Source organism: Pezoporus wallicus, unplaced genomic scaffold (assembly GCF_028554395.1).
Source record: "Pezoporus wallicus isolate ANWC-B61680 ecotype Strahan unplaced genomic scaffold, APGP_CSIRO_Pwel_v1 contig_8218, whole genome shotgun sequence".
Classification (NCBI taxonomy): domain Eukaryota; kingdom Metazoa; phylum Chordata; class Aves; order Psittaciformes; family Psittacidae; genus Pezoporus; species Pezoporus wallicus.
The window spans coordinates 473,828-618,006 of NW_026636063.1; the positions used below are offsets into that span (position 1 = coordinate 473,828).

General features: G+C 41.8%; 1 protein-coding gene and 1 long non-coding RNA gene across 5 annotated transcripts; both read left to right on the forward strand.

The window, feature by feature from the left end:
* Nucleotides 1–12,914: 12,914 nt before the first annotated feature.
* On the forward strand, nucleotides 12,915–104,559 carry BCL11B (BCL11 transcription factor B). 4 transcript variants are annotated; one of them, XM_057398978.1, is made up of 4 exons: nucleotides 12,915–13,458; nucleotides 26,815–27,183; nucleotides 55,017–55,232; nucleotides 102,037–104,559. In XM_057398978.1, the coding sequence occupies exons 1-4, from the start codon at nucleotides 13,401–13,403 to the stop codon at nucleotides 104,046–104,048; spliced, it is 2,655 nt and encodes an 884-aa protein (XP_057254961.1). In that variant the 5' UTR covers nucleotides 12,915–13,400; the 3' UTR covers nucleotides 104,049–104,559. The 4 variants fall into 4 exon arrangements, with proteins under 4 accessions (XP_057254961.1, XP_057254962.1, XP_057254963.1 ...); XM_057398979.1 differs by having other exon boundaries at nucleotides 26,818–27,183; XM_057398980.1 differs by lacking the exon at nucleotides 55,017–55,232 and having other exon boundaries at nucleotides 12,916–13,458.
* On the forward strand, nucleotides 47,594–49,490 carry LOC130593656 (uncharacterized). Its single transcript, XR_008970847.1, has 2 exons — nucleotides 47,594–47,951; nucleotides 49,082–49,490. It is a non-coding gene; the product is annotated as an uncharacterized LOC130593656 (long non-coding RNA).
* Nucleotides 104,560–144,179: the final 39,620 nt, after the last annotated feature.

The window sequence follows — 144,179 nt, forward strand, 5'->3', positions numbered from 1 at the left end:
GACTGGTTATAGCACAGCTCTGGTTCTAAAATGGGTTTTGTGCATCCTTTCTTCACCAGTCCATTTAAATAAATACAAAAAGCTCTTTAGGTCGGTTATGCACAGTAAATCTATTTTGGTTCCAGATGACTGATTTCTTTGGCTCTGCAAACAAGGTGAGAACACCAGTTTTGTTTCTTTTTAGCACTGTGAAGGAAGTCTTGTTTAATTTTGTGAGTGCTGGAAAAAGTTCAGAGAAAAGGTAAGGAGATGGTAAGGATTCTGGTTCTGCACATCTTATTGAGGTAACACAACTGACTTATGGGGAGAAAGTTCAGAAATTTCATGACCAGAAATTGAGTATGACCGGTATTAGGGAAAGGATTCAGTTGTCTGTCCTAGCACAGTTAGGACAGAGAACTGAATCAGAATCAAATCAATTAGTCAGATCAGTTAGTTGGAGGCTGAAGCTGAACAAATTCAGGTTGGCAATAAGGGAGGCAATGTATTACTGAAACAATTCACTTAGGGTTGTTGCAGCCTTGTCCTTAAGACAAGTCTGGGTGGCTTTCTACAATTCAAATGTGAGCTGTGGGTTTGGTCGCTCGAAAGCCTGGGTGAGCTTCTGCTGCCTGCATTATGCAAGTAGCCTCTAGCCTTCAAACCAACTAATCCAAGTACTCATGAGCAATGGGCAGATCTCTGAAAGTGGAAAGGTTTGAATTGCACATGCCCCAGAGACATGCAATTTGAATATCAAATGTCCCAAATGGCCAAAAAAGGAGACTCCTTGTGAAATCCAAACGTTTCACCATATTCATCAGTAAAATTAAGACCTCAAGCATACAGGAATATGCCTGCAGTTAAACATGCAGTTAAATCCAGGCAGCACCCAGCAGCTTACAAGCACACGTATGCTGTGTCAGGGAGCAGTGGGCACTTCTACACTGCACCATGGAATGTAAGTGGATTGAGAAGCCAAAGTCAGGTCAATGCCTGGCCACATCAAGCAGCCTTGATCCTTCCATCTGCTTTCTGCACCAAAGCTCACCTGCTGAACTCTGATAGGTGAGCAAAGCACAGCTGCTGACCTCTCACACAGCCCATCAGGCTTTAACTGCAGCTTCATTACTATGCTTTTAATTGCTGTGCCCCCAAAGGTGGTTGCTGGTCAGCCAAAGCCCCCCAGCTCTGCAGGTTTCTGCCTTGGCCAGTGTGTACCCAAGCTGGTACAGAAGAGCAAGATGGTAACCATAGGCACTTGGGATTCATGTGGTAAGGCTAAGTGCTGTGTGTGTGATTGAAGAAGCATTTGCTGGTTTAGTTCCTTTTATTGTGTTTAGTAAAGTGTCCTTTTTTTCTCTGAAATGCTGAGCTTTTTGGTTGGCACAGTTTGGGCTTTTGGCACATTTCAGGGATTTTTTTTTTTCCCCTCTGCAGTTAGGAAAAGCTCTTTTTTTAACCGTGAACTTTTTCACAAAAAAAAAAAAAAGCCCAAATTTTAATAAAATCTGAAGATGGCAGCAATGAAACAGTAGCAAGGCTATGGCTACAGCTTCCTGGGCAGATTTGCATCACATGGTGAAGAGATCCCCAGCCCACTGCTAAGATGAGTTTGTAAGGTCTCATATCCTGGCAGTTTGGGTCCATGGCTGAGTTGGCTAGCCCTGCATCACCAGCAGGACTGTCCATCCCTGTGTTGGGAAGGGCAGTGCTTGCCCACCATGGAAGCCCACAAGCAGAATCTGCCTGCTCTCAGAGCCCACTGGCAAGCCCAGCCCTCCTCAGCATGTTTGAACACCCTCCTGCAAACATGACACAGGTGTGTATACAGGGTAAGAGTATTTGCTGGTTTTGTCTGTACTGAGTTGATGTACACTGAGGCTTTTAGGGATGATGGTTTTACTGTGTTCATATTTTATATCCTTTCTAATATCAGCAGACTGTATCACACTGAAACTGTAAATTGATATCATGGGTTGGTCATTTCAGAACAATGTCCAGCCTGCAGCAGACAGATATGCTGTACTTAGGTTCAGAGATAAGGCTTGCTTTGTCAGTGGTAAAAGTATTATCACCAGTGTTACTGGTCGGTAGCTGCAGTCTGGAGCACCCCACTTCCTCTCCTGCTGGTCCCAAGGCTCCTCCTCTGACTTTCCCTGCAGGTAAGTGTGGAGTTCAGCAAAGTTCACCCACCACCACCAGGAACAGCCTGAGCAACGTGGCTGTGATAGAGAGTGATAAAGCAACAGCTATCACCACAAGTTACCAGCACGGGATTTATGGCAGTGAAATCCACCTTGAAGAGTGAGGCTTCATCCTGAAAAAGGGCACAGAACAGTTCAACATGCCAGCGAGCTGCTGCAGAGGACAGGAGACAGTAGGTCTAAGTGCCTCATGGAGGCTGTTTTGAGATTCTTTTATAGATTGCCAAATAAATCACAGGCATGGCAGCAACAACAGCCTTGGTGGGGTCTTTGGAGGGGGAGAAGATCCATCAGCTGCCTAACACTTGTGTCCTCAACTGTAGTGAGTCCAGAAGGTGCCCGAGGCTCCTGGCTGTGGTGCTAATGCCTGATTTCCCCCAATTAGTTGCGTGATGGTCGGTGGGACAGGAGGCTGAGAGGGTGAGCAGGTCTTCCTGGACAGCACGGTGGGGGATGATTAGGCAGGGACTGGCAGCGTTCTCCTGCTGCTGCTACTGCTACCGTACAGTGCTTCATGGAGGGGATGCAGAGGCGTAGCAGGCAAGCAGCAGGAGAGTAGGATGCCACATGGCGAGGAGGAGGAAAAGAAAGAGGTGGAGGAGTAGGCAGAAGGGAGATTCAGTTTAACATGGCATGCCAGGCCTCCACTGCTGCTTCCCTCCCTCAGGCCTGCTCATCATGAATTTAATTTGCGCATGGGGTGAGGGGGATTTTGTTGGCATGGTTTTATTCTTATTTGATGTACTCCTTTGCATGGCAAATGCTGGTAGTGTGCTCATCGTTGTGCATATAGGCAAACGTGGCCTTGAGTGTACTTTAGTATAAGGCCCTGAATCTGCAAACACATGAATAATCTAAAAAGCAAGAGGACTTAGTAATATGCTTTAAATGACACCTGCTTGTGTCTCTATCTCTTTTTCCTTCCACCTCCCAGTATACTTTTGCTTCTGGATAGCTAGTTTTAGCTCAGTATCTCAATTAAGATTTGAATACAGAAAAGATAGTGGTTTTTGGGTTTTTTTGTTTGTTTGTTTGTTTTTTGTATCTATAGGTTCACCTCACCTACATATATTCAGTAAAACAAACAAAATCCACTCGTACCCTGTCCCAGGTAAGATTCAACACAAGACACCTTCTTTAGCAGGAAAGGCTCAGAAAGGGTCAGGCTTCAAATAGTGGCAGTTGGTATGCAAGGGCATTGCTGTTTGGAAAGATTTGTCTTAACCTGACTCAGAAGAATTTAGGAATGCACTTTGGTAGATGATTGTTTGCTTCGCTCATAGGCATTAACTTGCTTTCTTAAAAAATTATATTTGGGAAAGCATCTATTGAATTTTTGAGCAATTTAGCAGAAGGCAATGCAATTACCTGTAATTCTGAAGGGGGATCAGAAAATTCACAAAAGGTAGAATAAGCATATATATATACACACGCACATATATATATATATATATAGGTTTAAAAAATCAATTCCTAAACACATTTCTAGGCTGAAAGTCAAAACACAGCACTGCACCAGCTACCAAGAAGAAGAAACATGACTGCTACTGCTGAACCCAGGACAGGTATGGAGGCTCGGAGCAGCAGCAGACAGCTCCCTCTTCTCAGAGGCTGAAACATTGCCACACAAAGATACAGAGACACAGGAGCCACTATTCAAACGTAGCCCCTCAACTTTGCCACAAGTGGGTTCTATTTTGGTCCTTGCTTTTGAGGCTGCTTTTCATGAAGGGATCAGAGTTTTTCAGCTCCCTGCCATTACATGTTGCTGTTGACCTCTACGTGCTTCTAGCTTTTAGAACTTTGTTTCCATTTCCATTTCTTTAGTGTGAAGGTTAGGGATGGGAATCTGTATTTTTACAATCTTGGCGCCAACTGCTGTGTGCTGTTGTACTGTGGCTCACTTTTACCTCTCTTACATTTCCTCTTGTGTTTCTAGACCTGAATTGTCCAAAATATCTGCTGGAATACAGCCTCTGGATCTACATATCCTGGTGACCAGGGACGTAAACTGTTGTATGGCAAATCCCGACTTGATCAAATTGGCAACAAAGCCTCAGGAGTTATTTAGGCAACAAATGACCACTGATTTCGGTAGCAGGTAAGCCCCAAATTAAGGATCTGCACATTATTTTCTCTGTGGCTTGATGTGTCCCCTTCAAAATCAGTCTTTTCTAAACTACCTTTTTCTTTCCTCCTCTCAGCAGACAGTTGTTTTGGTTATCCCTGTGCTGCTGTTACATGATCTCTGGCCAACATTTCCAGTGGGCTATCATAAATCTTCAATTTCTTGTGTTTCATGTTATCTTCCGGCAGCTCAGTTACAGCCAGGCCATGGGGAAGCTAGCAAGGGAGTGACCCTGCAGTCACTGGACATCTGCAAATTCAAAGGTGTGCAGAGACAGGCACAAACCTTGAGTACCATCCACGTATGACACTGACTAACTTATTCCAATTGACTGTCTCCTTGTACAGCTCAGTAGCCTCATACTGAGTAATAACATGACGTTTAATATTGCTGTTGTTGAAGAAGAGAGGTAGAGGTGGTATTGGGAGATGGATTTTTAGCAGTTAAAGAGAACTGGCTTTTAGTCTTTATAATCCTGCATTTTTGTGTTTGTCCCACAGCTTGGCTGGGTAACCTTTCAAGGTTATAGGAACACCTTTTATGCCTAATTTTGCTCATTACTAGCAGAACCATCTCAGCCTTTATGAATCACTGGGAGATGCAAGTGAGACATAAATGCAAAAATAGTATTACTGGTATTGTATTATTATTTTTCCCAAGGAAATCGCTGTTTTCCACAAAGCAGAGCACATGATTTCTTGTTTATTGTGTAATAATAGCCTTGTGTTCTGATGGTAAGTAGGACACAGATACAGCTTTTCAGTGATGTATAGTACTCTTTATTATCTTTAATTAAATGCTATTCCCTTGTATTGGAATATATTCTATGATTACACATGTTTACAGTATCTAAGTAACTTACCATCAAATACACTAATGAAAATCAGTGCCCCAAAGCAACTTGTGCCTTTTGTCCTGTACTATCCCACACCTCTCACATTTTTTTTTTTTATTATTACTTGTAGTTTCCATTTTTAAAATTAAAGGGTTGAATTAAACACTTCTGTATGAATTTCCTCCAACCATCTCTGCTTTTGATCTAGGGACATGTACCTATCTAGCTCTCTGCCCTTCCCCAGAACAGTAACCCCTGGGGATACCATAGAGCATAGAGATGATACAATTTAATAAAGTCACAATAAAACATCCAAGGCCTTTCATACTTTTTCACTTTCTTTAACTCAATTTATTTTTCATTTCGTGGACAGGGATTTAGTCCTGGTATTAGTTTATGATTTTGCTGAAAGAATTACCAAACACATACAAAACGGAAATATTACTTTTATTATTTATTTTGTGCCATGTATACCATAGGAAAGAAAAAAAAAAAAAGAATTGAAATCACTTCAGTACTGCTGTGTTTTTCATTACAAAGTTATTACATATAGAAATTACTCCAAATTATCTGAAATGAATGGAAATTATGAGGTTTAAATTCCCCAGGTTACTGCAAGCACAGCACTGGAAATTTATTTTGTCATCTTGCTGAACATAATTGCTACAACAAAATTTCTTCCATTTTACAATCGCAGCATAACTTATTTATACCAGTGTTGTTGTAATTTTACATCAATAAGTTGCATGGGAAGGAGTACACAGGTGGTAATTGAAAACAATAATTTGTAGTGGGGTCCAGGTGGAACAGTTGGCTCAGAAAAGGCTTCATCTGCTGTTCCATACATGCTTCACATCAATTTGGCCTTTGACTAGGGTGCTATCAAACCTCTGGTCTACCTAGCACCAAGGTGGCCTGATCATCCTAAATTACATTTCAAAGTGTCAGCGGAGGTGAGAGCTACCAATCTGTCATCATGGCACTGACCTGCAGCCCACCAGCAGAAGCAAAAGCGAGCTGCCTGAGGAGAAGGCAAAATCAAAACTGGGAAAGTGGCAAGCATGATCCTGGATTCAGGAGCAGCATCTTTCAAGGAACTGACCGGGAAGGAAACACAGTCCAAGACTGGAGTGTGCACGTGGGAGTGCACAAGCATATGTTCTTGGCGTGTTACAGCCAATACCAGCTGTTGCCCATAGCTTTTCAGCTTGACCTCATCCTCAGTGAGGGTGGCAATACATTGTCATTTGTTTGTCAAAGGGAATGCTGTTATTTGATCATTTTCAATTAAGATGTGAATAGTTGCCTGAGACAGAGCAATGACGTTCACATTCATACTTTGTTTCACTCTTTATGAACAGGAATGTGTAATTTGGGTGCAATACACAAGCACTCCCAGGCCAGGCATCTGCACTTCTGCGATCCGTAATTGTCAACAGGAATAATGAAACTGCAGAGGCTGGTACTGAATCTAAAACTGATGAATTTCCCCGATTGAGTTCTGTTGCCCAAGTTAAAATAATAAAAATAATAACAATAACAGTGCTAACACGTTACTATGGATATACCCTATTTAAATAAAGTAGGAAGAACATAGAGGAATAAAGGACAAGAATGAATGAGTTGCTGTTCTCTTCTGATGTTCAGATTTGGATTTTCATGATTCACAAGAGACAGGCTGGAACATTTCTGTCATGAGTTCAAGCAGAAGATTTCATTGCTATGTTCAGAGCTTATAGCCCTTTGTTAATTTAGACAATCCAAAGATTTAAAATCCTCTTAAAGTCATCTAAGAAGGGAAAGAGAAGAAATTGGTTGAAACTTGCTCTTGAAAGCAGAGGAGTTCTGTATGGATCCCAAATTTCAGGTTGTATAAGTTCTGAGGAGAACCCATGGAGGGAGGAGGGGTTCTTTGTCCCCTTCACATGCAAACCAAATCGCACATGAATATCTGTCTCTCACTAGACAGTGTTAGGAATTTCCACAGTGGAGCAAATTTTAAAAGTACTTTTTCAGATAAAAATACCCCTAAATTTCTAGGAGCTTTTCCAGGATTCTTATTTTTTTTCTTACAGCACAATTTATGCTGGTTCACAAAACTCAGCTTATTGCACCAAGCAATGATGGCATTTGTTTTCTAAAGACAAAAACAACCCTTGGATTGAAGTTGTTAGGGAAGACGTGCCAGCTTTTTTAAAAAAGCCTCCTCAGCAACAGTGGGTTTTGCCCATCTTCCTTTCTTTCTTCGATTTTTCTCTTTATTTTTTGTAAATAGCAGTCCTCACCGGGGTGTTATGTGGATGCCCAAATGGCGTTCACTGGAGGACAGAGCATATCTAGTAGATGGGATGCTTGACTCTTATTTACTTTCCCCTCTACCTTGGCCTGTCAACATGTGTATGTAAATGCAGGTGGCCCATTGCCGGTTGAGAGAAGGTGCTGGAGAGAATTGTTATCAGAGAGAGCCTCAAGTCACAAATGTAGGGGCAGGTCTTGTCCTCACTGCATTCCCTGAGAGTCCTGCAGGTGATTTTGGTGGGGACACAACTGAATCTCTACTATCTGAAAGTATGAATCTTAAACAGACCAAATTCTGCCTTTAGGAATGTACCAGCTGCATTGAGGAAAGGAAACAGAGCCAAATCCTTCATTTTATCTGAGTAATAAATAAATAAATCAGTGTTTTCCTTGTGCTCTGGCTTACTGGTTCCATGATTATTACTCTATTTTCTTTTTTTTTTTTCTTTTTTTTTGGGGTGGGGAGAGTGTGGGGAAAGATATTGTTTTGATCTTGTTAATTTTAATTGAAAAAAGGTGTGGGAGAAAACTGAACCTCAGCATTTGCACTGTTACCTGGTATGTTTAACATTTGGAAAGAATTGGAAAAATAAGACTCTGGAGGAAAAAGCAGAAAAAACAAATACAAAACAAAACAAAACAAAAAACCCTCAACACAAAACAACACACACACACAAAAACACAACCAAAAAACCTCAAACCCACCAAACCCCACAGCCCATTGACTGAGCAGGGGACTCCAGGGAAGGTTTAGAATGCAAATGTTAAGAAAATTTCATTTTCTGCTTTCACTCCTGGAAACATCAGGAAGTGACAACCACCAAAAATAAGGAGACCCCAAATGTCTTGAAAACACAGCAAAATCTGCATTGCTTTTGCCTCTCTCAAAAAAGTCTTGGGAGTGGGGCAGAAGATAATACATTTTCCTCTTAAGCCTCCATTTCACTGCACTCTCAAATATACCAGTGTCATGGAAAAGAAAATCAAGTGAATAAATGTTGCAATTTATATATATTTGAATAGATAACAAGAACAATTTTACTGTTTGCCATAAATGAAAAACCCCACCAAATCATTCCTCTAATTGAGGTTCTGAAGCTCTGTTTATGGCTGCAAAGTGATTTGATGCAAAAAAATTACACATTTTGAGTTATTATATCACCCAGAAATTTGATGCCACTTAACTATGTAATTTTCAGAAATGATATAAACCCACTGCAGAAAAATATTCAGGGAAACCCAAAAGACCTCTTTTTATCTTTTTTTATGGGTCTAAAATGAGAACTCGCAGAGATCCTTGCACTGTATGTGAAGGCTGAACTGCCACCTCGGGAACTTTATTAATATGTATGTAAGTATGATCTGGTTAGATCCTGTGTTTCTGTGTCTTTTCACAAGGTGGAGCGGCTAACTAAGCCGATCAGATCAACACCCTGTGTTTATTATTATTTCTCTTCCCAAGCAGCAACATTTAAAGATTCAAAGAGAATGAGGACAGCAGCCACATTTATGTCAAGACTGTCTCAAACCTCCTTCCTCCCTTCCCTTCCTCTCTTCCCCCCCCTCCAAGTCCTAGATCTGTATAAAAAACAATTTGCTTCTAACTTAGCATGAGCTTTCTCAGTAAAGACTGGGAAGAAACTAAAATCACATCACACAGAATCTGCAGCTCCAATTTTTCTTCCACTGAAAAGTTATTTGAGCAAATGGAGAGAAAGTGGAAATGCATTCAAAATGTGTCCAAGTGACGTATCAAGCTTATCCCCTGTGAGGATATTTTGACTTCCTCTTTGCACTGAAGCCACTGCTGTTTATGTATCTATATCCATTCAAAATTTTATCTGAAGACATTGCACAATTAAAAATAAAAAATAGAAAAATAAAAAAAAAGAAAAAAGAAAAAAAGAAAGAAAAACCCAGAAGCTGAACATGTGTATGCAGAGCTCTTGACTCAGCATGCCTTGTTGTATATAGGATAAAATGGAATATTTAACATCATATGAGCTTGATTTCCCTTATGATGAGGACAGTGTTTCTGGATGAGAACTCTTCAAGTCCCTGGTATATTATGAAGACAGAAAAGATGATTACCTTAATACAAGTTATTTTCTGCAAGAGAGTGCTTTCCCCCCCTAATTTTAAACAAGGGACTTTAGCACCTTTGAAGCTAGCTAAAAGCCTGTTCTCTTCTTGCAGGTTTTGCTCCCGTTTTGCCTGGTTATTTTATTCCTTTTGGAGACTTTTTGTTGAAGTCGTTGTTGGGTTTGTGGTGTTTTTGTTGTGGTTACGTGGAGCTGCGACCCCAGGTTCCCAGGCTGATGGCGGGAGTCCGGGCTGTACCGTTCCCCTATGGCGGGCGAGCAGGGGCCGAGGCACGGGCCCCCTTTCCCGGCCGCCGGTACTCAGCACGGCCGTGCTAGTCCAGGACAAAGCGGGGAGATGCCAGGGCCGCCGCCGCCTCCCGGGGCAGCCCTCGGGGGTGGGGGGGGGGGGGCTGCCGCCACCGGCTACGGCAGGGCCGGGGGGAAAACAGAAGCTCGGGGCCAGCTGCAGATGGAGGCGGGTCGAGGGATAGGTCAAGGTTAGAGAGAGCTTGCTATTGATCTGGCTTTGAACGCGAGACAGGGAGAGCAGAGAGACTAAAGGGGGAGCTGTGAGACAAGACATTAACAGCTTTCAGTGCTAATGATCACAAGTGCCAGACGGGAGGAAAGAGGAGACTGAGAAATCACTTTGGAATTTTTTTTTTTTTCCTTATTGGGATGTATTTTCGGAGGAGGAAGAGGAGGAGGAAGGTTGGGGGCTCGCCTCCCTCAGTCCTGCCCGCACCCGAGGGGAGGGGGCTCCGCAGCCGGGCGCCCGCCTGGTCAGTCATTGCCGGCCCTTAACTCTTGCTCTCAGTGCTCACTGGAAGACACTGGTTAATCAACAGATGATGCCCAGTAACTTCCTGATAAGCTGCGCTCCGAAGGCCTGCAGCTCGCTGAGAAACGGCCGCAGCCGCTGCGGACTGGACTTTGCCCCCCACGGCCCCGCCGTGACCGGGCCGCAGCCCCACCGAGCCGGGCCGCGCTTTGTACGGCAGGCGCGGCCAGACGAAGCCTCCCGGCCTCGCAAGCTGGGAGGGAGGAGTGATCAAAGCGGGGAGAGGAGTGAGGGCAATCCCCAACCCCGCTGACAGGCCCGGGCCCCCTTCCCCGCGGATGCAGCGGCCAACGGAAGGGAGCCCTTTCCCTCCACCCCCCGCAGGGTGCCGCATCTCGACCCCGGAGGCTCGTACGACGCTGCCCGGTAGGGTCGGCGCGGGGCCACCCGTCGGGGCCCGAGGCCGCGGGGCCCGAGGCCGCGGGGCCCGCCCTCCCCTGCCCGGCGGCGGCGAACTCCCGCCGCTAACACGCTCGCCTTTCTTTGCAGGACCCTTCTAAACAACCCAAAACACACTGCGAACAACCTGAACAGCTTCAGCGCCGTTAAATGGCTTTTACGTGTTTGCCGTGCGCTAACACAGGCGAGCGTTGAACCGGGGGGGGGGGGGCTGAGGAGAGGGGCACTATGAGGCTGGCCCGGCTCTTCCCTTCCCGCCCGGGCGGGGAGCTGCGTGGGGGCCGGCTGCCCTCGGCGTGCGGCCGGACCGGGTGCCGGCAGGCCGGGGTCTGGCAGCGAGCTGTGAGCTGGCGGGCGGGTGTGGGGAGGGAAAGGCAGATTTGTTGGAGGAGGCGAGAGCGATGCTGTTTAGCCAAATTCTACTCAAAGCTGATTAAAGGCACCGAGATGAATTCTGGTTCCCCCCCCCAAAGGCTCTCACGCAATTTAATACCAAAAAATACTCACTTAACGTGGAAAGTAAATGACAAGACTGAAGAGCGGCTCTCAGCCTGCTCCGGGTGGAAGCTGGGTTACTTGGGTTTCTGCTCCATCTGCCTCCAAGCCCTCCCCCCTTCCAAGTCCCTCGCCCTGTCCAGACCTGGTGCTGAAAAGCTGTTCGCAACGAACAGTTTCCTTGTCTGGGGGCGGGGTAGGGGGAGATGGAGGCAGAGAGAGGAAAAAAAAAACAAATAATCGCAGGAGATGTGGTGGGAGAGCGGAGGTAGAGGAGAAAAAGTTGGTTTCCAAGAATCTCCCAAGTTAGAAGCGCAGGCCGTTGTGGGCATTTACCTGCGTGTGAAAAAGGAGGACAAGTGCACCGAGATTCGGTCCCTGGGAACTCGGCGTCTCCCGATTAGTGGCTGATACTTAGTTTCTCCACGGGAAAATCCTCTCTGCCAGGATTTTAAGGGGGGTGGGGGGGAAGAGAGAGAGAAGAGGGTCGGAGCGCGTGTGCGGATCGGGTGTGCGCGCGTGTCCCGCTACCATCACACTTCGGGTAGGGAGAGAGGAGGGAGAAAAAAAGAGAAAAACCCGTCTCCCTCAACCCACACAGATATTTGTGTTGTTGGAAAACTGTTCGAAAGAAATGCAAGGGGGACGTGCTCGCCGCCGAGGAGCTGCGGCGGCGCCTGGAAGAAAGAGCGGCCCGAGTTCCCCCTGGGAGCTGCCGCTCCCGGGAACGGACGGCGGGGAGCGTGCCCCAGCGCCGAGCCCGGACGGCGCAGAACGGCCGCCGCAATGAACACCAGCGCAGCGGCGGCACCGGCGGGCAGGGCCCCGCAGCTTCCAGCCCGCACCTGCCTCCCCCGATCCCGGCCACCGCCCCCCGCCCTGCCGAGCCCCCGCCGCGCCCGGGGAAGTTTGGCCGTGCGTGAGGATGCGGATCTGCTTCTTGCCCCCCCGGCTCTCCTCCGCTGCCGGCACTCCGCGCACCACGAAAGCGAAGCTGCACAAAGCCCGGAGCGGCTCCGAGCCCTGCATGGGCTCGACTTGGTGTGTGTGCGGTGCGTGGTGTGCGGGTGCGGGTGTGTGTGTGTGTGTGTGTGTGTGTGTGTGTGTGTGTGTGTGTGCGCGGGTGTGCGCGGTGTGTGCGAGTGGCGTTTCTTGTTCTCTCGCAGGGTACAGTGTTAAAAAGCCACCGCTAGTCGCCCCCAGTGCTCCTACTCTCTGGGTCTTTTTGTCTCTAGTGCAGATTAAACGTCACGTCCGCACTTGAACTTGAATTTTATCCCATTGTACAGAGGCAGCCCCAGCCATAGAGAGACAGAGCGCTCCCAGAGAACCAGGACTCCGCCATCTTCACATTGCAATATATAATAGTAATAGCCAGCACCAGCCCAGCTGCACTGGGGGCTTCCTTCCTTCCAGTCCCAGTGCCAGGCGAGGGGGGAAGAGTGCAAAGTGGTGCAGGAGCATTGGCAAGCCAAAAGCACCCGGGCAGAGCAGTGCCACTTGAACTGGGAAAGAGGAGACACAGTTTTGGCTACCCCTTTTCAAAAAAATTCTCTCTATATATCTACCCAGCAAGGGTCAATTTCTGAAAAAACATTTTTTTTGGCTTTTTTTTTTTTTTTGTGTGTGTGTGTGTGGGGGCAATCCCAATTCTAGTACTTTTTTTTTTTTCCTGCTTTTCAGATTTTTGCTTTTTATTTTTTTTTTCCTTCCTTTTTTACCCTCCTGGTGGAAGAACGCACTTGCCAATTTGCCAAGCACTCTGGAAAGAGAGAAAAAGAAAAGTGTCACTGGCGGTGCATATCCTCCTAAGTTCAAGAAGAGATCTGGAAGTCCAAGTGGCAGAAGCAGTGGAGAAAAGACAGTGTGTGAAAGAGAGAAAAAAAAGAGCGAAAAAGACCTGATGATGATGATGATGATTTTTAATTGAGAGGGGATCCCATCCAGTGCACCACAGCAGCGACAAAAAGGAGGCGCTTTTTATTTTTTTTTTTTTTTTTTTTTTTTAAGAAGAAGAATTCGATAAAGAAGAAGAAGAATAAAGAGGAAAAAAAACAGAGGAGGATCGGCCCCCCACTACATCCCCCCAAACCAGTGCAGCTCTCCAGGCGATGCCAGTGTAAATGCCAGGGCAATGTCCCGTCGCAAGCAGGGAAACCCGCAGCACTTGTCACAAAGAGAGATTATCACACGTAAGTTTGAACTTGGAACCAGACCGAGACGAAATCGAGGAGCAAGATTAGGGAAGGGGAGGAAGCTGGGGGGGGGGGGGGGGGGGGGAAGGAATGACTCCAGGAGAAACCAAAGCTGGTAAATGACTTCAGAGAGAGGGAGAGGAGAAGGGAATTAAAGAGGGGAGGGGGGTGTGCGGCTAGGGGGATGGGCTGGGGGTGGAGGGGGGGAGAAGCCCGAAGTTTGCTGTGCGTTTTTGCAGCGGTGCGGAGGTGAGGCGGGCAGGCAGGCGGCGTGGAGCGGGGAAGGCGCTGCCAGCGGGGCGAGCGTCGCGCGGGGCTCCCCCGGGGAGCGGGAACAGGGGGCGGCGGGGCGAGGCCCGCTGCTCCGGGCTGGGCCGGGCCACCCCGCGGGACTCTGCTGCTCGCCCCCGGCCCTGCTCCTCGTTCCCTGCTCCTGGGATAGCGCGGAGCGGTGGGAAAAGTTGCTTCTGCGTGACAGGCGGGCCGGGGAGGGGGAGGCGGATCAAGGTGGGCAGCGAGGGGGAAAGCAGCGGAGCGGCCGGGAGGGAACTTAACGGAAAGCACGTGGAAGGGGTGGCCGGGGCAGCTCGGGCCGGCAACGGCGGGCGCCGAGCTCCCGTCGCGGGGCCGCGGGGCAGGTAGCTGGGCAGGCTGCGCCCTGCCCGCCCCAGGTGCATTGCCGGAGGGGGAGATAGCTCTCCTCCAGAGAGGGGAAGAAGCAGGATCAGCTCGGCTAGGGTTAGAGGCAGGACAAGGGCTGCAGAGCGGCCGGGGGCGGGCGGCAGAGTCTGTTGGTGGCGGGGGCCGCAGGGAAAGCCGAGGCGGGGGACGGGGCTGGGGGGGCCCGAAATGCAGGCCGGGCAGCGGCGCCGGCTCCGATGCTGGGGCAGGAGCGGAGGCTGCACTTTGCCGAAGCTCCCATTGTGAAATGAAAACACACACATACCCGCCCCCCGAAAAAAAAATAGGGAAGGGAAAGATAGAGTGGGGGGAGGGAAGGAAGTTCCCCCCTCCCCCCCTCCATCATCCCCCCTCCTCCCCGTTCCCACCCCTAAAGCTCCGGGAGAGGGGCGAGCGCTTGCAGGCACAGTCGGGGGCAGGTCCCCGCGCCGGGCACCCCGCTCCTCTGGTCCGCTGCTCCCGCAGAGCTTGTGCCGCGGGGGAAGAGGAGAGGGTCTCCTCCCGGGGCGCGGGGCCCCCAGGGCTCTCCGCTGCTCCGCCGCCACCGACGCACGGGGAGGGGGTGGGAGGTCAGGAGGTCCCCATTTACCTCCTGTAGCATCGGACCTGTTTCGGGGAAGGGGGGGTAAAACATGCCCGGGGCTCCGTTGCGAGGACTGGGGGTGCGGAGGCCGGGATGGGGCCCCGCACCGCGCCGGGAAGGCCGGCCGGACGCACACCCCCCACCCCACCAACCGAGTCCGCAAGTTGCTGCGGGGGGCGGCGGCGCTCACGGAGCCAGCCCGGGGCTGAGCCTGAGCTGCAGCGGATCCGAATATTTATGTTGAGATTTTAAAGAATTTAAATAAATAAATAAAATATTCCCCCGGCTTCTCTCCCCTCCCCTGAAAGCCAAGAATAGGAGCCATCTGCCAGGAGCATTTGGTGCTTGCGAGCTCTTCTCTTTGTTACCGGTGATAAATTTCTGTTTGTAAGATCTCCTTGGGAATCGATATATATATGTGTATATAATTTTTCCACCTCCTGTGAGATTTTTTCCTTTCCGGAGCGGAGGGTTGTGGGGTGACGGTTTGGGTCCCGAAATCGCAATTTCTTTTGCTCTGTCTTTCCTTTTTCTTTTCTTTTTTTCTTTTTTTTTTTTTTTATGTGTGCCTTTATTTTTTAACCCATTCCTCCTCCACCCCCCCCCCCCTCCCCCAGCCCATCAGCTGGCGGAACATAAATGAAGATGCATCTGATATTCAGCTCTTTCTGGTGTGTATGTGTGTGTGTTTATGTGTTTAATTCATTGTTATTTTGGAGCCAGATTTGCATCACCATAAAAGGTGGCTTTCCCCCCTCCTCAGTTTCCTCCCCTTCGTTAATTGCATTTTTGTTTTTAACCATCCTGTTTGGAAAACGTGTTTACCATTTTGTTGGTGGCTTCTTAATTTCCCCCACTTTTAATTTTTTTTGAAATTATTTTTAAAGGAAAAGCACCCACAACCCTCTAAATCCCCCTGTGCAATTTCTGCCACTTCTTTTCTGTCTCACTTGTGAGGAGATGTGGGGTGTTGAAAGGGGGTGCCTGGAAAATCTGGTTTGTTGCACGCGTCTGAATTTGTTTAAAAGGGTGAAACACTTATTTTCTCCCTGCTTTTGCTGCTGGTGAGGGTGGGGGTAGAGAAGAGAGCCAGGTAGGTTTGTTCTTCCAATTTGATCTCCTTTTCTGATCGGTTTACTTGAAAGTAAATAATGAGGCAGGAGAGCATTAAAAGGTACCGAGTTGCTGCGTGTACAATGGGTTTAGCGGGGAGGCTGGGGAGGAATGGAGAGCAGAGCGGTACGCAGCTTTCTTCCCTCCCCTCTTGCATTTATCTCCCTCTCCATCCTGAGGAAGCTGGCGGAGCAATCAGACTGCACACTGAACAGTGGCAGAAAAAAAATGAAGGTATCCAGGGGCGGTGGGGGCCGGGACGGGGGCACCGGGATGAGTAGCATTGCAGCGCACAGGCGCTGAGCCTGGGCTGCGAGGGTAGGGGGTTGCAATCTCCGCACTCCTCGGGAAGGTGTCTGTCATTCCTGGGGAAAAGCAGCCAGGGAGACTGTGTTCCCTAAAGGGGAGTTTGGAAAGTAGAGGGCAACGGAGTGGGAAACATTGCAACAAAATAAAGCCAACCCAAGACAAGCCCCCAAAGCTGGGATGAATTGATACTGTTTTAAGAAATCTTGCGTTTATGTCATGCTTATCTTGGGCTTCCCCTCCCCGCGACTCCTTTTTTGGCATCTGTCAGGAGAGTTACATTTCAGGATGGATTGGAGGTCCTTGCCAGGCAAGAAAAGAGAATGGGAGAGAGATGGGGAGAGAGGGAGAAGGGTTTTCTGACACTGCTCAGCTGGAGTTTATTGGGTTTCATGCTCTTGGTGTTCAGAGAAATGTTTAGATCCTGAGCGTAAGAGAAACAAACACAGAAAGCAGGGAGGCTGCAGTGTAGCTGTGCTCCAGAGCTGAAGCGTCTCATTAGCACGGTGGTCTTTAAGACTACCAAATGAAGTGGCCTGTTCGTCCTCACCAGGCTTACTCAGGCAGCCTTGCAGTGGGTGTATATGTAGGACCAAACGTGGGGAAACACATGGAGATGAAAGAGTAGCTCTGGACCTTTCTTCAGTGGTGTTGGGCAAGAACAAACTTTGTAGCCGAGCTCACTTAGATGGCTGGACAAAGCAAAAGGGGTGATGATGTAGAGAAGAGGAGGCTGAGCTGTGGAGCTGCTCCGTGCGAAGAAATGTTATTTTGGTTTGATTCAAATTGCTGATTTTCCAGCTTAAGATCTTTTTTTAACTTGAGAAATCTGTTTTCAAACTAGCCCTGCATTTTGCATTTGAAGGAAATGTGAAAGGCGAGAGCATGTGAAAAGCTCACTGGTAGCAGTTTTGCAGAGGGTGGCAAAGCAAGAACATTTCTGTAGAGCAGCAGCAAAGATTGGGAGGGAAAGGCACAGTAAAATCATACAATTCCAGGTAAAGCACCAGGTTTCCCAAGGAGGCTCTTCAGTACCTGGTCAACAGGTTCCCTAGGAAGAGTAATAGTTTCCTTTATTGCTTTGTATTTGTATGTAATCATTAAACACAATAATAAAAACCTATGATTTTTTGCATGTCAAAGTTTTGCAAATTGCCTCAAGGAGCTTCTCTTAAAATGGACTTAGATTTAGTGCAATTAATGTGCTTTTCCTGCAGGAAAGCCCCACACCAATGTAATCAACTCTAATGCAAAGAAAATATAAGTGATGAGTGGAGAATCAGTGAGGAAGTTATTATTATTTTGGAGATGGCTGACTTTTTCATAATATCCGCATAGTTGTGCACAGAGCGGCTTAGCATGCTTTTAGAAGGCATTACATGTGTTGGCTTTAAATAGGACGGGAAAGAAAAAAAGGGTCGGTGTGCTGTTGACTTCTAGGTTACCTTTCATTTTACTATATTTGTATCGGGTTTACAGGATCGAAAAATAAAAACTGGCACATTTTCATAGTTCCTGGTCTTTTAAATTATTTTGTAAAAACTGGCGCAGGGTGACTAGACTATGGATCTGGATTGTTCTGTCCTTTTTGGTTGATGTGCTCAGTGGCTTAAATAGATGTACGGAGGGTGAGAAATAATTTGCATTTTTTGCTGGTCGGCAGATGCAGAGCATATTTTGTCAGCCTTATTTAAATACCAAGAAATAAAAGTCTTTAGGATTTTGCAACCTGGCTGTCTTTAGTAGGAATGGTTGGAGCCCATGTCTTGCACAAAATGCATTTCTCTGCAGAACAAAGAGTTGTGTTGTGGCGTATTTGATAATAATTATGACTTAAAGGAGCGTGTGCTCATACAAATTATTGATACTGGCTACCAAATTCAGTTGACACCTCTTCGGCGGCACTTCCCAGGGCTGAGCTTGCTGCTACCAAATCCTTTCGTTTAAAGAACTCCTCGCACGAGATGTTCGCTTCTCTCCCACATTTCCTACCTGGATAGCTTTGCTCTCGGTGTTGTTTGTAGATGGGAAAATACTTTCCAAAATAAACTTTGCTGGCTTTTTCAGTTGCCTCGCAGTCTGCCTGGTGCCCCGCCTGCCAGTGGCGGGTGCTGGCGACTAGGGGGAGCTCCCGGCCCGCCGAAGGCGGCCGGCTGCTGGATGCTCTGCCCGGGAACCGGCCGCCGCGGCTCGGCCCGCCGGCGCTGCTGCAGAACGCTTTCGCTAAAGTTGTAGTATTGATTTTCATGCGAAGATCTATAGAGCGCTCGCTGAGAGGGGCTGCCAGCCAGACAAATTTATTTTTAGCTAAATCGCCGCTGATTAATTGAATCGGGCAGACAGGAGTTTATAAATTAAAATTAGTTTTTAACAGCATCTTTTATTGTCAACACACAGTCTCTAAATTAACCATTTGTTGTCAGATTGTGATCGGGGTAATGATACCTGTACATGAGCGAGTCTCTGTGCGTGCGTGTGTGTGTGAAAACCGACGGAGGTCCGTTCATTTGTTCCAGTGGATGTAGAAACACAGAGCGAGGAAGCTGGAGTTCTAGGAGAAGGTGTGCACAGGAATAAAGCAGACACAAATGGACATAATTTGGCATTGTCAGAAAGTCACATGTACCCCTGCCGAGGGGATCTGATAATATATAGTTTACCGTACTTTGAGCCTCAGGTCCTTACAGCAAAAAATCTGTAGCTCCCGCAAATGAAAATAAGCATTGTTTATTTATTTCTTTTTCCTAGAGAATTAAACACAAAATTGCATCTGTCATACAGAAGTTGCTGCTGAGCAGCTCCCAGGCTGCTCTGTGGTGTTTGTGCTGTTCTCTGCTGCAGTTGGCTTACGCATCGTGGAGGGACTTCAGTGGTACTCTTTCTTGCCTAAACATAAAATTCTGTGGTGTACACAAGGGGAGCTTTGATCAGTGGAAGTTTATTTTACCCAACCTGACAAATTCAAGTTATGGCATTGTTAACATAGCACAAGCATCTTATTTTTAGGGTGCAATATGTGGACAAGGTTATCTCTTGACAGGAAAGCAAATTTTATCGTAACCTGAAAGAGAAGTAAATTAGGTCAGACAAAAGATCAGGGCTGTCATCAGCTGTACAAAACCCCTTCACTCTTAAGTAGAGAGGGCCAGCAATTTATCTGATGATTTCTCTACTTTGTTTAATGTTTGAATTGAGCTAGTTGGAAGCCTGTAGACTGAAGCCAGCTTGTTTGGCAGATGGGTAAGCTGAAAAGCAGTTCTCCAGGCTGCTGCTGATGCTAGTGTTCCCCAGCCATGGGGAAAACCTTCCCTTCTCCCCTCCCAAAACCTCAGGTATTGCTGACTGTGGCTTTCTTTCCATTCCACGACTGTTAACTTTTACCGAGAGAAGCAACAATCCCCCTGTCCTCCTCCCCATTGCCTCTGCCCATCCAGCTCACACTCTGCCTCCCACCATCCCATTCCCCCAGGTCGAGGCCTGGTGGAAAAGTCTCCCTGCAGAGACCTGCTACCCCAAAACGGCTCGCCGCCTCCTTGCTGGAGCATTCCTTCTTTTTGTTGCAGTTTGGTTTCCCCAGGGCTGTGTTGCAGTTGTCAGTTGAATTTGGTCTCCCCTCGGCAGCCTCCAGAGAAAGCACACAGAAATAAATGGGGGCTGGGGGTTACCGCCTGTTTTAAAGTTAGCTACGCCGTAAAAGGACTTGATGAAGCATCAGCATTGGCTGTAGCCAGATTTATATATATGTATCTTTTTAATGGGGGAGGGAAAAGGCATCAATAATTGCGTGCATTGATAAGTGCATGATTCACTCAGCTTCTCTTACTACGGCACCTTCCTCTTTTGTGTTTATTTACTTTCTTAAAATGTATCTGGGCAGGCTGCACACCGTTCCTTGGCACCCACGGTTACAGCCTCAGAGGCAGTTGTGCGTTCAGCTCCTGAATATCAGCTAAATTTGCTAACTGTCTGCCCTCCCTCACGAAAAGCTGGTGCGTGCACCGTACTGTAGACCCTTGTTGGAGATTTAAGTAGCAGCTTCTTTTTTTTTTTCCTTTTTTTTTTCAAAAGGATATATAAAAAATTCCTAAAGCAGGCTATTTGAAAACAGATTAAAGCAGAGGGACACATTCCATGTGTTGCAGGCACGCGCCACTAGAAGGGGGTTAGGAGAATATCATCATTTTACTGGCAAAAGTGACACCAGATCGGGGATTTGATTAATGGTGTAGCATTCACAGGGCTTAGTTCTGTGTTTTTGACATATGCAAGTCTTTTGTGTAGTTGCCTCAGTGCAAGAAATTCCGTTTTTTTTTTTGTTTGTTTGTTTTTTTTTCCTGGAGCAGCTGATAATTTGTGTGTGCTGAATATGCCCAAGGTACTTTCCAAAGACTAGGCACTAGACAGCGTAGTATAAAAAACGAATCCAAAGTTAAGGGAGAGGAAAGAAACACACTGGTTTACTTAACTTTTTTATGACCCCTTTTACTAAGCCACTGGAAGGAGCCATAAATTCACTGAATGTTATAATGAATATGCTTCAATGAAAGTAAAAAAAGGCTTAAGAAAATTGTATATAAGCAGCAGTGTGCCGTACACAATTGAGAAATACAGCCTCTTTAGAGCAGGATATTTAAGAAAGGAACAGAGCAGTTGTGTATTTAATACATGTTCTAAACTAATTACTTAATTTTGATCATGCCTTTTAAATACCTTTTGATCATGCCTCGGGTAGAGAATCTGTGCTTCCAATATCATTTTCTACACCAGTAAAAAGCCTGTTCCCAAATACTACTCCTTCTCCTTTTGCGGCACCAAGCACTCCTTTCTCTCCTTGGTTGTCGTTTAGTTTTAAATAAAACAAATGTATTCACTGGGGAACAAAGAATGCTTTTATATCACATCATCACATCCCATTTTTATCTGCAGAGATTTACAGCTTCTGCTGTCTATAGGAGAGCCTATGCATTTTGCACTCTCAAAAGCAGTAAATATTTTTTATGAATGTATAGTTTACTTAAGGGGAGACACGCCACTCCCTTCTTTAACGCTGTACGTAGTTTCAGATGAAATAACATCCGACAAGTGCTGAAGATTCACACTGATCCTTGGATATTCCTAGCTTTTGTTCTGTTTGGGTCCAGCATGGTCATTGTGTCATTTTCCTTCTTCTTTTCTGTAAACCCTGATGTGTTGGCTGGCTCTTTGTGGAGGTGCTTGGGCTTGCTCCATCTCAGGTGTGTACAGAGGGTTAAACTGCTTTCTGAGAGATTCAGGCTACCCTGCAAAAGGTGTCTGATTAAAGGCATTGCAGCAGAGCCCTCTAACTCAGAGCTGTGCAGGGTGCAAAGGCGTTGGAGTGAAGCAGGCTATTTCACCCATCCTCCCTGCACTGCTGGGTCCTCATCCCCTCCATCCTGGTCCTCTCGCTGTCAGTACCTATCAGGGGCTGTGCCATGCGCTGGGCTCCATCCTTCCTGCTGTGGGCCACCACCACCAGCCATGCTGAGCCACTGTCCAGTGTGTGGGGCTGGCATGCGTGCTGCAGTGGCGGATGTGACTGGATGGCTTTGGCTCGGCAGCTGCAGGGGGGCCATGTGCGGTGCAGTGGAGATTTGCTGCTCTCTCCGCCTTTGTGCACTTCACACATGCCTGAGACTCAGAAAGTGAGGCAGAGCTGCTGCTCATAACCCCTGTTTCTGGGGCTTCCCCATCATGTTCTTTTGGCCAACTCAGCCTCAGACTTTTATTTAGAAAAAAAAAATAATACCACAAACAATTGTTTTTCAACCCTCAGAAAAAAATTGATGGCAGATAAGCAGTGCCTAGAACTGCTGAGGGTGGTGCTGAGGCAATATGTAGGCATAAGCTCAACTCTGCACCTTGCAGCTGCAGGGAGCTGCGGGAGGCTCTGGAAACAGGTTATTGATAAACTTTGACGGCGAGGAGCTGCGTTGCCCACTTTGAGCAGTGTTAGTCTTTGTGCAGTGAGGATCCTGCCACTGATCACAGAGATAACCCAGCTAAAGAGAGTGTGATGCGAGCTATTTCCGTTAAGCATGTTGATGTTAAAGTAAATGTGACATGTGGGTGTTGATTGAAGAGACATCATTTTCAGGCCTGCTTTGGCCCAACAACACCCTGAAGAGGAAGTCACTTCTTTGTGCTCACTCCCCAGCTAGGCTGAGCTCTTTCTGGATGTGCCTTCAAGACAGCAGTGACTGCGTGTGGAGATGGGTGCGCTTGGCACACTGTGGCACACTTGCAGGCAGCTTCCCATGCCTGGACAGCGTGAGCCATGTCCCAGTATTGGACTCCGGGCTGCCCCAGCTTGTCTCAGAGATGGGTGGCCCCTGGGGTAGCCCACACTTTGCCCCTCAGGTGGGCATGAGGGCAGGCGGTGACTGTGTTGGGGTGCTGGGGCAGACCGGGTACCCAGCAGCACCTCTGCGGTGAAGGCACTGGCAGCGCTTGCTTTAACCACCCTGTTATCGATTTGTGCAGAAACTGGCCGCAGAGAGGAGGTTTCACACGCAATGCTTTGGCCTAGCACCAAGCTATTCCCTCTACCCCCTTTTCCTTCCCCCTTCTGATACTGTGGGATGGGAAAAATAACTAAGAGAATAGGTTGGCAACTTTTTGATCCCTTCTTACTTTGGTTCTGCAGTGCAATAAAAAATCAAGGAAATAAATTGCTGCTGCTTGGATCCAGCCTCACCCAGACCCTGTCAGCAAGCATCCGTGGTCCTATCCTCTGAGGACTTGTAAACGATTTTTAGTAACAGTCTTTTTCACTATTAGTGGGTAGGAGTTTGAAACATCTGACAGACAGAAAGTACTTAGCATGTGCATTTGCTTTAATACTGGGCATGAGATTATTGTTTGCATGGGGCACATATGTTCTAATGATGTCACCATGCTGAAGTAGGAGCACTGGTGGTTTTGTGACAGTGCGTTTATGGAATTAAGGAATTTGTCCACTGTATACTGGTGTGGTAGTCAGCCAGAGAGCCTGGAAATGCTGCTTAGAGTCCAGGCAACAAGTGTAATGCTTTTAGTTGTAGAAGCAAATGATTCAGATCATCTGGTTGCATTAATTTTATGAAACCATCAGGTAACAACAGTGTCACTCATGTCCCCATAGATTGCACATCCCTAACTCGTTGTTCTGCCTGGGCAGGCAATGCCAAGGCAGTCCTGTTTGGAGGAATCTCTGGGTGCAGGGAAAATGCCGGGCACACCTTAGCACACCTGGAGGACCCAGAGCACGAGTCCTGGCTGGAAATAGCTCATTTGCATTTTTTTCCTTTTCCCACGTAAGGAAGATGAGATGTTTTCCATCCTTTTTTTTGGTGTGGCTTGATTTCTCCTTCTTAAAAATAATACAAATTAATTTTAAATAAATACTCATGAGGAAACACCCTCCTCCCCCCAAACCCAGCTACCAACGAACAACAATAAAACCACAGAGTTAAATTCAAATAATGTGAAGCGACTCATTTGAAACCCACAGACACAAGTGGAGTCAGAATTTTAGATTGAGACTGGCCTAAATTGTCCTATTGGTATTAAAGGACTCCTTAAACAGCCTAGGATCTTGGCTGTTGTATTAACCAGGCATGACCCGATGCGTTATGGGCTGGACTTGCAGGCTTTTTTCTCTTTTCCTTTGTGGGTTTTAAATCTCTCCTGTAATGTTACTTGAATGTAGGTTTTTAATGGCTTGAGTTGTCAATAGGAAGAGTTTGTGTGTTTTTTTTTTTTTCTTAGTAAAAAAAAATATGCAAATTGACATGGATAAAATGCATTTGAAGATCTATTCAGTATTTTGTTTTTCATTCTTTTATGCCTGTTTTCCGTGTCCTGAATAAGGGGATATAATACAGCTTCTGCATTCTTAAGTGTATGGCTGGTCTCATGCTTGATGATTTATTAAGCTCAAATCAGAAATAGAGTTAATAGCAAAAAGTCTTTTGATATTTTGAAACCCAATTACTACTGATCACGCGGGCCCAGCATACCAAGAAAACAAAAAGCTGATTTTTAGTAATGTGACGACTGACAAAATATGAAGGAATACCAGATGTTATTTAAAAAAAGTGCCATTGCAGAGTCCTTGGAAAGAGAGTGAGCAAGTGGAAGCAAATAGGCATATGTGGATTTAAATAATATTCAGATGAAGTGTAGAACTGAAAAGAAAGAATTTGTAACACTTTAGTTGGTCAAACCTCCTTCATGTTTCCACAGGCGCCTGATCAGGACCCTTACAAGTGCAGCACTTTTGCTACCTTTTTGGAAGAGCACAATTCAAATAGCAGGCAGAAAAATATAATAAACCTCACATTAAAAAGATAATAAAGTTGAAATCTGTGCTTTTCTTTTTGTTTGGTACATATATATATGCCAAAATTTCAGCCTTAGCAATTTAAGAGATGCACTTCAATCTGAAGGCTGTACAGGAATGTTAGGTAAAAATGGTAACAAGCATTTTCTCCCTCTTACGACCCTTGGTTTAGTTCCTGTTTTTGTGTTGTCTTTTCCAGTTCTTTGTCCCATCTCCTGCGTGTGTATCTGCATGCCTGCGCGTGCCTCTCTTTATGGGTATTTTTTTAATATTTTGACACACTGCTCCCCCTTAATAGGAATTCTTCCTACAAATACCACGCACATTTCTAAAGGACCCTTTTCATAGTCCTTTTCTTTTGGCTCTAAAATGATGTATATGTAATTGGTAATTAAAGGTGCAAGCTCTCTTCAATATAAACAATATTGCTCAATGTTAGATCATTAAAGGGAACCGCAGCACTAAATAATTACCTTTTGCATCGTGACACGCTGTTCGCAGGCATCCGCTCCCTTCCCTGCAGTCCCTGTTCAGCGCAGGGTTATGGTTACATTTTCACTAAGGCAAGGAGGCACCTTTTCATGACATAAATTGGTGAATTAATTACGTAGAATTGTCTTCAAACTCCGTTTAAACTTAAATTAAGGGGAAATTAAGGGCCTTCCTGTGTCCATCATCTGCCTTAGCAGGATGGTCTGTGCTTGGGGGCTTCTCTGGGGTCCCTGTGCTTTTCTGCTGTCACTGGTGCTGTTGCTGCTCTCTGCTTTGCTGTTGATAAGCTGATACAACTTGCAATACAGCTGGTAGATATACTGATCAATTATTTATTCTGCAAGGCAAAAATGGGGTCAATTCTTTTTCTAAAATGCCTTTTTCCAGGCTCAACCATTTTTGTTGCCAGGTAATACATTTCACCTTCTACCTCTTGTCCCTTTCCTGTGGTTGGGGGTTTTTTTTTTGGTTGTTTTTTTTTTTTTTTTCAATTTTCTCAAGAGTAGGACAAAACTCTTTTTGGCCAGGAGGAGAATCCAGATCTGGATTATAACATCTGTTTATCTCAGTCTTACTTCTTTGAAATATTTGTGTGACTTATTTTCCCGAGGAAATCCATAAGCAAACCGCTCGGGCTAATGGAGAACATTTTTCCTTTAATCCTGATTCGATTAGAGGTCTCACTCACTGATTTACATACTGTTAGTTCCTGTTTTGTTCAGCCCAAATCCTGTAGTCGTTGCAGAGGCAAAACAGCCTTAGGCAAAAGTCAGTGGAAATTTTGCCTGAGCGAAGACCAAGGTTTGTATGATTTGGCAGTTACACAGCAGAACAAGAAAAAACAATCCAAAAACCACATTTTGCCCCAGAAATGAATTCTGATCCATAATTATTTTATAATGTAACAATTATCTTCTAAATACCCATTAAAAACACACTGTGTTTTATTAATTGTGAAATGAGAAGTTGGTTATTTCTTAGAAACTGATGTAGGTCACTCAGAAATGCTTTTCCAGTCTTTGGGGGTAAATGCTATGAAATCCATCAGGTCCATGGGTAAGATTTAAACAAAAAGCTTTTATTAATCTATATAGCAACTGTGGGGTTATTGGACATCAGGAAAATTGAGTGGAAGATTTCAGGCTCAGCCCATGTTCCAGTGTGTTAAAGAAGTGCCTCATTCTCTTTCCCACTGTAGACACTTCTGAAACCCCTTAACTTCTCATGAGACCATATCCTGCTTACCTTACTCTTGCAAATAGTTTGCTGTAGTTCTTGCTAATTGGTGGTCATTTAACTGTGCAGGTGTCTCTGTAATGGGACATAGTGATAATAATTTTGCATGCCACAGAGAGCCTGATCTTGCTCATGAGCTTTCCTCCTCTCTGAAATAAGAGGAAAGGTTTGGGTGCATAAGCTTTGCTGGATGGGGCCTTGGCCAGATGGCTGGGAGACATGGTGGGAATGAGAAGGTGGGATAAAAAGAGAGAAACTATTTCAGAAAGTGACTTGGGGCTCGAACGTTTGCAAAATGGCTCTTTGCTGATATCCTTGCAGCGCTGGCAGCAGTGGGAAGGAGTTGTCAGGAAAGCTATGCCAGGTCAGCTTTTCCATTTTGTTTCAGGCACGATTGGTTGCAAAATACGTTGAAATCATTCTGGGAGAGCAGAAAAGCTGAAAAATAAGAGAAAGATCTAATCAAACTTGGCTTTTTGGGGCAGGGGAGGAAGGCTGGGCCTCTTGTGATGCATCCTTCAGAGTCTGTGAACATTCAAAGCAATCTCTTTCTCTTCTCCCCTCACCCCTCTCCTCCCTCTTTCTCCTTGTCCATGTAAAGCAGAGGCTGACCATGTGGAACCGGCACTCGCCGATGAGGATGAGAGCCTGGCAATAGCAGAGCCGGGTGGCATCAGCATCGCTGCAGGCGGGACAGACCCCGACTTGTTAACCTGTGGACAGTGTCAGATGAACTTCCCGCTGGGAGACATCTTGGTTTTTATAGAGCACAAGAGAAAACAGTGCAATGGCACTGGTGGTGCCTGCTATGAAAAGAGCATGGATAAGAGCAGCCCTCCCCCCTCCTCACGTGCCGAGCTCAGGAAAGTATCAGAGCCAGTGGAAATCGGGATCCAAGTCACACCCGATGAAGAAGACCGTCTTCTCACGCCTACAAAAGGAATTTGCCCCAAGCAGGAGAACATTGCAGGTACAGCATGTTTTACACTCAATCAACTGACTAGGCAATCTTTTAACGAGAGCCCTCTAGAAAGTGCTGTGAAACAGAGGCTTCAGTAGCAGGTTTTTGTAAGAGCCATCATCCTGGAGGATCCCCATGGCTGCACAGGACTCAGGAGGGCTGTCCACCATATTTAATTATAGCTATCTGCCAGCTCCCAGAGAGAGGGTCCTCTCAGTCCTCTGGGAGAACCAAGGGGCAGTCTGTACATGTAGGAAAAAGCAGAAAGTTGGGGTCAGGAGCCATTTCAGGAGCGTCCTTAAGCAAGTAACAGTGGTGGAGGGATAGGGGACTTTGGTGAGATGCTCAGTTCAGTCCAGATCAGATTCTCTTTGTCACATGCAGTCCCACTGGGAAGGATCAAATCCTGGCCCTACTGAAGTCAGTGGAAAAATCCTCTTCCTACTGGCCACAGTGGGAAGATTTAGTTGCAAAGGCTAAAGCAGGGGTTCATTAAGTCCTTGCTTGCTCTTTTCACTGAGGTAGGCATCAGCTTCCTGGTCTGCATTGCTGCCTGTGTCTGCTGTCCTGGGTCTCTTCAGACAGCTGGAGTTGGCTGGGCAGCACCCCCATTAACATGCGCACCCCAAATGGGGCTTTTGAATGAGAAGAGCACAGGCTGGCTCTGGTGAGCAAATTGCGGGCATTTCTGAAACTCTTGTATGTGGTGCAGTTAAGACTCAGAGGACCTCCTTGGGTCAGAGGTGGGCAGGTGTGTGATGGTACCCGCCTGGGTGAGCTGATGCATGGTGGTTCAGCAGAGCACCCAGCGTGGGGCTTCCTTTGTTAAGCAGGGCGTTTCTCCCCTTTGCAGTGGTGTGTTCCTCTACAGCAGTGAAAGGAAGGCTCTGCTCCCTCATACTGAGTAGGAATTCTATATTACACAGGAGGATCTCCCCTCAGAAGGCCCTTTTTTGTTCAAATTGACTGTGTCCCATACAGAAGACCTGTGGCAATTTGTCTTTGCTACTGCTGTCCCAGATTTTCTAGGAATTGTCCTATGGGATTAGATTTGGCAGCCCAGGTCCTGCCTGTAGTAGAGTTGCTCCCATGAGGGGATCCCCAAAAGACTTGTGAGAGGCTCCTATCTTTACAATTGAAGCTTTAGAGATTCCTGCTTTTAGCATTGGAGGTCTCTGAATCAGTCCCACCATCTCTGATGGGCTTGGCCATCATATAAGTAAGGAACTGCTGAATTCCACATGATCTGCCTCTTAATGAGAGGCCACATGCCACCCATTTACTACCTTATTGTCTTCTAGGAATATTTTTTGGGTGCAGCCACCATCTTGGCTTGGGGTAGCTCTTAGCTTTGGGGGCACTAGCTCTTCCAGCTTGTGCTGCAGTGTTGTAAGCAACCTTACTGTTGCTTACATCCTTGACCCCATTCTTTCCTCATCCTTTTTCAGCTTTCCCTGTCCTTTTTCAGCTTTCCCCATCCTTTTTCAGCTTTCCTCATCCTTTTGCAGTTGTGAATGCATTTCTTGGCAGAGATGACTACCTCATGGTGTAGCAGCTTTGAAGGCTAGATTTCATTCCCATTTGGTGGGAACAGAAGACAAGTACTCAAGACCTTCTCCTCCAGTCTGCTGAAGGCCCCCTGAATGGTGCTGAGCACTTTCAATAGCTGTTGTGCAAGCTGATGGTGCTCAGCCCCTTCCAGAGGGTGCCCAGTGCTTAGTAAGGGTGGTCCAGGAGACCTGTGTTGTCATTCAGCCCAGATTTCATCTTTTTCTAATCTGTGCCCAAGTTTAGTCTGTAGTGAAATACGTCAGTGTTACATCCAGCGCAGAGCGTGCTGTCCCATCCCAGCTACCGGGGGTCAGCATGAATATCACTAACTCTTTTGCCACGCAGAAAATCTGCTGGGGGAGGGTTGAAGGGGATGTTCACATGTGGAAAAGGCATAAAAAAATATTTAAAAGCCAATCTGGAGCACCTAATCTCTTTCAGACTAAACTGAGTATTGAATGAAAATATGTAGGAGAGATTTTGAATGGAGAAAAATAAAAGGGTTTATCATTTTATTGGCATTTTCTCAGCAGTGCATGGAGATAGGGACATCCACTAAACAGTGCTGTAATAATGCTTTCTCAATTAGGAGCCCAGCTCCAAGATAAAAAGGTGCAGTGTCCTTCCATATTTTTTTTTAATGGCAGTAGATAGTTTTCAATAGTAGGATGAAAGCCTCACATTACAGCCGTGGAGGGTAGCCATGAAAAACCCACAGAAGTCATTCACTGGAAAGGCTTTAGTGGGATATACCAAACCCCTTATTTATATTTCAATAGAAAGGCTTTCTGCATTAGCCAAGAAAATCAGAATCTGCATTTAACATTAAAGGTATTTCCCAGTGAGCAGCTGTAGAGCATTGTTGTTAGATTTGTTAAAAAAAGAGACTAAATACGATTTCATAAAAGGGAAACTTAATCTCTAAGGCAGCTTTCTCCCACCCCACCACCCCCTCCCTTTATTTTTATTTTTTTTGTAATAATGCAGCAGCCTACAGTATTTTTACTTTATATGTGACGAAAGATATTCTTAGCCTTTCTGTACTGTGACAGGAAGACTGAATTTCTTTATTCCACCAAAAAATATGTAAAATAATCCCTTAGAAGTATGGGGAGATATGTTTGTTCAAAGCATTTAAAACGTTATTTTAATCAAAGGCACAAAACACTCTACATGCTGTGTCAGCTAAAGGAGACCATTACATTTTAACAGCAAATCGTGCTCTTTTTCTCCCCTCCTAGCCAGCCCCCCCCCACTTTAAAACTAACTTTTTTTATTAAATAAAAAGGAGAAAAAGATTAAAGAATAAAAAAAAAAAAACAAACTTCAGTGGCTCAAATATATAAAGTAATTTAATATGATGGAAGCATTAATTATTTTAGCTTAATTGAATTCTGAGGACTGCAGTAGTTGCATTTTTGTAGACAAGCTCTGTTTATTATTTCTTTGTGTAGATTAACAGTAAAGGAAACATAGATAACTTTCAGTTATTTATTGTAAAATAAATGTGTCAATTCATGTGTAAAGCAAGCTGTTCAAAGATAATTGAGTCTTTATATTTGAAGAGGGAAGCCAGAAATCACCCACTCGCCACTCCAGCTCCCTGAAATATGCTGCCACCACTGCTGCCCTCAAATAGGTTTCAGCTCCTCTCCTTAATCTTCTGTTATTTTTGTAGACCTTTTTATTTGTTCAGAATGATTTGTGTGGCCTTCTGCAGTGTGACTAAGCCACCAAACCTTACAGCTTCCCATGCCTGAGTGCAGTGAGGGTACGTCAAGTGCTAAACTTGGCTCTGCCATTGCACCTCTCTTCCCTCTGTGAGTGAGGATATTGGGATGCAGCACCATGCTGAGCATTCACCTTGGTGCATGATGCTCTGGAGTCATGAGGTCTTTCTTCCTCTCTTTCTTTTTGCCTTTCTTTCTTTCTTGGTAACTCCATTCGCTCTGATCACTGAATGCCTCTTAATGACAAAGCAGAACTTGAGCCACTCTGAGGAGGACAGGTACAGCTCAGGAGTCCACTAGTATTTGCATGCATGCAAAGCAAATCTCCAACTGACTTTTCCAGGTACCAGTAGAGACAAAGGCAACTTTATCTCTGCAATCAGCTTTTAAAGACTTTCTGACATCTTTTCCTGACTCGTAACTTGAAAATCCAAGCTTTTCAAGGCATTTCATTTAGTAACTTCTGTTGGTAAGGTGTGTAGTAGCATGTTAGCTGGCACTGGGAGGACGTGACTTGCTTAGGAGCAGTCTGTCCTGTAAAGTTTTTATCTTTTTTTTCGAATTGGCTGACCTGCTTGAAAACAATTTCTGCCTCTTGTACAGAGGGTGTGTTAGTATCAAACAGATGTACCAGATTGTTGCACAGCAAAACACAGCCGGGCCAATGGGTTGGCTGGGAGTTATCAGTCACTGCTTCTTTCACTTCACCGCTGGCAGGTATTTTGGAAAAAAATTACACCACTGTTGTGTTTTATACCTCTTTTTATATTTCATATTTATTAGATCTTGGGCCTAACCAGGTGACCTGTCCTGGCTGAAGAAGGCTCAGGGAGGTGGCTCCTGCTGTCCTTTGGCCTTTGGTATTTCCTGTCCTCCTCATGGTGCTGCTGGGCTTGTGGGCCACCAGGCTGTTTGTTAGCAGGGCTCTCTGAAGCAATCCAGGTTAAAGAAGAAGTATCAGTCAGATTGTGTTTAATGCTGTATGGCTTTAGAGAACCCTGGTGACTCTTTAGGGCAGGCACCACTTGGACCAGACCTTCATCAGCTTCACTGACTGGTCCTCAAGGTCAGGGCAGCGTACCCTCATGGACAGATAGTCACACCAACAGCAATGGTTCTTGAAGACAACGCAGCTAATTTCTGCAAAAATGGTGCTAGGGAAGGGGAGAGGGTTGGTTGGAATTCCTCGTTCATCCTATCCCGGCCACCAGTGCTGGCCTCCATACATTATGTACTTGAACTAGATGTGCACCATGAAAAAAGGCTCCCTGTCAGAGGCAGGATTTAACTGCAACCCCTGCTCCATGAATGTTCATTTCAGGCTTTTGAATGGTAAAACTGCCAGTGAGAGAAACTAAATAACTTGCATGTGCTGGAAGCCAGAGATAAACACCGCTGCAGGTTGCCATGAAATAGGCTATTTGATATATTTAGAATTGTTATTTTTCTCCAAATTAAGATTAGTTAAATCCATGTGTGTTGTGTGAATGATTGTTAACTCAATGGCATGGATTATCCTTTTTTCAAATCATGACAGCTAATTATTATTGCTGTCTACCCTGAGACATTCACTTACAATGTACCATTATGGACCTGCGCACCCATATTAACTGTAGGACTGAACCAGCCATCGTGATGTGATGTCTTCACACGTGAGGAGAGGAAAATGTGAGCTGAAACAACCCGAGGCCTGTGGCAGCAATGTCAGGCAGGTTGGCAAGATGTGTCCTGAACAGCGCTGAGCTGGCAGAGATCTCAGGGGCCATTCCCTTCCCGAGGCTGCCATGGCATCCAGTCCTCCTGCCAGCACATCCCCAGGGTGGTGGGTCTTGCGGGAGTGATTTGTCAAAGCCAGGCCAGGAAGAACACTATGTGAAGAAGAAGAGGCTTCCAGAAGTGTGTGGTAACAGTGCCTGAGAAACTCGGGCTGTAGCTGCAATCCTTTTTGTGAGGCTTTTCTGGGCTTGTTTCTTCCCTTGCATTAGCCAGGCTTTCCCTGAGCTCAGAGGAATTACGTGGCCTCCTCCTCCTCCTCTGCTGCTTCACCAGGTATTTAGCAACGTGTTTTGCTAATTGGTGTTGCTGAGAAGTATGGGGAGGATGATACACTGGAGATGCCAGCCACTGCTCCTGTGAGAGTGGGGTTAACGAGCAAGCCTCCTGCCACAGGAGACCTCATCTGAGGTCCTGACTTGGCTCGTGGGGAGAAAAACAACCTGGGTGATCTCACCGAGAGCCCTGCTTGTGCCTTGAGCTGGGCGGGGGGCACGTCAGGGGAGCCTGCAGTGGCAGCGGCTCTCCCCTGGCTCTCTCTGTCTCCAAGCATGGTGAGGGGTCGCTGAAGTAGGAGCTTCAAGTTTTCAGGCTGACAGTGACCTAGATGGAGAACAGCGTGGGGCTCTCCAGGAGATGTAATCCCCACTTTGGGGGCTCCTATGAGGGGGTGGTGTGGAGGGTGCCAAGGGGTGGTTTGGCAGCCCCTGTCATCAGCCTGTCCCCCAAGACATGGCACGGTTGCAGCCGCAGTGTCTCTCGCCAAAGCAACAGTAAGCACCCTGATAATCCTGGGAAGAGTTAAAGGTGTGAAACCTGCTTACAAAACCCTTTCTTCCCCTTGCTTGAACTCCACCACACCCGTGTGGCACTGCTCCAGCCCCCACTGCTCAGCCCCAATGTTGGGGCCACTGGCATCCTCCTCCCTGCCACCATCTCCATCTCAACTTGGACTGGTCATTTTCTGCTGGGGTCCAGCTCCATCAGGCTCCAAGACTTCCCTAGCATCCACCAGAGTCAAGTGTGAGATTGATAACAGAGTTTTAAAAGCAGGCTGAAAAGCTGCTGGGGAATACTATGAACTCAATCCTCCCTGCCGGTTTTAGCTTTTTGTTTTGTTCCTCTCACCATCCTGTTTTTCAGAGTTATTTTCCGTGCCCTGTGTGCGGTTACCTGGATTCCCACAGGGCCAGGACAGCAGGTGCTGGTGCTGAAGGAGTGGTGGTGGGGGTCTGGTTTGTCCAGCTCTGCCCTGGCTTCAGTGGGGTAACTCCCCTGAAACAGGCAGTGCCATGCCAGATTGATCGGGTGGCGCAAGCGGGGCTCTGCCCATGAATGCATGGGGTGCCAAACTGCAAAACAGGAGCTTGCTGCTGTTTTTTCTCTGTTATCTCCCTTAGCTACAGTCATCTTCATTTTTATGTGTGACAACTGTAGGTAAAACCTTTTCGACAGAAGTGCCATTTTGCAGGCTGATGAGAGGGGATTTAAGAAGGTCATTCAGTACACGTGGCCAGAGCTTTCTTGCTCTGGGGTAGATGCGCAGCACAAGTCACTCTTTAAGAGGAAAATTTGCTTGTTTGCACCAGTGTGGCACTGCCGTTACCCTCTTAATTCAGTGGAAGGGCTCTGGACCTTCTCAGAGGTTGAGCCCGGTCAAAATGTCACCCAACAAAATGGTTTTTGCCTTTATTTGAGCCATCTTGTAAAATTACTTGGGCTCTGTGTGGAAGACCAGAAACAGTGTGTATATCTCTGATTATTACTAGCATGGAAAGATTGGTAGTTATTTTGACAACATTAGTAGTAAATGACGAAAAGGTACTGGTCAGCCAGTCATTACTCACTTTTCTTTATAAATTTGTGAGCAGCTGTTAGGAGAAAAGTAAAAGTAGTGTTCAGCCATTCCATAGGCTGCTTTTGCATTTGTGGGGATGTGACTAATATAATAGGCTTGTGCTCAGTGGAGTACTGACTGCAAAAAAAGGAGTTTGTGTTCATTCGCAGGGGAATTTTGCACTTGAATGTAGCTGAAAGAAAGCCTATTTTGTGGAAGAACTATATAACAGGAAAGGTCTCATATAAATAGAAAACATTGCTGTTCGTTTCTGATGGTGAGTAAATACATAAAGGCACAGAAATGGTTCCTTTGCTTCAGCAGGACATAAGTGCCACTATAGCATGAAGTTGACTCCCCTTGTGTCTTTTCCATAGATTGTTTTTCTTTCTCAGCCCGTGTTTGAACTGCACTGCCTAAACACACAGTGATCAAATCAGCTGTGACATAAAGGTTGAACCTTTCCAGGGATTTTGGAGATTGGAATATTTTTATATCATAACTGCAGAAAAAACCTCTGTGAAGTAATCATACTTTTTGTACAAGAAAGGCTTGGTTTTCTGTGTCATGTCATATAACTTCAAAGGGCATAGATTTCAGGCTGAGTTTTTAACACTGGCTTCGGTGGCTGAGTGGGAAGATGGGAGCCCAGAGGGTGAGAAGTAGAAGAGAGATGCCAGGTATAGAAATAAACCCATGTTTCTCAGTGGGCAACCCTGGAAGCCCTCGGCTTGGGAGATGTGCGTGCTCACTCTGACAAGAGCATCCTTTTCAGCATGGTTCCTTCTCCCCTTTCCCTCCCACCTTGCAAATGGTAATTGGTGGGCTGTGCACTAGAAATGTTATGAAAAAAAAAAAAAAGAAGAAAAAGTGGGTGGGTGGGGTATCTGGGGATTTGGTGTCTAAGCTCAGGAGTTAAGCCGGAAATCCCAGAGATGTAATGAAAACAAAACGGACTTTTCACTCGCGCTGTGGCATTCTGGCAGTGAGAATGCTTTCGTGAGCCAATGTTTTCATTGTAGGTTTTCTCGAGAGAAGTAGTGGAAACGAATCGTTAACCCCTTAACAGGAATGAATGTGGTTGCTGCAGCGGGGAGAGGAGAGCTGTCTTGGCTCCTAGTTGCCATGTAGCAGTGCTCTGGGGTGTGTGTATGTTTGTGTGTAGTGGGGATGGTGGGGTAGATACTGCCTGTAAGGAGTTTAATAATGTTAATGGCAGATGTGAAGTGGTTACTTAGCGGTTGTTGTTTTTTCCTCTTTGCATGTATGCCTTTGCAGAAAGATTCAAGCGCGATCAGCACAGACCATCGTTAAATTCAGCAGCTTTTAAACTCACTCTTTCTTCTGGCATTTGGTAGCATATTTCTTGAACGAGAAAAGGGGGACACTGCTGGCCAGTCCCTTGGCAGAGTCATAAAAGCTGCAGAAAGGAAAAGACCTACCAAGTAGCAGATCCCAGTTTTCTTGAAAAGTGGAAGTACAGGATGCGTTCTGTCACAGCCATGTTATGTATATAGCTTTAAATGTCCAGGAGCCTTGGATGGCGTTCAGCCTTGCAGGAGTAAGCCCCTTCATTAAAAACAAGGGAGTTTGGGGAGGAAGGGAGGCAGGAGTGTTTAATCTAATTTACTTTAACAGCCACTTTTGGTGAAGAGATTGTGTATCCCTGTCCTCCATGCTCTGATTAGGATGCATTTTATATTGATATTTTATTTCACCTTTTGATCATGGCTGGCACTTACCATATTTCTCTCTCCACTCTCTCATTAGGGTATTTTATCTGCAAGTATTCTTGGAAACGGTACAGAGCATTAGCCCCCTGCTCTGGCTAAAGAGAATCTCATCTAGGCTTTAGCATCTTGGAAGGACAATTAAAGTCATTGCACACCTTCTTCCACCTGTCCTAGATTCTGTGGTTCAGTCTTTGCATGCAGGTTGTGGGACTGTCGGTGCTGTGCAGACTTGGGATGTAATTGCATAGCTGCTGCAAGGGGCTCTGCCTCTGCAGCTGACCTTGCTCAGTGCATCTGGCCTCTGAATAGATGTTTGCCTTCTTTCTTCCCACTTTGACAGCTCCCCTCACACCCTACACTTTAGCCCCTCACTCTGCCCCAGCCCACTCCTTGTCTGCTCATGCTGGGAAACCATTGCAGTGGCAAGGTATTTGTGGCTGAAACTGCCTTGGCAATGAACAGAGGCTGAGGAGAGAATCGGTTCTCTCACATGCCCCTGTTTGAAGAGGGAAAAAATAGCGAAGGAAAGAAATGCTGCTGAATAAATGATGGTCCTACATAATTTTTTATACCACACTGCTTTCATAATGGTCATTTAAACAAGGTGCTGTGGTGGGGGAGGAGAGAACAAGACGAGACTGCAGACAGGGACTAAATAGCCCTCTTCTTCTTTTAAGACATTTATTATTTTCGGAGTCAAACCTGTAGCCAGCTAATGTAACTGTAAAAGTCTCCTTTGAATTATTGGCGAGGCCCTCTGAAGTCTGCTGTTATAGCTGATGTACTTGCGCTCAGGCAAAATCCAGATTTGAATTTAGCACCTACTTGTTTTATTTTCCTTATTAAACCAACTCCCAGCTCAATTTTTCCTTTCAATGACTGCTTTTCGTTTCCCGTTTTCTAGAGTGCCCTATTACTAGCTCAGAAAAAGAGTTAGAAACTGAAGGGAAGTTTCCCGAGCAAGGAGGAATTTTCTTTTTTGGCCTTTTTTTTTTTTTTCTTTCCCTATGGGCTGGCCAGGAGCCAACCTGTCTTTCAACAAGTAGAGAGCCTTTCCAAGTTGAAATTTATAGAGGAGAGTCCAGGTTCAAGGGCTGAAGCCCGCCAACAGCTCCAGCCTCTTTGTTACTGATTAATTGTGCAAGCGGTTCAGCTGGTTTGCTCACTTATGCCCACTCTTCACAGCACCACAGTGCTTTCGAGCCGGCTGTCCCTGCTTTCCCCCTTGCTTTTCAGCAGGGCTTTCACCTCTCACTGTACAGCATCCCCCCAAATTAATTTTAACCTCATGCAGTCCAAGCTGCACCAATTTGACTTTATGGTAAATTTACAGAAAATTCTTTCCCTCCTATTTTTTTTCCCATTTTCCCCCTCTCTTCTCCCCCCCCTTTTTTTCTTCCTTTCCCTAGAGCTAATTTTAAATGTCTGGAGCTTCCCACTTCACTGCAGCTCATACTAACAATTGTTTCTTGGCATCACTTGGAACTCAAGTTCCCAGGTTTTAATTAGTTTACTCAAACGCAAGCAGCGTGGCAAAATAGTTTCTTTCAGCTTTACCTGCAAAGGATGTTTCCTGTCTCAGCAAGAGGGTTTCCCTTGCAGAGAGATTTGAAAGGCAGAAGTTTTCAAGTGGTCTCAATATGGGGCCCCACAAAAGTGAGTGTGGGAGATGAGGGGGAGAAAGAGCAGGAAGGAAAAAGGAGAAAAGAATTAAAACAACAAAAAAGAGTTTAGAAAAGTACCTTAAAATGCAGATGGTCCCAATACTGCAACAAACTGGATGTCAAAGAATAACCCTATTGACATTAGTGGAGCTTTTGCCATTGGCTTTAGCAAATGCAGGGTTTCACCCGTAGCCTGCACCAAGCTGTGGGTATGTCAGGGGTACTCTTGCAGTCACCGGGATTACTGATATGCAGAAAGTTAAGCATGTCTGTAAGTGTTGGCAGGACTAAGATCTGTGCTGGTATTTTCAGACCAAGTGAAATGCATGTGGGAGGTTTTTAAAGAAGAAAGTGCATGGGAGTTGAAAAAGGAGAATATAGTCAAGCCTGCCATTTTTAAGTGCCTTGGGGAAAAACCTGGGTTGCTATTAAAAATATCGGAGGACTAATGTGTTGCTAATTGTGACACAATTAATTTCTTAAAAGTATTTGATTATGAGTCCCAGGAAAATAAAAAGATGGGAATGAAGAGCTAGAAATTCAGGCCTGTGTTTCAGTTTGAACATTTCTTTTTTATTAACTAGAAATAAAAGCAAGCCTTGAGGTTCACTTTACCTTGCATTCTGGTTACTTTACTCCTAGAATTCTACTTTTGAGTAGTTATTTAAAGAATTAAAAAAGAACAACAACAAAGAAAGGAAGCTCAAACCCAGCAGCTGTCTGAGACTCCTAGATGTGGCTTTTCCAGAAAGCTTTTTAAATCTTGTTTAAATATTTCTCCAGTGCTGTTACTCAGGAAATAAAAATGTGTGCTGTTTGTCTGTAGCAGATTAGAAGTTTACCTTTAATGTGACAGCTTCTCCAGTCTGGTGTCAGAAATATGCCTCAATTTTAGGGTATTATGAAACAGGTCTGGAGCAGAAACAATATATTTAACTAAGAGAGAACGAGATAGAATTTGTGGGTTTCTTTCTTTAATGGTTTCTAACCAGAAACCTTTTCTGTGTCTGTCTCTGAAACTTCTGTGCATGCAAGTGGCCAGCACATGTAAACTACACTTTGAAATTTAACATCTAACCTCAAAAAATCTTAAGTTCAGCAAAATGGAACTTTTTTTCCTAGTCTATGGACAGCTCTTTGTAATGATCTGGCAGAAGAATCTAAAGTGTGATGGGTTTTTTTTTCTCTCCAAAACATTCATAATTTCAGCAGTAGAAAACTGAAGTACACCCAAGCTCTGAGAAGGCTCTCTCACATCTGCCTCTGCCTGTGTGCTGATTCCCTGGGGTCCCATTTATAAGAATCTAACAAGATAGAATCTGCCTTTGAGTATCAGTAAATATGGCTAAAGATCACAAAACTGTACTCATAATTGTTCAAGACTAAAAGGCAGAATATAGTGTTTGATTAATGTTTATGGTACAGGGCCTTTTTGCAGAAAGAATTTAAAACAGTAGCCCCTAAGCCCCCCTAAAAACAACCCCTGAGCCCTCACTCCAGCCCCCTCAGCCTCCAGTGAAGGATGCTATCCTCATTGTGCAAAGCACATCATTTAAGATGATACATTTTATTTTTGATTTTTAAGCTGATCAAGGATAACAGATTTGAGCTATTGAAAGGGATGCCGAAGGTAGTTTTCTGTCAGCAGTGCTAGTACACAGGAGCATGAGACATCTTTACTGGCCACAAGAAGCACCCATCGCTCAGGTCAGGGGGCTTTTGGCAGTGCCTTGTCTTGGACTGGCCTCATCCTTACCATGTCTACTCTATAAATGAGGAAAACTACCCCCAGTCCTCAATGCTCCCTATCTGACAATTAATGTTCATTAGAAATATTAAAGTGGGGACATGCGGTGGTGTCTGTCAGAGGAACCTAGCAAAGGCATTTGCTTGTTTTGGAAGGACTGATGAGCTCGATTGATGAGTTCTCTATTAATGCTGGAGCCTTGGGGCTGCTCAGGCTAAGGTTTGCATTTGCAGCAGGCATTACCTAGGTGGGGTGATGCCCTGGTTGTCCTCATTGCCTCCATAGGAAGCCTGAAAACTTCTGTTGTCTTTGCTGCTGGGAGACTTCCCTGCTGTATGGAAAGGTTTATTTTTTTCAGTGGTAGTGAGTGGAGAATACAGTACAGACTGATCTGCTTCTCTTTCATTAGCTCTTCTAAGACGCTTATTTAAATGCGTTCACTTTGCTTCTCAAATGGTGAATGCCAGTGTTTCAAATATCACTGCTAACAAGGGGGAAAAAAAAAATCTTTGAAAAAGCCCAGGCCAGGACTGTGTTAAAATACTGGTTTAGAAATGGCAAAGGTGAGTCTGGATGTGCACAAAGAGGGGAAGATGTGAGGAAGAGTTGGTGCTAGTTTACGTTTAGGGTAGGTCCCTCTCCTGCCAGGGCAGAGCCCAGAGTAGATCATGTGGCAGCAGCCAGCAGTGGGGGTAGAGTTGTGGCTAGCAAGAGGAGATGGGTGCTAGTGAAGGTGTTCAGGGGATGTACTGAGTGGTGGCTTTTGCAGTAAAAACCCATGTTTTGGGGAACAGGGTAAGGGTACAGAGAGAAAACTTAGGTGGCCAGATATGTATATGCTCCAGTGGAGTTTGTTTCGTACAGAGGAAACTGTGGCCTTTGGGTCAAGGCAGTAACTGGAGTGTGCAGAGTAGAAATACCACCCCAGTGTGCCACATGGCACTTCCAAAATCATGCTTGAATACTTGTTTCTCATTCTCCTGTTCCTACATTTCCCTTAGCCCTGCCTGTGTGATGTCAGTGCTGAGCAGAGCCTAAATTCTGTTCCCCATAACCCTTTTCTAGGGTAGATCTTCATGGTTTGATGGGTAAAGCAAAGGAGACCATCAGCCCTTTCTCTAGCCCTGCAATCCCACCCTTGTTTCCGGGAGTGGGGCAAGTCCAGGGTTTTTTAGTGCTAGTTGATGTCAGTTTTAACCTTCCCATCTCTTTGCCCCTGCCAGCTTTAAATTGCCCACAGGAGATATGCGCTCTCATTTCTCAGATGAGGCAGAAAAGATGCGAATGGCTTTATTTTCCAAAGTACCAGCTTCATCTGGCAGGGGTTTGGGGCAGCCTGTAATGCTCAGCACCCTTTTGGATTAGGCCACAAGCATTACCATCCAAAGTGACAGCAGGGAGCAGAAGTGATGGTGGGGCTATGGCTGTGAGAGCCTGCCCTCTGGTTCATTGCTCACAGCTCTGCCCTTTTGTGCATGCACAGATTTTTTTGAACAAGCCCAAATCCCCCTGGGTCTCTGTGCTGTTAGCATGCTCCCCCATCCCCAGACTCCTCAGCAAAAAGGCTGGATTAAGCAAATATGAAATTACAGGCAGGGCACTGGGGAGGGTGGTGGTCTGTCCCCCCTTGCAGCCCGCATGCTGCCTGTGAGAATGAATGGAGGATGGGAGGCCACTTCCCAAGCTTCATCAGTGTTGCCACTGCAGGCATGGGTCCAGAAGATTGCTTCTGACTCATAACTGAATAGGCATCTAAGGAAATTTCACTTACGAGTGTGCAATAAGGCCCTTCTTGTGTGCAGAAATGGGAGCCCTGGAGCCGGGTGCCTTGGGTGAGATGCTGAGTTTGGCTGGATCCATCCAAAGCTGGATGCCCTCAGCTCCAGTGTGGGTGTCGGTCCCTAGAGGATCAGGGTGTCCTCTGCACAGCATCCCCGCAACTGGGTGCTGAGGAAGAGGCAGGAGGGAAAGGGGGGGGGGGGGAGAGAAAAGGTCTGTGACAAAATCACGCGACACCCACGTAAATATTGTTTGTATGAATTGGGTTCTTCATCTTTTGTTAGCAGCAGCTTGTTAATTAACAGCAGATTAGTGCTGCTTTCTTCTGACACATGAATATATTTTGGGCTAGAAAATACTTCTACTCAATAAAACTGTATGACTGAACAATTCAGAAAGTACCAGCAGAGTGCCATAATGGATTCCCTTTTCATCCCCTCCCCCCCCGCCTCCTCCTGCTCTAAATGCAAGCAGATTTCTGCAGTCTAGTGCAGAAGAGACATGTTAAACACAGCTAAATAAATCATGTTTACTCTTGGCGTTCTTGGTAGTGAAAAATCTGTTGGCTGTTTTTACTTCCTTATTTCTCAGCATTTGCTTCCTACCTGTTTTTGAGCCTGTGCCCAGAAATAGTAGTTTTGTCAAACGAGTGGATTATGCCAACCGGCAGTTCCCTCTGCCAAAGAAGCTGCTGGATCACAAACCCCGGTGACTTCTTTCTTACAGTGATACTGAGATTCTCCCCCTTCCTCCCTCCCCCCATATTAGAATATAAAAGTATTAAAGTCTGGAGAGGGCAAAAATGTAAGCAGATCTGGCGGTTTAAGAGCCCAGATGAAGGAAAGTTGGACTTCTGTTTCAGAAGCCCTCCTTTAAGCTGTTTGTGGAGGTGAAAGCACTGGAGAGGATAGCAATAATAGAAACCAGCCATTTTCCTTTTGTTGTTATCATTCTTTGTCCCGTCTCCCCTTCTTCCTACCCCCGTCCCCCATGGGTGTGGGTTTTGTTTCAGTGTTGAGGGGGTTTGGGTGGATTTCTTTTTTTTTTTTTTTTTCTTTTTCCCTCTGCAGAGAGCTTTACAGCTAGGAGGGAGAGGTACCTAAGCTTTTATTTTAACCAAGTTGGCTTGTGAGTTCTGCTGTTCCAGGCAGTGGATGAGCTCTGATTTTGGGGCTGAATTCTGCTCCTGACCCTGCTTTTCTGGACCACCCTGTAAACCCCTTGCTTTGGTGAGGGCTAAGCCAAAGGGTCGTAGCTCCCTTTGCAAGGTGGGGTGAATGAAGATGTGACAAACCATGCTATATGTGCATGTATTTTTACATATATATATGTATATTGCATCTCTGCTGTCATCAGCAGAGCTGTATCGACTGGAGGGTAGCAGAGCGTAAAATGTAACTAACTCCGTTTTAATGCAGTCTTGGGTATTAAGCACTCTTCTTTGACCTCATGTGGCAACTTTTTAGTCTGGACCTATCCTCCTCACTTCTTTTATCCCAGATGTCAATGATCCCAGATGTGACTGTAACATGGATTATGAGTGTGGTGGACTCTGTTTGGTTTTAAAATTAGAAAAAAGATTCTTTTTCCCATCAGAGCTTTGCATGTATTTACTCTTTGATCACATTGGAAGGGCCTATCCTGTCTCCAGAGGAGCTTTAGTTCTGCTTTCGGTGGTAACAGGGATCTGGCCCGTGCTGAATATTAGCATTTTAATAGCTTACTTAAAATCCTATTGCTGGTGCACTCACAGGGCTCCCTGCAGGAGGAGAGTCCAGCTCTGGGGTTTTGTAAAGCGATGTTGCAGGCTGCAATGCCTGCTGAAAGAGAGAAGTGAGGATGGCCTATTTGTCATAGATTATTAGTATTGTCAATAATAACATGTCTACAGTAGCCAAATTAATTCCTTCTTCCACTTTACTAAGTCCAAGAAATACCAGATCAGTTTTAGAACAGGGGAAAAAAGAAACTGAATCAAAGTTTGTATGTTATGATTCCTCTGAATTTCTGGTGGGAATACTCTGTGATAGAAATGATATTTCCACAGAGGCATTGGCTGCCAGTTTGCTTAATTACATTAAATAGTGGTATAAACCTCGGCAGAACATAAACCTCTGTTACAGCCAGTCATTAGAATATTGAATCATAAGGAATAATGATACCAGTGCTAACGTGTTACAACAGTCTTTATTATATTAGTGATTAAAGCGTTATTTAAAAAATAAGGTTTGTTGTAGTGGGTTAGGTGTGCATGCATATTTTCTCTGATCACCTATTAAGAGCCTGAGGACTGGATTTGAATTTATTACAGGGAAATAAAAGGCTTGCTTAGAGGAAGAACTACTAGATTGCTGCTTATGATTTTGCAATTTGATTCCACTTGTCCTTAAGGAAGATTCATAATGCTTACTTCAGAAATGCCATCTACATCTAGAAAATTAGGGTTAAAAGGACTACTTTGTTGAAACTAATTACAGGCTAGTTCAGTTTTTTAGTTGGTGACATTTTAGAGATTTTTCTTGTAACATAAGAGGTTATAGAAAGATTTGGTTGGACTGTGATATACAGTAATAAGCTGCTGTTTGAGTATATTGACATTTTCATCAGAAACAAAACAAAAAACCACTAGCCTTTATTTTACGGGGATGATAGGTATGAACTTGGTATCACTTTCTCACACTGGCTGTGGATGTTTGAAGGAATTCTTTTGCTTCACCTCCGTTTGTACAGTATCTCTGTTTATTTATTTATTTATTCGAATACACTTTCCTGGGTAATCAACTTCAGTTTCCATTTCAAGCAGATCTGATGGTAAAAGTCTTTTTGTGTCTTACACTTTTACCTTGCAGAGAAAGTTGCTATTCTGTACAAATAAATGGCTGAATTGAGAGCTATGGGGAAATCTGATCCAGAAAAAACATCCCTCAGAAAAAATGCACTGTATGCAGAACAATTCATATTTTCTTGTATTTGTCTTTGCTCCTAGTTCTTGTGTCATACTGAAAGGAGCAAGACCTTCTTTATGTACCATATTGTGTTTTACCTCTCCTGGTGCAGGGTTCAATTATCCTATCTAATTAGCACTTGTGAGTGCCCAAATCCTGCTTAGATTCAAGTCTTTGGGTGAAACTTTTCATTGTATTATTTAGCAGCAAGTTTGCAACATGCTTCCTTGTGCAAATGAAACGTCAGTTTATTATTTCCCTGTTTTAACTTACGTTATAGTCTGAACTGGATTCCTGGTTGCTGTTTTATTTTTCTGCTTTCTTTCATTATTTAAAAGCTAGTTAATTTTCTAGCCTCTCTTCCATTAAAAGAGCATTATTTACTCAGTTGTGCTGGTGTCCAGTAAATTGAGGGCTGAAGCTTTAGATCCTTAGGGTTCCCCTCATTTGGTGGATTGTTTTACCGTCTCAAACTGATGGCTCTACTCATTTAATTTGACAGATTCAGTTATCAGACTTGGTCCCCCTTGTACAGATGCAGCTGGATTGGTTTTCCCTTGAGAGATCCAAAACTCAAAGGGGAAAAAAACTAATTTTAAAAATCTCTGTTGCTTCCATGACACCCCCTCCCCAGTCACTTGCCCTGCTTCGCTTGCTTAAGTTTGCTTGGTGTCAGTGAAATGCTCTGCTGAGTGTGAATGTGCTCCATGCACAGGGCAAAATTTGCAGATTATAAACATGCACGTTAATGCAACCCCTCCAAACTTGAAGTGTAATATATGCGTAGGCAGGTAGACTATTTTTCACATTGAAATTCAGGACTTAAAAAGTGCCTAGACTTATATTGCTTTTGGCAAGGGGTGAGCCAAAAAACCCAGGAGCTGTGGTTCTCTCTCAAAGCTAATTGTGTCTGTATATTAAGTTTGTCCATCTGTGCTTTGCAGGGATATCTGCATTACCTGATGGTCCTCCTTCGCATTTCCAGCAGTGAAACAGTTAACAGTGCTGCTGCTTAGTATATTGCTGTTACAGAGTCTTTATAGTTTCCAGGACATTTAACTAAATCAAGTGGATGTCATTAGCTGATTTTCACAGATGGGGAGACTGAGGCACAGAGGGGCAGAGTGATTTCATCTGCCTCTATTTCCCAAAGTTCCCTCCCCTTCCAGGAATTGTTTGTGCTACAAAACAGCTGAAAAGTTGTTAAAGCTTCATCTTGCCTAATTCCACCAGTTATTTTTTTTTTTTTTTTTTTTAGTGTGGGATAGGGACAAAATTCAAAAATACTAGCAGAAGGCAGAGCAAGGCAGAGATACTTACCTGAGCAGAAAATCCTGCTGTTCTTTTTTTTCCAGAGGTCATATTCTGTCTGAGGATACTTGTCTGCAGCACAGTCCTGAATGGCCAAGGCAGAGAAGTCCACCAGTGTTACTGACTCTTGCCCATCTGGGGCTCTTCCCTGGCCACTTCACTTCCTTTGGTTTAGCCTCTTGACCGTGCTCTTGTGTTCAAGCCCTCTGATTATTTGTAGTGGTATTTCTCTCTCAAGAGCTTGTATATATTATTGTGCCCTTTGCAAACAGCTCTTTCCATCCTCTGATTTCCTTTCTTGATTCCAGGGCCTGTTAAATTGCTGTGATCGTCTGTTGGGGTGGTTATATGTTTCAATTATATCAGGAATATTTGCTGGTGTATAGAAATATTCATGGTATAATTAGGACAAAAAATTTTAATCCCCACAAGGATTTTTACAACCATTGAAACTCCCCAGGACTTAATCACAAGAGTTGGGGCACAAACTTGGGTAAATTGATGAACTGTTTATTGTCAACCCTTTATGCCTCTTGGAAAACAAACTGCACAAATCAGGGTGATTATTGTTACTTGTTAGTTTATTGTGGTAGCTTCTGGACATTGCAGCTCAGATCAGGGCACCATTGTGTTAGGCGCTCTGCACCCCCGCAGCGAGAGCCAGGCTCTGCTTGGAAATGTTTCGGGGCTGAACAGACCAGATGGGCAGAGGGTGGGAAGGAGAAATCTTTGCTCTTGTGAGAACATGTACTGTAGTCTGTGTGGCCCATGTCCTGGGGTGTGCTCCCCAGCCCCGTTCCCAGCCCAGAGACCTATCTGCGAGATGAGAAAATGCCCTGGTTTCGTATCACATCTGTTTACATGCTGTATTTATCTCTGATGATGTTTTTAGGCCAAATCTTGCCCTTTTTTCTCCTGCTTTCCCGCCTCGTTGCTGTCATAGCAGGGAATATGGTACTCCTGGGACAAAGCCTTGTGTTGGTGGGGTGGGCAGAGGGCACAGAAGGAGAAAGTGATGAATGGAGCCTTGGGGTAGGCAAGAGTCTTTATTCTTGTGTGCTTAATCAAGGTGAGCGAAGATGCTTCAGTTTTCGCTTAGCTTCATGTTCAAAGCATAGGCAATGGGCTAGGAGCAGGTTGAGATGAGCATCAGGTGGGAGGAGGGCCAGGTGGTCTTACAGGAGCCCCCACAAGGACCCAGCTCATAGGGATGCCGCTGATGTCTCTGTGTGGCACCTGGATACCGACACCCCTGCAGGCCCCAAGCGGGTCCAGCAACAACTGCCATTTCCTAAAAGATGGGTTTTGGCACTGCATATGCAATTTTGCAGGCATACTGTGGGCTACTTCTGGGAATCCACATGGTCTCTTAGGTAAGTAAAAATCTCTACAGCCTGCCCTCGATGTTTGAGCCTCCAAAATGCTATGTGCAAATATGTGGATGACCTAAAATGCGGATTTTTATGCAGTAAGAAGAGTTGCATGCTCAAAACAGTAAATTTAGATATATTAGGATATTTATTAACCACACGGGGTGTTCCAAGCTCAGTTTATTTATCTTTGTAAAGTGCTTCCAGATCTTTGCATGGAAGGCACTAGAAAAATGAAAGGCTTATTATTATTATTATTGTTATTATTGTTGTTGTTATTATTATTACAGCATCTAACTACTGACAGGCAACCACAGCTGCATGCTCAATTCAAGCCACTTAAATTTAGGGGCTGATTTTTACACTATTGACTCTTAATACTTTTTCCCATTGACTCCATATGCAGAAATGTGTGTTCACCTGCCCCGCTGAAGTATCATTATTCTCCAGAAATATGTAAATGGAGTGCTTTTAAAGAAAGGAAGAAAATGTGGCATAAATATTAAGTGTTCACATTTATATGGTAAAACTCAACTGCCATTTAAGAAGGGCTTCAAAGCAGCCAACTGTATGAGCTGGTAGTTGTTCCTCTATCATTAAAAGAGAAAATGCATTGATTAAAATAAAACCAAGGAATCTTGTAGACAAAGAATAACATTTACGGTGTTCTGGGGTCTGAGATGAGCTACGAGCAGCCCAGGAAATGGAGCCCTGAGTTTCACAGTCAAGCGGTTTCACCAGCACGGTTGTGCACAGCCGCGTGTGGGTTATGTAATCTCACACTTCACCCACCCACACCTAAAGACAACAGGCACCTTCGAAAGGTCTTGGCATTATTCAGAAGGAAGGCTCCCAGCAATACCCCTACACGGTGTTTAACCTTATCTCTACTTACCTTTAGGAGTTCCTTTCTCTTTTCTTTCCTCTCCTTCCTTCTTTCTACTTCTTTTTTTTTTTTTTTCCCTCCTTTTCCTTCCTGTGGTACATCAATAGTGATATTTTTGTGTCTCCAAAAATGGAGCAGATATAGGGAGAAAAATCCCATTAGCACCATGGTGTGTTTTCACGGCAGCTCTGAAGGTTTCAGTCATGGCCGTTTTGTGCATTTTGTAGCATTGTCCTCATGCTGTTATTCTTTTTTTTTTTTTTCTTTCTTTCTTTCTTTTTTTCCCTAAGTAGAGTTGAAATGTTACATTCTGAAAACACCAGCTAAGTATTAAATAGTACCTAGCCTATGCTTTCTTTAGGTTTTAAAATAGGAAATAATTAACCAGTGGTTTTAAAGATCTCCAGAACAGTCAAACAGGCCTATGAAACCCCAGGATCTAATAACAAAGGTGAGTTGGTTTTCCAGTGCCCTGAGAGTTTGAAGATACCCTTACTCTGGCTTTTGAGTTACAGGAGCTCAACCATGTTTCATTCTGGTATAGCACGGCCCTGAATTTAACTGATTTTCGGAAAAAGACAAAGAAAACCCCAAAACCCAGCAATGTTGCTGGCTGTTAATTAGATGTATTTTAACTGCAAGGTCATTTTAGCAGCTAATATTGTTGTTATGTGTTTCAGTGTGAATCCTTAGTGAAGCTATTAAACTGTGAGAGCCTGAACTTACCAGACATTTTGTAACGTGGCTGGATTTTTGTATCCTTGTTCAGAAATCTGTGGGGAGTGGAGGACCTTTCTGGCTCTGACATGGAAAACACATTTCTTACCAGCTGAATACCAGGGTGGTCAGCTGAGACCTGCTTGCACCTTCCTTTTGCACTTTTTTTTTAGTCTTTAAATTTTTCCCTACCTGGCAATAAGATTTCCTTTTTCTGTTGCACTCCCTTCCTTCTCTCCCTGGCGTTAGTCAAGCCCCATGGTGCACCTTCTAGCTGAGGATGCGTATTTAGCAGCAAGGACTGGTCTCAGTTATTTCAGGATACTTTTGACTCCTGCCTGTTGTATACGACAGGTTGGCAGCTCTCAGTAGCCGGTGGGCTCTCAGCATCAGGCAGGCTCCTGCTTTTGTAAAGCCATAGCCCACAGCAGATAGCAGACTTAGCCATCATTTTCCGATCGGTTTCTCACCCAGAATTCTTACTTTGTAATTGCTGGGTTGCATTTCTCAGGGTTAGGATTTTCCCCCGCTGTCTCATTGCATCAGTTGCTTTTATTCTCCTTCGCACTCTAAAACAAAATGACTGATACAATATCCAAACTGATGAAAAAGAAGGGGATTTTTTCCACCCTTTATTAGCTCAGATTTGAATTGGGTTATCTGCCTATCTTGTTTATGAAATTTTGTGCTGTCTTTTCTGCACAGACTGTTACTCCCAAATCTTCCACAGCTCCATTTCCATATTCCTGCGTGCTTGTTCTTTGTTAATCACTTGGCAAGCGCTTATTTGAATATTAAAAATTTCTTTAATCATCAAAGGCAGGAGCACAGCTTCATGAATATTCATATTTTTTTCCTCCTCAGACTGGATTCTAGTTCATTACCCTGCAGTAAAGCCAAACAGTCATCAATCGCGCTCATTACAGCCGCTGGCGTTTTGATTGGCTGCCTGCTGCTGGTAGCCCGCGTCCCCCATCCTCCCGCTCTCCTCCATGAGCTGTCGTGTACCTGCCAACAACAACAACAAAAAAAATATCAACAATGCAAGAATAAATTTCTCCGGTTGAAAAACAACTTTGCAAACTTGTCAAACAGTCCTTGTCACTTTTTTTAAAATTTTTTTTGGTTTTACACCAGAAAAATTAAAAAAAAAAAAAATTAGAAGGGAGAAACTTGAGCTTTAGAGATGAATATTTGTCAAGAGAGTTGACGTAAGTTTCATTTGCATAATGACTTTGTACTTCTGCATTAATAAAATTTGCATATGAAGCCATGTTAATTACTCCTGATCATGCTTTTTGCATTCATGCATAGTAATTTTCTCCGACTTGTGAGAATTAATGTCTTGGCATGGGGGGAGGAAGGGGGGGAGTTGGGGTACTGTCAAATTGCTGTGCCAGTGCCCCTCACTCACACTCTTTCTCCTTCTTGCTCACCACGTTGCTGTTCTTGATCTATGACTCATTTATGCATTATCATTTGAAATTCTTGGGAGAAAGAAATGTCTCAATTTAAAGGGAATCCTTGTCTGCCAAAAAAAAAAAAAAATTATAAATAAAATCCCTGAGCAAAATATAACAAGAAATCCCTTCCCTGCCCTCCTTCTTCCCTCCTCAGTGCAGCCTTTCCATTTCCAGCTCTAGCAAAGTTTTGTCTTGGCATCATAAGTCGGTGGAGGGGAACTGCTCCAAAACTGCTCTGTGTGTGCTGGGGGAAGAGGTAAAGGCTGGTGTGCAGGTGTGTCTGGCTGAGTGCCGGACTCTGTGCCTGAGTGCATATAATAGCGTGTCTGCCTGTACCACTGAGTGGTTCTGCCTTTCCTGGGGAATGCTGTCTATGTCTGCCACTTGCAGGGTGTGCATGCATTACTCTTCTAGTTGCTGTTGGAAATGTTTGTGCATCTGTATCTGTGTATCCTCTGTGTGTGTGTACATGTGTGTGCTTGTGCATGTCTGCTTCGTCAACCCTCTTGGTGTCTGTATAGAAAGGCATGGTAGAAAGATAATACCAGGTGGGAGCAGTCCATATGAGAGGGTGTAATACATATGACATGTCTTGTTTTAGGAAAAGCTTGAAAGAAAAGTCTGTTGGAAAGGTTAGTGAATAGATCTGTCTTTCAGCTTGGATGTGCCTGTTCAAAGCTGCTGCAATGGTATATATAAAAACCATCTCAAAACATCTGCAGTACTGTCCCTGAACATGATGGGCACAGGGCAGCAATGAGGCTGCAGCGTGCACTCTGCATTTGTAGCTGTACACTGTTTGAACAGATGTTTTTATTGAGTTTTTAATAATGGAGCTGATCTTTAGTCTCTAATCAGCTATTGATTGATTTTTCATCACCAGACAGGCACAGAGAGACACACAGAAAAACTTGGTTCGTGCCCTGTTAAGTGGCTTACATGTCCTCCTGCGCGCCTGCCTGTCTGCCTTGTACACAGATACACACCTAGGCACCCACCCAGGCAAGCCTACAACACCCCAAGGGACACACCAGCTACATGTGGCTACATGTGGCTGCATTTACATGTGACATGAGACATAAAACAAGATCTCTTAAATTAAGGTTGAGTCCCCTGGTCTCCACCATGCTGAGGTGGGACATTGTGAATACTGCTTGTAGCTCCATCTCTGTGCTTCGCTCAGGGACTTTTCTGCAGATGTGCCAGGGTAGCATGGTGTTTTACATATATCACATCATATGGCCAGTTTTGCCTAGGTTCAGGGAGAGACACGCAAAAGAATTCATTTTATGCCTTGATTGTGGCTTTTGTCATGTTCATCTAGGCTCTTATGCACATTTCCATCTTCTGGGGTCAGGTCCAATTTACCTTATTTTCTTCTTTGCAAGTTTAAAAATAGAAGAGAGCAAAAGAATTACTGTTAGTGGTGTCCAGGAGTCAACATAACCTGGGAGCTACTGCCATGTACAGGCACCAGCCTCTTAAAGCATAAGGACAAAATCCTCCTTCACCATCAGCAATGCAGATCTTTTATTTACATGGTGACAGTCCCTGTGCATGTTTCACACTCATGCTGTGTGCAAAACTCCCTGTCCCATTCCTGCAGAATGAATGCAGAATATGTAATTCAGATCTGCAGTGCAGGTGAGTGGTTTCCCAGAGCAGACCAAAGAGGAAAATTGAGCCTCACACATCTTTGTCAGCAATGTCCAAGTGACACAGAACTGTATGTGTGTGCCTGTTCATGCCTGCTCACCCCATCCAGATTGGATATTTTCTCTAAGATTGCACCGCGGTTCTTGTGGTCTGCTTTCCCTTAGTGCCAGTTGTGGCTTTGCTCTTTGTGGCAGTCAGGGGCTTGCAGGAGCGTTTTCTTTTTGAAACCTATATGCAACATGATGTGGTCGATTGGCTGTAGAATTCCAGAGACTGGCTCCCCTCCCTCAGGTGGTGCTGCATGGGTTCAGCAGAAAACTCAGCACCACCTCAGGATACCATCTGTCTATCTGCTTATGTCTATTTATCTTTTAATCTTTGTTCATTTTGTGTTTGTTCATCAACAGTAGAGTCCCTGTCTTTGTTTTCAGCTTGAAATAGAGCCTTTATGGGGAAAAATCCTGCAGAAGAGGAGCTGGAGAGGTAAAACATGGGCATATTCCTAGTGAACACAAGCTGAGCATTTCTGAGCACTACTGTTATTCTTTCCATAGCAATGAAGAGGTGCCGTATACCTCATGGTAGAGAGTTCCTTTTTGCCATGCCTTTCCTCGAGTCCAATGGTTACGATTTCTCCCTTCCATGATTTGCTACTAGATCTCATTCTATAGGACCGTCCTGATTTGTGAAGCAAAGAAGCAAACCCTAAAGTGGCAACAAAGATGAGGAGGAATCACCTGATTTGACTTTGATTGCAGTGGCAGACAAAGTCTCCTGGTCTGGGAGCTCCGTGGTCTTTGTCTCTCAGTGCTGGACTCAGGAGTGGTGGTGGGACACCCTGAGCATCTGCCAGAGTCTTTCTTTGCCCATTCTTCTTCATTCTTACAAACCCTTTCCTTTCTGACACTAGGTTAGCGCCTTTTAAATTTCCTCATATATACATCAAAGGACAGAAAAAGATGTAACATGTTCAGTTCCATGACTCAGGTCAAAAATACCTGACTAACATGTTCCAGTTCACTAGCAACTGGTTCATATATTCCTTCACATAAATTTGTTAGGTACCTTATTAAAGGGGATTGCTGGCTTGCTCCTAGTACCTCTGTTGGAAGGCTCTTACAGGATTCCTTTGCCCAGATGGTTAGAAACCTCCTATTTGAAACCTTAGCTCCCATTACACACTAGAGGAGATGTATTGGACAAGAGCAGGGCGTGCTCCCTGTACCCATTTGGTGAGTTCTTAGCATCTTCTTGGATGCCTCAGGTCTGCAGATTCTGACAAATTCATTGCCAATGGATAGGTGGGACCCACCAGGACTAGAGAAGAGAGAGGCTGTTGTTCTCAGGGTAATGTTGCATGCTAGGACCAGTGCACCACCATGTTAAAACCTGATGCAGTTGTGGTTGATGGTGCACTTGGTGGGCTTCATATAGTACCTCTGTATCTGTGTTTGAAGGAAATTTGTGTTGATTTCCTTCAAAACCTGTAGTCTGGCACCATGATGCACAGGGGGCCGAATGACTGCAGGACGTGTGCCCTTAGTCATAGGGCGGCTGCAGGCATGTCTGAGTTGTAGTTGTCCTGTGGTCCTACTCTAAGTCCTGATTTCAAGATCTCGGCTTTCCCAGTGAGGATGAGTACCCGGGCAGCCCAACATAGCCTATGCTAAGCCTAGGGTATTTTCTGTAATCGTAGGAATATAGGATACAATTGTTAGGTCATTGGAGGGAATCATTGCTACTTTTTGCTTGTTCCATGAAAAAAAAACCCACAACCTTGTTATTCAGATATGTTACAGTGGCAATAGAGTGGTTCATAGACACATAGAAATCCATGTCTGATACCATTTTTCAGATGCCTAGCACACGCTCCTGCCTAGAATGCAACATAGGTATAATCTGGATAGTAGTTATCATCACATGCTTGTGTAATACTTTCAGTGAGATCAAACAGTTACGAAAGCCAAGCAACTGAGCCCCCAGAATGAAAAAAACCCTTCCTCATCCCATGAGCCACATAGATGGCTTCTATTTAAAACCAGTCCTCACAGAAGAGCACAAATTTTATCCTTGATGCTTGAAGTTCAAGTATTTACACAGGGAATTGAGACTCTTCACTTGTGGTTTTGGCAAAAGCTTCACACAAATGTTTTGCACTGGTGGTCTCTTAGCCATTTAAGATAAATGACAAAATCAAATGCAGTCCTTGCAAACTGGAGCAGTGGATGTTGTGCCAAGGATGAAGTATCCCCTTTTGCCTCATGTAGCTGTCAGATCAACATGCAGGCCTAGTTTCTGAATCAGGACTCTCTAGGTGGAGAGGCTCCCTTGGAAAATGTTGCATTTTTAGGGTTGGACACTGCAGCCACAGTGTAAGCTCCTTTAGAAATTTTTTTTAGCGTTGGAGGGAATGCAGATAGATATTTGTTCTTTCTGCCATGTTATTTGCGTGCATCTGCATGGCGCATATGCACACACAAGCAGATTCGCCACCATTAAAAAAAAGAGAGCATTTGCCAGAAGATACCCCCCAAGTAACACGTATATTTCCTGATCTAAATACAAGGGGAAACTGTGGTTTCTGATCTACCACTGTGCGGTAACTATTGGCAAATGCCAGCTTTTTAATGGTGACCACTCCACCGGATATCTTCATTTAGAAGCTGCCCTTGATGAGTAGCTACCCTTTATTTAATAATTAAGTGCCAGGCATAGTTTTAAATGAAGGGGGCGGGATTCTTGGTGGATGTAAAGTGATGCTGTTTGCTTGACTTCCCTTTAAACTCTGCTAAGTTGCACCAGCCAAAACTGTGAGTCCTACCTGATTCTGTGTGTGTGTTTGTGCATATCTGTATTTGTGCAGGTGTATATTGATATTTAAGACTTGTGTCTTAGTTTTTCAAAGCTGTGGAGCTCAGTTTGGACTAGTGCCAGGAGCAGGAGAAAACTCTTCTAAGTACAGCTTATAAATGGCAGGTGATTCCTAGAGGGGTTAAAAAGAAATAATATGGTTGGAGGTTACAGTATCATCTTTTAGCTACCAGGAGCGAGGTTGCTCCCTCCTTCGCAGGCTCAATAGGGAAGCAGCCTGCATAGCTGGGGCATGCAAAATGCACAACTGGCAGCAGCTCAAGCAGCACAGCAGCCGCCAGTGCTTCCTTCTGGGAGTTCGGCTCCTGGCATCTCACTGATGCCATTTGAGCTCGAAGTCACCACATTTTGTCCAGGCTGGTGCGTGGAGCGTGCTTCAATAGCGGCTCGGCAGAACGCCTGCTCAGTTTTGTGTCAGCTCAATGCATTAACACAGCCATATAAACAATAATCCCCCTTTTGATTCAGTTCCTGAGCAAGTGCCGGTGGTGATGTCCACTGTCTCTGTCTCTGCTCTGTGCCATGGCCAGTCACCCCCCTCCGTAGCAATTTTTCCCCATTCTGTGCCCCCCCCCCCCCCCCCCCCCCAGGCCCCCAGCTCTGGTTTGCAGGTCCCCGAGGTCTTTTCTTGCTCTTCCCCCACCTGGTGTGAGCGTGCCAGCCTCAGCCAGACCCAGAGAGAGGCTCAGACCAAGTGTGTTGCGCGTTAGGCAGCCCGCACCCGCCTCGCCTGTTTCCCCTGATGATGCCTCCTGTGTCCCTTCAGACTTAGATCCAACTGACAGTTTTTTCTATTGTTTTTTCTCCAGGGCCGTCCAGGCCTGCAAACCTGCTGGGGGCTCCCATAGCTGCCTCCTCCCACCCTCACACATCCGTGATCACGTCACCTCTCCGCGCACTGGCCTCCCTCCCGCCCTGCCTTAGCCTGCCCTGCTGTGGTGCACGTGCAGTCTCAGTTGGCGGGACTCAGACTGAGATTCAGACTGAGACGTCAGGCACATTTGGATGTCATTGTCAGTTGTCAGGTAATAGAAACATTTTTTTTGTTGCTATCTGAAGGTCAGTAGTGCTGCCAAGTGATGTCGTCTTTGCTGTGGGAGAGCTGCCTTCGCTGGGTCATGTGGGGAAGGCAGAGAAAATGTCCTTAACGACCCCCTTTCCCTCCCTTCTTCCCCCTCCATCCTGGTGGAGGATGGGGAGCGGGAAAGGGCCTGCGACTCCTTCCATTTCCGCATCCCTCCCCTCCTGCCTGCCCACCATCAGCTGTCACCAGTGGCCACTGCTGGGCTGTTTGTGCCACGTTGTGAACAAATGTTTGAGAGTCCTCACAGAACGTGATACCCCAGTATCAAGATTTCATCTCTCTGGGGTGTTTATTTAAAGCTTAATTGGATAACATTTAACATCTGAGGCTGGTTTGTTGTTTTTTTTTTTTCCTCCTTTTTTTTCCTTCCTCCCTAACCATTTGTATTAAAAGCTCTCCTCTGCATCCATGTGCATGTAGGATGTATGTGCTCCATGCCATTGTCTCCCTTGCTTTGAGGAAACACTCCTTGGTAACTTGCCATGGATCCCTTGCCTCTCCCCTGTCAGCTTTTCTTTCCCTTTATTCCTTTTGGATGCCTGACTTTTGTCACCGCAAGGAGGGGAAAGTGATGTGGAAATGAGGGTGTACCAAGCTAGCCAAAGAGGACACGGACATATTGTTGCCAGACCCCATAATTTCAGACCCAGCAATCTCTTTGAAATCAGTGGGTGTTTCAGAGCGTGGCTCAGTTGCAAGACTGGGTCTATGGTGAGCTGCGGGCTGGAGAGGTGAAAATGGGGAGTGCTTAAAGGAAAATGCAGCCGTGGCAAAATCCACAAGTGTTTACGGAGTCTCACTGTGGTGGGCCAAACCCTGCAGCCCTCATTCATGCTAACATGCATGGAGCTTTAATAGGGAGTTCCCAGAACGATGCTGGATAAATGATGCGTGAGGACCAGAGGATTTAGAGAGACAGCAAAAACTGTCAGGAGAAAAGCCTTTGGGAAATTGCTTCTCATGCCCTCCTGAAGCTGGCAAAACTTTGCTGCACTCAGCTGTTCCTTCTGCAGGCAGTGGTACCACATGGCTGCAGTACGCTATATTTTATGGTAATGTCCTTGTGCATCTCTCATTGTAATAGAGCAAGACAAAAGCAAGAAATTTAAATTTGTATCTTGGAAGCCCTTGGTCCTGAAAGATGAATGTTCTCAGGAGGAGGCTGAGAGCATGCTGCAGGATCCCTTTTCGACCCTGGGTAAAGCTCAAGGCATGTGAGGAAGGCTCCTGTGCCTCCTGGGAGAGGCTCGGCCTGCACCCTGCCACTTGCGCCAGGATGTAGGAGTGGGCTTGCAACAATGCGCTGTGTGATGTGGTGCAGTCAGTGCATCCATGGGATTTGGTTAGATTTCCTAATTCAAACTGCCATATTAAGTGTGTGGGGATGCTGTTTTAATAAGGCTGTGCTTCATCAGCCTCAGCAAATTGTCCAGCTTGCCTGAGACAGGTGCAGAGAAGGGCTCTTCCAAAAGTGAGTGCTGGATCAGAAACTAAGATAGCTGCTGTACCTCCCCAGTTTCTTCCTCTGTGCCACCAGTAATCCAAACTGGAACTGACTGATATTTTGCTGTTCTCTGTCTTCACTGGTGCAATATGCACACAGGTGCTTTTAGTAGGCAGGTAGTTGTAGCAGTGAACTGGATGCCCTGGTTCCCTGTTGCTTCTGATGCCAGCAGCTTGTGGGGAGGGAAGCAAGTACAACTAAAAATAGAAAAGGAAGGAAGGAATAACTTATTAAAGAACGTGGGAAGGCAAGGCTTTTGTACTTTCCGTACTTTGAGTTCTCGCTGTGGATTTGTGCACTGTGAATTTTCAGAATTGCCTGTTTGCTGGGAGAGTGATGCCAGCTCTGTGGAGAGAGAGATGTGTTATCATGGCTTCCTGTAATTACTGCTGCAGTCTGCGGCACTTAGAGAATAGGTTATATCAAAGAGCATGCTAACATGTTTATGACAGTAGTTGGTCAAGGTCTGCTTGGAAGAAACATTTTCTTCCCTTGAAAAAAAGAGATTATATCTACTTAACCCTTTCTTAGCTCCCATAGTAATCACTGTATATGAGACTGCACATGGTTTAAACTCTGTGGCAAGGGTTATGGGATCTTTCTAGCTCCCAGAAGGTTTTGTGGAAATGAAAGAAAAGTGAATTCTTTGTGCCGGCTAATAATCTAGTGATGATCCCTGCATTGTGCCCTCTCTTTTTAATATAGACATTTACAACAGTCACTTGCTCCCGCTTTAGAGATCTGCTTGTCTTTCTGACTTGATTAGCCTTTTATTCTGTCAGCCCTGTTCTTGCTTCTGAGGAATTGTTTCCTTCTTTGAACAAAAGCCATCATCAGTTCCCGCCTCTCCTCCTCCTTCATCATTTCTTACCTTTCCTGTTTTTCAGCATTCATTTAAGTCAGGACCTGGAGTTTTTCTGTGCAGTTCTCAAGGAGGCTGTGACTGAAGGCTTGAAGTTGCAGGTACTCCCAAATCTCTGCTGGGCACTCACAAATCAGACCCTCAGGGGTCCCAGCAGTTTTGTCATGGAGAATCTAAACTTCTGGCTGCCAGTGGGATTTGAGGTACATGTGTGAGAAAACTCCATTTGGAAATCTCTGACCAAGATAAGAACAATTGCCTGGAATGCTGAGTAACGTTCAGTCATGCACAGGGGAAGTCATGCTGCTTCATCCAGACCTGTTTGTGATTTTTAGAAATCGTGCTGGTGGTAATTTCTATCACAGTAAATAATGCTGGGAAGACCACTTGGGTGTCGAGCATACTGCTTGGCTGGTGCTGGTCCTGGTCCCCTCTATCTTTGTTCAGTCGTTTTTGTTCAGGGCACCACAGGATGAAGAATTTGCTAGTAAAGGTGTGTGTTTTTCCATGTGATTAAAAAAAAAATATATATATCTACCACTGGAACAATCTCTCTCAGTCTCTTTATTTTTTATTTTTTTTTTTTTGTCTCAGAGGCTTCTGTCTGTTGAATTGGGTTCTCCTGTTTAAATGTTTTTAGTGCCTATTTAATTAGAAGTTGGAAGAGAGTCATGAAATTCACAGGGTTGTGTAGCTTGGAACTAAAATATAAATGGGCAGAGCATTCATTTTGCTTTACCCCTTGCCAGATTAGGGTGCTTTTTTGAGCCTGCTTTTTATTTAATTTCAATGAATTGCAACTGCTCAGAGTAACTGTAAAACACACACGTTTTTTTTTGCGTAACAGAGGCATGCAAATGATTGTTGAGAGATGTAATTATGTAAAGAAAAGTATATGCCCGTATGCAGGCACATATACATTGCAATGCTTTTTGTGGGGCTATTTTTTCACAATACATCTTCATAAGGCTGTTTTTATGATGCTGATTTATTAATATTGTACATTAAGGCTTAAATTGTCAAAGCTGCCTAAGAGATTTGGATGCCCCTTTCCCATTAAAGTTAACGAGAAATGAGCTTTGAAAATCTCAGCGCAGAAGTGCGTGGCACTTTACAGTGTGCTCTCCAAAGAAAGAAGTCCCTGCCCTGAAGATACTACAGTGCAAAAGCTCCCAAAATGGAATTCTAATCAGCATAAGACAATGGGGACTGTAATGGCACAGATAATAATTTATCCCCTATGCCACAATTCAGATATATACCTGATCCAAGATCTTTGGACCTGGGCCCATGAGTGAGGTTTTTATATACCTCTGTAAAGATAATTAAATCTGTCCAATACACATATATTCAGCTAAACAGTGAAACTGCTTACTTCCCACATGTAGGTTGATGGAAGAAGGTGGAAAGCCATTGCGATACTTAGTTGCATATATAAAAACAGCATGTGGGCGCAGACAGCAGTGATTAATGGACATGGCTGTGAAGTTTTAAGGTCTAAAACAGAGAAATGCATGGGGCCATAGCAGAGAAGACAGGAACAAGCTCCTGTTATTTCAAGGAATCAACTGTATTAGTCATTAGGATGTTTTGAAAATCATGCAGTCATCTTGTAAAGTTAATATCGGTTTACTTGGCTACTGAAATTCTACTTACAGCACCATTTAACAAGTCTGGTGTTTTCTTAACAAATGTTAAAGTGCCAGTACAGAAAAAGAAGTACCTGTAAGTAAATAATAGGTTTAAAAAGAATACTTTTCCCTCCTTCAATTATATCACTGTATTCATTGTGTTGGTTTTAAAATGGAGTCAGCCAATAAGAAGAGCTAGATTAGACCACCCTGCTGTAAAAATCTTGATGCAATTAATACAGTCTGTCTAGAAAGTAGTATTATTTCAAAAACTTTTATGTTAATGATATAGTATGCACTCAGCACATTTCTTACTAGAATGAGAAGCAAGCTTTTGTTCACTCCAGACTGTGTTGTATTAACACAGGAGGATCAATGGAAAACAAAACAGTAATCAGAGTGGAGAATGCAAACTCACCCAGCAAAAACCTTCAACTCATCAAGTCCAGAAATCCAGGATGATGGCTAGTATTCTACTCTTCATATTTTGTCGAGTAGAATCTCAAAAAAAAAAAAAAAAAAAAAGAAGAATGAAGAGCCCACTAATACTTGATATCTGGTCAGCACTGAATGTTTTTTTGAGAGGACAGAGAGGAACTGGGTATATGTGTCTGAGGGCAAAGACCTGTAGTTTCCCTGAGACCCTTTGTAAATGTATCTTTTCATCTTGCTGCATAAAGAAGAGGTTTGCATAAAGTAGGGGCTAACATTCCGGAGACATGGCCCTATCAGTCATCGTCACATGTATTTATTTGTTTTAGTGAAATAGTTAATGCATGCTACAGTGGAACTGACTTTGTAGACAGTACTTACAGAGTGCAGGGGTGTGTGAGATGTATATACTGCAAACGGTAATGCATCAGTCTGAGTGCATGCATCCATCGTTTCATCTATCAATCTATGTGTTCATCCATCTATCTGAGTATTAAAATCATATGCGACCTGTCTGTCTATGCAGCTCTCCATCTCACCAGATATTAAAATCAGATTCAAACTCAAAATAGATGGATCTAATCACAAACTGATTTTTTGACTGAATGGTGTGTTTTTCAAGATGCAATGAAGAGACCTTAAGACAGCGAAGAGGCAACTAAAATTAGGGTGCTGCATAGGACAGTGGCATTGGCAGTTCGAGCATGGCTGAGGCTTTGTTCTAGACAGATGCCCGATCAGTATGACTTTGTAAGTCCTAATTATGTCAAGTTAAGAACCAGCAGGAGCAATAATGATATTTAAAGGTGCTTTAAAGTGGATGCCTGCCATTTCCAGACATACCAGGAAAAAATAAAAGTCCTTAATTACAATATTAACGGGTGGAACTGAATCTGATAATCTCGGGACAAAAGAATTTAAGGCAACATTGCCTGCAGTGAAGACAATGCCTTCAACATTGAGAGAGTTAACTCGATCGCATACCACTATGATGAGCCCGAGAGTCTGAACTCTTCAAACGCTCCAAATGGAGAGCTAAATCAAAGAATCCTGTTTCAAATCCATCCAAGATGTTGCTGTTTTTCTCCTCTGACAGGAGAAACATTTGGAAGTGCAGTTTCTTTCTTTTTTTATAGCTGTCTTAAAAAGGAGTTTGGATGTTTAGCACAGCTGGTGCTCATTACATTATGCACTATCAATAAAATAGCATGTGTAATTAATTTTTAATGCAGTGCTGTATGCAGTGCTTTAAAGCAGTTACTGTATGGGGAGAGCTGACACTGGTCACTGACATCAGAAATATTGAAATAGAGGGCTAGATTTTGCATTTTTAAAGGGTGTATGTGTGAGTGGGGGAAGGATAATTCCCAGCCCACAATTCTCTAGCCACAATCAAATTTAAAAATATAGGGACAAGATGGATGAAGGTGATTTTATAATTTGCTTATTGGAATGAACAGATTTATTTCCTTTTAGAGTTTGCTGAGTGATGGCTGGGTTAGGAATAGGTGACTTTGGAGTATAGGTAAGCACCAGGGGACAACACAGCAACTGATCCATCTTTGTTAAAGCACAAACAGACTTTGGTGGTATCAGGCGGGAGATGAGGCAAAAGAGGAGGTTATGAGAAAGCAAGCAAAAGACATTTCTGTTCTGTCTCATTGAGTTTTGTGGTTTTATTTCATTTATTTATTTACAGGGCTCCTTTCTTGTGCCTTGTTCCCATTACTAAAACCTCCTTTTTTACCCTTTTACCTCTTTTTTTACTTGATTCATTATATGTTTGGGAGTATCAGTAGTTTGGAAGGGAGAGAGCAGCTTGGTTACAAAAAGGCACCGCTGATAGTAAGGTGCCTGCTGCTTTGGCAGAAGACCCAAATAAATCACAGGGTCTTCTTTTGGTGTTTGTGCAGTACTTTCCAGAAGACGCCAGCATAAATAAAAGACTGCTTTAATGGGGCTTTTAACAGGCAAGGTTTGGGCACTACCGTAGCTTTGAGCAGCCATTTTGTCCAGAAACACCTTGGTTGTCCAAAGGAGGAGCAGACCTGTTCTTGAAGTTGTAGTATGATGCCTGTTCATATTCAGCAGAGACAGGAATGGCTTTCATGTTTCTGCAGCAGAGTAACCAGCAGGGATGGTTTGTAGGATAGGATAGGATAGGACCACCCTCTCTCTGCTGCCACCTCCTTCCCACCCTTTTCAGGGAGTTGAATGCCTCTTGGTGAACACTTCCTAAAAGGAGAAGAAATCAGATGCAGGAAGAGAAGGAAGGAAGCAATCACCTACAAAGCGATAAAATTAAGGGTAGTGTTTGTCAGGTGCCTTGACTTTTGGTTGAACAATGCACCAGCTTTCTGAGAGGTGTTTGGTTTTTTTTTTAATACACATTCACGAGGCATAAATGTTTGCAATTATTCTTTCAGTAAATTTCCATTAATTTGTACATAGCATATGCTAAACAGTTCACTTGTACAGCCTCACCTGGCATATTCAGGATGGAGTTTTCTCCTGCCCCTTCAGCAGTAGTTTTTTGTCAGCACTTTTCTTCTTTCTAATAGATATTTGCGGATGTGTTTGTCTGTCTGAGCCAGGAAGTGAATTGGGCTGTTCAGCTTGTGAGAACAGAGATAAATCTCTTGTATACAAATATAATGCTCAGCGTCAAAGAAAGTAGGGCAAGTCATGGTGTATGGTATAGGTAGTTGCAATGAGAACCACTCTTAGTTCACAAGCCAGAGTGGGAAAAGTGGAGGCAACAGTGTGGCGCTGTACATTTTGTAATGAAATAGCTTTATGTTATTTTATCTAGAGGAATTGGATCACATATTCCTGGGGTGGCTCAGGTTTAGGCCAGAGAGCTGCAGAAAAAATTACCCTGTGTCCCTCCAGAGCTGCCTAATTCAGAGGCCCGGGGTTCTTTTTTCTTTGTTGAGTGCTTCATAAAAATAGATAAAAGTAAGAGTTCTGTGCTCAGATGGGATGCTTTATGTTCAGAAAGGGATTTGAGTCAAAGAAGCCATGCTGATGCACCTCGTGTGTGCCCCACTGGGCTCCTGTGTGCTGCATGTTGGTCCTTCTTTCTGCTGAGCAGTAAACAGCTGAACAACTGTTAGCAACATACGTTTTTATGCTGTTTGCTTTCTTTTGGACAGGCTTTTCCCAAGCATTTTTGCAGTGTGTACAGAAATCTGGTAGGCTAGAGTATGGTACATGCCTTTGCTATCTTTATTTCCCTCCTGGTTTTGTCTTAATCAAACCACTTCTGTGGTTCTGCTATAGCACAGGCTGGGGAAGCCAGGTTCAATGAGTCAGTAAAACATGCATTTGGAAGGAAACAAGCAAAAATCCCACATAGCAAAGGCTTACATTTTTTATGAATTCAGCTGTAAGAGTCAGAGGTCCTGGGACTTCTGGATTGAGGTTAATGCAGGCACTAAGCAAGGCGGTGGGGAGACACAGGCGCTGGAATCACACCGTGAAATGGTGCGTTCTAAATTATTGTCTTTACTATTAACATAAAGAATCTCTGGTTAGAGAGAGGCCAGTTTGCACAACATACCTGCAGCTTTTATGATTGTTTAAATGTCACTTAGCTATTTGGAGCCAATTGTAGATGTATTATTTTCAGTACATCCCCTGGCAATATGAGGGGAGCATCCTGTCCTTTCCGTGTGTCAGACTGTTTCATGGCATGTCCTGTATTGACCTAGATTATTTCATGTGAGACCCCGATCTAAACCTGATCTTTACATCTCTTCCATGGCTGCGTGACAAGCATGATGCTTCCAGGGTATGCTATACCATGCTAGCAGCCCACTGATGGCTGGGTTAGGGACTGCCTGGGGATGCTTAGTTGAGCATCTTTCTGTGAGGTGTTTTCTGACTTCAGTGGTGTTGTACTGTTGTGCCAGCTATGAACATTGCCTGTGGAATTCAGGAATGTACAGAGATTTAGGTAAGAATCAGATACATACCATTAAAACTGTCCACTATGATAAGGTTGGAAAACAAATATTCAAGGAATCTTGTAAGACCTCAGCATAGTGCTAGCACCCTTTGCCTGCAGGGAAACTATTTTTCAGTTTGCATCTTCTAGCAGATATTTGGGTTATTTTTTCCTCCCCTCTGTTTGAACAGGGAGAGAGCAAGTTCATTTATTATGGCACAGACAGGCTTATAATGCAAGCTCTGTTCAAAAATTAGGTCTGAGTGTTTACGGATTGATTAATCCAAATCCGTTATAAAAATGTGTGAACTGTTGATTAAACTGGGAACAGGATCATTGTGGTTTTGCCTACAGTGAGGGCAAGATTAATGAGCAACTTTATCTTTCTGCAAAACCTCATATAAAATATAATAATAATAATATATTCTTTTCCTGTTCTTTTCTGGTTTCTCCTTCAACTGACCATACCTCCACTGTAAATTTGAGGTAGCAACTTAAAAGCTCTATTGACTATTGAAGCCAAATATTTTACTATCATTATCAATAGATACATAGAATAGTTGTAAAATAATCCTGTGAAATTGCTGTAAACTCTCTGCCAATTTCCTTTGTACTTTCTCTGCACGTTCTCCACGAGGAGCAGTGTGAAAGCTGCAGTAGTGCTAGCTCCTGCCTCCACCACTACTGTCAACGTTCATTAATGCAGTTGAGCACACTCATAAACGTCTGAGCTGTTCCCATATTTAGAGCTCTCTAGCCATCAGATCTTCTCTTTTGACTGAAAACCCGGTGATCAGGGTTTGAGGTGGCTGCTTGAGGTATAATTTTAATTCTGTGTCCTGGTATCATCCAGAGCTGTAAGGAAGAGTGTGTGGGAGACAGCAGCATTGCCTTAGGTGATTTGCTCCTTGCCCTTTCCCTTTAAGCTTGCCAGGCCATATTTTGTGATTATAAGCTGAGATTTCTTAAATTTGTTTTCTCCTTAATAGGTAAAGATGAGTGAATGCTATTTTTCACTTTCTCCTCACTCTTCCTTCACAGATGTCTTTGCTCTTTGGGGCCAGCTGGGACTACTGGGGAGGTATTACCCATGGGATTTCTTTGCCCCAGGGTTAGATTTGCCTCTCTGCATGGCAGCCCAGGGCTGGATTGCAATATAGCTCCTTCTCAGCAAGTTTCAGTGAGTCACCATCCTACTTGTTAGGCTGTCTGATGGGAAGAGGCTTTCTCTGCCTGTGGCCACCCCACCTGTGGAACTTCTCCCTGTCTGCACCTTTCTCTTCCCCTGCTCTGCCCCAAACATTCATAGTTCTTTCTGTGTTTAAAATATCATTTAAATTTTGCCATCAAGTAGGTCCTTCATTCATTGCTGTCACTGCCAGTAGTCCCTGCAGTAAGTTACAGCATTTTTTCCTGAAAATCAAGTCCAAAGTGAATTTGCTGGATTTTGTGTTTTGATTTTTAACTTCTCATTTTTTTTTAAGTGGAAATGACTGCTGAAAGTAAACACAGCGTGCAATGGACAGACTTACTGGGGTAGCATGAATTTCCTTAATAAGCTGGGGTATACGTGTGCGCACGCGCATGTGTGGTTTTTTCCCCCGTAAACCTTGCAATAAGGGTGCTGTCTCTTTAAATCCTAACTCAAACTTTACTGGCGATTTTACAGAGCCTGGTTTCATTTATAGTGGAGCCAGACTTGCTGTGTGAGAGCCGTCCGCATGCTGGAATTAGTCTTAAGCTTGCTTCTGTGGCGTTGCCAAATTCCATGTTTGTGTTTTATTTAGAATTCTTTTCACGGCCAGTCGAATCTGTTCAGGCACACATAAGCAGTGTTGCGCCCCATGGAGAAAATAAGCAAGTTTGCGTTTTCTTTGGCATAGGCCATGGCCACAAAAGACTGCGGTCTAAAAAAACATTTTTTAAAAGCTATTTTAACCCATAACAGATGTATAAAGTAGGCACACGCATGCCAGCTTCCTTAGTTTTAATTAAAAAATAATTACAGCTTTAATGGGATGCTAGTGACAAATTTGGATGAATGGTGGGTGACATTATCTCAAGGCTTGCTTCAACTTATAAATTAGTGCATTTCTCTTGGCCAGTGGTACAGATGAAATTAAACGAAGGAGCAGATTAATATTTCTTAAAGTTACATTGAACCAAATGAAAAATCAAATCAAATAAACCAAGGCCCCTTCCTCCCTCTCTTGCTCAGATTCCTGTTTGCATGAGATCACAGAACATGCAGGAAAGGTTATTTTCCCTGGCTGATAAATGATCTGGCTAACGATAAACTGAGCATAGGTTTGCCAGATACCTGTTCCTTTTGTAATTTCACATTGGTAGCCACATTGCCAAATTATTGTGATTAATGTCAGCAGGCGCGTCTATTTATAACCACATCTAACTAGCTAACATAGTACCTCCAAGCCAGGAAATCTTAAATATAAAACAATCCCTACATGCTGCATGTTGCAATGGTTCTCTCTCCATACCTCAGCTAACTGCCTCCCTTTTGGGCTGCAATGCTGGCTGCGATCCTTCACATCTTTAGGCTATTTTCAATTTGGGGCTTTTAAGGCTAACCAGAACTGGGCTAGATGTACAGGCTTGCATAGGTAACAACAGTTTATATTTCTGAAGAAATAAACAAAGAAGTAATAAACATGTAATAAGCTAACCCCAGATGGTATCTCTGCTGTTACTATGGTCAGGTGCATGCAGAGCTGGAGAAGCGAGAGGGAAGGATCAGCATGGGAGGCTGTGGATATTGAAGGAGAAGGAGAGGTCTGACAGAGTCACTGGAAAAAGCGTATACCCTCTTTCCATGCAAGCCTCCATCCCACCTGTGGACACCCTAAACAGGTGCTGAGAGGAGATGTGACAAAGCAGAACAATTTTGCAAGGTGTGCAGCAGAGCCCCATTTCCTCTGGACTTGCTTGTCCTACCTGGGTGCTTTCCAGCAGCAAAGGCAGCCCAGTGCAGGATGGGGCTTTCTGGATGGGAGCAGATGATGGCTTCATGAACTATGGCACAGGCAGACGAGGATCATTTTGTTTGACATTCTCAGATGGCATTCTTTCATGAAACTTTTCATCTGCTTAACATTTAGATCTCCTTACAAAAAAACCCTGAAATGATGTGTATACATGTAATCTAAACGATGAGAGCTCTTCTTCACTCAGGCATTGCCAGTTTTCTGTAACAAACATACTACATTTTTTCCTCATTAAAATACAAACACATTTTTTGAAGAAAATTGAAGAAAGATAGAGTATCAGGTGTTCGGTGGGTAGCTGCTTGCCTTCCCCTAGACCAGTCCAGATTTGTCTTGTGGTCATCTACAGATCTTTTGCTACTAATTTTCAGGCAAATGTGGCAGAGTCCCTCACCTTGCTTGCTGAGAGCTGTCTGCCATGTTAAGTTGGAGAAACCCAGCAAGAGGAAGCTGCTTGAAGTTTGAGCTAGTCTGGAGAATGCGAGCTCCTCAGGGGGATCTGTTTGATCCCTCCAGGAGGGCAGTGTCTCTCCTTGGTGTGCAAGATGTCCATTGCCTGAAGCTGAACCAAGCCAGACTCTCCAAAGATATGACTCTTAGGCTTTGTTTAACTGCAACAAAAGACAAAGATATTTTCCTTTGTTGATTGAATGAGGATTTCTGTGGTAACATTTTCCTGAGCTTGAATTCCTCATGACTGAAAATGAAGTTCCAGCATTAAAAACATGAGTCACGCAGTGCAGATGAGAGTCATTTTTGCATTCCTGGAATTTTTGGAAGGGAAACATTACATTCACAATAATCCTTTCAATTATACCTTATTGCTAAAATAATCCATGAGGCATTCTGCAGTAGAGCCCTCTGCTATTTCGTTACAGTTGAGGCTTTGAAAATAGCACCTGAAAGCTTTTAGTCTCCTGTGTGTCAGTATCTTAATTTTCTTTTTATGTTGCTACACACAGGATGGTCTGGTGTCTTTTTTATTTACTCCTTAGGATTTTATTGTTTAATAAATAAGGCTAATTCGATTTGTTCTGATCTGTCTCAAGTATCTAATTGCTGCTGTAGAGAATGATTAATGTCCAGTTGAAAGGATTCCGCATCTGTAAATGAGAACTGAAAGCAGATGTTAGTTTGATGAACGTGTGCTGCCCATTCCTTGTCTGCACTGGCTCAGAGAGCAGGCTGCCAGGGTATCGCTGTCTATCAAAAGAGAGATGTTAGATGCCACATACAGTTCAGAGTCACACACCCATCATGAGCTGAGTGAAGAGTTAACAAATAATGTATCCCAGTAGTTTTTTTCTCTGCTTGTGAAATATCTATACACAAGACAGTGTTCTCCTCAAATTGTTAGAAGTGCTTGACAAATTCCAGTTCAGGAGAATGCACTGTGAATTGATTACAACCAGGACTTTGTCTTTCAGTTTTTAGTCAGGGGGTAGCACTGGTATGTTATCCAAGGGCAGATAAGTTCAGTTTCCAGTGCTATTGCACGTGCAGTGCTGATTCTGCAGTTAATTCAACCCACAGAAAAAAAAAACAAAAATGAAGCTGATAACTTTTCTATCTGTGGACTGGCTAGGTGCTCAAGCATTTCTGGCAAATCAGGCCAATTGCTTTTCAGAGTTCACTAGTCTGAGTTCATGCAGGTCTGTGGAGAGCAGACAGTAAAAGGAGCAAAAGATGGAATTGCCTGGCCACAAGATCAGACTTTTTAGCGTCCAGCCAACTTTGACATACACCTGCACATAATACGTGCAACAGCTTTTTAGATAACAGCAGGTACAAACAGCATCTTTTTGCATGGGTTCTCCAGTTTAGTAATGCATGATGCTTTATGGTCCTTTCACAAGTGGCTCTCTCTTGGCCTTTGTGGTTCACCTCCCGGGACAGTGTGTAACAGCAGGTTAACAGCCAGTGAGTGCCAGAGTGGAGGAGGAGAAATTTTGGCCAAGGGCAGGCATTTCTGATAATGGCAGTAGGGACAAGAGAGCACTTGCTTTTTAAGGACTCTTCTCAAAAATAGTTATCTTAGCAGATTTAGTCACTTTGATTTTGTTTGTTTTTTTTTTTTTTTTGTGAAATAGCTATTCAGGTAATGTCTATGACTAGAACACTGTTTCACAGATGGACATATGGAGATGTAACGACCAACACAAATCTTCCTTGCTGTCCTTAAATCAGGCTGAGTTGGTATGTGTATATGGCAGGAGGAGAAAAAAAGAGAGAGGAGGGGAGGATAAAAGAGACAGAGGAAGAACATGGAGTCATGGAGGAGGATATGTACTGGCATCCCAGAGCTCTGGATGAGTCAGCTTCTGTACTGTAGTCATGTCAAAACTGCAGCAAAGAATGCTTCCAGTGAGACCTTCCATCCTCTGGTACCTGAATAGGACTGTATGTACAGCAGGCATGTGAGACAGAGGAGAGACTGGTTTTACATTTAGCTTTTCCATTTGGATTGTAACTCTAACAATATTAATTTGGATATTATTATTTCTTAAAATCCTTGGATTTTGTTTCACAGTACTGAACTAAGCAGTGAAACTTTTTCAATTAAGTTAACTATTCTTTACTAGGGTAAACCTTGCCCTGTTAGATTGTTTCTGATGACTTTTGCTAACCTGACTGTGATATAATGTCAGCAGCTCCCAACTGATACCTCACAAAGTGACTGGAAATCTCAAAGTGGCCTAAAGTAGAATAAATGGTAGCTTACTCCCTAGCAGGTCACGTTTTCAAGTTATTAAAAAACAAAGCTTGCTTTTTGTATTCCTTTACTTCTCTGTTTTCCTTCTTCACTCTCTTAGCTTTCTTTTCTTAGAGAGAAGAAATGTAATTAATGCAAGTATGACTGTCCTAAATTAAGCTGGTGAGATACTTGTGGCTGATACCATTACTGGTCAGTCTGCAGCACATGGTAAATTAATTTCTGTGGAGGATAGCCAGGACTGAGGTCTAGAGATGAGGCACAGCTTACAGTGCACTCAGGAAAAACTGTTGGAGTTTCTTTTGTGCAGTCTCCCAACTTCTTGTTCCTATATCCTTACACTGGATAGAAGACATCCTTGAACAAATCTGTAAAGAAAGGTGTCCTTTGTAATATGGTGGCTTTCCTCATTGCAATGAGCTCAGCCAGCTGAATGATCTGCAAATATGTAATTTTTGCAGAGCAGGGCTTGTCTGCAGTATTTTTGTTGTTTCTGGAAGTGGTCACTAGAGCAAGTACACATGTGCTAGGGGTCAGTATTGGTTTGCTCTGGCTGCTTCTTAGCAGGTTTTCCTATGACTGAAGGTGTGCCTGGCCCTGAGCAAATTGCGGAACTCCCTTGTGTTGGCAATGGGAAGGTGTTAAGTGGTTGGGAACTTCATGTGGAGCACATAGTCCCGTGCACATCAGAGGCTCAGCATCTTTGGTCTGCATGGGCAAATACTTTGTTTTCCTTACACAACTGAGGGCGTGGCTGTAAGTTTTTAATCATGCATCTAAAATCAAAGGAGAACACTGCACAGGGAGTGTTCCTTGGAAAAGGCAGCTTTAGGAGACCAACAACAGGTCTTTACAGGTGGAAGAAATGAAAGCATTCCTGTCCAGGAGTCCCCAGTGATATCAATGTAAGGACCCTGTATCTGGCTAAAAAAGAAAAATCCATGTTGAAAAACAGTCAGTGGATTTGAGAACTTGCTTTATTCTTTTATTGCTATCTAGTGAAAAGTATTGATAAGGAGATTCTTGTATTAGATGTCCTATTTCCTACAGTTTGGAAAATCTAAATGCAAGCCTTCACTGAAATTTCCCTGTGATCTTGGAAAAGTCACCATGGAAAGTCTTCCACCAATTCAGTAAGGAATTCCAACTCTTCATTCTCTGATGAGAGTGTTGTCAGGAAAAACTTGGAAGTTTCTGAGGTGCTCAAATAGTAAAATAATAAAAAGCTACAGAAACATAAAATGAGAATTGTTTAGGCTAATTTTTGAGGAATTGCTCATCCTGAGATTTATTGGATGTGATGGAAAGGAGACTTGAGGCCATTGATGGTGAGTGATGTTTGTCTAGTGTTACTGTGCTTAAAATAGTCACATGTGTGTAAGAGATACTACTGTTACTCCTCTCTGTGAAGGGTGGCTCAAATTGTGCTCTCAGGTACAGCAGCTCAAGACCATTGCAAATTAAGCCACTGGAAATCAGTGGGGTTGCACACTTGTAACAGATCAGAATTTGGCTTGGCCTTGTGTGGTGCTCTCTGTGTTAATTCTTGCATATAAACCTGGAAGAAATAGCTTTTTTATTACAGCAGTGCTTGAAGAGACCCCAGAAAGTAACGTGTAAATATTAGAGGCTGCCAACAGCTAGTGGCAGTTTCGGCCTAATAAACTCAAAGTAAATAACTTGGTGATTAGCTGGAACTGGCAGGCCACTTGAACACAGCACTGACTGGGTATGTGGTTTTCCCTGTTCACACCTTAATACTATATAACAGTATATGCCTGGATGATACATGAGCCTCAGCAGAACTTGTTCTGAATCTACCTTGACACATCTATTTGTGAATAATCTCAATGATAATAACAACAGTAAGTACTTACTTAGAACCTTTCATCCCAAGGAGCCCAGAGCACTTCTAATTTGAAGAGTGAGCAAACTGTAAAGAAAAAAAATTGAGGTATTACAGCAAGGATAGGTTTGCAGCTCAAATGCTGAACTGGGAAGCCAGCATAAATTGGGGTTTCTTGCTGCTGCCTCCTCCTTTCCACACCCCCCCCCCCAGCTCCTCTGTGAATTTGGCTAGCTCTCTTTCCCCCCAGTGTGTCTCTGTAGTAAGGACTTGTGAGGCTTAATCTCAGGAAAGCAGGTATGTGAATAAAGCAAGCAGTGCAAGAATCTAAACAGAATTATTGCGAATAGACTAATAGACTTGTATGTTCAGAGGAATTCAACCCATGGAGATTCATTCTAGGAAGAAATACGATGAAATAGCAAGGGAATAAATGAACTCTTTCAGGGCAGGACATAGACGAAGTCCGTGGGAGTTATCAGAAAAATCAATTACTATTGATTCAGTGAGCATTAGATCAGGCTTCTTGCTCCCTGGCTGCCATAAAGTTGTATTTCAAGAGACTACAGGGCATTTGGGCAAGGGCAGTAAGAGAAAGTTTGGCACAGTCCACTCATTTTTGCCACTGCCATGCTTCTCTGTCTTCTTACATGTGTGTAATATAAGTAGCAAGAGAAGATTCTGATTCGGTTGTCATTTGCTACCTTTTCTGAGTTGCACTTTAAGCTCTAATACACAAGCTTGCTTTAACATTTTGTTGCTGTTCTGGATGACTTTACTTTTTCCTTTGCAGCAATGAGGTTGTGCTGCAAGGAGGAATTCCCCTTTCCTATGTAATAAAATGACCAGACTGGGTTGGCACTGTGTTCCCAAAGAGAAAAGGATATAAAATACTCAAACAGGCTCCCTGACAGAATTAATGCTTCACAGTATTGTGTCATTCCTGCAGCCTCTGCTTTTCAGTTACCCATCCCTCTTAGTCATTTCATTAGTCATTATTTTTGGTAATGGGTGTAGCTAATCTGGTTTGATTGAAAGCACCAGGGTACAGTGTCCAGGTTTGTTACTTATGAATAGTGGTCTTCATGCTGACATGTAGATTCCTAAGAATTTAATCTGTGTAGGGGTCAGAGAGTATAGTGTTTCTTGACTCTGATCTCTGAAGTGCAGTCTTTTGGTGGTTTAGAAATGGAGTGATAATCCTTAAAAATGCTGGAACTTGCCTGAGATTGTGCAGCATAGTTCGTCTTTGTGGTTTCTCCCAGTCAGCCCTCACAGGTGAGTATGACCATTTTACAGGCAGAAAAAAAAGCCCTACAGGGCTTGGGCACAGACTTGGTTAGTAAGTTCTCAGCCTCTAGAAATCTTTGCCTGGTCATGTCGCTACATGAACAACAGGAATAAAATGAATGTATGGTTGAAAGTGATTTGCTCTGGGTTTGGATTAGGCCCGTAATCCAGGTCAGCAGTTATCAAATTATCTTGCAGAAGACAGGAGTATTTTGGCCCAAGGTAGTCAGAATTGAAATGCATGACAAAAGTACACCTAAAATTTTCTACTTAGGGGGGCTCAAACTTATGCATGGAATATTTCTGATCAAATCATAGGATTTTTAAAAGAGGAGACCTGAAAGATTTAAATAAAACTAATTTTATTTTGTTAAGATTCAGTACTTGATTCCTGGAGCCTCCTAGGAAAAACAGGGTTGGCTCTACAGTGTGAGTCTCTGGGTTTTGAAGAAGCCAAGAATCTAGAATGGCTGCTTTATGTGGGATTTCTTCATTTCTGCAGCCTCTTGGGCAAAAGTCAGAGCTGTGTGAAGGTAGGTGTGCACAGTATTTTGCAAGCAGACATGAGCTTGTTCTGCCCGAGCTTCAAGCCAACTGGACACAAGCCAGGCCTGCACCAGAAGCTGTACAGCTGCATCAGTGAGGATGTTGAGCTCCAGCCCTGTCTCTCTGAACGGCTTGTTAGCTTGGGTTTGGGGTTGCACTAAACCACAGCTACATGTCCTCTGCATTGGTGCTGGCTTGCGTCTGGCCAGTTTGGAGTGCAGGCAGGGTGAGCCTTTGCCAGCCTGCCACATACCATGTAGACATACCCTTCCTCACCCTAGGTAGCAGTTTCTCAAGCACTTCATTTTCATTGAAGTCAGCATGAGCAAACATTAGTCATCTTGGGTAGCAGTTGCCAAAGGAGGTCCTTTGTGTAATGCATAGATTTAGCAATCTAGGCATTGACTTTGCGTTGCTAATATTTGGTCTGCTTTCTCCCAGTCCTTTCTACTCTTCTTGGTCACTGTCAATCTCCTTTCCTGCTAGCTACTCCAGCACATAATTGCACCTGACTATGGTGATACAGTTGTCAGCCCTAGAGAGGTTTCTAGACATTATTGCTGCCTTCCCTCAGGCAATAGGCAATGCAGTTTGCCACCAGCCCTGAGAGGCTGGTTTGGAGTCTCTTGAAATTGTTGAGATCTCGACAGTGCATTATGGTGATACTGCCCTTTCTCTTCACCTTGGAGAAGGGAGTGGCAATTCAGCCATGAGAGAACAAGTGACTTCAGCAAGCTGGTGTTTCTTCCCTAGGGAGCATAATAAAGGTTTCACCCTAGAGGGTACAAAGTATGCTTCACAGTGTCAAACAAAAAGAACAAAAAAGAAGCTGGTGTTGCCTCATGTTTCTAAGTTGTCTGAGCTTTGATTGTTTTCTGTAATTCAAGGAATTGTAGAAGTACATTTTACGTTTCCTTTTATTGTCTGTTACTAATTCACTATTCCTTCCTACTTGGCATCTAGCTGAGGAAACTTGAACTTCATAGTCATATAAAAGCTTGAAATTGCCCAGAATAATTCGACATCCTTCACTTTTTTAGGTGCTAGCACTGGTGTTCTGAAACATTCTAGGTATGAAACTGTGGTCTGTTCAACTCCTCAGAAACTTCATGGTGGCTTCTGTCAGGTTTTTCACAAGCATTTTCATCCTAAGAATTGAGAAGAATAACAAATGTTCGCTTTGCATCCATTATTAAAGTTTCAAATTGTGTTTTTCTTCCTACTGGAATGAAACCTAAACTGAAAGATTTCTAAGAAATGTAATTTTGTTTTCATCTTTTTAGGCAAACCCATGATATTTTGGTTCAAATCCTGTGGCTTCTGTTTCAGTATCAATGTTGTTTCAGCATATTTCTCCCAGACCATTTGCAATCTGACAAAAGCAGTTGAATATGAGTTTCATGAGTACTAGGGCAGGTCCCCGACCATTAGGCAACTCCCTCTGTCTTGCATACTTTTTCTGATGAAACTTCACTGAAATTCAGCTCTTAACACAAGACATCTTGGCTGTCAAGAATCTTGGTAACTGTTCTGAACAGCTCTAGTCTGTGGTCTTCAAACTTGTTATAAGTACATCACATCTGTAAGGTAAGATCTGTGGTGTCCTGTGAAAAGGAATGGGCTTTTTACATCAACAACGTTGCTTGGCTGGTACAGTTATCCTCTAAGAACTGTTTAATGTGATGGACATAAGAAAAGCCTTCCAATTGTCTCTTCTATGCCATGCATATCCCAGCTAGAATCCAAATAGGATCTGAAAGTCCAGACATAGGTCACTCAGCTTTGGGGTGTTACAGATGCCCTCTTAGACCTGGGAGGAAAGGAGTGGAAGCATACATTGTAGAATGAATGCACTTCACAGTTGGAGAGATGTAACCTAATTTATCAGCTATCACAAAACACTCATTTCATTTCCATTGGTACAGTTTTGGCTAGAACTGTTCAAGCCCTACTGGGTTCAGTTCACATGATTGCATGTAAACTAAACCCTACTCTCAGGTTGAGGAAGGGTGGGTGGAGAATCAAACCTTTCAAGTTTGCTTAGAGGATGAGTCTGAGAAATTAACACCTTCAGATCTTCTCATACTTCAGTCTTCCTCTACTCACACATGCACTGAGCCCTCTTGTACTCTTTACTCCGGACTTCACAGTGATCTTGGTAGTACTTTCTGTGTTTGCATTTCTGTCTTTCTCTGCTGAGTCACTCAAAGTGCTATACAGCGCTTTCCTCTCCTTCAGGGCTCTAGGTGCTGCCACTAATTAGTTTTTGCATTGTTATAAAGTACATTCAGGATCTGCTCCACACTGAAGGTTACCTGGTTGCAGATTTGATCTCTTGCTAATTCACATGCGAAATCTGTCTCTCTAACCAAGTTCATGAGAAGTGTAGTTTATAATTTGTAGAAAATACGATAGGGCTACAGTTCTACTCAAGCTACTTAGAGCAATCACCAGTGCAATACTGTGGCTTGTTAAGGCTATTTGCAGCAGGATCTACATTCAAATAAAACCCAACCCTGTATCTAGTAGGCAAAATCATGTTTATGTTCCACAGCCTTGATGTGGCACATGCAAGAACTCTTTTTAATTCACAATTGTGTCCCTGTCAGTGTCCCCTTCTTGAACATTCATATTAATCCCAACTCTGTTTCGGTGTGTTGGCCGTATTCTGTTCTTGCTTACACTCAGTTGATTACCATGAATTAAATACTTGTAGTGGCAAAACATATTAAAGATGAGATAATAAAACAGGATATTGTGTATGCTTCCAATGACCTTAATGAGTATATGTATTTTTACTTTGGCTGTTTTAATGTGGCTCCTCAACTTGGCACAAAGTAAATCCTTTTCTTCCCGTAGGTGTTCTAAGAAAGAAGAATCCAAGCCTGTAAGTGATTTAGCTGCATGGTCCACCTCACTTTACTCACAGTGACAGTATAATTTCTCTGTTTAAATACAGTACAAAACAAATGGCTCTGAACATGTGGATTTTGGTGGAAGACACAGATTCCCTCTCCCCTGGGTGCTAGAAATAGCAATAAGCAGTCAAAATATTTCAGTCTCTCATTCTAACTGTATTCTGAGTATCTCTGAGTGTGCCTGTGTTTCATGTCCTGTTATGAATGCAGGAAAGAATCCCCCATCCTTGATAGCTTTTCTTTGGTGCTTTTTGCAAACATGAGAGTGAAGAAGTAAGGGGGAGCTCTTCCACAACAAATATCACTGCATGCTCTGGGATCTTTTGGAAACAAACCTGTTCTTTTTTTTTTTTTTTAATATTTATCTTCCAATAGTCCTTATTATTAAGATATTCATTCTTATAAGGGGATGTTAAATAATTAAGCCTGTGGAAGGGGCAACATCAACAAATGCTGGAATATTTTTGAATAATGAAGAACATGTTTAATTTGTACATGTAAAATAATTGTGGGCCGATGGCAGGTTAAGCATTCATATTTATTAAAATGTACTTGCGTCTCCTTTAGAGGAAGAAGATTGTTGTTTCCTATACAGTCCCTCAGCCTCAGCCACTTCAAGGCTTCCTTCTCTTCAGTCAAAAAGAATCAATTATGCATTGTGGCTGCTTTTCCCAAAAATACTTTGATTGCCTCATTTTGTTTTAGCTGAGAGCACTCAAGTCATCCTCTCTATACAGGAGGGAAGAGGGGTGTAGAAATTACCCAGTCTGTAACCAAATAACCTGGCCTTTAGCACAGATTCCTAGTGATTCAGGATATTGACAGCAATCAGGAGTCTCAGGCTGTTGAAACTTCCCCTCTAATTGAACTGGGAAAGGTAAACCAGTTTCAGTGCTCCACACACTGTAATTGCAATAATTTAATTTAGCTATTTAACCTGTAATTCAGTGGTATTTATTAAAGAGCATAGGAGAAAATGAGGCCATTAGGAGCCAGAGATGAATACATTGAAATGAAAATGAACACTTCTAACTGCTAGTTGACCTTCGTTTTGTAGCAGTTTTTATTAGGCTGGTCACGGTAATTACTGGGACGTGAATCATGGAGAAAAGTGAATAATTCTGTAATGAACATTTTTATTCATTATCTCACATTTTCAGGAATCAGAAAAGTATCATGTAAAGCTATCTCCAATGTTCTTCTTTTGTTTGTTTTCTGAGCAAATAATGGTTTGTGGACAATAGCCCGGTGCAAAGCATCACTCCACTGTGAGAATTCATGTCATACTGAATTGATGGGACCACAGTCTTCTGCATGTAGTGTGTGGGGCTGTAGAGAATGCTGGTGGAGACTCAGCAGTTTGTAAATCAAGCTGGAGCCATAGTAGTAGAGGTAGGACATACTAGTCACTTGTGTTAAAACTTAGAAGGGCATACTTTTTTAGTGTGAGGTGTCCCTGCCCATGGAAGGGGGTTGGAACTTGATCTTAAGGTCCTTTCCAACCCTAACTGTTCTGTGATTCTATGATTCTATTTTGGGACAAAAGCTGAAGTATTAAAATCTTCCAGTCACTTGTGTTGGGCTCTCTGGTCTTGAGTCCATTCACCCTGGCTCCTGCCAAGGGCAGTTTGATTGGAAATAGGTCTTCCTGACCATCAGCAAGCTGTTCTGGGAAGCAAAGTCAGCATCTTTGGAGGCTTCTGAATGCTTTTTTTAAGGCAAGAGTGAAGTCCCTCCCAACACCACAGTGTGAGCAGTAGAGCATCCTCCATTCCACAGCCAGCCTAGCCCTGAAACATGCAGGTTGCCTCCTCAGGGTTTGCTCCAGAGGAGAAAGGGTAGAGGGAGAGCAGATTTGTGGCCCTGCGTCTTGCACGGCTGCTCTGGGACTGCAGTCTTGCTTGGGAGCAGGAGGAGGATCAGCACCCTATGAGGAGGTGAGAGCCCACGTGCTGCCCTGCACTGGTGCCTGCATGCTGTGAAGCACGGTGGCTGGGCGTCCTGTCACCACAACCCTTCCAGCCATGTTGTTTCATTAAATCTGCTCCTTTGCTGCAGCAAATTGTTGGGAGTTAGTGTCTCAGTGAGGAGGAGAACGGGCAGCGTTTTGGCAGTTGCGCTGTGATTGATATTCTGTTCACTGCTCTTGAACACTCTGATCGTTCTTTTTACCACTCTTGTTTTCTTACTAGCGTTATTAAACCAGCCAGACTCTACAGGGACCTGGCCTCCTGCTCTCCCGTAGTTCGCAAGATCTGGAGGGGTTCTTTTCTTTTCTTTTCTTTTCTTTTCTTTTCTTTTCTTTTCTTTTCTTTTCTTTTCTTTTCTTTTCTTTTCTTTTCTTTTCTTTTCTTTTCTTTTCTTTTCTTTTCTTTTCTTTTCTTTTCTTTTCTTTTCTTCTTTCTTTTTTCTTTTCTTTTTTCTTTTCTTTTCTTTTCTTTTCTTTTCTTTTCTTTTCTTTTCTTTTCTTTTCTTTTCTTTTCTTTTCTTTTCTTTTCTTTTTTCTTTTCTTTTTTCTCTTTTCTTTTCTTTTCTTTTCTTTTTTCTTTTCTTTTTCTTTTCTTTTCTTTTCTTTTCTCTTTTTTTCTTTTCTTTTCTTTTTTTTTCTTCTCTCTCTTTTTTTTCTTTTCTTTTCTTTTCTCTCTTTTCTTTTCTTTTCTTTTCTTTTCTTTTCTTTTCTTTTCTTTTCTTTTCTTTTCTTTCTTTTCTTTTTTCTCTTTTCTTTTCTCTTTTCTTTTCTTTTCTTTTCTTTTCTTTTCTTTTCTTTTCTCTTTTCTTTTTTCTTTTCTTCTCTTTTCTTTTCCTTTTCTGTCTTGTCTTTTTTCCCAACATTTTCTTTTTTAGTCTTTTTGTTTTTGTTAATTACTGCCCAATATAATGAGAAGTAAGTTCAGTGAGAGTGGTGCAGTGAGGAGGGTTACTCCCCATATCCCTCCAGCATATCTTTACTCTTCATGGACACAGTAGTTCTAGATGGATGAAGAGGGTGAATTTATCGATTGTAATTATTCATGCTGGAGAGGATGCTAATAGTTCTAGGTTTGAAGTTCTGCATACCGGAGATGATCTTTGCTAGTCATTCTTTTCCCTGCTTAAAAGTAGCCAATAAACTACACAAAGCAGCAGTGATGGAAGTGTCTGTCATCTTGAAACTCTGATTTTCAGCTTGACTTTGAAAAGGAACATAGGTCTCATTTAGCTTTAAAATGTCCCAGTGAGTCACATTCCCAAGATAGTTTTCCTAATTTCTTTCACTGTCTTCTGGCAAATCTCTCTCTGGGGCTGACATTGACTTGAGGCTTGGTATTCAAATGGCTGAGGCTATATTCTGTGTGTTTAAGGTGGTAAAAACAAATGGAGTAGTAAGTGATAAGGTGTAAATACTTTCAACATTCACCTGGGGTCAGAAATTGAGCATGATTTAAAAAGGGAGATTGGAAGAGTGTGCTGGTAAGAGAGGCCCCAGGGAGCTGGGCTGAAGAAAGGGAATGTGGTATTTTCCAGTAGACCGATTTTCCTGCCATATTCCCTTACCTGCAAACTACCTTTTACTGTGTAGCCTAGAATCCCAGCCTGGTAAAGATACCACTGTTTGCACTGATTTTCTCTACCTGATACTGATTTAACCTTTACCTCACCAAAGAGTCTAACCTGAGTGCTTGCTGGGGATTGGAAAGCACTCACCCCCTCTTTGGAATTTGGCAGTATGATCTCAGGGTGGCTTGCCAAGTCTTTTGTGGGGGGTTTAGTTACCTATGAATAGCTTTCTTTAGAATACTGCAACATTTTTCTGGGCCTCTGTTGCTAAATGGAGATGTGCAAATTCATGTCTGACCACCCCCATTCAGTTATCAGCCAGAAAACTTAATCTTGGGACAATCTAATCAGGTTGAGGTTTATTACTAGTAGTTTCCATCTGGGGTGGCTAGTTAACAATTATGGATGATACGTGAACGCTGACTCAGTATTGTCAAGATACTCAAGGATTTGAGAAGGCTTAATGCAGCTCAGAGTTTAAAAACAATTAGCAGATTCTAGGCTGCATTTCTTCTACAGACAGTTATTTGCCTTGTTTATTTAAATGGGCAGAACTAAATGTCCTTGATGTACATTTTTCTACATCTACATCAAAGATACTGTAGTGGTGAGAGTTACAGACATTCCTGTACAAATAGATATATATTCAAGATATTCCTTTTATATTCAATATGTATCTTCTACACACATACATCCATCCGTATGTTTATGTGGGTAGGTATTAAGCAATTTTACCCTTACATTTTTGTTTGGAAACAAATGCCGGCCTGTGATAATGATATACATTTTCTAACATAGGATCTTTTTAAGCCATAGACTCTGCCACTGGGGACTGCACTATGAGATAACTGACCTCCATGTGAATTATATGTCCTGAGTCTAAAGCAAGGGCACACGTAGTGGCATCAAAATCAATTATCTTACAATCCATCCTCCAGTGAAAAGGGCTACTGCTGTTAGAATAGACCCATGAAAAAGATTTGGATATTTTAAAATGTTTTCAATGACTTAATTCTTAGAAATAATATTATTGCATTAGGCAAAGAAATAGAATAATAGTGCTGGATTAAACTGTTCTAAGCGTACCTACAGATGGACTTGGTATGAACACTCAGTAGCTGGGTATGAAATCTCATTGGGGTATCGCTGATGGAGTATCACCAAGGTTGTAGTAACTGGGTTGCCTCCATTGCTGCCATGCAGGTGACTGTCAAATAGATGCATCTTCGTTTTCTCTCTGGTTGCCATCTTTTTGTGTGTGTCAAGGAGCATCAGAAGTAATGGACAGAGCTGCAAAACTCTGAGGACAAAATTCTACTTCCACTATCCCTTGCAAACCCTCGCCAGGGTAAAACTATTTGGAGTGCAAAGGTATTTAGAGACAGGGATGGTGTCTCCAGTCAGAGCCTGATCACCCAAATGATCATAGCTAAACTGTCATGTACTGGAACTTTGAAACTCTTCAATTGCCCAGTTGCTTGGTTACAGGACCATTTGTCATCTCTTCTGGTAGCAGGGTGAGAGGTGGGGGAACTGGAGGGAAGAGGGGAGAAGATTACATGGGCTGTTGAAAATGCAATGAGCACATTTGATCATATCTAATTCCCATTTATATTACTGTGGACATCCTTACTGCCCAGCTGCCCTCTCAAAGACTCAGAGCTATGGGATTTTTTGATGCATGAATGGAGACTGGGAAGAGGGCCAGCATGCAGGCTTCTTCATCATTTATTACCTTCTAGTTTTAATTGTTTCCCTGCTTCTCTCAAGATATTTATCTAGGAGGAATTGTACTATGCAATACAGACACGCGAGGTGGCAACTGAAGATTGCTTGTTAGCTCAGTGCACCATAAAGTAGATAGATCTTAATAAAAGAGAGAAGAGTATTTACATTAATAGAAGAGGCCCATTTATAAACCTTTTATTACTGAAGTGCATAAGTCTGACTCCTGTTTGTCCATTGTAGAGGTGTGGGTTATATAATAATCACCACATAACTACATTGTCTGTATCTTTATAGTAATGAAAATCAGATGTCTCTGTATGCCACATCGTTGCACCCTATTGTGTCTGCAAGGCTACATTTATCTCTGGTGAAAGCCTTGGGTAGATTTACAGTAGGGCAAAATTTAGCCTGCTTAGATTCTGACTGGTATTTCAGCAGTGGAAAATTAAACAGGAGCTACCAGAAGAGCTCCTGATGATAGGAGGTAAAACAAAGGGGAAGCTGGCAAAGGAGGGAAGGATAGTTAGTAAGGAAAAGATAGGCATGGAGTGAGTGCTTCACAGAGCGCGATTGAAGGGAGGAATTCAGATCCCTAGTTCCTTGTATCTTCAGTGGTGCTTTATGGTCCTTTTCTGTGGTCAGCTTTTAGATATTACCTTTGCTGCTGTTCGGATTCCCTCATCAGAGCCCAGTGCCTTTGCCTCAGGCAGTACCTCCGGCTACCTTTCATGGTCCCTATGCTGCTTCCCAGCCCTGTCCCATCCTGCCGAAATTGCGCCACAGACTTTCCTCCTTGCAAATCTGGTGGCAGCTGTGAGGGGGCAGTGCATGGCCAAGGTGCAGAGGAATTTGGTCTGTGGTCGGTCAGCCTCCTGCACCAAAACCTGACACAAACACATTGCTGTACCCAAGGGAGAGAGAACTGGCAGTGACATCTATGAAACAAAGCTCCAGCCTTCACCAGTTGGTGCTTTATATTTTCAGAGCACCCCACACTGTGCAGATGTGTCAAATCTTCGTCTCTGAATCTCTGAGGAAGGTCAGGCCTGTAGGCTGAAGCAGGAGTGACCATTTTGATTTAAGTCTTCTTTGATTTGAAGAATAAAAAAATGCAAGTCTCTTTTCATGCTCTGCAGGATAGGGAATTAGGGGAGTGTTCATGCCTCTGTCCAATTTTAGTCTTCAGGAAGGCAAGGTTTATGCATTACTCCAATTTCTTTTTTCAAACTACAAAAAGAGTGTAGTTGAGAGTAATTGCATGTACATCGGGACTTGGAAGAATTGAAGGCCACTAAATGCAGAGGATCTTCCTAGTTGGAGAACGTGGCTTTAGAAGCAGGCATTTTTGAATTGATACCTCAAAAACTATTTTATTATTTCTCCCAACATTTCAATGACCTTGAGTGTTTATCTCACCTTTTGGGGGTGTGAGGGGCTCCTCATTTTGTCATTGTGAAAGTTCATGTTATTCACTGAAGGAGTCAGGACTCTTCTGTTTGTCTGGTAGTTAGCATTCACTGTTAGTTAACTGGAAGAATATTTGTTGACTTTGATGGGTCTGCTGAGCAGAGTCCATGTTGCCAAGTTCAGTAAACAAAGTGTATACACCAGATTTATCCATTCCTCATCCATCTTGACAAAGGGATAAATATTGACTCAAGTGCTCAGTCCTGTTTCCCTCCCATCCCTCCTCCCAGCAAAACCCAAAGAACATGTTTTATGGATAGAGCCAAATGACCAAGCTTACATAAAAATACTTTGTGCTTGTGGATATGAAATTGAATCAATTAGTCTGATTAACAGATCATCTTTCCCAAGACAGTACATATCATTAGGTCTAAAAAAAATAATATGTAATTTATAAATATATATCATATCTATTTCCTAATGAGTTAGGAAAAGCCTTTTACCATGTTGTATTTTTAATTGTGTAATGAATGTTAAAGTATGTGAATCAGCTTGATTTTAAAATGCAAAAAGCTGAGTACCCCTAATAATAAATCCGTAGGTGTTTGTTGGGAAAGAGATGCAGTTTGTGTGACTGATGAGATATTAGCAGTTTTGACCTTATCTCTCAGTGACTGATATTGATAACGCTCATTTCTAGAGAGCACTGAGGCTCCCATACGGCACAGTCTTCCTTGAGGTTGGAAGGGGGTGTGTGCAGCTCATGCTGAGTCCAGTGTTTCTAAATGGGGTACTTGGAGCAACTCGATTCCATTTTTGTGAATCATGGCTGTAAATTTAGAAAGCAGAGAATGCCTGTTTCATAATGCTACCCTGGCTCTAGCAATGCGACATTATTTTTGTTGTGTACTCTCAAGTGCTCCTCCTTGTCTGAGACGCCTCCAGGTCAGGGCTTCTTTTAAGGATTTGCCGGCCTCCTAGTTAGGAAATGTTTTCCTGATAATCGGCCTACGCTGTCACTGGCTCAATTAAATCCCATTACTTCTTGTTATACCCAGTAGGATCCCTCAAACAATTCCTTGGCATCCTCACTATCTGTCTCCAGTCAGACACTCCTGGATGCTCATTTGGAGCCTCCCGCCAAACTCTGGCTATAAGTCAGCCTGATTGCTGTCTGCTCTGTGCATGTCCAGAGTCCTTCTCATAGCCCTCAGTTGCTTTTTTTTGGTAAATATCTGGTGTGCCATGATGTTTTGGTTAGAAAATTACTTCTCTGTAGATTTAAGCATTTGCCTGAGATTGATAAAGGCACAACATTCCAGACTGAAGGTTGTCAGTTAATCCCTTTGTCACCCACCTCTGTCTGCTGGTCTCAGGGGTCATAGAAGAGGGAAGGTTCTTCTTGATCACTGCTTGATTGAGGGACAGTGATATCAAGCTGTGGAAAATACTGTTACTTCTCAATCTTTACACTCTGGTCAACCTTTGTTATGCACATGGGCCAAATTCAGTCCTCACTTTCACCATCGCAGGTTGTTCTTGAAGTCAGAAACTGATCCACAGCAAGGCTACATGGGAAACTCTTCCACAGAACTGCGACCCAAGACTGCATATAATTCTGTGCAGCTTGCTCATTGGAGGGTGTTGGCAAATTGGAGGTAATTCAGAGAAGAACAGAAGTGATTAAAATGCTGCCAGGATCATTTGATACAGAAAGATGGAAAGAACTAAAAATATATGAGCCAGTTAAATAAGGAGCAGGTAGGAGTATGATTCAAGTACCAAAGAGCATTAGGGGTGATTCTGTAGTCTGACAGCTCCTCCAGGCTCCATTTCCATAAAATCTGGAGTGAGGTTACAAAGTCCATTAAGCCAATGGGGCTTCAGTATTGGTTTGATGCTCTGTACCAGCTACAGTCGCGAATAATAGGTAAACTGAGCTACGTGTCAAATGACCATTAGGAATAACTTCCAGGCCATGACTGGTTTTCAGGTTGTAGAGTGTTCTTCAGAGGTGGAAAAATGCCAGGTTTCAGCATAGTACTTATAAACCCATCGCCTAGCATGAATGTGTCTTCCTTGTTTGAAGCATTTAAACCTAGATTAGATGTTAAACCTAGGAACAGAGCAAGAAACTATTCAGGCAATCAGAAATCAAGGGCAAACAAGCTAAAGGAAGGATGGTTTGGGAAGGAGCCACCATATCTGCCTTGTGTCCAATCCTGAAGTTTTTCATCTGCTATTAGTTAGAAGTCAGTCTCCTGTGGAATTGGTAAGGATTTGCTGAAATAAGAACTGTGTAAAAGCAGAGAGTGTGATTTTGCTGTCGGTATCACTAGGGAGTATTTTGCAATGGTCTGCAGCCGTAACATGCTCAGGTTGCACTTGGCAGTGTAAGTGTCCCTGTTAAATGCCCTGTGAGGCAGGCACCAGACATAAAGCTGATGCAGTTTTTCTCTCACACCAAACAGAGGTGTGGAACTCCTTGCTGCAGGATATCACAGGGCTGAAAGTAACAAATGGCTTCAGAAAAGGACTAGGCAAAATTAGGAAGATTTGGTGGGAGGTTAATAAAAGCATTAATCTGGTCTGGATCAACCCCTGGCACTGAAAAACTTTAAATCATTGACTGCTGGGAGCTGGGAGATCTGGATAGGGTCTACCTGTGAACTTTTTTCTACCTTGATTCACCTGATGTTTCCCTAAGCTTCTGCTAGTGGTCGTGGTTGAAAATGGTATCCTGCCTGTGGGCATGACCAAGGGGTTTTATGTTCTTGCAGGAGCAGTAGTATCTGGCTGATGGAATCTCACTGATTTCACTTTGTCCTTACAGAGACCTCAAGGTTCCAGCCCAGGATGCTACCATTTCTCTTACAGACTTCCTGTGCAAAGCCAGTGCAGCATTTGGGTCTGGCCTGAACACCCTCTTCCACTAGTTTAACTAAAGTGGTCTTTTAGCAGGTTCCAGAATACTTCAGAGTACAGATTGTTTTAACTGATTGCCACCCCAGTTTAGCTGATGTGTTTTAGCATACCTATAGACAGTTACAGTGAGAAAATTCCTGATATAGCCAGTTTTAAGCTGGCAGAGATAGAGGCCACACTGGGGTTTGCACTGGTTAAAGTGAGTCCTTTTGATTAAACTTGTGCCAAATTCTGTGTGGACAAATCCTCATATTGTAACAAACCCACACATTCTCCCTTTCCTCTGACAATCATATCAGGCTGGTGAGTCCTATGGACCCAATCTAATAGAAATGGATTTTTTACCATGCAAATCTTATTACCTAAAGTGCCAATGAAACTAATGGGATTTTGGATAGTAAAAAATACTCTATATGTGATACATAGTTTGGAATATAAATTCATGTGTATGTGGAGGGGGAAGTGTAGAGGAAAAGTAGCTGTTACTGCATGTGGTCCTCTGGAGGACCTGTTCCAACACCCCTCAGCTCCCCCTTGATCTCAGTGGGACAAAAGTGGTCTTTTAGCCTCTTGCTGAAAACACTGAGCTCCTTGCAGAATTTGATTTTCAAAATGCACAACTACGTGTCTGTTTGGTTTACAGTTCATTTGAGGGAGGGGAACAAATAAAAAATATCCCAAATGCTCTACTCCAAGGACAGACATCTAGAGGAATATATATTTTTCCAAAGGGAACCATTTTTGCTGTGAAAGTTGGCTGAATGCGTCAAGAACACAGGGAGCATTTGGACATATTTTGACAATCTGTGGATTAAAAAAAAACAACAATCCTGAATCTATTTAGATAACATTTTAATTTAAGCCTTCCCAATACACTCACATATATATATGGTGTATGTTATATATATCTGATAGTGGCCTTAGGCTGCCAACCTGCGTGGCAACTCTCAGGCTGAAGACAATGTCAGCAGATAGATCCAGAGTTAATAACTGAAGTTCTGCAAATGCTGCAACCTTTAAAACTATCTCCTGTAGTTCCTATATGTTGTGATAACAGCACAACTTGCAGAGGCTTCAACACCCCTTGTCATTGCTTGGGAAGAATTTCTACTGACTTTTCTGGGAACTTAGTGTATGTGTACATTCAGGCCCCAAATATTTTATATTAAAATCTTTTTAATAACCTACAGTGTTGTGCCATTTCAGTGGTGATGCTGATTACTTGGTGCCGTGGTTTAACTAAGCACCACGCAGCCACTAGCTTGTTCCCCCTCCAGTGGGATGGGAGGGAGAATCTGAAGGGTAAAAGTAAGAAAACTCATGAGTTAAGAACAGTTTAATTATGGACATAAATTAAAATATAATAATAAATAACAATAAAATTGCAAATGTGAAAATAACAAAGAGAGAAATAAAACCCAAGAAAAAAAATTATGCAAATTGAAAACAATTGCTCACCACCAAATGACTGATGCCCAGCCTCTTCCTGAGCCATGGCCCCTTGGCCAGCTTTCTCCCTAGTTTATATGCTGAACATGATGTCATACAGTATGGAATATCCCTTGGGTCAGTAGGGGTCAGCTGTCCTGTGTATCCTTCCAACTCCTTGTGCATCTCCAGCCTGCTCACTGGTGGAGCAGCAAGAGAGCTGAAAAGTCCTTGTCTTAGTGTAAGCACTTCTCAGCAACAACTAAAACCTCCATGTGTTAGCAACATTATTCTCATCCTAAATCCAAAATGAAGCACTATACCAGCTACTAGAAAAGAAATTTACTCTGCCCCAGCCAAAAGCAGGACACTTGTTTTTCTGTCGCCTTGGAAGCAAAGATGCAATAAACAATACCTTTTTTTTTGTTTTTATTTTAATGAAGCACACAGAAAAGGCACTTTAGAAAAGTGGAAGAAAGAGGAGGAGGTCAGATAAAAACAACTGCAGTGTGATGTTCGTTTTTGTGGCGTTGATAGTTCTTATTCCCAAAGAAAATAATGTCCTTTTTTATTTGCTTTTAACATTTTGCCCTTGGCATCTGTTCCATCCATTGTGGACTAACCTAGACTCTGTTCTCTGACGATGGGTTAAAGTGAGCACTTACTGAAAAGCATTCTGTACTTAATTACTTTTCCTTCTTCTGGAAGCTATTTTTTTTATAGTCACATGTTAATTGTGTATTAGTAGGCCTTTCTGATTAGTTGAAAACATAATGAAACCTTTGTAAACAACAGGGAGAAAGAGGGAGAGGGAGGGAGGGAGCGGGAAGGAGGGAGAAAGGGCCAGGGAGAAAGAGAGGTGTGAAGTGGGGGCTGGACCCGTTGGGGGGAGGCTGGTGAATTTTGAAAGGCAGAAATAATGCCGGTAGAAATTTCTGGGTTTTTTTGAATGACAACTTCCCTCACCCAAATTAATCAACTTACTTAACGAGAAACGAGATGCATGGAGATGCAAATTGCTGCCGATCTCCAAAAGCAGGGTGGCAAAGGCAGCAAGTTGGAATGGTGTGGAGGGGGGCTGAGCCGCAGCTGTCCACTAACAAGTCAGTCCTATTTGTAAAGGCCATGGAGCTGAATAACGGTTTTGTTATTGTCTTTCTCTCAGCCATAGGTAGAAATGCTGCATTTGTTTCCTGAGACTATTTCAGCGAGATAGATGTCCTCCTCTTCCATCTCGCCTGCCTGTTTGATTCCCACAGTGGAGCCCTGTGTTCCCCATGCACCCCAACCTCCCTTGATGGGCAGAAAATCTGGATGCATGAGGAACACAGTCTCAGGTGCTGGGTCTCAAACATGCAAGGTAATACCAGGAACCATTAAGTTATCTGCACGCCCCTTAGAAGGGCAAGGAAAAAAAATCCAAAACCAAATAAACAGTACTTAGGACCCAATTCAGTGATACTCGGAGCTCAGCCAGCGCAGATCAGATTCAGTGAGTCAGCTGAATCAGGCCCTTTTCTCAGCGATGTTTTCTTTTCTTTCCCTGGAAAGCTGCTCCTTAAACACAATTCACATTGGTTGTTTTTAAAAGGACTATCCTCTGTTTGCAGCGCTGGGTTTTGAACGGGCAGTCTCCCCCCCAGCTCCAGTCCTGTGCCTCCACCCCTTTCTGTTGCTGCTTTAAAGAGCTGTGCTTATAGGGATTTTGCAGCTCTCCGTGTGTTATTAGAAAACGTGTGGCTGGGACGGTTAAAATGGGAGTGCTACTGTATGCAAGAGCAATGTTCACTGTAAGCAATCCAAGGAAATCCTGCCAAGGCAGTATATGAACAGCAGCCAAACAAAACACAGGCGCCTTTCCAGTGAAAACCAGCACACTTCTGCAAATAGAGGAAAAATTGACTTTCTGATTTGGAGTGTTTCTACAACTAAGAAGAATTACTACAGTGATTGTTCTAAAAATATTTTTCGGCAGCACATTCTCAAAGGGATGCTTAGCATTGTTTAATTACACTTCTCTTAGGTGATCAGTCTGGATTGTATAGAAATAAAATAGGAAGTTTTTATGATTTTCTCTTAAGCCAACACTGGCATTATTTTCTGTAGTGATATAGTGGCATAAATCACCACCTATTTAAAAACCAAAAATAGTACTTTTATCTTTGCACTTCAGGAAGTATGATTGGAGATTCATCTTTTGCAACTTCATAGTCATAGATTGCAATTTAACTGCTTAATCTAGAGCAACCCCCAAGACCCCTACTTCTGTAACTGATGGGTGTTATTTTTCATCTGAAGTATTTTATACATTCCTCCTTCCTTGCATCCTCTGTATTTAGCCTTTTAAAGCTTCTGGTCGTTTTCTACTTTGTTTACCCTGTCTCGGATTTTCCTTTACAAGATTTTTGAGTCTTGTAGGAACCCTTTAGTGTAAGATGCCTGGAGATATTTGGGCATTCAAAAAATATCCATAATGATGGAAATTGAATGGAATTCCACAAATTTGTTTATTACCAAGAATAAATGTTATTTAAAAAATGTTTTGTTAGTCACAGCTACAATTTTTTCAAAGAATTATTAATAATGGAGTTTAAGAATGCAGTCAGTTTATCTGAAGTGAGCTAAAGAAATAGGATAGATCTACAGAGAATTATTATTATCCTTTTTTACTTACAAAATGCAACATAATATCAGCATTAGAAAAAGCGACAGAATTGTCAAGGATTAATTTTAATTTATATATTAATGTATGTATTTGTCCAATTTCAACAGTCTTTCTTTTAACTAAAAATAGAAAAGATGCCTTGTTAGATATGTCTCCATTTATTCTTCTAAAATATTTACATCTTTAGGCTTATAGCTGCTGTGAACTGAATTTTTCTTCTTTTAATTACACAACCACATACCAGATTTATTCCTACATTGAAGACAGTGTCTTGAGGCTAACAAATCCCAATGTGAAAGAAGATCCTCATCCAGAGCCCATTGAAACCAGTGGAAAGATTCATATTGACCTTGGTGGGTTTTGTAATGGGATATTAAACATTAATCTCCTCTTTTTTTTTTTTATTTTAACTACTCATTTTCAGGGTGAGGTACTCTTTACTTTCAACAGATCTTAAAGTTGCCCTAATTTACCACATTAAATTGTGCTGTATTTACCATTCAAGCAAAACTTCAGTGGGGTGGAGCTGTTGTATAGGCTTCTCCCAAGACAAGACTGTGGTTTTGAAAGTCTGGTTGGAACAGATGAGGTAGGACAGACCTCTGCCCTGTGCTTGGCCCCCTTCCTCCATTGTGCGTAGTGCTGTATTCATAGCCACTCTTAGAGAGAGCAAATCATATATATATACATATATCTATCTATACACACACACATCTATATGTATATATGTAAAAATAAAAGAAAGCTTGAAAATGTAAGCATTTCTGCTTTGAATGTGAGGGATATCATCTGCTGTGTTCAAATTAGAACATGGAAGTTGTGGCATATGCCGTGTCAAGGCACAGCAGCACAATTCCGTATCTTTAAATGTTGATGCATCACGGTGAAACCAGGTGAGATCTGGCCCCAGGTGCTGGCTCTGCATGCATTGCTAAACAATTTTTAAAAGATGCAGATTGGGTGGTTGGAGGAGGAAAAAGTAGGTCTTTTTCTAAATAGACCTTTTTTTTTTTGGTGAAATATGTTGTAGGTTTAATGCAATGATTAAAAAAAATGATTGACTTAAGCTTCATACATTCCTCTGATAACAGCTCAGTATAATCCAGTCCTGACCTGGCTCCACCTGATGTGCAGTGCTAGTTGTTGTGGAGCCTCAGTTATGCCAAGCTGGGTGAAGATTTTGTTGAGACTGTGAAACTTGTTTCACTGGTGACTGTACACAAATGCTGAATTAAGTGTCTTTCACAGAATTACTCTACAGGGAAAGCTTGGATGCTGAAGAGGTGCTCCAAGGACTGCTTCTGCTTTCCGTGTCTGCACATCAAGAGCCTACATGGCTTGAAAAACATCTCCACAGCAAAGTTTTTTTCCTTTATTCCTTTCAATGTAGATCCAGTTTTGAATAATTTTGCCTTCAAGTCCGTAAGTTCAAATTCTGTGGTCATGAGAGATAAGGCATCGAGGTAAATCTGCAGTTAATTTGGATAGTGGCCCATGCTGAAGGTGTAAGGCTTCTAAACCTAATTAGAGGTGTAGTTTGTTGTAGGCAAAAATTATTGATATACAAGGAAGGTTTTATTCGAATACATCTGTAGGTTGGCAGCTGTGCCAGCCATGTCTGTTCTTCTAAGTAACAGAAGCTGTGCAGTGGGAATAGCAGTGTTTTGGCGACAAGTGTTGAGAATATTGGTTGAACTGCATTATCAAAATATTTTCGTTATTTTTATTATTACTGTTCTGCAAGCAGAGTTGAGATATGAGCCTGCCTATGTCTGTGTGCGTGAACAGATGAGGTAGAGAAGGAGGACTGCTATTTCTATTTTTTTTAGTCACACCTCCTTAGCATTTTGTATATATCAGCATTCTAGCCGAGTGATTTGCTAATTGCACTGGAAGACCCACTTTAAATTCAGGAATACTGAAACTTTGCAACTGTAACATTTTGACTGGCGAGAATGACCAGTCTTCTTTTCTGTTTCGCAGTGAGCTAGTTGAAGGAAGCTGGCATTGTCGCAGAGTGAAAGCTCTGCAGAAGTGCCGCAGGTTTTTCATATGGAAATGTGAAATAATGGGGTGATTAAATAGAGCTGTATATTAAAGTACATCTGACATTAGAATTAGCATAATGTGCTCTAGCCCTAGGCTGAGTACTTTATTTGCCATCTGCGTCGGACCAAAATCCCCTGGGGAAGCGCTAAAATATTCTGAATAAACTCAGCCCGAGTTCTTATTGAGAGTAAAATACCATTTGTGGCACGTCGTATTGATTCGTCTTAATTGCGGTGCAGAAAAGAACATTCAGTTGCTGATGACTTTTGTACTCTGTGACAAGTCGGCTGGAGTTATTCTAACACTGCAGTTGGTTAACCTGAACAGACTGCCGCGTTCGGAGGAGGAGAAAACCTTATCTTCGGTACCATAAACTACTGTATCATTTCCTGGCTTTACTCCTTCCTGTCTTGATGCAGCATCTTTTTCTTTCCTTTATTTTTTTTTAATATGTATTATTCCCCTAAACCAGCAGTGAACGAACTGAGGAGGGAATAGGGCTTCATTGAATCAGTCCAAAAATTCACATTCTTACCTAGTTACTCTCCACAGTCTCCCTCCCCACATTTCCACCCTCACATCTTCTTAAAAAAATAAAAACCCAGAAACATCTGACCAGCTTTCATCTAAGAGGGTGAAAATCTGTGGAACTTGTCCTTGAGGATCCATCTCCAGAACCATTAGTTCAAGAGATTTATTATGTATATTCTGTAAAAAGCTGTGGCTTCTCCTGTGTGTAAGCCCAGAGTCTTAGTCAGTTGTAATGGTTTGATTTTTGTCAAGTCTCCACTCAAATAGGTTGCTGAATACCTTTGAAAAAGTGCTTATAACATGCATAAAAGATAAATATTTCATCTGAAGGAAAATACTTTGATGCTCCATGCAATTCTGTAACATTCATAAGGTCCAGTTTTTACCCTATAATTGCCTATCATTATACACAATTTACATATTCAAACATTCTCTACAAACCTTAGTCTAGCATGTTTTTATTACAAATTCAGATCAAGGGAATAACCTTTAACTTCAGAGACAAATGAGACAAATTTACAAGTGCATGTCTGCTGTTTTCTTGTGTTTTATAAATCCCTGCAGACCCGAACACTTTTGCTATAACGCCACTCAGAACAATATACATATATTACTACTTGTTTGTAGTGCTTCAGTAATGAGTCCCCTTTGTATTAGATAACCTATATAATTCAGCATCTAGGCCCTCCATAACGTCAATTATCTCCTCATAGCTAAATGTACATTCCATTAAAACAAGATTTACAGCCTTTATAATACTTCTTAGGATTGAACATGGAGATTTTGTGGATTTAAAGAAGCAGAGATGGGAGTTAGCATTTGTTAAAGAAGCAATGAATTAAAACAAAAATGCTATTTCATTTACTAACTATGAATAGGCATCTAACACCCTTAAGAAACAGTTGTAGTAAAACAGGCTGAAGTACTCCTGGGGAAAAAGAAAAAAAAAAAGGGAAAATTTGTTTTCACCCTTTGGCTTTTTTATTGTTTCTTAATTTATTCTTTATTTTTCCATTATATGACATGGACAATTTCCTTTATGTATCTTCCTTTAAGTTCCTATTCAGATTACTGAGAATTCTTGCTTGTAAAATGAGAAAATGTCACCTTAGAAAAGTCTGTGGGAAAAAAAAAAACAACACAAAATCCCAGCACTTGCCAGTTTTCAAACAAAACTACTTACAGGAAACCAATTTAAAGGGAAGCTGCTGGCATATTTCATATATTGTAGAAAAGACTGACATTATTTCAAATGCATTAGAATACCTTATGCAAAGAAAAGGCCTAAAAGTGTCCTTGAGCAGTACAAGTGTTTTTCATGAATGCTTTAAATGGGTTCCTGTATATTAAACCACCACCAGTGGGTAGTTCTATGGTCTTTTCATCTCATGACTGAGTACTTCTGCCCTACACCCCCAGTCCCCCCCATATTACATTCCCCATTCTCAATGATTTTTTCACTATTTTATGCAGCAGGTTTGTAAAGCATCCTCGCAATGTGCTAGTTGATGTCTTAGGTTCAGAGAAACTAACTAAAAGACACAAAACTGTTTAGATGCTAAAGGTGGAGTCAGTTGAAACTGTTGTTTCACAAAAGGCTAATTTAAAAGTTAACTCATTCACTATTGATCTTTTAATATTGATTTTCCTGCTTGCTCCTTACTTTTTGCACTTCTCTCTTTCTCTGCTTTATAAATTGCCTTTGTATTTTAGAATATAATACCAATTAGTAGAAGGTGTTCAGAGATGACAAACATGTTTTTTATCTTCCTTTTTAATAGCACTTCTGGGTCAAAATCCCTGTGTCGTGAATTCCATTTTTGGTATGCAATTTTCTTTCTTTTTCTGCACAAAGTAAAAGCACTTCTTACACTTCTGTAGGCTGAACATTAACTTCCAGTAAGCTGCGAGCTCTTTTAAGGAATAAGAAATTTGACATGCAGAAGGAAGTTGCCCGAAATGACTATTGACATTTTATACCTAAAAATATAATATTGCCATTTTGTAATGCACTTAGAAATTAAACTGAGCTATGCATTTGGCTCATTTATGTGAATCTGGCAGTACAGATCTGAGGTATGATTAAGTCTTAACAGAAAATGGGACTATTGAACACAAGCTGCATCTTCAGCCAAAGGTCGCCTGTGTCCATTAAGAAGCAGGAAGCATCTGTTTGTGTTATGCATGGCTGTAGTCTGTCTGCAGTCTCCTTCTTTTTTCTAAGTATAAATGCCAGAGAGGACATATAAAATGCTTCTGGGGAAAGTTTAATTGGAAAAAAAAAACACCAACAAAACCACCACAACTTGGTATATTCGTGTAAGCCTAGTTAAGATCCCTGTTTGTGATAACCTGGTATAGTTTATGAAGAAAAATTCAAAGCCTGGAATGGTTGTCATCAGAGCTACTTTGAAATCATAGTACGGTAATTGAAATCAGAGTTTGGCTAAAAGTATGATTTTAAGGTATTATGAAAGGATTGACTTTAGACACACAGCATGACAGTCTGACTTCTCAACTACGTGGCTGGCAAATAATCTTTTTGTTTTTTTGACTCACATGATAAAATAGTTGATTTGACAAGAAACATATTATTACAGGAATGATAAACAGACAATCCTGCCTAATAGAAAAGGAACATTGCTGATAAGCCCAAATGGCTTCAGAAAAAAAATAGGCTCCCAAGAATGGGGCAACATTTAATCCACCAAAGACAGAGTTTGGCAGTTGGCTTTAGCATAGAAAGAATTAATAGTACATGACTAATAGTAGTGTAATCTAAATACATTTTAATATTGGTGTTAAGCAGTGTTATTGTAGACCTTTTTCAACAGGTAGGAAATGCTCTCAGGAAAATTCACACTGTTAATTAAAATCAGTGCTGGGAGTGAGAGGGTCTTGTGGGGTTTGTAGGTTCTCTTGGCATAAAGCTTCTTGCATAATATCTGTAGAGAACTTGCGCTCTCACTAGTCAAGGTAGAAACAGGACGGGGAAAGCAGTAAAACGCACAAGCAGTGTGTGGGAGAAGAACATTGCATGAAGTCGTGATTTTTCTTCAGTTTGAAGATGGCACTGGAGGAGATAGGCCATTCAAGGCAAGGTAGAAAAAGAGCACGGGGTCTAGAACGGGAGGAAACAAAGTCTGTTACTGAGAAGTAATACTTTTCGATTACTTCTTTCTTCAGACACCCTTATTTTTCCATCCATCTCTTAAAAATGTTTAATTTTTGTTTCCCTGTCACATTCCTTTCACTGACCTCATCCTGAGTTTCCCCATTTCCAGACGATGACAGGCTCAGTGACCCCTCACGCTTCGGCTCTTGCACCTAAACCTTCATCTCCTTCACTGAGATGCACTTCAGGTCAGCTGAGCTTTACAAGAGAGAATGGCTGTTTATCTGAGTGGAGAATTGGAGGTGCTTAGGTTGTGAGACTGCAGGCGTCTTGCTAAGTCATAAAATACCAACTTTAGTTGCCAGTTGATGCTAACTTTACAAACTGTTGGTGATAGTCCCTGTCACCCTTAGCAGGATGTGCTGCAAGACACTATTGAGCTCTTTCTTTAAACAAGGCAGTGTAGGGATAGATGCACTGTTAGCTCTGGGGATGTGAGAGGAGTTGACTTTTTTTACTTCTTCAGTTCACGTTGCCATCAAAACAAAATTAAAATGAAGAGAGGTAGAAAAAGAGATGGTTCCCTTGAGTCTGGTGTTTACAACAAGTGACTGGCATTGGACTGGCAGTGGTGATCTTCACCCAGGCTTGGACCCTACTTAACACTTCTGTCTTTTTTTACTGAGACTCAGTACCTCTGAAATGGAGGTAGGAGCGCTTCCAAACAATCTGGGGAGTGCAGGAAGGATAAAACTCTTGATATTAGGCGTGCTCAGCATATGTTTATTCAATCAGAAACACATGTAAGTAAATGTTCTTGCTAACTTGGACAATTTAGAGTGGTAATATGGCTTATAAAACCTTTTCAGCAGAAATACCTATGTTAGAGATATTTTTGTGTACCCGATCAAGCACTGGGTATGAACCAATTATCGTTCACACTGCAGATCCACTCTGCAGACACCTGGAAAATATTTGGCCCTTGTCTAGGTGACCTGTCAAACCACATATAACCATATATTTTCTTCATTATGAAACACTAAATCTTTCCAGTATTTAATGCCCTTCTCTTTAATGTCAGCTGGTCTTATAAGGAGACTTGTTAAACTACTGTTCTCAATTATGGCATTTTAATTTAATAATAATTCAATTAAAGGTGTGTTTTTTATGGAGCATCCACACTACCTTTTTGGCATTATTAGAGTAACCATCATAATAACAAGGAGTAATTATTTAAATGTTCATTAAAAATGAAGTGGTGGAGAAGAGAATAACAGTGGTGGAAAGATTGTAGGAACTTAGTACATGTCTGTTCCTGAGTGCTACAATAAAAAGTGTCCTTTCCTTAGAGCTTGCAAGTTTCTACTTTTCCTGAACTTCTAAAGGTGCAGTAAAGCATTATTAAGATTCTTTAACATTTTTATTGCTGATGTTGTAACTTTGTAAAGGGAACCAGAAATGTTGCCTAGGAAGTACTGCTAGAGGTATGGCAGTGGTTACGTGGACCTAACTGCAGGTCCTCACTGCAGTCCTGGCAAGGGTTTATGGGTGGGTGATTAAAAAGAGGGGGAGTTTGTTCTCTGTTACAGCTAATGGAATTATTCAAGCATGCTGAGAGGAGGATTCATAAGGCACTGGATGTCACTGTAGCCCAACAGAAAATAATGAATTCTAAACAGTTCTTATCATACACTGATTATTGTTTGATAGTATCCGGAATAACTGAGGATATTTTGAGGGAAATTTATCTCCAGGGCAAAGGTGCTCAGTGTTCAGGGTGTATATAAAGTTAAGTACCTACTGGGCAAGGAAGATCTGTGTATCACTAAATGATACAAGTCAGACTGCAGAGGACAGATAAATCGGGGGTTCAGGCTGCCCAGTGCAGTGGGATGAATGCCCACAGACCCAGGCTACTCTTGTTCTGGGCTGGGCAGACCAACCTGTCTTTTCTCACTGCCCTCCATAAGGGCAGAATCTGGGAGGCAGGATCTGAATTTAGCTTTGTTGTGTGCTGTTCATGAAAGAGAAAGAAGCTCATTATTGCTTTGACATTTTGAACAGATCATAATCTGTCATGCAGTAATGAAGGGAACACATTTTAATATTTCTGGAAAAGACCATCTTTTGTCATAATACTCAGAAAAGGCAAGAGTTTTCAACAAGTTCATAGTTTATAATTACCTGCTTAGGGAGATGATGCTGGAGAGATTTTTAATCTACCAAGTAAAAACATTAAACGATCTAATGTTGGCAGTTGAATTCAGCAAGTTGGAAAGAAGAAGTTTTTTTTAATGCTGAAAATAGTCAACCATTGCCACAGACTGCTCTGATACTTGGTGAATTCTCTCTCACTTGGCATTTCCAATTCAAGTTGGGAGATCTGTTTTTTAAGACATGAAGTGGTTCAACTGAAAATCTTTGGGCTGGATATCTGTATATGATGTGCAGACTAAATTGCTTCCTATGATTTTCATGTATGTGTAGGTAAGACAAAATATAATCTCAAATTGTATGAAGAAGGATTTAAATTAGGCATTTGGGGAACCTTCCTGATAGTAAAGGAGAAAAGGAATGAGGTAAACTTTGGGAGTGTTATAAACTCTCCATCAGGGGGGCCTTTGAAGTATCTGACATAGATATCAACAGATGCATAGATATGGATGTCCTTTGGGTCAGGAATCGGGCAAGGGCAACCCTTAAGGTTTATCCCAGTCCTCTCATTCTTTAATGACACCATCCTTCCTAGCCTACAAAACAATATTTCTGAACCTCAGTAGGACCTCAGTAGGATCCAGGCCTACAAACCTGCCTCATGCCTGAGTTCCAGTGACAGTATTTGTTTGGCTTTAGAGCAACCTTAAAGCTACTGTTGACTGCCCAAGCTGTAGCCTGGATGCCGCATCTCAGTACATATACCACATCTATCAACTAATGTAAAGATAAAAAGTTATACTAGAGCCATCAGCCCTGAAAGTCATGCCTAGTTACAGAGTGTAGGGTTGAATCCATGTGCAATTCATTGAACAGTATTAATGAAGTCTTTGCTTGTGCTTAACTCTAAACACATTAATAATTTCATCACTATCCAGCACAGCACTTCAGCCTGTGCTTAAGTTTCACTGATGTTGATTACTCACATGGTCAAAGTCAAGCACATGCTGAAGTGATAAAGACTGCATGTGGCAAAGCCTATATAGCTGGTTGTCATAAAGCGGGTATTTAACCAGACTTCAGTGCAGGTGGCAAGGGATTAAGATAGCCATATATCAAAAGTAGCCTTATAACAAAGAGTTTTATAGTGTAGGTGCGCTGCATTATTAAATATAAGGATCATTATTGAGCAATACGTGGCTGTTTCTGGGCATGTTTAAAATATTTAGCAAGTTTTTGAATATAAAAATGTTCGGAGTGGATCTTCAAAGAGTTTTTGACATTGTTCTGTTCTTAAAAGTGAGCATCTATACTGCTCAGGGCAACTTCTAGGCAAGATACCATGAAGTGATAATATGAAAATGAACATTTTCTTTTTTTTTTTTTTTTTTAAATGGGGAGTCTAGGGAGAGTCTTTGAGGGCTGTGAAAGTTAAACAGTAGACACACAGGCATGCACACATGAACACTCGTGAAGCAGCCAGGGATTGATAGCTAGGTAGCCTGCAGTCAATTTTGCCATCAGGTTAGGGTCTCTCAGAGTTAAAGAGCATAAAAGCTGAACAAAACAAAAAGGAAGACTATTTTATGACTGCTAGCTTGTAAATCTTAGCACTAATAGGACTAATTTGCTCTCTTCAAAAGAAACTAAAAAGGAGGGGGATTTACTTTCCTCACTTGAATATTACAGAGGTGAAGTTTTGGAGGACAAAACAAAACACCTCAGTTCCATGTAACAAGTAGTAGCAAGCATCCAGCCAGCTGCCATTTTGAGGATAATTTCTTTAATCAGCCATTTCAGTTTTAGATTGGCCTTGATCCTCAGTCTGCTCAGGAATTTTTCTCCTTACGTATGTGCTGAAGTAAACGTGTTGCTGTTGTTGTCGTTGTTGTCTAATACACAGCTTTCTTCATCCTGTCAGCTCATGAGCTAAGCAAGGACATACACACTCTCACACTTAAATTTTTTAAAGAAAAAAACCCACAACAAAAAAGAATGAAAAAAGAATACATGCTGTGACTTTAAAAATGAAAGAATCGAACAGCTGTGGGTAATAAATCGATTAATTAGAGTGGATAAAATGAAGGTGAAGGGTGCAGAGCACTCTTTAATTTGAAGATATATGACCTTGTAAGATGCTGCACTTCATTTGCTATTATATCACACTTCGGAAGGGGCTTTATTAAAATCTATTCTAGGGTGAGCTGAGGTAAAACATATTGTTAAAAAAAAGCGTTTGACAGAGTATGTTACATACTTTAGTCTGCTTCAGTGATTTCTGTCACTTTTTATACTACAGATGTTGCTGTGCAAGAAAATTAAAGGTCTAGACATTTTCATCATATTTCTGTAAGAAACAGAAATTTAAATATTTGAAGTAATAATGGGAGCATTTAGTGTTGCTTTGGCTGCAGAGCTGACATAAAACTCCCTAACTGCCTCAGTGCTGAGTAGATTTTTAAGGGATAATGTATCAGTTCCTTTCCGTGTTTGTATGTGGCTTTCATTAATGTCAATAGCAGTTAGTGGCACTTTTTCCAAGCTGAGTGCAGTTCCCAAACTTGTGTTTTTTTCCAAGAGCAGTTGTTAGAGAGTAATCAAAACAACTGGGTCTGTCCCATACAACGCAGTGTGCAGGGTCGGGGCACAGGGGCCATGTCAGAGAGGCAGAAACGCCTGGTGTGTTGTGTGCGTCTTTTCTTGGATGTAGAGAGGCAGCTTCTCTGAAATCAGGGTCTGAAGCTGCTATCCACAGCAGTAGCCCTACTAAATCAATAGGAGCTCGAGGAGCTACACCACATTTATCACCTACCTTTGTAAATAAGTCTCAATCTGATAGATGCTTTTTCCTTTACACTTTTATGGATGTACATTGGGTGATAACATTAAATAGACTGACAGGCTGATAGGTAGGCAGATAATCCTCTAGTCTCCTTGTCTAAGGTTTTGTAGGTTTTGTTATCAGTAGCCGTTCCTGCAGCTGCCAGCAGAGGGGAATTCAGTCAGCAGCAATCCTGCTTCACCTGGTGTGCTCGAGTTTAATTTTTTTTCCTTTATTTTTTTTGGACTGCTATGAGTCATTCCTCTTTACAAAGGTAGTTTTGATAATAGAGCTCTGTTCACCTTATAAGCTCATTCTCAAGCTCAAGCACTGGGCTTTTGTGAATTGCAGTCCTCTCCATCTAGAAAGGGGTTACGTAGTTCAGCTTTGGATCTGTGAAGGGGCTGGGATAGGGCTTCATCTCAGTTGTGCACATACGGGTTAGGTGGGAAGCTTGGTTCAGGCTTTGAACTTTCAGGAAGTTTAGCGCCTTTAGGTGCAGTGGGGCCATTGCTAGCCAAAATATGTGCTTTCATAAACAAACAAACAAGCAAGAAATTAATTTTAGATATTCTAAAATGGGTAGTTGTTTTTCAGGAAACCTCCCCCTCATTTAAAAAACAACAACAACAAAACAAATCCTGGATCATGATTTTCAAGTTGACACACGTTTATGAATTTATCAGAGTCTTGAAGAAGCATTGAAAAAAACGAGGAGAGGGGAGAAAGTGCTTTTTCGAGATAGCACATAGTTTATATTGTGCTCAGGTCTGGAATTTTCTAGCTAGCAAAATTATGACTGTAGTATGGACTTGTCCACACCTGTCCTTTATGTAAAGCTGAATCAAGGTTAAAGGAATGCTTTCCACCTTTATGCAGTCGTTCAAAAAGGCTAGAAAGGCAAACAGAACAATGTTTTTGGCTCCAGTGAGAGTTTCTGCATTGGAGGGCAGGCTCAGGCTCAGAAATTCTTGGGACCCAGTTCAAGCACGGCCCGACGTTTGTTACTGTTAATTGCAACTATGCTGTTGGCTTTGATTACCGGATGTTTCATTTGAGTGGCTTCTTGGTGTTTTGGCAAAAAGAATGTCAAAGTGGTTTATGCAAGGGTATGTTTTCCAAGCTCCTGTTGACTTGAATAGAACTTGTGCAGCTAAATACCTATGTAGTATTTTAAAAATGGAAGTGCTGGCATGACTGAAGCATGTATAAATTAATTTTAGAAAGATCTCAGGGGACTGCTGCATGAAGTATATAAAAATATAAAATGACAGAGTGAGAATGACACTGAAGCTCCTTGCAGGTGCCTTGTAAAACCTACCACACTGCATTTTCCTTGGTTTCTGTCTGTAGTAATAAATCCCTTGAAACAAAATGTTTTTGTGGAATAAACATGTGAAAGGATGTGGATCCTTCTGCGTCATAAAGGAAGGTTTTATTTGCAAGTTAGAGGATATAAACACATATAGCATCAATGCGTATGTGTGATATTTGTCATACATGTTAAGTGAATAAGTGTGGTGAGTAAATGTGCTGTTCAACAATTTATATCAGTCAATACATTGCAATTAAGTCCTTCTTTCAGAAATGCCAAGGAGGAAATGTGTTAGCAAAATAAAGTGCATGCCAACTGTATTTAAATGTTCTCTGCTGTATTACTTTTTGAGTGTTCTTTCTCTTTTTCTTTTATAGGTAAAGATGAGCCTTCAAGCTATATTTGCACAACATGCAAGCAGCCTTTTAATAGCGCTTGGTTCTTGCTTCAGCATGCCCAGAACACACATGGATTCCGCATCTACCTGGAAACAAGCCCTTCAAGCAGTTCCCTTACTCCACGCATCACTATCCCTCCTCCTCTGGGACCGGAGACTGTTGCACAGTCCCCACTGATGAATTTCCTTGGAGACAACAACCCTTTCAATCTTTTGCGAATGACAGGACCCATCTTGCGTGAACACCCTGGCTTTGGTGAAGGTCGGCTCCCAAACACACCTCCGCTGTTCAGCCCACCACCTCGTCATCATCTGGATCCACATCGCCTTAGTGCCGAAGAAATGGGGTTAGTTGCCCAGCATCCCAGTGCCTTTGACAGAGTTATGCGTTTAAACCCCATGGCAATTGAATCCCCAGCGATGGATTTCTCCAGAAGGCTTCGAGAACTGGCAGGAAACAGTTCCACCCCTCCGCCAGTCTCACCCAGTCGCACCAACCCTATGCATCGCCTGTTGAATCCTTTTCAGCCAAGTCCTAAATCACCTTTTTTGAGCACCCCGCCACTGCCTCCCATGCCCCCCAGCAGCACTACACCTCCCCAGCCTCAGGCCAAGAGCAAGTCCTGTGAATTTTGTGGGAAAACATTCAAGTTCCAGAGTAACCTTATTGTGCACCGGCGCAGTCACACAGGAGAAAAGCCCTACAAGTGTCAGCTCTGTGACCACGCTTGCTCCCAGGCCAGCAAGCTAAAACGCCACATGAAAACGCATATGCATAAAGCTGGCTCCATGACGGGCAGGTCAGATGATGGACTGTCCACCACTAGTTCCCCTGAGCCAGGCACAAGCGAGCTCACTGGAGAGGGACTGAAATCCAGTGAGGCCGATTTCAGGAATGAGAGCGATCCTTCGCTGGGCCATGACAATGAAGAAGAGGAAGAGGAGGAGGAAGAGGAAGAGGAGCTTGAAAACGAGAGCCGGCCAGAGTCAAGCTTCAGTATGGATTCGGAGCTGAGTCGTAACAGAGAAAATGGCTCCAAGTCGCTGCCAGATGAGAAATCCCTTGTGTTGGGAAAAGTCATTGAGAATGTAAGTCTAGGTACCATCCAGCAATATAATGACATGATAGCTGAAAAACAGAAGAGGAGTAGCTTCATGAAAAGGTCTTCTGACCAGCGAGACTTGTGTCCTCGAGACCTCTGTCAGAGAGATCCAGCTGATGAAGACTCAGTGGTAGGAGAGCTAGACCGCACTGAGGAAGGGACAGTCAATGGAAGAAACTTTGGCCCAGGTGAACCCTTCCCAAACTTGTTTCCCCGCAAGCCAACACCTATCACAAGCCCTAGTTTAAACAATTCCTCTAAAAGAATAAAGGTAGAGAAAGATTTGGACTTGCCACCAGCAACAATAATACCTTCTGAAAACGTTTACTCCCAGTGGCTGGTAGGGTATGCAGCATCACGGCATTTCATGAAGGATCCATTCCTTGGATTCACAGACTCCCGACAATCCCCCTTCGCAACCTCCTCCGAACACTCATCGGAGAACGGAAGCCTGCGTTTCTCCACCCCACCAGGGGACATGCTGGACGGGGGGCTCTCAGGGCGCAGCGGCACGGCAAGCGGAGGCAGCACCCCCCACATCAGTGGTCCCGGCCCTGGTCGACCCAGTTCGAAGGAAGGGCGCAGGAGCGATACATGTGAGTACTGTGGCAAGGTCTTTAAGAACTGCAGCAATTTGACGGTGCACCGTCGGAGCCACACTGGAGAGCGGCCTTACAAATGTGAGCTGTGCAACTATGCATGTGCCCAGAGCAGTAAGCTGACGCGCCATATGAAAACGCATGGCCAGATAGGGAAGGAGGTCTACCGCTGCGACATTTGCCAGATGCCCTTCAGTGTTTACAGCACCCTGGAGAAACACATGAAAAAGTGGCATGGAGAACATTTGCTGACAAATGACGTCAAAATTGAGCAGGCAGAAAGAAGCTAAGGGCCCTCCCCATCCCCCGCTAGGTTAAATTTCAGGGGTCTAGGTAACATTTTATTTGTACAGTTTAACTATTGCCAACTGAGAAAAGATGACCTAACTTGCCTCCGTAAACATAACTTAGCATAAATACGGTAGGTGCCAGACTTTGGCACTTAAATATAACCTGTGTCTGCAAAGTTCTATTAAACCCGAGGGTTGATTAAGGCAGTAAAAATTGTGGAGCCTTTTAACTGTGCAATAATTTCTGTATTTATTGGGTTTTTGTAATTTTTTGGCATGTGCAGGTACTTTTTTTTATTCTTTCTGTTTAAATTTCTTTAAAAATTTTGTTGGGTATCCCTTTTTAATTTTACCCAGTCGTAGCCTGAGATTACTTGCATTGTAGAGGAGAAACATATCTTTTAAATTCTAATTTTTGGGCCGCTGCTTTGTTGAAATTTAAGCTAAGCATGTGTAATTTCTTGTGAAGAAGCCAGCATTTGAACAGAAATACTCTTTTTTTTTTCTTATTTTTCTCCTCTCCCCCCCCCCCCCCCTCCTCTTCATAAATAACCTTAAAGATTAGGGATTACAAAATTGTACAGCGGATAACAATCTTAAAATTAGCACTTTCTTTTGGAATTGGATCAAATATGCAGCGCTGACAATGTCGCTGACGATAGAGGCCTTTTCTAGATAGATTTAATCACTAAAGTTGTTGCAACGGATAAAGCATAGGTGCAGAAGGCAGCTACATACAAAATCCAGAAACATTCTTAATTGTGTGTTACTATCAGATGGTCTCTTCTTGCTCTTAAAAGTGATGGCAATATAATGGTGCCATTTCATCACCTTTTGGGTTTCTTTCCCACTGTCTTCCCTTCCTGCTACTCTTCCCACAGACAGTAAAAGTATCCCAAGTATCATATATTTTCAAACCTTGGAGGAGCCAAATACCGTCTTTTTTCTTTTAAATGACAAAATCATAAATTTGTGTTCAGGACATCTACTTTAGTCCATATTTGCTGTAGTTAAAATAATTACTAAAGGATGGGAGAGTGAATTTTGCAATGAAAAGCCTCAACTCATAGGCATTTGGTTTATGAATAGAAATATTAGAACTATCTTATATGATGTGCAATGATGTTATTATAAAGAAGGGAAAAATAAATTCTAGTTGCTTTAGCTGTCTTGGCAAGATTCAGCTCCTACTGAAGTCGGTAAGAGTTTTCTCCTTGACTTAATTAGGACTAGAATTGCATTCAGATAAAAGCATTACAACAGAAAAAAGTAAAGAAAAACACACCTGCTCTACTTTCAAATTCCAAATTTTTTAAAGCCTTTTACGACTAATACTAGCCAACAGTGGACAATTATGGTTAGATATTTTAATTATGTTGACCCGCACTTTAAAGCTTTTGTTTGTGGTTAAGAGCAAAATGGCTTCTCAACAAGAAATTACATCGTATTCTTCTATTTGGCCCAAAGGTGGGTTAAACTGTAAGGGAACAACTGAGATTAAGTGTCAGTATTGCTAAGCATGGCATTCACAATACTGGCACTATAAAGAAAAAATAAATTGAAATAATTTATTGGACAGTTTTTGTACTGCCATTCAATTTGATGTGAGTGCCTTGAAAACTGATCTTCCTATTTGAGTCTCTTGAGACAAATGCAAAATGTTTTTGTGAAATGGAAAGACTTTAAAAAAAAAAAGTAAAACAAGAAAAGTACATTCTTTAGAAAAAAGAGCCACATTTACTTAAAAAAAAAATAAATTACTGGTTGAAGATAGTGGACATGAAAATGCCATAAGACCCAATCAAATGAAGATGTATACCCAGCACAACTTCGGACATCCATTAGCTGAATTATTCTCAGCCTTTTTTTTTTTCAGGACAACGCTGCTTAGGAAATGGAATGGAAATGAGTTACTGCTGAATTAAAACGCAAATGACACAAATTACAAGTTGTTAACATTGAATGAGAAAAAACAATTCAGGAACAACGGCTAATTTTTTTTTAAAGTTAAATTTAGTGCACTCTGTCTTAAAATACGTTTACAGTATTGAATACATACAAGGGTAAAAAAGAAATTGTGTGTATGTGTGTTTGAGCAATCTCTTTTTTTTCAAAGTTTGCTTAATAGATTATTAAAAAAATGCCATAATGGCCATGTGTATATTGTTTTCTTTTGGTGACGGGGTTTTAGTATATATTATATATATTAAAATTTCTTGATTACTGTAAAAGTGGACCAGTATTTGTAATAATGGAGAATGCCTGGGCATTTTACAAAACCAGAAAGAAAAAAAAAAACTTCTTTTTTCCTTGAAAATGTTGCAGTAAAATTTAAATGGTGGGTCTATAAATTTGTTCTTGTCACTGTAACTGTAAAGTCTTGAGTTTTAGTAAATTTTTTTCTGCCTTGGGTGTTGAATTTTTATTTCAAAAAATGTATAGAATCTTGTATTTGGGGATTAAAAGGTGATTGCTACACCCTGTAGAAAAAGTATGTAGAAAAAAGTGCTTAATATTGTTATTGCTTTGCAGAAAAAAAAAATCACGTTTCTGACCTGTACCTATTTTTCTCTTTTTTTCTTCCCTTCCCCCCTTTTATTCCCCTTCTGGAATGGATATTGATATTGGTTGATTCATATGATGTAGGCACTTGCTGTATTTTTACTGAAGCTTGTAATTTTTTAACTGTACGCTTGTCCTTTTAAAGGGATTTAATGTACCTTTTTGTTAGTGAATTTGGAAATAAAAATAAAAACAAACAAACAGGCTGCCATAATATATTTTTTTAATTTGGCAGGATAAAATATTGCAAAAACAAAAAAAAAAAATTTGTATGTGAAGTCCTTATTGTACAGGAAAAAAAAGGGGGTTGTTTGACGACCTTTGAGTAAAAGAAACAAAACAAAATAATTAAGTGCTTTTTTATTTTTAATTTTATGTTCTTGTTGTTCACGAATAATTTTAGTTGTATATATTTTTTTTGTCAGAAATGGCCTACAAAAAAGTGCTGTTCCCACAGGGCTCTAAATAACTTCAAAGTTGCCTGGACCCCTTGCATCAAGGTTTTACAGGTATGGTGAACCAGGCTGGATGGTTATTGCCTATTTGTGTGAAATGAAATTCCATTCCCATACAGGTGTCTGGGGTGACATCCCACAGCTTCCCCACTGATTTGAGAGAGAGGAGATTTTTCCCCCCTGCCCTTCCAAACAAGATGTCCAACACATCTTCCCTCTCCTGGCCAACCCACACTCACTGCTGCCCACACCCTGCCACTGCCCTCTGGAAGAAAGTTGTTTTATAGCAAAAAGTGAGAGCTGTTGCATCCACTTTGAGAGAAAATGGTAAAATGCTCTGCTGTTAGTATAGCTGTAACCGGGTTGAAGTAAAATTAGTCCAGGCACAGCCCTCCTCTTCCCTGTCAGAACAGGACCTACTCCGTGTACAGGTCTTGCCAGTCCATGTTATTAGCTGCTTTGCTGCTGTTCACTCCTTATTGTACATTCCATAAATTTCTGAATGTTTGAGGGACTGGGATGAAATCCTGTGCCTTTTGATTTCTCTCTTCTTTGCAGTTCTTTCTCTCTCTCTCTCTCTCCTGCTCTCTTCCCTTTTGGGTCGAGGGGAAGACAGGTGGCAGAAGAGGCAGTGATGCTCTAGTGAAGGGGAGAAGGAGAAAATGCTCACCGCTCTTGCAGGAAGTGACGGTAAAACAAAACAAAAACAATGACAAAAAATATTGCCATACCATGCAAGATTTTTCTTCTGCTTTAATCTTTGCAGAACTGTTGAAGCAATTGGAGAAGGATGGGTGTAACAGCAGGGAGAATTTGGTCCAGCTACCTAACAGATAGATATATGTCTTCCTGGTTTGAGCAACATACCCTTAAGACTTCTGGACAAATTCTGGGTCTCAATTGAACTGATATAAATCAGGAATTATTCATCACTCTTAGTCCAGCATAGCTGAGGCTGGAATGTGGTCCCTTAAAGGTATATTTTAACTTTTTGGTGAAAATTCAGATCTCTGGCATTCATATAAACCCAGTCATGTCACAGAACTCAGCAGAATCCCTTGGACATGCATCCGTGTAATAAAGATCAGAAGTTAACTGCATATTTTCAGGCCACAATTAGTTGATTTAAGAAAGAATTTAATCTTTCATTTTAGTGTAAGTTGCTTAGGAGCTCCAGTCTCTTCCTGTTGTTTTCAATTACCCAGGATGGCTAACACCAGCAGTTATCTACTTTTGTGACTTAGATCACTAAAACTAATAAGTCGTCACCCAAAAGCACAAGGGTTGTGTTTCTGCAGACTGTAGTGATAATGAAATGGCCCTCCTTTTTTTCTTGCTTAGAAGAACTACAGTTTACTAGGCCATAAGCACAATATAACATAGACGTAAATAGCTAGAATGCTGCCATAGTTATTTTCAAAATTTAAATGGGTTTAATTATTATTTTAAGGTTGAATTTCTTACTTTCATTGTGTCTCGTCCTGTTGCCTTTGAAGTCCAGAGCAAAACTCCAGTCAACTGTCTTGGCAACAGAACAGGTCCAAAAACCTGGTTTTAGAAATAAAAAAAAAAACAGTTTTTAAGGAAAGGGTCAAAAAATCAGCATTTCATCCCAGTCCTATGTAAAAGACAGTCCAAGGTTTTGTTTATCACAGGAAAACTCATTTTTATGGTGCTCTTTGTATTTTAGAACTGCAAAGCAAAGTAACATTGATTTAAGTTGTTTGCATTTGTACCGGCAAGGCAAAATATTTTTATTACCTTTTTCTATTACTTATTGTATGAGCTTTTGTTGTTTACTTGGAGGTTTTGTCTTTTACTACAAGTTTGGAACTATTTATTATTGCTTGGTATTTGTGCTCTGTTTAAAAAACGAGCACTTTTTTTTTTATTATGGATAAAATGTTGAGATGGCTGGAGGTCATTTCAATATGGCTTAGTGAAATATTTATTGTTCCTTTTATTCTCTGTACAAGATTTTTGGCCTCTTTTTTTCCCTTATTGTCACAATGTTGAGTTCAGCATGTGTCTACCATTTCATTTGTACGCTCGTTCAAAACGTTTGTTCCAGTTTCAAGTTATAAAAATAAATTGGACATTTGACTTGATCTCCAAATCTTGTCTTTCCTGTTTTTTTTTGAAATTGAAGGGTGGGAAGGGGAGAATAGAGAGGAGTGAGGAGCTGAAGCTTCTTCAGTACAGATAATAGAGCTCATGCTGTATTTTCTGTCAGTTCTCACAGGAGTCAGTCAGGAGAGAATTCTCGTTTGGGGAGGACATATGAACACCTGCGTGATGCTAAGCAGATGCTCAAGTCCTGCTTACATCCCTTGGACTTAAATAATAATGTAAAGTCTTTCCTGAGTAGGGCTCTTGAGAAAAAATGGTAGAATAATGCTTGAGACAGTCAAACTTCTCATATGAAATGATGTTACGTTTGGGACAACTAGCGCAATTTTCTGAAGACAGTGAGAAGTTTTGCTTTTGTGTTTCTTTCCATCCCCATAAACTTAACTGTGTGCTGTGTGCACCTAAGTTTGTTAATGTGTTTTGCTTCTAGGATGCCAGCCTAAATAGGGAGAACACTTACCTATTTAACTGGGAACTGAATTTGGTTATTATTATTTGGTATTATTATGTGACAAGCACCAAAAGGCAACTGCAGCTTAAACATTTGCTCCTCCTCCTCAGCTAGGGACAATGGCATGCAGAGTTAAAGGCAGAATTTTGCACAATTTGCAGTTTGAGGATAACAGCTGACAACTACAGGCAGTTCATTATCCTGATGCTCTTTATCAAGCCAGCCTGTTAGCAAATGCATGGAAATCTTAAATGAGAGTATTGTTATTGAAACCATTATTGGAAAGCTCAGGAAAGATCTGGAGTGTTGGAGACCAGATTCTGTTTTCCTGGAGGCCCTGGTCCAACAAAACATGTAACAGGCTTGTGATTCAAAGCAGGTGGGTAATTGAAATTCATTTCAAAGGAACTGCTTGTGGACTTTAAAGTATTTGGCTCAACTCAGAAGTCAGGAGGGGAAGCTAAGTGGTTTGTGCTACAGAAGAGCTCTTACAGATGGTCCCTTCCTGATCTCAGGCTCCCTGAATCTACAATCTAAATTTAGCTATGTTTAAGTGCTTTGAAAAGTTCCACTCATGAAAAACTGGTGAAAATGAAATCAGAACCCAACGCTGACAATTACATTGGTCAATAGTTCACGCTGTAATTCCCAAACTGCCACATTTGTTTTGAATACCTTCTGCAGTGAGCTGTAAAAGCTGTTACATTTTACTTCTAAATTTTGTACAGTTTGCATTTGAAGGGGGTGCTTTTGACACCCCATAAACATGACTTCTCTCTAGTGGATCTTTACACTGCTCTGTCATTTTTTCAGCTTTAAAGGCATTGCAGGCCTTGCTGATGTGGTGGTGGAAGATTTAGCAGCAGTAGCTGCTGCTGTGCATCCTGGCCTGTGGCCATGAGGGTTTGGAAGCACAAGGGCACTTCCCGTTCACTGCTCTGCTAGGGTAGGTGTAGTTAGGTGTTTGCCCATCAAGGAGAAGCATGGATCCCCTGGAAGCAGTAATGCCTTAACTCATCACTATTGGATCTGCTAGCACTTGTCTGTCAGAGCCCTGATTACTCACATAAGTTGGCATGAGGGAAAAAGCAGGATTAGGCCCTTTTGACAGAGTAAATGTGAGAAATCACACAAACAAAGCTGCAAACAACTAAATACAAATGAGTTTCTCAGCCACATCTTCTGTCTGGATGCTCCTGTTTTGCACACGCTTCTGTAACAGAAGAACTATTGTAATGAGTAAAGGAAAAAGGTTCAGAAAAATCTTTGCTAAATCCAAATGAAACTAATGAAGTTCAAACTTTGATATGAAAGAAGAGGTATTTTAAGTCAGCATTGTAATTATTATAATGAAGAAATGTGTTATAAAGGTGATTTAATTTCTGAAGGGCCTCATTCCTCACACTGATTCTACAACATATTTCTTCAGATTCAACAGATTTACTCTGGGTTTACATAAGTATTCTGTGGATTCAATCTAGCTTAATGGTTTTACATACAGAAAAAAAATAAATAAATTATAAGAACACATAACAGAATAGCACTGGCCATTGAACTCTAACTCCATAACTGAGATGTTTCCTCCAGAAAGTGTAGTTAGCAAGTTACATTTACCCTATCAAAGGACAGAAAGATGCCATGTGATCTGTACATCCAATTACAACAGCTTGAAAACTGAGCAATCAAAATGAAAAGATTGTGGACAGACCAATAATTATACATGAAAATCATTCAGGAAATAATTTTGAATAATAAACATATTTGAGAAAATTGTGATCTATATTTGCAGATAGCTTGTAAGCAAAAACGAGGCAACATTTGCCTAATAGTTGATTTGCTTTGAATTAGTCTCCTTGCCCAGTTAAACACTGACCTTTAGCTGCTCATTGACAACATACACTTCATTGTCTGAGAGATGACAGACTGTTCTCTGGGATCACATGTGGTAGGGGTGGAAAACACCTATTCACTCCTTTTGCCCATCCATGACCAATGCAAGATTATATCTTTCAGCACTTTTCCTCAACAGGACATTATGCAGAACACAATAAAATTTAATTTTATACCTACCCACCCACTGAAAAAAACCCTGGCTGTTAAGAAAAGATTCTTCATTCAGTTTAGTCACTGTCCATTTCCCCATGGGTTTAATCACAGGATATAACAACATGGTACTACATTTATTAAGAGCAGACATCTGCTTTGGGGCTTGCTTGGACTGTAGTTTGAGTGTGAGACTAGTTCCAAAAGATGTCCTATTTCCCATAATAATCAGGAACCCACTGCATTATACAGACAATTTACTGATTTACAGATTATTTTTTCTGCACAAAAATTAGATGTTGGGTTCCTTTGATATGTATCTTTTTATTTATTTCTTGTTTTGCCAACCTGTGAAATACCTCCTGTGCAAGTGAAGACCACTTACATATTTTCATGTAGAGTTGGCAAGTGCCAGTGCTGATTATGGTAGAAGTCATAGGTATCATCAGAGAACATCAAAGCTATGGAAAATGTGTAAGAAAACTATCATGTTTTAAAGATTCCTATAAACTGGCTAGAAATTACAGTAATGCAAAAAATACATGTTGCTTTTTAGAAATATTTTAAGCATAAAGAGTGGATGTCCAATGGCTAGCAAGTTATATGCATGAGTGTGTAAAAACTATGTATGCATTTCTGTGTACTTAACAGATTCAAATTTCAAATGCACTTGTACAAAGCTACAGTATAATATTGATTTAATTTGAATTTCTCCTAATTACACTATATCCTTAAGATTGCCAATTTACTTCAGCACAGCTGATTTAAAATGGGTATTACAATGATAAATGAAGACCCCTTTCATCCCCTCTAGAAATCACAATTGGAATAGACATTGCATGTGGGCAATGCCCATATGACATTCTTGTAGACACTATTAAAGTCCCTAAGATGCTGGATTTTACTAGAAACCCATCATAAAGCAAAGTTCGGTGACTAGCCAGACTAATGTGGGGCATGTGAAGTTTCCACAATGTCAAATTACCACTACGAGGTGTGTTTATAATTATTTTTCTCACTGTATTTATTAATTCATATGAAAAGATGGAGAAAACTATCTGCTTGGGGGATATAAGTCTTCACTTGTCATGGTGCATGGGTCTTCCCACTGGTGTGAGATGTGGAAAGACAAGTGAAACTAAGATAAATGACAAAAGCCAAGGACACATGGAAACACTCCAGAATGAACGCTTGTCATTTAACTCTCCGTGATGAGATGGTGTGAAGAATTTTTGCAGTGAAAAAGGAAGCCAAAGGAGTAAAGTCTTCATATGATATATTCCCAATGTGAACCATCAGCAAAAATAGGGAAAATTGATATTGATAACAATAGTAGTTTCTATTCAGGATGTGGCTGCAGCAATCTAGTCAGAAACCAGGCACTTATCACAGAATACTTTGAATTCTTAGCAGTGATGTAACATAATGCAGCTTCACTGAGAAAGGCACCATTCCTGCAAAATACCTCAAAATGACTGACAGAACGAAATGGTACAATTTCAGAATTAGAAGACGAGAGGGAAGGAGATATTAAGAGATATAAACAAGGGAGAAAGTCATGTTTCACATGGTAATAATGTTCAGATGAAAGGAATGTGTTGGAGGATCACTGATGAATCAAGCCTGTTAGACATTTCAGAATACCTAAGTGAAATGGTAGTTTAAATCCCAGTTTAGAGGCAACTTCTGTTCTAAGACTCACTGATTTTTAACAAAAAGCCTTGCATTTCCAAATGACTTTTGGAAATAAGGCAGTAGTCAAAAAATATTTTAGAAAAAAATCTCCTGTCATATATATTATTCTGCTCATATTCCAGTGGCTTAAATTACTACTTTTAATGTCTGAACATTTTTGAACATAAAGAAATATGAATGCCAGACTTATCCTGTTTCAGTTTATGGCTTAACATCATCTTTATGAAAGAGACACCTAACTCCTCATATTTCAGGTATAGAAACCCATCACTGTACCCAACAGAGAGCACAAATTCAGGGTAAACAGCACATGGCCAGGACAGCGATCTAACCATTTTACCACATATGGCAGACTGCAGAATATTTTCCAGATCAGTATGGCTCATAAGTGTTCTAGTAGTCCTATGGAGAAAGTCCACCCATGATCCTACGATACTCTGCAACAAATACAGGACAGTGGAACTGACCAATGGAGATGGAGATATGTTTATGAAGATGGATTCTCTTCCCAGATGTGGATCTGAAAGCAGGGTATTTTTTTTTTTTTTTTCAGTAGCAACTTAGCGAAATACATTTTCTAATTCTACTTTGTGGGGGAGCAAACCAAAATGGTGTGAATCAGCTTTGCTCCCTTGTGCCAAGGGAGCTAGGCTTACTTGCATATCACCTGAGAGTTATTTTCACATTTTTGCTGTCTACCCCAGCTTGATAGATGGTTTTAATATCTATTTTTCAAAAATACTAATATGTTTTTCATATTTTTTTTTAAAGCAAGAAGTGTTTTAAACCATGTTACCTTGATTGCTTTGAGATACTGAGACATTCCCAGTAAGGCAGTCCTCAAAAAGAGTAGCAGGAAGCATTATCTCTTGGTATATTAGACTGTGCGTGTCAGTAGGAACTTCTGTGATGTATGTGAATGATCAGCCAGCAGAATTAAGTAGTTTTTTGTCATTTCAGTCTGACGTAATCTCTCAAGCTATTTTTCCCAGAAGTATGTACTTGTCTTGATATGCAGAAACTCTGGCCACAGAGTTCACATGATTTTCCATACTCAGAGACTGTTTCTTTTGTTAGCTCTTATTCAGACATGATTTCATGTTACCAGTTTAATCCTGGTGATGAGTGATTCCTCAGTGCAAAACCAGTATGTTTCTCTTCACCATGCTGTTTTCCCACAGATGAGGTTTTGGTCAATCTTCCCCTAGCCAGGCAAGACTGGACGCTGAATTCTCCCTAAATTGTTAATGTGAACTGATTTGTGCAGGTAATTGTGCCTCGAGGGAAGTTTCTCAGTTCCTGCAAAACGCTCCAGGCCCAGAGGACTGGTGATCTGCTTTTGCAGTTCTCCCACACAATAGGCTGCTTAAGAAAAATAGAAGCTGAATTCAGATACTTTGAGCACAGAGGACAGTAGGAAAACCCACACTCTTACAGGAAATGTGTTGTTTGGCTTGCCTCTGTGTCTACCAGGCATGCATCATATTTCAGTTTGTTCGAATTCCTACATGCTCCTGATTTTCTCTTCAGGGTATCTTTTCTGTTCAGGAAGAGGGACATACAGCCTGAGGGGAACAAAGCCATCTTGGAGGAGTCACTCTCAAATCAGAGCAGGTTTTAAGGGATCAGTCCTAGGTGAAATTCTATGCAATGTTTCATTAAAACCTTAGATGTTTGGATGGAGATACAATTTATTATATACTGAGCCAAGTTTGGTATGTAATTCTGTGATTCTGTGATTCTAAGTTGGAAGAGATCAGAAGTGTGTTGAAGGTTGGTGGTGGTGTTCAAAGTGATTTTAATATCTCACTAGGTTCACTAAACAGCTTTTGGTCATGAGAAAAGAACATGATGTATCACAAGTGACAGGGAGACAACAACAATGCTGTTGCAAAATAAGGCAGATACCATGGGATGTATCAACAAGAGAGTGCCTGCAAATTATATCATGTCCATTCTGGCCATCACTGGTGAGGACTTTGGACATTCAGCTGTGGGTTCAGTTCTTACTACTGAAGAAAAATGTAAGCCAGTTGAAGGATTTTCCTGAAGGGAGCAAAGGAAGTGACCAGAAGTCTACAGTGTATGTTTGATGAAAATACTGAAATAATTGGCATTGTTTATCCTAAAAAGAGCAAAAGAAGGAACCAAAATGAAGCAGGGAGTTAACTCTTCCCAAGTAGGAAAAGCCATGTTGTAAAGATGTTATCCCCTTCCATGGTTTCATCATATGCCTCCATGGTACCTAGAAGAAGAAACATATCCACTGCACCTTCACAAAGAATTTCACCCTATACAACTCTCAAATCATTCCTTTGGCAAAGCTTTCCTTTTCTCACAAACCAGTGGTCGTGGCTCCATTGATTGGCATCTTAAAAGAGCAGATACTTTTTAAAATGTTTAGTAAACAAGGGAGTTCAATGGCAACACTTGCCTTCAGCCAGGATTTATCAAGCATAAGTGAAGACCTGTGGACCAGATTCAGCCCTGGTGTAAACTAGTGCAACATAACCTTTGAAAGAGTTCCTCCTTCTTCCACCAGACCCGAATTTAGCTCTTAATTTAACTCAGAGAAAAATGCAAATTAGCCTAATTAAACATACAGTTCAAGCAATCAAGATACTGGTTTTATACTATATTGATCTATTTTAAAATATCAATGTAGGACAGCTAAAAGCAAAGGGGGCAATTAATGTCTTTTCCTGGAAAGGTGTGAAAGGTACCTGTCAGGTTTCATTAACTGTATTTATTCTTTCCTTTCAAATTGTGTCTCATTTGAGCAGACCACTCTTCTGGGTTAATGGTGACAGAAGACAGCAGCATTGCTGTAAGCATCCTACACAGCAAATGTAGCCTATTAGTGAAAGATGGGGAATCCTGAAAATGAAATACTTTATTGTTAATGCCTGTGAAATACCCCATATGCTTGTAACTGTCTCGGAGAAGCAATGGTGGAGCTTGCTACCTCTGGCTTTGTGAGAAACTTAATACCTTTGGGCAGTATATATAAGCAGTAAGAATAAAAAAATATTACAGGATCTTTCTGAATAGGGATCTGAAACACAAAAAAGTTAAATTTTTTTCCAAGGTCATACAAAAAACTGTGACGTAACCGGTTTTGTGTGGATCTCCTGAGTCCAATCTTGGTGGGTTTTCATCTTGTTTCTCCTCAGTCCTAAAGGAACATCCATCCTTTGGCAGATGTGGCAAGCTGAAGGTATAAGAAAAAATGCTTTTCCATACAAGCATTGCCCAGAGCTTGTTCAAGTCTCTGAAAAGACTCCCATTGTTTTCAATGGGCCAGCCAAAAACTGCGAGGGACAAGGCCATCTTCTCCTCTCAGGGGGAGCACAGCACAACTGTGCTGGACCACAGGGGATGAGCCTGACCTCATCCAACCAACACACCTGAGAGGTCAGAGCCTGACCTGACATGGAGAGTAAGAAGCAGGAGGGTGTTTTCCTACTGGACTTGCTGCAGTGGAAAGGATGGGAGGAGAGACAAAAGAAGTGAGAAGAGGCAATGGGCAAGGAGACTTTGTATTTCCTGGCAAAACCTGCGCTGTGTCTTGTGTGTATTTCTGTGAGTTCTTCCGGAGCAAGTACTGCAGGGCTGTGATCACAGCCATACAGTTTGCAAATAACCAACAAATGTGAGCAGCCATAAGTGTCTGAGTTGTGACCTTTGACAGTGGAATAGATTTCCCTCATGATGCTGAGATTGACAGCTGAGCCTGACTCCAAGTTTACATGTTTTGTGAGGCCAACATCTCTCAGGGTTTGTGGTTAGGGTGGCCTTAGTGACAGTCACTATGTTCAGTTCAGGCTGTGAAAGAGATGCTGGGCCACAGCAGCAATTATTTGGATATTTCTCCAGTTGAAAATCTGCAATCTCTGAGCCTGACATTTTCTTCTCAGTAGTTCTTAATGTTTATATGGATTTTTAAGAAGTATAATTTATGCCAGTGCCATTTAATGATGTACCTTTAACCAAAGATAAAACACTACCCATGCTGCTTCTGATTTAGCATTTTTGGCCCAGTTGCTGCACACCATTTTAGCAAGGGAAAGGTTGTCTGCAGCATGAATCCCCCAACCAGGGAAACTACTTTGTCTTAATTACCTCAGGACAAGAGAGTGCCCCTGAAGCAATCATCTTTGTTTGTTAACACACCCTATCTGCTGCACTACTCCCCATAAATAAAACATGACCAAGATTACAATGTCATGTTCCCATGGACTCCAGACCTTGGTAACTGCTCAAGTTGAATGCACAAAAACATCCCGCAGCAACCTGGTACGTATTGGAGGGCATATTGAAGGGATGTTTCTCATTCCTAAGCAACCACATGCATACTGGCTTCTAATACTAAACACGATGTTTGCTTGAATGCTAACAGGACATATAAGACATACTCTTTCTCGCCTTTGTCATGGGTAAACAGCAGATCCCAGGCCACAACTGTAGCTACTAAAAATCAGTAGAAGCTGAGGATTCCTGAATACACAGAAACATCTCTGGGCTAGAAAGTTGCTAAGCCACAAAGGGCTGGGAACTGGAAGACTATTTAGAGAAATGTTGTACATGTTGCCTTGGTTTTAGCCACTTCATATGCACTTGTATTGGGGCACTGTTGGAGAAAGAAGTTTGTTCTGATCCCACACATTGATGCTATAGTCATATTCAGGGGCTGACAGTCAAATCTGCATGGCTGGTGTTATAGGCTGCTGTATGAGCTTCACTTTTGAAACAGTCTTCAAAGGCCCTTCTAGCCAGGGCCATGTCATATAATTGCAGCAGCGCTGTTGTATTTGTTCATTCATAATATCTCTGTTTCTGTCACCTATAATGTACAAAAAAAAAATCCTTCTATGACCAGTCAGCTCTCAGCGCCTCTGCTCAGAGAGTAAATTGTGCCAACTGCCCTGGTGTTTTGTTGTGAGAGAGACAAACATCTCCTGCAAGGGGAACCAACAGCTCTTTTTATACAGGACACCAAACAGACAGCAGAAAGGGCACACAGCTGACAGGCTGTTCCATAGATTATCAAAGGCAACTGCCTGCCAGTGCCTTGACCTAATGCTTTGGTCAGGCCACGTATTTCCTTCACTTGTGATTTCTAAAGTGCTTTTTTGAAGGTAAAACCTCTTTTCTCAGCTAGTTACTCTAAACACAAGACTCTAAGTCTTTGCAGAATACTCCACTCCTTTTAATGATTTGTGCCATGTCATTTACAGAGTTCTGTCTTTTTCCCAGCATTGCAATAAAATATTTCCCTCTCTTGCACTTTCTTCCTACTACTGTACTTTCAAGTTTTGTTTTGTTTGTTCAGTGTTGTCTTGATAAATTCAATATTGTTCTTCCTGCTTTCTTCTCTCATCTTTGTCTTTATTGTTATCCTGATTTAAAAAAATCTGCTTTATTTCTTGAGCTTAGATCTGTATATCTGCCTTCTTATCTCTTGCAGTTGCCTTGTTTCCTCAGATACATCCCTCGCTTTTATCCGGCATCTCACAGCCTCTCTTGGCAGCTTTCTGCTAAGCGTCTTCTGTTTCTTCCTTTGTAGCACCATTATTCAGGTGGGTTTTACGCTGTGATTTGCTAGTTTGCATCACTCAGGACAGCACACTGGAAGCTATAAGGTTAAAAAGTCTAAACAAAGGAAGGGGGTGAAAAAGAAGGATGGCCAAAGCAATAGAATAAGCGCTAATCAAAGTTTACTGCAAGAAGAATCTGCTGGACAACAGCTTTGGTTTGCAGGGAAATATAGGGAGGCGTGTGTGTGAGCAAATCTCCACATTGTATCATATCAGTGTGGCTCAAAGTCTCTTTAGCCAAGGGCTTGGCCCTGGTTGGTAATTCATTTATCTTGCTCAGAGACCTACCATCTGCAGAATATTTCAGTCATTTTGCCGCTGAGGAGAGAAACCTGTTGGGGCAGATTTATGTGTCCGTGCACAGGCGTAAGGCTTTTGTGAACCTGCCTGTGCCCAGGTGTGCGGGTGGAGCTGCTTCCCTCTCCCACAGGCAGGTAGACAGTGGCTCCCAGGGACAGTTGAGCTGTCATGGGGAGGGTTATAGGCTGGTTGTAAATAGTGCTTCCTGCTCTGAGGAAAGGGCAGGAGGGGTCTGCTTGCTGCCAGAGCTGCCTCTGAGCTTTCAGCCTCCCAGGGCTGCTCCTGGGCTGACTCACTGTCATCACCTACTGCTGTCTCAGGGCTGGGCCTGGAGCTATGATCTGAGCCATGATTTGTTGATGAAAGGATCTCATAATACAGAAAGTCTGAGTTACTGACCCCTGAGCCCTATTAATTAAAGGCTGGTAATCGAGGAGGGAGGGGGACCTGAAAAATCACATTTAGTCCTATGTAAACACTGGTTATTGGAGGCCACTGTTTTCACATGCTGACACTAGGGGAGACTCCAGACAGACCAGCAGAGTTAGCAGACGGAAACTGGCCTTGTAAATCCGAACTGCCAGTTTTTGTGACAATGAACAAAAATATAATATTTTTAACCAAATATATGTGTCATAACTTGGTGACCTCAATGAATACACTTTAAAGTCCTTTTGTTGCTTTTCACCCCTTTCCCCCAAAGCAATTCCAAGTTTTTGAAAGGAGCCAAGCAAAGTCTGTTGTGATTATTATGTATCTGACAGAACTGTGAATGACCCACAACTATAAAACCACAATATACCAGCTCCCGTCTTTGGCTTTTAGGCAGGACTAGCTGTAGCCATTACCGGGGTAATGAGAACTTCTCAATTCTGTATGATGTGTTGCAGTCATCCTTTAGGGTGAAGCTGTGTACCAGCTGCCCTGAGCCTGCACTCTTCTTCAGAAATCAGGGGACCCAAGCTGATGCATATCAGCTCAGGATTTGGCCCAGAGACATTTGCCTTTGTCTTGGGAAAGGAACATTCTGTAACTATCACTGGAGTCGGAAACCTGGCCTAAAGGCATGAAGCATACATCATAGGAGCTGCAGGTGGGATGGAGCTATGGAAGCCCTTCAAAAAAATTTCAAGAAAAGGTTCAGAAAACCTGGGTGATGTGGAAGATGCAAAATAGGGGACAGAAAAAAGTAGCAAGGAGAGAATGAGGAATGCATGGGAACAAAATCCAGGCCAGGGAAATAGGAAAGCAGGGAGAAAGAGCAGGACTTTGTGGGAGGTGAGGATCAGAGTGTTTAGCTGGGTTTCAACCCCGGGCACCTGAGCAGGAAGTGGGAGAAGGAGGAAAGATTTGGAACTTGGAAGTGCTCTCTTCCCAGTTGGGATAATAAGATATAAGAGGACCAGGAGGTCCCAGCAAGCTGATAACAGGTATAATCTGAGGCAAAGGGCTATCTATGAGTGGGGCTGCTGAAGGATATTTGAGAGTTCCTTGCAGAAGCAGGTGGAGAAAGGAGCTTGGTTGAACAGGTAATTATTCTGCTTTTGCAGACCTATGGAGAATGTTCTGAACTCAGAAGAGGATCACAGAGAGACCACTGAAAATAACTAAGTGGATGATCTCATTCCATTATTTTTAACTCCATATACCATTGATAATTAATTTGTCTGACACCATATTGATTTTCTGTCTCTTGTTTTATTGTCAGTGTTTTGTTTGCAATATATAACTGGTAAAGTTACAATTAACCCTTATAAACCTGTACAAACACATCTGTGCATGTTTAGAAGCACAATATGAGCATGATGACTTGAAATGATGCTTACAATGTACAGTAAAATATACTAATGAAAAGAATTATGAGTGGGGTCCTTTGATGGATGTGGGTAGAGCTAGAACTGATGTTATACTAAGCCCTGTTTGGGGAACACAGTAGATACCTCATCATGAAATTATTCCTGTTTCACCCATATCTAGGACAAAAGACCTGTACAAAATATTCTTCTGTAGATTTTTTTACCTAACTGATTGGCATTTCTAAGGGAATACTTGTGTTCAAGCCAAATCAGAATACTTAACATTTCTTAAAAGAAATTCCCTTCTGATAACATGAAAAACCTTGATATGCATATGCTAAACTTGTGATTCTCTGTTTTTTCTTGGTGGCGTGACATTGTGTTCATTATCTTACATGTAAGCTTTCTTGCTTCCAGTACAATTAATTTGAATGTCCAGGATAGCTAATATGTGTATTTACACACACATTTTCCTCCTTCTTTGACTTAGGTTTTCAGTCCCACACTGTGAAACTCAATCACCAGGAACAGCAGTTGCTTTTGGTAATTTACTATCATAGGTTCACCCTCACTATGTAAGTAAAAACATGCCCTGTCTCTATAACCAAAATGCTAAATCCAAACGAGCAGCAGTGGTCTCCTGTGCAACTTGGCTTCTGCACTGTCAGCTCTGTATGTCAGGATTGCTTTGCTTTGACATCAAAATGCACAGGGTCAACTGGAGACTGTCCCAGAGAAGCATCTCCCAACCACGATGAGAGTGCTCACATGTCCCCTTCCCCTCCCAGCTGTTCATTCTGTGGAACTGAGATACCCAGACCCTCTAAAATGTATAATCCGTCTGCAATTTCCCTGATGACTGCCCAAAACTGCCCTCCTGGCTGCCAACAGCTCTCAATACATCCTGGACAAGCTGACTAAACATCCTCTTTCTTCTCATGATACATGCCAGCAATCATGCCCATGCAGTGTTGTAACATCTTGCGACAGCTCCTTCTGGATTTTACACTACATTATAGTCTGGAGGTACCTGAGTCTTTAAGTTCTGGGAGGATGAGTAGACTCCTAGCTCTGAATCCCCAGCCTCTGAGCACATGGGAGTTCAGTCTTAGTCACCAAAGCTTCCTCCTGAAGTTAAATGGCATAAAAATTTGTTTCAGAGTTTGTTTGGGGTGTTAAATAGAGCTACAGTAGCTATATTTTCTCTTGTTGTCATGGCTCATAGTAGATCATTAGGCTTTGTCATTTCTGATCAGAAGTGGGCCCAAGCCAGAACTCTTCACTGGAAATCTCTGGGGGACACCTGAGATTTATCCACTGAAGCTTGTAGAAAGCTACGTAAATGGTGTTCTGGTGGTGGTCACTGATAATTTTGTTCTTCCGGCTCAAGAGAGCACTCTTGGGTAAAGCTTGTCTGTGAACAAAACACAGCCTTAAGGAAGCTCTTCATCTATTAGAACAAAAGCTTAAGAAGCTAAGGACCATCACAAGCCTCAGAGTCTTCCACTCCAAGTGTGAGACATGCTTTGTGACCTTGCTTTATCCAGTATGCAGCAACATGTGCAGATAAAAACAGAGAAAAAAAACACAACTAGGAAAACAAGAGGCCTGGCGCCACATACTCCTCCTCCATGGGGAGATGATGAGAGAACAAAGAACATGTGATGGATGTGAGGCACATCACATAATGTGATGTTCTCAGATACTCAGATGAGCAAGTATCCAAGTTTTGACAGGACAGAAAGACACCTGAATTTCTGCAACAGATTTCAATTGAAAGTGAAAATGCTGGGGTGAGTGATTCAGTGCCACAGTACTCTTCTTGCAGTGACTGTTCATGGATCATCAAATTTAGTGGTTAATATAGACATGTTTTCTTCTGGACATTTCATGGCATTCCTGACTTAATTAAAATCATGTGTTGTACTGCTGTGCTTTTTTTTTTTTATTTTTTATTTTTTTTTTTTTATTTTATTCTTCCTTGTATGTAGAATGTCCTAGTTTGACTGCTGGTCTGGTGGCTATTTTCCAGGAAAACTGTTTTGTAACAGCTGGCACAGGTTCCTTGACTTTAGCTCATAGACTATCAGAGTTGAAAGTCTGCCTGTAATCATGTAATGGAGAAAGGGCATGTTTTTAATTTACGTAGTGAGGGTGAACCTATGACAGCAAATATCACTTTCCTTACAGGGAAAACTATAGATAGGCAAAAAGAAAAAAAAAATAATTATGACTGAAGGAAGAAATTCTTCAGTTCTGCTCCCACACCGAGCGCCTGGAAATCTGTGGGTGCATATTGCTGGTACCTACTGTGACTACTTGCCTCTGGGAGGATTAATAATAACCAATTCCAATGCTTCCCAAAATGAGGAGCTGTTTTCAGTGGGGAAAACAAATTTCTTAGTCGCTTTTTAGGAGTGGACCTTTGAAGAGAATCCCTCTGAAAATGAAACTTCAGACAACCAACAGCCATCATTTAATACAGTCTCACTTAAATCTCACAGGGAGAACTGAAATGATAAAGGATTTTGGGACTTTGCTGCCTGTAACCATCAGACAGATCCAATTCCAGTCTTCAGCCACATACTACACATGTAGTATCATAGAGATTGTTGAATGTGATGCTTTTTACAAATTCTGATAATCTGGTTTTGTGATTTTTCAGGATGTACAGGAGAGAATGGTTCACTGGGCAAGAGATGTTTGTGATATATTCAGGGGAAAACAATTAATGGATTTCTTTGTCCCTCTGAGTATTGCCTCAGTTGGTGGGGTTTGGGAAGATGTGTAATGGGAAGGCCTGACAGGGTTATTGGTTAGCACAGGAATTGCCTGTCTCCTTTACTTCCTCGGCTGATCCCTCTCCCATGATTTACATTGTTCTAAAGGAAATGGCCAACAATTCAGGACATTTTCAGCTTGCTTGTCTCTCTGAATTTGAGTTGAGACACAGCAAATTCTGCCCTTAGAAGCCTAAGCCTGGCTCTAGTTGCCCCTCTATGGCAAACTGTCCTTGGTGCCTGGGGCTGAGAATCAGAAGCTCTGCTCACCTATGGCAATGTGCTGCTGGGCAGGCATGCTGTGCATATCCAAACCTGCTCAACATATTTGCTTGTACTGGGGTACTCAGCCCCTCAGTTTTATTTACTTATGTTCCATCCTCCCCTGCAGAAGACAGCTGGCTTTCTGGGTGACATCTCCAACCAGATACCTGCTGAAACGAGACATGCTCTTCTAGCATAGATCTAGTCTGCCTAGTGTAAAGATTCAATCTGGAAAGCAGGCTCTAAGGCACATAATTAAAAAGAAGTTGAAAATTATTTAAACATGAGTCTTAGCAGGGGAAAGCTGCGATCTGAATGTGTGCTTTAGCACACTGCAAATATTTAGTGGCTGTAGATACATGAAATGTATCCATTGGCCTGGCTTCCTCTTGGAGGTGGGTGCCTTGATACGGTGTGTGAGCCGCACACTCAATTGACATAGGAGGACATAAACCCTACTTAGCTGCAAAAAATGGGACATCATAAGTAGTGGGATAGTCACCTGCCTTCTTGCAGTCAGCATATTTGGGTTCATTATCAGCTGGGTTTATCATGTCAGGTTTAATGCTTTGATGTCTGTGGCTGAGTGTGGTTGGCTTAACACACTGGCACAATGTTAATGTCTACCCACATTACAACATATAGACATGCTATGTCATTGTTCCTATGCTGGGCAGATGGTGGTCTCAACAGAAAAATTAATTTAAAACAATGGAATTTTCTGTTGTAGATAATAAGAAATGGAAGTGTTAGATTTTGGGTCACAGTGTACAAAAAACACGATAGGAAAAACAGCATGCATTGTTCCTGCAGATAAAACCAAAATAAACAACAAAACAAAGGCCTGCAGAAGCCAAAGAAGCTGCTAGAGAAAATGTGAAATCCACTTAAAAGAGAAAAAAGGAGTAAGTCAGCACAGCACTAACAGGTAATGCAAAAGGTGACAAATAACATGTCTCTTTAGAACCCCAGACAATGCCTTCTCTTTTACAGCTGCTGTCATTTCATTTGAAGGACATTAGTAGCTTCATCTTTACTGCACTCATGGGAAGAAAGGAGAAAAGGCAGCACCTAGAAGTTATACTTTCCTGAAAGGGAGTGTTAAGGGTTATTGGGTAAGCTAAAAAGGTGAACAAAAAGTGAAGTGATGTCCTTGGTGTTTGATGTTCAAACACAAAAAGAAAGAGAGCCAAAGCAGTGCATAGTTCAGGTTTTAGTCCTTCCTACATATATAGTGTCCTCTCTCATGAGGCACTTTTTGAAAGCAGAGTTTTTGAAGATATCAGATGTAAATGTATCACACAAGCAGCCTATCAAAACACAATATCCCTTCTTGGGAAGCCACCTTTCCTAATGTGCTTTTTTTAGAGTACTTGAAACAGCAACATTAAATGTGGTTAGCAGAACTTTTTTTACACAGTTAAATTTCTCAATTGTCTAACTTAACATATTTCACACCAAGTTCTTTCTTTTGTAGTTTTTATGAGCTTCCAGCTTGCTTGGAGAATTAAGGTATTTTATTCTGGGTTTAAGAGTTACTTTTTTAATGCCAGTATTGTACAAAGTCTTGTGTTTACCTTGCAGGCATCTTGATGTTGGTGCCAATGCAATTTATTCTTATGATGATAAAAGACTGGCTTGTACTTGGTTCTTCTGTAAGCAGGGTGTTTTGAAAGCATGTTCTGATGTTTATTGGTTGTTTTTCTGCTATGTTCCTTTCCACATCCTGCTGACTGAGTCTCAGTACCACCTTCATGTTAATGTGCTGAGTTTGTAATAGTGTGTATCTGTGATATTTGTGAATAATATGCCCAGCCACTGCTCTGTGAGATGACTGAAGCTTTATCTTATCAAGACACATACTTTCCTCACAAATACATTATTTCTCCTGAGCTTACATTTGATCCCAACAGGGTCTCCTGATGGTAGTTTTGAGATGTTCCTAGTTCATCACCTATTTTATGCTTTGAACTTTGAGTCTCAATTTTTGTCTTACTTATCTTTTCACTGTTGGCTCTAATAAATCTCTAACAACACAGGGACTATCTGCATTCATCTAGATATCAGCCTGATAAGGTCTTGGGTGGGAGCAATCATCTCTCTGTATTTTGTATTCTCATTGAGGTTTTCTGTATGGGGCAGGAAATTTTTTCCTTTCTCTACTTGACCAGCCTTCACATGTGCTAGTAAATTGTTCAAACATTGCTAACAAACTAGTGTCTATTGTCTGAAATTACACAGTGTGGGATAACATTCATGATGAAATGCTTTACTGCTTTGTTTGGAATGGTCACTGTGTCTGACAGTTCGTCTGTTTCCAGGAGGGCGGTTTTATATTAAACAGTATAGCATGAGCATATCCCTTGTTTTGACCAGACCTTGTTTTTTTCTCAAGATGCTGTTCTCTGCAGTGCCCTGGCCAGCCTCCAAGTCAGGGAATAATTTTCTGTCTATAAAAATCCCTCTCAAAGTTACAAACAGTTGAGTTCTAAAGGCGCTTGAATTTAATTTGCCAGGATGAGGAAATGTCAGCTTAAGATAATGAGGAGAAAGACTGAGATTTTTCTTTCTTCTCTCTTTTTTTTTTTTTTTTCCAGATTTTGAGGAAATAGAACTTAAGTTTTTATTAAAAATCTGCAAAATGTATCAGAATGTTGAACATTTTTCTCCTATTTTTTAACATATCCTCTGTTTCAGGCAGCTGTTGGGGTGTGTATCTCACAAATCAATCTGTACTTCTATTACAAAAGAAAGATGTTATAGGATTGAACATCATCCTGTAAATCATGTCTTCCAGTGTAATGAATGATCAGTTTAAAATAGCATATTTTGTTTAATAGATATTTTGATAAGAAGTTCAGTTTTATTAAAAAATATATTCATAAAAACATATTTGTCTCTTCTATTTTCCTCAGTTTTCTGAACTGAGATTTTTCTGCACTGAGATTTTGTTTCCATGCAAATCCTTTCAAAAGAAAATTTTATCAGTTTTCTTATTGCATAACTAAAATTGCCCAACCATCTCCAGTATTCAAGTAAAAGGTTTGAAAAATGTCTGCAATGAAGAAGGAAGGTATGATTTATGAGCAAAAAATGGCTTGTATTTGAGCAAAGAAGCCTGTTTATCAAGACTGTATGAAATCCCAAGTCACTGGAAAAAAAAACAACAACAACAACAAAGAAATGCACACTGGCAGTGTCACGAGGATGAAAACGGAAGTAGGAAATTTATGTATTGTACTGTATGGAACAAAATAGTTAAAGGTTGACATGTTATTTTTTGGAACGAGAAAAATGGAATTAGTGACAAGTCCCTTTGAGATCCTTTGGGATGGAAGATGGCACATAGTGGCAGGATGCACAGTATTTGCTGTATTATTATAATCTTTCTAATTGTTCTGAGAAATAAAATGTACTTTGCTTGCCATCCTGTCCCTCAAATTTCCATCCCCTCTTAGAATATGCATTTGAACAGTATAAAATGATGTTTTGGCAAGCCATGTTGAAGATAATTACACAGACACTTTATTTAGGTCAAAGCAACTGAGACTACAGTTTCTTCTTCCAAGTTCCTAGAGATTGTTATTTTTGTGGAGGGGTCATCTGCATAACTTAGAAATGAAGAGGCCCTTGCATTCTTTATGAGGGTGGGTTTTGTTGTTTTTTTTTTTTTTTTTCCCCTGTTTGTCTTTGATCTGCACAGAATGAAGAAAACCTTCTCCAGTTTGAATTTCAGAATGACACGAATTCTGACTTTGGAGAATCACAGTGTACTAGGAGGAAAAGGGAGAGATGGTTAATCTTCTACAATGTTTTCTGTAAGAAAGGAAGGAAATAATAGCATGTTGTAACAACAAGTGTGTTGTGTGTGCATGTGCACGCGTGTGTACACGCATGCTCATGCCTCCAACTCTGTGGTTGGATTTGGCGCAGAGAGCCCAACTAATAAATAAAGCCCTGACAGGTTGTGTTAATCATTGCTACTCTTGGAAAACCACTTTTGTAGGCTTTAGTTTGTAAATCTCGCGTATTACTCAGATGTTTAGTGCTCTCCTTCTGGGGAAACATTTTGTAAACCACATGTGCAAGTTCTCCTCTGTAAACAGAGCAGGAGAACCTAATTTTGGGGTTCTCCAGATTTACAAGGTAAATTTACAAATTTGCAAAAGCCAGTCCCAGGCTATGCACTAAAAGTTGCAGTTACTGATGCATCCTAAATAGAACATGAGGCACATTTTACAATGATATTGCCAGTAAACAGTGATCTTATGTGAGGCATAAGCATAGGAAAAGCTACAGCAATTCACCCATCATCCAATTCAGTGATGTTTCAGAAGACCTGAGTTTGGCTCACTCTTTTCTCATGCAAAAGTAAGACTAAGAGTACTTGGATGTCATATATGTTGATATTTTCTAAATAAATGAAGAATTATGATCTCTTCATGCTTTTCCATGAAATATATATCTGATGTGTTCCATATAAAATTATTAAATAACAGGGCATCATGGGCAGAACTCCTTTATTCCCTGACACTACAGTAGATGATTTTCCTATTTTTTTATATAGGACCTATAGAACACCTATGTACTCATTCAATCTATGAAAGCATGATCACATATTTTATGTGTATATTATCATAATTGTGTTTTAAAAAATAATGATTTCATATGTTAATTTAGAATATTTATTAATATCAGAAAATGTCAGAAAAGCTCTTGCTGTCTTGAGACTACAAGCTGAAAACAGAGGTTTTTTTTGTATTGTCACAGAACTTCAAAAGTCCTTCTGTAAAACTGCAGCTGTGTGGTGCTCTTTGGGTGATAGCAGTGTGGAGGGATGGCATCAGGCTCCTGCTGTTACTTACCAAGTGATTCCCTCTTTGGCTTAGTGCTAGGGGAATGTTCTCCTTCAGTTATCCTAGATATTATATATATATAGACATAATTTTATTTTTTGGAAAATAAAGGAATCTTTCTTTAATCAGAAACAGGAGAAATTTAGCATATAATTAAGTTTATTTTGGGGTGCTTTTTTTTGAAAACGTATGTGCTACAGGCATGCTGAATTCCACTGCATCTTATGTTACTTATTTTTCAGAATTGTTTTCCATTCTTATATTTCTTACCTTATAACAGGTGTAGAAGCAAAAGGACCAAAAGGAAAAGAAAGACAGGAAAAAAAAACCACCTTTGCTAAGGTGATGGAAGTTTATACAATCCTTTATTTACTCAATCAGAGGACTATACAGCTGTCCTGTGAAGTGGAATCATTTAATTAGGAGATGGTACAAGTATTCAACCGAAGTGCTACAGCTAAATTCTGTAATTGCCACATGGAGCATTAACTGTATCTTCTTGTATGCTGTCTGCTTTTATAAGATTGCATCAGTATGATCTATTGTGCTACCAATATTACTTCTCATATTCAATGGAAACTTCAGTGAGACTCTGCAACCTTGTCAGACCCCTGAATAATTTGGAGTTGAGTTGGTTATAATAGGATCAATTATTATAAAGGAAAATTATTAAAAGTTTCATCTGCCAAAATTAACTTTTGACTAATATTCATTTAGTAGCTTAGACTGAAGTATCACATTATCCAGAGTGACTGTGTTTTAAGATGGCAAACAAAATTAAATGATGGTAACTGCAAAATAGTTATATAGAGGGAGGAATCTTCCCTAAATTCTTGTCTGTTCATGTCTATATATTTATGGACAGGATGGTATAGGTACCCACAGACGTTGAAATAATTTTGGAGAGTTGTTTGAAAGGACCAGCTCAGGAAATTCAAAGGGAACCTTACAAATTACTAGGTAAAGAATAGAAGGAAAATAGAAAGTATGATTATGTTATTATGCATGTTCATGACATATCTGTATCTTAAATACTGCATGCAGTTATGGTTATCCTATCTCAAAAGAGACAAAGGTAACTGAAAGAGAGAAATGTGATGTGTTTTGCCAGCTGCAGGAATGCCTTCCATACACTGGATTGGAAAGAGCTTCTGAGGATAAGACAGAAGTCAGTAACATAACTAATATTGCAGAAAATGTGATTAAGCAAGGATTAGGCTTTGTTTTTCACAATCTAGTGAAATCATTAGGGTTAAACCAAAACCTTCCTTTTTTTATTTTATTTTATTTTTTTTGCAGTGCCTAAGCAAAAAATGGGAATAGGCTGTAGGCTATAGTGGACTTGAAAAGTAAAAATGAGTTAAAAAAAGAAATAGGCTTATTAATTGAAATCCAGAGGTGTTTGTTAAACCATATGTTCCAGAAGTAAACTCTGCTTCACAGGGTCTTTAAAACTGACTGAGGGAATCTTGGCAGGTAAACTGGAGCCAAAGCCCAATCTGGAGCTCCACCTCTGCTGCTTCCCCAACTATCCATCACTGGGCACAGGCTGGGCAGATTGCTGCGTGATCCAGGATGAGCGTTATGTTCTTATGCGTCCAATGCTTAGAAATCTTGTAGATTTGTTATTTTTGTTAGCTTTTCTTTTTACCATCTTGAGACCTTTTGTGTGCGGCTCTTCTCACACTCCTAAATCTGGTCAAACAAATCTGGGAGACAGTCCCTGTGCTACTAGATTTGAGTATAAAAACAAGCTGTGGGAGAGTCCACAGGAGCTTGGAGAAGTGACTTGCTTTTGCTTGCATAGCACTGAATGCTACTCAGGAATAACTTTATCTATCTGTGGTGAATTCTTGACCTTGTTAAAATCAATGGTATAACTACTTTTGGCTCCAAAAGAGTTAGCTCTTCACCCTTTGCAATGAAAATTCTGTAGACGTTAGTATACTGTATTCTGAATTATGATATGTATTAGAATAGGCTAGTGCAGGCTAGAAAAGTAATTAAAGACTGCTCTTTCCAATTAATGGAAGCCTATTTACTTTCAGAAACTCTGAACTGCTTCCATCACTGTGCGTGATACTTATCACAAACTGCCTTGGTGATTATCCAGTAAGAGGCTGCAACTCTGAACTCACAGAGAGCTCTGAGAACCCAGCAGAGGCAACAGACAGTACTTAAGAGACAGCGTGTACCCAGCAAAATCAGTTTTAAAATTAGTTCATCCATTTTTTTCAGGTATATATATTCCTGCCCTGCACGTTGGTCCTCCAAGGCTTACTCTGTCTAAATTTTCTACCTGCATAAGTTAACTTCAGTATGGAAAACCCCTGGGGACTATAGAGGTGCCTGTGAAAGGGGGACCTGGATGTTCTTGATTACAAGATGTATATCTCAAATAGAGTAGGAATGATTTTAATCCAGGTTATGACATTTGTATTCTTTTCAAGTTAGTCTGCATAAGGGAAAACTTATTAACATCTCAAATCTACAGTAGAAAAATTATTTTCCATATAAAGATAAAAATCTTCAGGTTAATTTTAAATGTTACATATTTGTTTTTTTTTTTTCTTGGTTTACTTTTTCTTCATGAGATTTCTCTTGTCCCAGTGTGTTTCATGAATAGTAATCTTAAGCCTTCAAAATAACAATAGCACTTGGATTTTCTTCCACATTAACTGGACTACATTTTTTGAACACATGCTAGAGATTTGGAGCCACATCCTTGTGAAAACTGAATCAAAGGAGCTTTGTTGATTTACACAGCCTGAAGACTTTTCTCTGTGTTCTGGGCTTTGCTGCTAGCCCCAGATTTCATGCTACAAGAAACCATGAGAGTTTCCATCATCACTGTGTAACTGGCTCTATGCTCCCAAAAGCTAGGAGTACAAGAAATACAAATGGTCTGGAGAATATTAGTACTAGAAATTGTTTAAAATTTAGTACTACAAAGTGAAAAGTATTTCACTTAGAAAACAATAACAAGGATTTCTGCTGGCAAAAGGAGACTCGGTTAGACAGAGCAAATGATTGCACCTCACACATTGCAGGCTAATACAGAGATGTGCCTAAGCCATTAGCAATGACGGGGCTGTTAAAAAGGGAATGAAGTACCAGGTAAGACATGCCAAGCAGAAATAGAAAAATATTAATGATACTATGTCGGGCATCAGAAGGATCTCCTCTGGAATGCAGTGTACAATGCAATTCTGCTCACTCTTACTGAGTGAAGATTAATTTAAGTGGAGCAAAAATGTATATGTGAATTTACTGGGAAGGAGGCAGGAAAGCAACCTGTCTCAAGAAAATGGATGGAAAGAGCTCAACAAGAGATGCTAGTGTCCTGCCTCAGCCCTTGTGCCTGAGAGCATAATTTCGAGCTTCAGAAGCAAAAATGGTATAAAAATAGTCCAGACTACCGTCCTCTGGTCAATGGTTGATAGCTACGTGTAGACCCCAGAAACAATTGTTTCTTATGTCCTTTGAGATTTCACAGCTTGCTTTCTCACAAATGAATTTTAATACATCTATCAGTCTGCTTCAGCTAGGAAAAGTAGCATACAGTATGCCACACTGAAACTATTTCCTATTCGCTCTCCATATGGATACCGTCAGAGTAAACTGCTTCACATAAGATATTCTTAGTGGGAGCATAACAGCATCTGTGTGAGAATTGAACAGGAGATTAATTCTCCCTAACTGTAGGTGCCTAAGGTGTTTCACACAGCAGCTTATTTGTATCCAGAGGGCAATCAGATTTTAGGTGGATTGGAACACCCTGGGGAGATGTCCCTCTCTTGACTAGGCAGTGTGATCTGGCACTTGGATTTGGTGTCTCAGACAGTGTCTCTGTAATGTCTCATAGGTGAATCCCTTCCCTTTGTGCAGGATTTAAGGTGGGCTGTGAATTCTCACCTTAATGGGAACTGACTTCAAGATGAAGACGAAGCCAGCATCAAAGAACAAAATCAATGGTTGCTTTGTCACTGATTTGAAGGCAAGAGGTTTAGTTTTAAATTAACATTCCTACCCAAACTATGGCTTCCCAAAATGTATACTTTGCTATGAATCCCTTCCTCTGGGTGAGAAGATAGTAGTTAACTCATTCTAAGTTTCTTTACTGGTTGCTTCTACATGATTAATTCAAGCCTCTGACAAAGAATTACTTCCAGGTTGACTTTTCAACTGGTTGGAATCTCTCCTGTCAGGATTATGAAGCTGTCTCCCACACAATTTAACAGTCTCTTTGATGTAGCCTGTATCTTGCTTTAGCTGCACAGTAAATATCTGGGAAATTAAACTCTCCAATGGGGAGAGTATCCTGTGGTTACATGTATCTTGAGACTTGGTCCAAGAATTATTATTCTTGCTTTCCTCCAGTCTTGGTGATCTATAGTGCTTACCTCCTGTAGATTCCCCTTTGATTTTCATTCCTTTTGTCTTTATCCAAGAATTTCACTACCCTATTCTCCATTTTCATATTGTCGTCTGCAGGCATTGGAGATGTTTTTCACATACAAAACCATCCCTCCTCTGTCTCTTCCCATTGTATCGCTTCTATATAAATTGAACCTGTCTGTACTGATATTCTGGTTATGAGAATCATTTTACAAGGTTTCACTTGCACTCATACTTTCCATTATTTAGTGATATTTCTAGTTCTTCTTGCTTGTTTCCCATACAGAATTTCCATTCACATAAAGCCACTTTACGACTTCAGTACTTTTATTATTCATCTTCTATTTCAGAGCCTCAGCTTCTGTCTTGTGTTTTAAAAGCACATATTTGAGTTTTTGGATTAAGTAAAAGCTTCTCCTTTCAGCTTGTTTTAAAGCCCACATAACAACCCAATTTTATACCTGAGAAGTTGTCACTCTCTCTGTTTTAGTGGAGACCATCTAAGCAAAGCAGCCATCTCACATCACAGAAGATACCCGAATGCTCTTTGATTCTAAAATCATTTTCTCTGTGCTGTGGGAGAATTTAGTGATCAGTGTTTCGTATCTTTCTTAGCTTTTTTTTTTTTTTTTTCCACCAATGCATTGTATTGGAAGGCTCTGTGAAAAAAAAAACAAAACACCTGGGTTGATTTCAGCTTTGTTTCTTTCCCTGTTTCTCTTCCTTGATCTCTGAGGAGGTCTTTTATCTTCCCTAAACAAAATTATAGCTGTTCCCTAAGTCAGAGATTGCTTATCAGAAAAATCCCTTCCTTCTAAAGAAATAAATGAATAGAACAAAACTAGATGAATATGAAACAAATGTTTCACATTGCTGCAGTTATCAGTATGCTAATGTCTGTGCTCTGCAGTATTACTGTGGAAATACTGCGGTATTACTGTGGAAACGGTGATGTGGGTTACTAAAAGAAAGATGATCTACTGTCAAATGGCTGCCAAAAAAAGAGGGGTCAATTTCTTTATGAGCCTTCTTATTAAAAAGAACAGCAGAAAACTGAAAGTCCAATCTGATTCATACTGTTGCAGATTTTGAGGGCTGAGCTCAGGCCATCATAACAAAATTGCAGCCCCAGCACTCCAGGAGATGTTCCTTGGCTGTGCAGATCACTGAAGAAATAAGCAAAAATATTATTTGTATTTTAACAGATAAATGTCAGTTAGCTGTTTTCCTGTTTTAACAGGGAATTTGAATGATGATTCCTGAGTTTCTCTGAAGTTGGTTCATTTAGAAGCACTCTTTGATATTTGTGAAATGCCACCTTTCTATGAATATAAGAGTTTGGCAAAGAATGAGAGAACTATTCATTAAAATTCAAAAGTACATAAATGACAAATAAGGAAGTAATTTAGAGGATGTATTTGGCATGTGGGGTGTGGAAACAAATCAAGTAGCCTACTGCAACTTTAACTGTATTTGAAGTTATGTATTTAACTCATCCTTCTGATCCCAGGCTGGCAGGAGTCTGCAGAAGGAGTGTTTTCAGTCCTGTGAGAGGCACCAGGTGTGCTTTGTACTGAGGTCAAGTGATGGCCTCTAGACATGGTAAGGCCAGGGTAAAGGCTGAAAATCTGGGCCATCTGCTGCTCCATGGGGGTGATGGAAAGCGGCAACACTGGCGAAAACAAATGACAAAAGGGTAAATAGAGTGATGTAACCAAGAGCTTAATTTTTTATATCTATTGACACCTGAGACCAGGAACAAGTGTTGTCCAACTGATGGCAATTTTTTTTCTCAAGAAGACATTGTTATCTTTCCACAAGGATTAGAAGAGCTTGCTTTGCCTCTGCTGTTAGACCTGGCATGCCTTTGGATAGCATCTTGAGCAGGGCAACTTGAGGAGGCCTTTTGCCTTGCCTGTGCTAGAAGTCCAGGATGCTGAATATTCGTTAGTATTTGTACTTGGAATAGATAGATGAAACCTATACTGGGATCACCTGTATATGTCAACCGCACTGTCAGCATCTAGAAACAGAATGATTTCTGCTCAAGTTCATGTTACCTACCAGGCAAAAAATGTCTCAGAGATGTCAAAGCTTCCTTTGCACAAGCAATCGCCTTGCATGCCACAGCGATTGTGCAGACTGCATTACATATCTGTGTTGCTGCCTGGAGTTTGCAAACATGCCTTAGCTCCCTTTTCACAGGCAGTCGCTTGCATAGGAAAAGCTAATGAGTTCAGAGGCAAGGATTGAAAATAAGTAGTAACACGAAAAAATATTGCAGAGCTATCAACCCTACTCACAAAGAAAGAGAAATATCAGTCAATTATTCTTTCTCATAAACTCATTGGTACACACTAAATCCAGGAATTACCTTTACTGGCTTGCATGCCATTTTGAGGTACACAAACAGCACGGTAACTTCATTGTTCACAATGGTAATTAAGTCACTACATTATCTCATCACAGTGAGTCACTTAAATGGCATCACTGTTGCAAGATGGGAAAATTTACCAAGGTGGAAAATTATGGGTCAGATTAACTCCTAGTGTAACATTCAGAAGTATTATGCCCTGGATACATTTGGCCCACCCTTTATAAATTAGATTGTGTTTAATGTGCTTTGGAGAGGAGATGAATCAGACCTCGTGTTTGAAAAAAAAAGAAAAGAACCTGTCTAATGCTTTTAGTTTGCCCATTCCTTGGGGCAAATGGCTGTTGAAGTTGTGGAAATAATCCCTTGTTTTTCCAGAAGAGGCCTACCTGGACCATCAGCAATAGATCACCAAGAGAGTGTATGTTCTGTACCAGGTCATGGGAATTCAGTGCAGAGTTGTACAGTAGAAAGAGCATGCCCGCAGTCTCTTAAAGACATCAGACTGCTGTAAGTCAGTCATGCACATGTCCCTTAAAGGATAGCTGCAAGGTACTTAAAGCTATAACATCACACACAAAGGTCTGAGATGGGAATCGAGTCTAAAATATACAACTACATTTGAAACGCGGTTTAGAACAGGCCATGAATATCTATTTTTTAAAAGCCCCTGTGACTAAATTTTCCTTTTGACTGTTATTTTATTTTTTAAAAAAAGAAGAAAAACCAGAAACTGTTGATACTGTAATATTTTGTACTGATGACTCACATTACCCCTGAGTAACAGCTCCTTAACTCAATTGCGGGAAAACATGGACATCATGCTCAGGTAAACATTCATTAACTTTTCTTGACAGCCCTTTTTAAATTAAAGGGGGGGTGTGTGGGGGGTGTGGAAATGGCACTCAAAGTTGCTGCCAAATTTGTCAGCTCTGATCTTGTCCTAATGCTAAGCCCAAGCAGCATTTATCAGGTTTCATTTCTGAGGGCACTGGTGTGCTCAAATCAAAGTGGGTGCCACTGTTTCCAGCCGGCTTGGGGCTCTGGCAACCACTGCCACGGTGGCATTCCCAGCTGGAAAGCACATGGAGCAAAACCCCTCTGTGGGTGCAGCATGGTGCTCCTGGGGTTTCATTTTGTGGAAAGAGTTAAGTGTTTAAAGATGAGGGTTCAGGGAAGGAGAGTCTGAGCCTGTTGAACTTGTTTTTCTCCCTCCCAGAGCTGCCCAAGTTTACAGTCTGTGGCTCTATCTGTAGGGCTTCAGACAGCAATAAAAGGGAGGCAGAGAGGTTCCCGGACAAAAGCCTGAAACCCTGGTATCTCTTTTGTTTTCACCCTAGTCTACGGCCACTGACATTACTCCCTTAAACCATGGATGGATAATAAGCCCCCTTCTCAGGAATAGAAAAGCTCTTATACATTTTAATGTGACCTTAGACAGTGCTTTTCAGAAATCACAGGCACATCTGACTACACTTGAGGTTGAATTGAGCTAATGGCATTCACCTCATCTTTAGATGCAAAATTGGAAGATAAAAAGACCTTGATGTGAAAAGGAAAGGGGGGTTGTGGGGAGCGGGGGTGGGGGGAAGAGGAGCAGATTAGAGATATTGCTTAAAAATCTTATGATTGCTAGTTGATAACGAAATGTCTCCTTCTCTTTCTAAAAACCCTATGGGCTTGCAAGATGTCCTTGCGCTTTTATTTTTAATGATAGAATCTTTTTATTCCCTGGCCAAGGAAATTTCAATGTTGCTGCATATGTGGCCAGGAGATATGTTGACCTTTAGCAAATCTTATTTTTAAAATCAGATGGAACAGTTATTGCAATATTCCAGCCCTGTAAGATTAAAAAAGAGCTTTCTTCCTCTGTAATCAGACGTGGATTAAATTTATTAAAGGTGCATATCTCTTCTTTAAATGACACTTGCCAGTCATATTGAATTCTAATAAGCCATTTGAAGATTTTGTATTCTCCTGCTTTTATTTTCTTTTAAGCTGAAAGGCATTATAAAAGGAGTGGGATAACTTATTTGACTGGCAAAGAAACTTGATGTTAACAGGAGAAGGGCAGCAGACAAAAGAAAGCAACTGAAACATTAATGAATGATAATGCTGAGCAACGAAACATGCAAAGGAACATGCCAGGAGGAAATTCAATGTGGAAAATGCATTTTAAAGCTAGAGTAAATCTACTCAGTGAAGAGGTGCAACGGTCACAAAAAAAGGCTTTAAAAAAGTCAAGTGGTGTGTTTATTATAATAATTTCAGTTCTGTTCCTGAGCAGAACTGTCTGCCTGTTGGGTGCATATACACATTTGAGAATATGAGACCAGTCAATCCTATTTAAATGTGTTTTTATTTGCTAAGTACGAAGAGTTGCTTGGGGTTGTCTGAACTGTAAGTAAAGCTATAATCCTTTCTCTTGGGAGTGTACAGAATGACTAGATGGATTCCTTGAGATTGTTTTTGAAATTTTGAAAGCAAATTTGGGAAATTATTCAACAGCTTCTATTAAAATGAATATTTTCTGAGTTTTCATTGAAAATCATAGAATCATAGAATTGTTTATGTTGGAAAAGATCATTTAGTCCAACCATTAACACAGCACTGTGTGGTGGTTTAAGCTCAGCCAGTATCAAGTTCACAACTAAACCACGTCCCTAAGTGCCACATCTACATGTTTTTAAATACCTCCATAGATGATGAATCCACCACTTCCTAGGGCAGACTATTCCAACGCTTGACAACCCTTTAAGTGAAGAATCTTATTTTTGATATCCAATCTAAACCTCTCGTGGTGCAATGTGAGGCCATTTCCTCTTGTACTATTGCTTCTTACTTAGGAAGCTTTCTTACTTGCTCATCCAAGCCATTAGTAGGCAGTTTCTCAAGGAGAATTCTATGAGAAATAGTGCCAAAGGCTTCACTGAAGTCGAGGGGGACAGTATACACAGGCTTTCCCTCATCCACTAAGTGGGTCAGTGCGTCACAGAATGAGATGAGGTGAGGCAAGCATGACCTGCCTTTCATAAACCCATGCCAACTGGGCCTGATAGCCTCATTGTCCTGTATGTGCCGCATGATGGCACTCAAGATGATCTGCTCTACAACCTTCCCCAGCACTGAGGTCAGACTGACAGGCCTGTTCTCCAGAGCCTCCTTCTGGCCCTTGTAGATCGGTGTCACATTTGCTAGCCTTCAGTCAGCTGGGACCTCTCCAGTTACTCAGGACTGCTGGTAAATGATGGAAAGCAGCTCAGTGAGTATTTCCGCCAGCTCCCTTGGAACCCTTGTGTGGATCTGTCCAGGCCCATAGATATGTGTGTGTCCAAGTGGTGTTAGAAGATCACTGACAGTTTCCCTTGAATTATGGGGTCTTCATTCTGCTCCCCATCCTTGTCTTCCAACTCAGGGGGCAGGGTACTCCAAGAACAACTTGTCTTACTATTAAAGACTGAGGCAAAGAAGGTGTTAAGTACCTTAGCCTTTTCCTCAACCTTTGTCATTATGTTTCCCATGCATCCAATAAACAATGGATATTCTCCTTAGCTCTCCTTTTGTGTTAATGTATTTGTAGAAACACTTTTTATTGTCTTTTATGGCAGTAACCAGGTTAAGTTCTATTTGGGCTTTGGCCCTTCTAATTTTCTGCCTGCAGAATCCTTGTAGTTCTCCTGAGTTGGCTGACCCTTCTTCCAAAGGTCATAAGCTCTCCTTTTTTCCTGAGCTCCAGCAAAAGCCCTCTGTTCTTAACCTCTAAGTGTGGGTCCAAAAACACTGATGGCACAGGAAATATGAAGTGTACAAGGACACTCAGGAGAAGTTTGTCATTAAGCATATCCATCTTTACAAAATAATTACTAGAGTCTTAATTAGGAGTCTGAGCTATGCTCTCTGATTGTGCCTAGCAAAGGAGCCTCTCTATCTGACCTTCCCAGTCCTACTTAGCCTAAATTTTTGGTGGTTCTGAACCTGCTTGTCAGAATCAGTCTGGTTGTGTGATAATCATGGTAGGAATCTTCTTAAATGGCCTCCTGATTTTTCAAAAATCCAGTTTTGCACCACTGTATACAGAGCCCTGGGTTGCATTGCTTCAGCTCAGGGTCTGCATGGGCTCTCAGTCAGGATGGTTCTGTAGACGCACCAGGGCTACTGCCCCTTCCACACCAGCATGGTGAGAAGCTGTCCAGTACCAGGCCGTGTCAAATCACCTTCCAGCTTTTCACCCTGAACTTCCCAGTTGTTTTTCTGGTTTCTATCTTTTATTCCCCAAGAGATGCCTGTTATTAGAATTATATATATGATAGTGTGATACACAGAGTCAAACGTATCCCCAGGGTGACTTTGCTGACACTAGTAGATTAGCATGTGCTATAAATCTGGCCATTCCCATGATGTAAAAACCTTTTCTTTTTATCCCTAAATAAACATTAATTAAAAATTTTACATACATAAAATATATGAAAAGAAAAAAACAAAAACCCAACCAACTGCTCCTGCATTAACATTATAAGAAATAACACTTACAACAGTGAAGGCTAGGAAATTAAGTAATTCAAGCTAGTCTAGAAAATTGAAGCATCAATGCCAGCTAAGAGGAGCTGAGAATTAACTACCTGACTGAAATTTGTTAGTCATATTATTCCCTTATGATTTTCATTATACATAGGAAAACATCCCTGCTTTAAATGTGTGATTTTTTAAACCCAGATGGTTTAGGAACCTTAAAAATTGTAAATCAAAACCAGAAGAGATTTTTCTCTTCGTTCTGTATCTCTCTCTCTTTCTTTCTCTTGCTTTTATTCTTTCTTGCTTTCTTGCTTTCTCTCTCACTTTCATTTTTGTTTCTCATTTCCCCTCCCTTCCCTTCCCATCTTCCCTTCCCCCCTTTCCCTTTCCTTTCCCTTTCCTTCCCTTTCTCTTTCCTTTTCCCTTTCCCTTTCTTCTTTTCCCTTTCCCTTTCCTTTCCCTTTCTCCTTTCCATTTCTTCTTTTCCCTTTCCCTTTCCTTTCCCTTTCTTCTTTTCTCCTTCCCTTTCCTTTCCCTTTCTTCTTTTCTTTCTTTCTTCTTTTCTTTTCTTTTCTTTTCTTTTTTTTCTTTTCTTTTCTTTTCTTTTCTTTTCTTTTCTTTTCTTTTCTTTTCTTTTCTTTTCTTTTCTTTTCTTTTCTTTTCTTTTCGTTTCTTTTCGTTTCTTTTTTCCTTTTCTTTTTTTATTTTCTTCTTTTTTTTTTCTTTTCTTTTCTTTTCTTTTCCTTTTCTTTTCGTTTTTCTTTTCTTTTCTTCTTTTTTTCTTTTTTCTTTTTTCTTTTCTTTCTCTTTTTTCTTTTCTCTTTTCCTTTTTTTTTCTCTCCTCCTTTTCTTTTCTTTCTTTTCTTTTCTTTTCTTTTCTTTTCTTTTCTTTTCTTTTCTTTTCTTTTCTTTTCTTTTCTTTTCTTTTCTCTTTTCTCTTCTTTTCTTTTTTCTTTTTTTCTTTTCTTTTCCTTTTCTTTCTTTTTTCTTTTTTTCTCTTTTTTCTTTTCTTTTTCCTTTTCTTTTCTTTTCTTTTCTTTTCTTTTCTTTTCTTTTCTTTTCTTTTCTTTTCTTTTCTTTTCTTTTCTTTTCTTTTCTTTTCTTTTCTTTCTTTTTCCTTTTCCTTTTCTTTTTTTCTCTCCTCTTTTCTCTTTTCTTTTCTTTTCTTTTTTCTTTTCTTTTCTTTTTTTCTTTTTTCTTTTCTTTTTTCTCTTCTCTTTTCTCTTTTCTTTTCTTTTCTTTTTTCTTTTCTTTTTTTTCTTTTTTCTTTTCTTTTTTCTCTTCTTTTCCCATCTTTTTTTTCTCTTTTCTCTTTTCTTTCTTCTCTTTTTTTCTCTTTTCTTTTCTTTTCTTTTCTTTTCTTTTTTTTCTTTTCTTTTCTTTTTTCTTTTTTTTCTTTTTTTTCTCTTCTTTTCCTATATTTTCTGTTCTCTTTTCTCCTTTCTTTTCTTTTCCCTTTCCTTTCCTTTCCTTTCCTTTCCTTTCCTTTCCTTTCCTTTCCTTTCCTTTCCTTTCCTTTCCTTTCCTTTCCTTTCCTTTCCTTTCCTTTCCTTTCCTTTCCTTTCCCTTTCCCTTTCCCTTTCCCTTTCTTTCCTTTCTTTCTCCTTTCCTTTCCCCTTTTTCTTTCTTTCCTTTTTTCCTTCTTTTTCTCTTTCTCTTTTTTCTTTCCCCTCCCTCCTTCCCTCCCTCTCCTTTTTTCTTTCCTTTTTTCCTTCTTTTTCTCTTTCTCTTTTTTCTTTCCCCTCCCTCCTTCCCTCCCTCTTCTTTTTTTTTTTCATTTTCTCTTTTACTTTTTCTTTTTTTTCTTTTTCTTTTTTTCCCCTTTCTTTTCTTCTTTCTTTCTTTCCTGTCTTCCTTATCTCTTTCTTTCATTCTTCCTTGCTCACTTTTGCTTTCTCTCTTGCTCTTTGCTCCCCTCTCTTCTCCTCTCCTAAATAAAAATTATTATTGGAGGGTGGTCCATTATTTCCTATGTTTTAAAATATATCTTAAATTGCTTTTATGATATTGTACAATGCCCCAAGCACTTCAGTGGGGGACCACTTTATAAATTAAATTATTATTATTATGCTTCGTGTACATGTCAGCAAGTGTTCATAAGAAATAAGTGACTGTTACCCTTGCCCTCCAGAGATTGAGAGCCTTATTTCTTCAACTTGACTTTCACTAGCCTGAAGTTTGGGTAAGAATTAGAGTCACTTCTAATCTTGCTCTTCCTATTGGCACAAGAAAATGAGCTGTCATTGAGTAGCACTGGCAGTGAAGGGCCATTTTTATAATTCATTCTACATCATACGTTATAACCACATTCCCCCTTTTTAATTTGAGGATGTAAAGTTTTCGAATGGGACAAGAAAAAAAAAAAAACTCTACAGTTTCAAGGGGACCTTCTGGAAGATTCATGTGTGTTGTGTACATGGAAGTGTAGGTGGGCTGGCAGAAAGTCAGGAATAATCTTAGATTGTGTTAATGTTAAAGCTTAATAAGTTTGGTGCAGTATATGGAGAAGGAGTTGGTCCTAAGTTCTTTAATAGTTCTTTAATAGATAAATCTTTTACTTTAGATGAACTGTAAAGAAAAATGATAATGTAAGCACTGGTAGTTACTGTAGGTTGGGATTTAAGATTACAGCATTTAGTAAGATTATATATTTGATGAACAAGGCGAGGTGGTGTGTGTCAGCCTTTGAAGGGGTTACCTCGCCTAGGAAGTGAGTATTAACAGCATCTCAGCCCTACCAAGATTAATGTCAGTGGAATCAAAACTGGCATTAGCAGAGCACTATTGTCAGGAAGCTCACGACAGTTCAGTAACTTTAACACACTGGGTAGATTTCAGCATGTGTGTCGAAGACTAGTACTGCTTAAAAAGGCATGTGGCAAGTAGGCATTTTTAATATAAAGATAATAACAGATTTGAATACCAAATTTACAAGTGTTGAGTATTACTTGTGGGTATTTGGGAAAAAAAAAAACCAAAATTTTTTTTTTCTGCCTCCTTGTCCCTCTGTTTTTAAATTTATTTTAGATGGGGATTCCCATCCCTGAAGAATTAGTACCCCATATAATACAACCTGTATAGCTGTCAATGAACCTAATGAGGAAACATGGACTGTTAGCTAATGGTGATAGGGAAACAGTATCTAAGAGAGGGATGAAAACCGCTTTTGGTGGGTTTGTTAAACATGATGCTATATGCTTTGGGTTTGATTTTCACTTACTTTTATGTTTTATGCTATGTTTTCTGTGGCAATATTAAGGAGTTCAAGCACTATAAAAAAAAAAACAACACAACAAAACCCCAAAACCAACTATAAATGGCCCTTTGCTAACTAAAAAGGTCCTTCACTGATCTTAGAAGCCAGAGAAGCACTGATGAAAGCTGGTAATAAGTGTACAGATATGTTTTTAGGGACACTTAGGGAATTACACGAGGGCTGTCCCCCTACCCTAACTCTTCCCCGAAGGAAGAAACACCACGAGCCCACCACCACCCTTAGTAGGTGCACAGAGGCCGGTGCCATCCCACGAAGGCCGCGGGGCCGTGGGGGCCTAGGTGGCAGCGGCGGGGCCGTGTGGGGCCGCGGAGGAGCGGTGGAAGCGGAGATGGGTGCGAGCTGCCGGCTCTGCCCGGCCCCGCGCCCTGCCCTGCCTCGGGGGATGGAAAACTGGAGCGGGGATTTGTTTTTGAGGCGTCTGCAAAGCGGCTGTGCTCTGCTCTGCTCTCCTCCGCTCCCGCCCAGCCCATCCGAGAGCGGGGATTTTCTGGTTTTAGCAGTGATGTAAACAAGGAACTATTTTATTTTTCGGCTTGCTTTGTCAGACCTTTCACGCTGCAAGCAAAAGGCATTCAGCCTTTGTGCTCTGTGTAACGGCTCCCCTCAGCCCCGGTTTACGTACGTGTGCACTGTCTGCGGCT

What these genes read in the sequence shown, in the direction of transcription:
- BCL11B (XM_057398978.1), top strand. Translation starts at nt 13,401, where the DNA reads ATGTCCCGTCGCAAGCAGGGAAACCCGCAGCACTTGTCACAAAGAGAG. An exon ending in ACAAAGAGAGATTATCACAC is followed by an intron (nt 13,459 to 26,814) that starts GTAAGTTTGAAC and finishes GTCCATGTAAAG; the next exon opens with CAGAGGCTGACCATGTGGAA. An exon ending in CAAGCAGGAGAACATTGCAG is followed by an intron (nt 27,184 to 55,016) that starts GTACAGCATGTT and finishes TTTTTTCTCCAG; the next exon opens with GGCCGTCCAGGCCTGCAAAC.